The sequence below is a fragment of the Apodemus sylvaticus genome, chromosome 14 (genome assembly GCF_947179515.1).
Source record: "Apodemus sylvaticus chromosome 14, mApoSyl1.1, whole genome shotgun sequence".
Taxonomy (NCBI): Eukaryota; Metazoa; Chordata; class Mammalia; order Rodentia; family Muridae; genus Apodemus; species Apodemus sylvaticus.
Window position 1 is genome coordinate 68,801,415 of NC_067485.1, and position 128,605 is coordinate 68,930,019.

General features: G+C 39.5%; 1 protein-coding gene across 6 annotated transcripts; it reads left to right on the top strand.

Annotated features, from left to right (window-relative positions):
• Positions 1-38,407: 38,407 nt before the first annotated feature.
• On the top strand, positions 38,408-120,628 carry Mindy3 (MINDY lysine 48 deubiquitinase 3). Of its 6 annotated transcripts, XM_052156380.1 has the most exons (15): positions 38,408-38,705; positions 48,482-48,561; positions 52,379-52,439; positions 54,113-54,283; positions 57,289-57,340; positions 58,205-58,319; positions 60,727-60,800; positions 62,055-62,134; positions 71,055-71,125; positions 74,794-74,874; positions 95,419-95,491; positions 111,267-111,339; positions 112,965-113,052; positions 116,943-117,014; positions 119,686-120,628. In XM_052156380.1, the coding sequence occupies exons 1-15, from the start codon at positions 38,612-38,614 to the stop codon at positions 119,833-119,835; spliced, it is 1,335 nt and encodes a 444-aa protein (XP_052012340.1). In that variant the 5' UTR covers positions 38,408-38,611; the 3' UTR covers positions 119,836-120,628. The 6 variants fall into 6 exon arrangements, with proteins under 6 accessions (XP_052012340.1, XP_052012341.1, XP_052012342.1 ...); XM_052156381.1 differs by lacking the exon at positions 74,794-74,874; XM_052156382.1 differs by lacking the exon at positions 54,113-54,283.
• Positions 120,629-128,605: the final 7,977 nt, after the last annotated feature.

A 128,605-nucleotide genomic window follows, 5' to 3' on the forward strand; every position in this document is an offset into this window, starting at 1 on the left:
CATCTTAGTAATCACACCTGTAACCCCAGAACTGTGGATATGAGGCAGGTGGGTTGCAAGCTCAAGGCCACCCTGAGCTCCATATTGGCTCTACCTTCAAAAAATTAAAGTATCATAAACTAATAGTTTATCTTAAATAAAAATAAGAAGTATCTTTTGTTTAGTTGGGTGATGCAGGTAGAGCATTTTAAATTATTAAAATCAGTTCAGGTGCTGCAAGCCAGAAGGGCTCCATCTCCACCTGAGAATTTATTACCACTCAGCCATCTGTGACCAACAGTCCCTACAGAATTGTTTCAAATTTATTCTTCTAAGTTAAATCTATGAAAAAAGAAATCTGGCATCTTTTCAGCAGGTGAACAGCTGGGTTCATTTTGAACAGGTAAAAACCAGATACCTGATATTTTAAATATTTAATGACCACCAGGAATAATGTCGAAATACATTATCCCATTGTAGCAAAGTACAAAGAACATGGAAAGTAGTTGGAAGGCCCAAAGGTCCACAAAAATTACACATGTTTAAGGAGGGAAAAAAAGCAGTCATGATACGATATGTTCAATTTTGGATCAGACGTCCTAATTTTTGTTTATATTGAAACTTTATTCATTTAAAATTATTTTCTTGAAAGTGCACAATTAAACGTGTCAGGTAGATAATATACATGAAGTATGGTTAAGAAATTGGTAATGGACCTTATTCTCTGAAAGCAAAATATAATCTATTAAAAATTTGTAGTAATTAACTTCCTCAACCATTAAACTAGGAGAGGAGTAAGAATCAGTAGGACCATGTTGAATCTGTCATTGCTAGCAGTTCTGATGCCTGTGAAATGCCTCACAGAAGGATGCTTCCCTCCAGGCCCTTTGTTGTTTCACTGGCTCTACCTCTGGGATTAGTGGAGACAGACATGTACATCGTAACCTCTAAACGTTCTATCTATCTCAACTCTTACTTGGAAATACATGGAGGAGCAAAGTCTGTCTTGCCAGGCTATGGGACATGATAAGTGCTGGCCTCCTCCTCTGACTGTGGGCCATAAGACCATTTGCAGAACAGAGCAGGGTAAGGTAGAAGAGAGAAGTCTCAACCAACTAAAGCAACTATCACCAAGATGTCTTCTAGATTGGGTGTCTCAGTGTACTATGAAGTACCATCAACATCAAGTAGTTTACATTTTCAAAATTCTTATCTACTTCATCAAAAATAAAACTACAGACTGGTATAAATTGCATGCCTTTGTCAAAAGTGAAGCCCAAATTGTTTGGAGATTATAGTCACCTACAGTTTTATGTGAGTGTTGCCCATCGTAGGCTGTTGTTCTTTTATTTGTACTTATTTATTTCAATTAAAAAAATTAATGTGGGAGAAACACATGACTATGTGGACTCTGTCCACAGAAGCAAGAAAAGAGCATCAGATCCCCCAGATTTGACGTTACATGAAGTTTAGAATCACATCAAGTGTTCTGAAAACAAAGTCCAGGTCCTGGGGAATAGGGGTATAGCACCAAGCCCTCTTAACTGCTATACCTTGTCCACAGCCCTGTAGCTCTTTAAATTTGACCATATTGGTATATTTTCATCTCTTAATACTAATGACATATCATGATGAGTATGATGAAACTTGGCCATAAAACTGTGTGACCTAAGACTTCCTACTGCAAAGGAAGGCTTTAGGAATAGTGTAGTGATCATATGTTGGTATGGGAAATTATGATGGTAACTGTATTTTTTCTATATAAATTAAGAAGCTTAAGAAATTTGTGAAGAAACCCAAGGATATTGCTTACTGACTGTGATGGCTTAATAAGACTAGACCCCATGGGCATGTTGGCATACTTCCTTCAAGTTGATGAATTGTTAGGAAAGGATAAGGAGGTGTGGTCTTATTGGAGTAGGTGTATCCTTGTAATAGGTGAGTCTAGGCTTTGATATTTCAACACAGATAGAGTCTCTGTCTATCTCTCTGTCTCTCTCTGTCTCTGTCTCTCTCTGTCTCTCTGTCTCTCTCTCTCTCTCTCTCTCTCTCTGACTATTGCTTTCAGATCAGGATATAAAGCTCTTAGCTACTTCTCCAGTACCATGCCTGCCCCACTTCCTGCCATGATTATAACTGACTAACCCTCTGAAACTGTGAGCACACCCACAATTAAATCTTTTTTTTCTTTCTTTCTGTAGAGTTGTCTTGGTCTTGTCTCTTCACAGCAATAAAACAGTACCTAAGACAGTGATAGAGCACTTGCCTTACAATCTCAAGAACTTAGGTTCAATCCCTGACCCTGCAAGTAAAAACCATAGACCTCTAGTGTAATCCTATAGTAACTGGACCTACAGACATTTAAAATTAAGTACATGGGATATATTTATTTAAACAGGGTACAGTACTTGGGCAATATTTTTCTATTCTTTTCACTTGTGTCAGAATAAACTCATTATTCTTAACAATGAATAGTATTGGAAACATCCTTTTATAATTTTGTCTTAACTTCATGTGTGAAACATCTTTTATAGGAAACATCTTTCATAACCACGCACTTTTTCTTGTCGAAGATCTATAATCATTTTGCAAGAGAAGTTTCTTAACCCGCATAATATTTCTTAACAACTCAGGGAGATATTTTAAGGCACTTAACTATCTTTTGATGTTCTCTCCAATTTTTATATTTAAATTCTTAAATTTCTACTTAGCACAGAGTGCATTCTTTCTTACAAGGATTTTCTTTTTTAGAATGAATAAAAATTTACTATCAATACATTAAGGTGATATTAATGCCAATGATTCAAAATAAAATATTGCATTCGAAAATAATTTAGTTCCATGTGACAGCCTGACCCTTTAATTTACTGAGCAGCCACAATGAACTGACACAACATTCTATGATCATTCATATGAAAAAAGGCAAGACTCTGCCGTCAGTGTGTTCAAAATTAGTCATCAGGTTTACCAAACAAAGATGCAAATGTCCAGTTAAATATGAAGTCTAACAAGTGTTCACAAAAGCATGTCTCAACTATTTCAAGTCATACTACTGTACAAAAAAGAACTGTTTGAAATCCTGTATTTCATCTGGAAGTTCCAGATGAAGTTTCTAATAGAATATTGAAATCATATTGAATATGGATATAAGACAAGAGTAGCACTGAACCTAAGCATACTTTATAGAAGGGCAGAAGACAAGAGAGTCTCAAACAAGTAAGGATGATAACCTTCAGATAGATGTGATAGGGAGTCACAGCTGGTCTCAGAAGGATAGCGTATAGACATATGGAGAGACTCACAAAGGCTCTAAATAACCTGTAATGAAATGCATTGTGCTGGAAAAGTAACACACATGAAGTTTATAACCAAGCATAGCGTAGACCATGTGTTAAACCTCAAGTTTAATTTGTGAAATAAAAATACACATTACACTTCCTGTGTACTATTTACAAGTTCAAGGGTATGTTGGTAACTGTGATGTTATTTCTGGTAGAAGAGCTATTTATAGTAAGAGTTATTTCTCCCTCTACTGGTGATAAGAAGGAAATACCTCCAGTGATAGGAAAGACAGGTGTTAAAGACTTAATATTTCATTTTAAAAACATTTGTTATTATTCAAATTTTTCTTGGAATACGGTATTTTTAATCTAAAAAAGCACTCATTTCTGTAGATACCACAGTCCAGAAATTAATTAGCGAAAGAAAATATACAATAAATTGGGGGATACATTTCTACAATTATAGCTGTTACGTGTTACCTGTCAAGTTGCCTAAACGAAGCTCATTAGAATCCTGGATTTTCTCCCCAAGGCTGTATATAACCCCTGCATAATCCAACTGAAATTCCCCATGGAGAAAATGCAAAATCTGTTATTGAGTACATTTTCTGACTGCCGAGAATAGAGCTATGTACACATAAATAAGATTCATCCTGTGAGCTTGAAAAAAAATGTTTCTAATCTCAAGCCTGGAAAAGATAAACATCACAGGAAAGGCTTAGTGAGCTTCTGCCTGCAGCAGTTACCTCTGAGTAGCTGTTATCAAGCCCATTTGAGGAGCACTTCTCCAGTGCAAGTGCTCCTTAATAAATTAGAGCTTCCTAGCTGGCAACTTGTTGCCGACTCCTATGTACCCTCCATTCATTAGCACAACCTGTTTGACAAATGGAAATTGTTCCCTATTGTCTATTAGAGCAACTCTAAACCTCTGTTAGATTTTATTTATTTCAGAAATGTGTCCGGTCCCTCTGATTGGCTCCTTCTCCTTGCATTAAAAAAAAAAAAATGTGATTTCATCTTTTCCAAGACCTGCCTCAAGTTTCAGCACCTACCATATTACCTTTTCTGGCTGTCCATGATCTTTCTTGCTCTTTTCAGTGTGTTCTTTGTAGTTTGCTCCTATAAGCTCTATAGTACTTACTTGAGACTTCTGAACTTATAGACTGATGATGTGTGCATATAACTGGAGGGATTACCATTGGCCACCCCTCTAAGTATACTCAACAGGTATAGATAAGACATGTTGAAAAGTGAGAAGACAACCACAGGAGGACCACAGAGGTCAGTAACTACTTTACAATTTACCAAAACTGTCCTAATGCATTCATTCCCTGATGACGTCCCTACAGTGTGTCCCCTAAAGAGATCATCATCCATTTCTGATTGAGAAACTATATAAAATATTCATGCACTCCCGTGGGAAAATATCTTCTTGGTCTTGCCTTTTGATTGATGGGTAACATAACCCCTACCTGGTGTCAGCATAGTTGTTTGCATAGCCTACTCCATAGTCAGCTCTCCACACATCACAAGGTTTTAGCTGTCCCCTAGAATCCATATATATTCTGACCTTCCAGACAACCCTTGGACTCTCACAAGACATTGTGCAGTAAGCCTATTGAAGAGTACTTAGAGAACTCACTATCACCATAAATAGCTACTTTCAGGTTGTCTGATATGCCTAGTTCAGAGCTTTTAAAATGCAATAGGCTCAGCATATAAATATATTGTATTTAGGTTATCAAGGTTCTGGTATATAAATCCTTAGAAAACATATCACTTTAACAAAAACATGCCTTATGAATGTTTCCTTAGAAATTTGGATGTTATAAAATTCATAATAGTTACATTTCTAGCCTTATGGTTGACCAGTCAACCTAATAATAGCAGCATAAAACATTAGAAGAGATAAATAAAGATTAGCAAGCATTCTTGAAAATGCAACAAATAGGATTTGTATATACAGAAGAGAAAAATCAAATAGTCTTTAAAAAGTCAAACTTTGGAACATATTTAACCAAGAACCAAGCAGAATATTAATTTAAAATACATATACACCCCTTTGCAACTTTAAAGCTTTCTGGCTTTAAAACTATCGTGTTCATTTCTTGACATGTATTTATTTTTGTCACTATGTCTTTGCTATTTATTATAAGATACACTAAGGACTGAATGTCAGCCTGAACCCAGCTAAGAGCATGATACAGTAACAGTCTGTGATCTGATTTGAAATGACTGTTCTAATCTCATTAACAAGCATCAGTTTGGCTTAGGAAAAATTTATAAATTAAATAGACAAGTAAATTACCAAAAGGAGAGAAAGTCACGTTCATAGATTTTATTTGATGTAATTGAAGATGAACTGTAGAAGCCATCCATTGTTGTAAATCAAGTTACTGCAGAGAGCAGGTTTAAACACTTTTAACACTGTTTTGTCACATATTGGTGGATCAGAAGTCTGGTGTGACAAGGCTGAGGGCTTTCAATCACCAAAGACTAAAATCAAGGTGTGATTATCTCTGTTGTTATTTGGAAGATCTGGAAGGATCCGTGCTGAAACCATGCAGGTCAGTGGCCCCGTTCCAGAAGTTAGCAGTTCTCGGCTGGTTTTCAGGAAGACAGTCTTGACTCTGGTGGTATCCCTACCATCCAGGAAACAGCAGAAAAGCATCCATTCCTACTCCTTCAGCTTCTCTTCTCTGACTCTTCGTCACCAGCTAAACGTGGCTTGCAAGATGTTTCTACTAACTGTAAACTTTATCACCTGCATACACGTTCCAGAAATAACGACCCTGAAACAATTATTATGAATAAATGCTTAAGCCAAAAGTCTTTACAAGCTCCCCATCTAGCTTGTAACTCAATTAACCCATTTATTCTGTGTGATGAATGCCACAAGGCTGGTTGCCTCTTCTGAATTTAATGCATCCATTTCTTCAGAGCTTGGGGTGAACCTTCCCCACCTGATTCTATCCCAGAATTCCTTTTCTGTATTGGAACTCCAACCTCCTTATTTCCTGCCTAAGCTAATAGGCCAACAGCATTTTATTGTTAGGTGATACATTGCACACGAGATCCTCTCTGTAGCCCCTATACAAGATCATACCCACACAGGCAATTTTACCTAGTCAGTATATAATCTATACATATCTTTCTATCCATAAAGTGGGAAAGTCATTTAAGCCTCTGTAGAAACTTTCCCATAACCGAAGAGAAGCAGGTGGCACTAAGGTGAAAATCGGTGTTCTCTTTCATAAAATTTTTCATGTTGCACATGTCAAGCAGATTGTTTAGTTGATGGTTGTGGTTTGTTTAACAGACTGAGCATCTATTTATTAACTAACAACTCCAAATCTGTGGCCATGTTATTTTTGGAAACATTATAAATCATAGGCACTCAGGTAACTTACTAATAACCCTTACTGTGGTGATTGGTGTAATACAGATGTATAAACACAATCGTGACATAAAGGGAGGGGAGAAATGGCAATGAGTCTAAACATAGGAGCTAGGTGAGCAGAAGCAGGAGACAGTGAGATCCAAATGGCAGTGGTCTTGCATGTCATGCTGAGCTTTTACTTTGTTCAGTAATTGATAATACATGCTTATTATTCAGTAAAAGAAAGGCACGCAATTTCTGCAAACGGGAGGAAGCTAGATTTAGCATTGTCGGCAGCAATAAACAGTGGTGCAATGGTACCCACAACACCTGCAGGCTGTTATTGACCCTGCATTGGGAAGTCAGAATTTGATAAGCTAGTGGCTAAGCATGTTAATGCAATTTTACCATCCCATAGGCACTAGAAAATCTGAGTCAGCCTGGCATCTCTTCCATCAGTCCTCTGTGACAACTTTTTAATTTGTCATAATCCACTGTGTCACGCTTCCAAAATTCTGAGAGTTTCCCACCCACCCTCTGCCAGACTTTTCAACTCCTCACAAAGAATTTCCTTTGTAGACTAGAGTTGAAGCTTTGCACGAATTAAAAAAAAAAAAAAAAAACCTGCACCTTTTATGCCTGCTGTTGCTTCCTGAGAAAAGGTTACAGGAATTGCAAGTAAATTTTAATGAGTGAGCTTCTAAGTTCTCAGAACTGATTTATGTGGGGAAGCATTTGAGATTCTGAGGAAAGTGCATGGTTGACATGAATTATCATAGAGATGCACACCATTCCACACGCGTAGTCCTCTTGCTTTAAAGAGGAGCTCAGAATCATTTTGAAATGTCAGTGTTGGATCTGAGCTAACTACAAAGCGCTAAGCATTTAGAAGACCCAGTCTCTCTCTCTCTCCTCGTAGTGGCTCATCACTAAGCTACTTCTTATCAGGGGAATATATTGTTTTAAAATGTAAACACATGGAGTAAAAATTGCTTCCTGATTAAGATGAGAAAATAAAGTGACTGTTTCCATGCCTTTTCTACTTTGAATATCTTTCCTGTTCTTTTTGGGCCTAGACCCATGAGTGACTCAGGAGAGGCTATCTGAAGTTTTACCTCCATGAATCTCCTCAAGGAATGGAGTTTTCTGTTAAAATCCATGAGAGAAGGGAGAGAAAATGTGCCAGCTTCCACTGTTCCTGGTTGAGTTGCTGAGAGGATAGACCAATGTATATAGGATGGAACAAGGATCTAACTATGGTTAATAACTCAAAGGCACAGTTTCATCCCTCTAAACGCTACTACCAAATAAGGGGAAATTCAGACCTATCAATTAATTCATGAGACATCTGAGTTTCTCCAAAAGAACTTTATTTTGAGTACCTACTATGTGCCTAAGCTTTAGTGGACCTCAGTGATAAGGTGGTGAAAAAGACACCTATGTTGATTCTACTTAAACGATAGTGTGTGTTAGGAACCCACACTGTATACAATCTTTAAATACGAGACAAATCCACACATGGGAACGTGGGTGATCTTCCCAACATACTATGATGTCTTATGGTGAGTAATCAAATTTACTTTTGTCTCTTTTGAGTCCATTTAATCATTTCCCTTTATATTCAAATTATTTTAAGGTGTTTGATTCTGAAACTGTTGTTGTCCCAACAGTATTTACTATAACTCTATGGATTTACATTCTAACTCTATGGATTCTAAAGCCTTTAAGATAAAGACTGCTCCTGCAGCTTTTAGTGTTTTCCACTTGTGAATGGGCGCTTGTCAACCTGAAATGTTTCTGTCAGTTACATTCAACTTTTGTAAGTGCCAAGGCATGATGATGATCCCAAGTGCATAATGTGGGGAAGAGGCAAGGTACTTAGGTACTTTGCTGAGTCTCACACATCAGTTCCTAGGATCTTGAAAAGTGACAGGATAATCTACTACTTTTGCTTTTCCAAAATTTTTCCCAAACATGAAGCCTATTGAATTGTGCAAAACCAAAATGCTATGTTCTGTTAAAATATTATAAAATGGATTTCCCACAATTTAAGGGCTGGCTTACTTGTTCCAAGAATACTGCTCCATCAGTTGGCATTCACAAATGCCAAGCCAATTTCTCTGCAGTAAAATCTCATGTTCAGTTTGGCAAGTTGAAAAGTTGACTCCTCCTTATCTTAAAAATGCAATATTTGGATTATTTTGATCAACATGCATAAGAATATCATAAGACTAAATTTCATCACAAGAGCAATGATATTAGATCTGTTGGAAAATTAGGTTAATTAATAAATAAAATGCTTTCTGGAGCTCTGAAGAATTAAATAATAGTCCTCAAACTTAAAAATCAATTAATTTAGTCTACCTACAAAGTCCAAATTTATTCTCCTGACATTGGTGGAAGTTCTATGACAGGGTAAGCAGCTTTTACTTTTCCTATTTAAAAAAAAAAAAAAAAGCCATGTGAACAGGCCTGTGAATGTTTTCCTTGGTTTTAGACCTACCTTGCCTTTCACTCACAAAATTTGGACCAACTGAAAGTATTCTTTGTGTATATATTATAAATTCCAGTTTTGTGTTTTTATGGGATTTCCCAAATGTATGAATATCTGTGTCTCTGCGTCTGTATCTATATGTGCTTCTTGGGCTTTTATTTGGCTCTTTTTCCTTCTGTTTCTATTGGCCTATTCTAGTTTGTTTGTTTGTTTGTTTGTTTTAATCTTATCATATTTTATTTTACTACTATTCTTCAGATGCCTATTTTTTTTCAAACAAGAGAAAGGAAGGGTGTGGATTCTGATGGAAGGAGAGTCATGGAGACTCTCAGAAAAGTTAGAAGAGTGAAAACTTTCATCAGAATATATTATATTAAAATCTATTGTTAATAATAAAAGGTAAATAACATAATTCTCACGGTCAGCCATGCTATATCTTTATAATATATCATAGTTCTCATTAATTCAATAAGCTTGTTAACAATATTCTATTTTAATTTATTCCCTTATTATTAATTATTATTTGTAATTTAGAAAAAAAACTACATACACTCTGAAACAAAAACTTGATTCACAGATGCCTAGGGGCCTGGTGCTTTCACTTGTTAAAAAAGGTGAAGTGTGTGTGTGTGTGTGTGTGTGTGTGTGTGTGTGTATGAATGTACATATAAGATATGTATATATCCTAAGGCTCTGACAGGATGGCTTCATGATAGCCAATTAGTATCAAGAGTAGAAATATTAGGGTTAGGGAGATTGCTTCATAGTTAAAGCATTTGTGCAAAAGCAGGGACGGGAGTCCAGATCCCATAACCTACACAAAGGCCAAGGAAACATGACAACTTGCTTGTAAGTCCAGCTTCAGAAGGTAGAGACACAGGATTCCCAGACCAAGCTGGCTAGTGAAGCTAGGCACATGAGGAAGCTCTCCTTTGATTGAGAGTCCCTGACTCCATGAATACAGCTGGAAGAATGATTGAGCATGATTCCCCATATCAACCTCCAGCTCCAATTACATGTTCACCCACACACATACATACAAAACGTCATACATGCTCATGAATACAGGGCATGGGATAAAGTAAAAAAAATTCTTGCATCTTAGTAGCCATTGTTTGACAACTCCACTTGAGGAAGAGTTGAGGGGAACTGTTGCTAAAACAAAAGGAAAGAAACAAGGAGTACAACAAAGATAAGAAAAAGTACTTTTCCTTGGAATACGACAAGTTGGTTAATGTTTCCCATATCAGTTAGTATATATAAAGTCTAAATATGATAACCTCAGCCTTTAACAACATGTGTGTAAGCCTTTTGTTACTGTGACAAGTAAGGGACTCATCCACCTTAAAGAAGAACATGTCACCTTGGCTCACAGTTATTGAGGTGTTAGTTTATGCTCAGTTGGTTCCTTTGCTTTTGGTCTGTGGCTAAACAGCACACCACAGCAAGAACTTCTCAGGAAAAAATCACTTACCTCGTGGCTAGCAGGTGAGAGAAGGAGAGATTGAAATCCCACTGCTCCCGATAACCAGAAAACCACCTAGTAGGCTCAGATTCTGAAAGTTCAGCCTCCCTCCCAAAAGCACCAAGCTAAGAACTAAGCCTTGGACAAACGTGCCTTTTGGGGGAGTGACTACAGAGTGTCCACAAAAGCTTGTGTTTCAGTGCTCTTTGCTACTCTGGTATTGTGTATCCTATATATAGCCCATGTTTATATGCATAGACATCTGTGTTTATAGGTACTTGTGTATACAGGTAAAGATATACATGTGCAGATAAGCTTATAGGTAATGAATAGTGCAAAGCACAACATAGCTCATTATATAATAACGCAGCACAGTTTGTTACCCTCTTATTCAGCTCCCATTGATTGCTTCAAAATTTTGTGCAACGATGGAAATTCTTCCTGGTAGAAATAAATTTTCATGGGCTGGAGAGACAGTTCAATAACTATAAGCACATAGTAGTCTTGCAGAGGACCCGGGTTCAGTTCCCAGGACCAACACTGGATGATCATGACCACCTGTAACTCTAGCTGCAGAAGAGAATTAGCTGCCTCTCGCTTCCATGGGAAAATGCACTCATGTGCATATATTCCCCTCCCCCCAAAAAAAGCTCACACACATGACCAAATTATTAAGAGGGAGGAAGGAAGGAAGGAAGGAAGGAAGGAAGGAAGGAAGGAAGGAAGGAAGGAAGGAAGGAAAGAAGGAAGAAAGGAAGAAAGGAAAGAAGGAAGGAAGGAAGGAAGAAAGAAAGAAAGAAAGAAAGAAAGAAAGAAAGAAAGAAAGAAAGAAAGAAAGAAAGAAAGAAAGAAAGAAAGAAAGAAGCCAAAACCAATTTTTTAATTAAGTATACTGGGCTTCTCTGTAATTGGAAAACATAATTAGGCTTTGTTATATGACAGTTACAGGCCTTTCTGTTTTAGCTTCCCATGTAAGTCACAGCACTAATTTTGTTCTATGTATCATGTGGGTTTTTTGTGCTCTTCTGAGATAATTATTTATAAACCACTACTGTTTGTAAAGCGATTTGCTAAGACATCATAGAAATGAAGTTGTTGTTTAGAGACTTTCTACTTAGGATGAGATAATATGTTATCAATATTAATGAGAATGATTTGCACAAGCAAAGTATATGTTTATTCTATATAGTTTTGTTTAGCATACATACATATTTATTTAAATATAGAATAAATGATTTCTGGTGTTGAAATGTACAGTAGTGTGCTGGTATATACTCATGAAGTACAGTGTCCTTCAAAAACGATGGAAGAAAGGATTTTGAGTGTTTTTTTCCACAAAGACTTTTTTGAAATTTGGGTCTACGGACATATTCATCCTAATGAGTCTTAGGATTGAAATAACATGCAGGCTGAGAAAGCAAGGTGTGTATGGAATTTCACAACACGATCCACTTCATTTTTTCCAAACAAATGTTAATGAGGGATAATGTTAATAATGTTAATGAGGAAAAAACACATAACAACAAGAAATGTGCATAATTTTGTGTCATTTGAGAAATAAGCAATTAATGTGAAATTTTAAGAAAAAGATATGAAGACAAAAACTAGGAAAAACAAATGCGGAAAAACATCGTCGATTTTAAAATGCTCCATTACTGCACCTTCTGGTGAGAAGCAATATTAAGATATTGTTTTACATCTTTTCCCCTTTGTTTCACATATGTGTAAGTGAGTCATACATGGTTGAGACAGATACAACATCTGTCTGTCCATCTGCAGAATGTCTTGGTGCTTACTGTACTGATGGTATTCTAAAAAATGGAGAGCAAGGACAAAAATACCTTGAATGCTTCACATAGGAAGGGTCAATAAAAGGGAATGAAATAGATCTGGGATATGGACTAGAAGGGGGAACTGTAACAACACTGTAGTTACTATAGATGAAGGTGTCGGCTTTAGCTGACAATTTGACACACGTAAGGTCATCTGGGGGACTGTGGCCTGTGGCCATGATGAAGTTTGTTATGGGAAGGCCCAGTCTATTGTGGGTGGTGCCAGCGCTAAGCATTTGGGCTAGGACTGTATAAGATGGCAGTCTGAGACGTATAAAAGGTGTGAGCCTGAGAGTGAACCAGCAAGCAATCTTTCTATGCCTCCTCGCTCTAGCTTTGTGCCTTGGTATCCTGCCCTGACTCCCCTTCAGGATGGACCGTGACCAGGAGGAGTAAGTCAGATAGACCCTTCCCTCCTTCCCCATGTTTCTTTTGGTCAATGTTTTATTACAGTAACAGAATGGAACTAGATTAGCGAGAAAATAGGGCTATCGGAGAGAGAGAAAAAGAGAGACAGACAGAGACAGAGAGACAGAAAGACAGAGATACAGAGAGACAGAGAGACTGAGACAGACAGAGAGACAGAGACAGACAGAGATGGAGAAACAGAGAGACACACAGACACAGAGACAGATAACAAGAAAGACAGGGAAAGAAGATATTCTGCAAGTTTTCAGCAGAGTGACACAAGCCTTCAATCCCAGCACTTAGAGACGAAGATAGGAGGATTGCAAGTTCAAGGTCAGGTATGTGCACAGTCTTTGTTCAACCTGATACAAGCTCAGAAGAGGGGCCCTCAGTTGAGAAAAGGCCTTTACCAGACAGGCCTGTGTGCAAGGTTGTGGGTGCATTTTCTTGATTAATGTTTGAGTGGCGGGGCCCATCTTAGTCAGGAGGTATAAGAAATTAGTCTGAGCAAGCCAGTGGCGGGCAAGGCAGTAAGCAGCATTCCTCTCTGCTCTTCGCTTCAGTTCCTGACTCCAGGTTTCTGCCTGGAGTTCTTGCTTTGGAAACGTGATGGACTGCGGCCTGGGAACCAAATAAACTCTTTCCTCCCAAGCCACTGCTCGGCATGTTGTTTGTCACAGCATCAAAAGCAAACTGGGATACCAGGTGAGTGGATGGGGTGTTCCCAGACCACTCTGAGCTTACATGGTCCCACCTAACACCCCCAAATAAAATGTGAAGGAAACTTATCACAAATAAGGATTCCAGTGCCACTCTTAACTTAAATGACCATTAGCAATCACTTCAACTGTGTATTAATGTGTCTGCCTGTGTATACAAGCTGTGTCCTGCCATGCTCATCCTTGTAGTGGTAACAGCAACAGCCTAAACTCCCCAAAGCTACAGGGCATCTAGAAGTCACATCTGCAATGGCAAAACTCTATTCCTGAGGACAGGCATATATTTGTTTATCCTAAGCCCAAGTATCTCCAGGAATTTAGAACTATAATTTACAGAATGCCAAGTTGTTTCTAGATATAGCTTGCTGTAATATATAAAGCTGGAGTCCTGGTGTCAACATAAACCACCTCATGGATCTTGGAATTAAACAGAGAAAAGGAGATGAAAGATGAAGAGCATTGATAATTCTTTTAGAGGAAACATTTAGTCGTTATGTTTTTTTTTAATTTACATGTGGTGTTACAATTGAGGTGTTCTTGATTTTTATGACAAATACCAGTCCCATTGGTTGGTTGGTTTTTGGTTTTCGCTTTTTCTTGATTTGACTAGTCCAATTTGCCTCTCTCTCTCTCTCTCTCTCTCTCTCTCTCTCTCTCTCTCTCTCTCTCTCTCTCTCTCTTTCTCTCTATCACACACACACTCACACACACACCCACATGCACATTCACACACACTCACATGCACATTCACACACACTCACACACACACTCTCATACAGACTCTCACACAGACTCTCTCACACATACTCACACACACATACTAACACACACACACTCACACACATACACATGTACATGAATGGGGAGCTATCATGCACATGTTTATTAAAGTGTACTTTCTCATTTTGTAATATAGCAAAAATATTTTATATTAATAAATTAATGCTATATCACCTACATTAATTATTCGAATAATTTATTCTACATTGATAAATGCTCCATAATTTATTTAAAGAACCCACCATCCCTGTGTTCTTCCTGCTCGCATAAACAATCCTTGCACATATATCTGCATGCTTATTTGTAATTTTTACCCAGGATAAATTTATAGCATCCCATATGCTGGATCAGAGAGTATGTACATTTTTAAAGGCTTTTGAGATGCGTTGCCAATTTGTTCCTCACATATGCAACAAATTATCAGAAATAGCCACATATATTTAATATATGCAGAAGTTCAGATAAGTATCTTGCATTAAGGTTCAGTATTTTAGGCGCTGGAGCAAGACAATATCTATTCACACGTGGGTTACTTCACTTGTATTTGTAATTACACATCCCTCTTCTGCACTTATTTTTGTGAGGACACAGTTTTCATCATTATTGTAAATGATATTCCAAATATAAAAATGTCACTTTCTTGCTTTTCTTAGGTGTTGCTCAGACACTTCCTGGCTTGTTATTTGTTGGACAGTTTTTAGTAGGCTGATTTAGTGAGATTTGTTTAAAATTTTTATGTTGTTATAATGGTGCAATCGTTACTTCTACATTTCTGCCTCTGGTCACAGATTTAGAAATTCTTCTTGGCTGAGGAATAGGTCTGTCCATAAAGTAATTGCCATGTAGACTTGAGCCCCAAGGGGTTATCCAAAAACCCACTTAAAAAGCCAGATATCATAGCCTTCTCTACAATCCCAGTGCTGGCAGATACAGAGACGGAAGGCACCCGAATCAGCAGGCACCTGGTCTTAATGAGAGACTCTAACTCAGAAAAACAAAGTAAATGGCCTCTAAGAGGCAACACCTCGGTTTGACCTCTAGCCTCCCCAGGGCATGCACACACACACACACACACACACAATTGCTCCCATTAGTTCTGAGAGTATACAATCAGTCAATGAATGCTCTTGTCTGTTCAGGAAGACCACATTACTTATAATAATAAACTAACTGCTGTGTCTGGGGTCATTTAATGTGGAATGGAAGGCTGAGTTTTTCTTTAGTATCTTTCCCAATGGCTTGGCCCATAGCACCGCTCTACCCAGAGGTGATGGGAGCTTTAAGAAGAGGGCCCTAGGAGAAACATGGGATTTGAGGTTTGCCCTCCAAGAAAAGAGTGGAAGCACATTACCGTGTCCCTGTTTTCTTCTCGTTCCTAAGGCCAATGGGTTTGCCCTTCCTCGCTGTCCTCGGATGTGCTGAATCGCCCCAGGCCCCAACAAAACAAGACTATTCTGTTATAGCCTCAAGAACTGTGAGCCCAACCCATCCTTTGCCTTTTCAAGCTGACTGACACAGCTTTGTTCAAGTACCTTTCAGCATATGGGTAGTTCTATTATTTTTATTCTTGAACCTAGTGATGAGATGATTTATATTATCTGATTTTCTAATATTAGATCATTGTCAAAATGCAGTGATAAATCTAATATTATCATTTTTAAAGTACTAATATCTATATTAATAAATGATATTGTGCTTCAGTTTGCACTGTTTTACATGATTGTTTTCCGGGGTTATAGATATGCTATCTACAAGAAAACTTCACACACAGAATTTCCTACATCTAATAACATGAGTAGAGTTCTGTTATACTAGTAGTCCACTCTCTGGTGATAGAAATCACCCCTCTTGTATTCTTACCTTTGTGGTTTTATGGTGGGGAGTGTTCTTTTCATTTAAAAAACTGTTTTACTTTTCATACTGGAAAATTTTAAGCATACAGAAAATGTAAAAGATTCTAAACTAAACACCCTGAGCTCCTTATTTAGTTGAAACTTCAGAATGACATTTCTTTTACCCCTTTTATTGAAAACTGATTCTTCTCTTACATAATATATCCTGATTTTCCCCCTCCTTCCGCTCTTCCCAGGTCCTCACTCTGACCTTGCCTGACACCCAGTTCCACTCCCTTTCTGTCTCTCATTAGAAAAGAATAAGTTTCTAAGAGACAACAATAAAACATAACCACATATAATAAGATAAAACAAAAACCATCACATAAAACTTGGGCAAGACAAATCAACAAAAGGGAAAGATCCCTAACAGAAGGCGCAAGAATCAAAAACCTACTCACTCATATACTCTGGGATCAATAAAAACACTGAACTGAGTTCTATTGTATACACACGGAGGACTTGGTACAGACTCATGCAGGCCTGTTCATATAAGTTTACTCACTCTTTGAAAAATTGATTTGGAAGATTTTGTTCTCCTGGTGTCCTCCTTCTCCTTTGTCTCCTACATGCTTTCTGTGTCCTCTTCCATGGGGTTCCCTGAGCTCTGCAGGAAGGGAACATCATTAGGTGTCATTTTATCACCACTTTTTTTAAAGAATTGTACAGAATATATATGTGTAATTATAACTATGAATGCCACCCTATTTGACTTGACCCCAGGTCCTTTGGTTATTTAGTTGCTGGTTCTTTATTACTCAAGCAGTGTTGGATATGGGTTCCATCTCAAGGAGTGCGCCTTAAGTCAAATCAGATGTTGGCTTGTTACTCCCACAATCATTTTACCACCATTGCCCTAGCATATTGTGCAGGCCGGACTGTAAATGTAACTTTTATTTGCTAGATGTAATTGTGATCTCAAAGATTTGTTGCTGGATAAGCTCACCCTTTCTAGTTCTTTCTGAACTCTGGTTGGATTGTTCAACTCAGCTGTTCTGGTTCAAAACTCCTTTCTAAGCTGACTGATTCAAAGGAGCTTTTCTTGGCCTCTCACTGAATTGCTCTTGAAACTAACTCTTGCAATTTGTTCTAATCTTCTGGTTTCTTCTCATTCTTTAGCTTGTTCTGTCTTTAGCTGTTCCTAGCTTTTTCTTTCTGTAACCTGTTCCTCTAAAACTGTACCGGTAAAACTGCCTCTGAACTGAATTCAACTGACCTACCAGAACTGAAATAAACAGCCTGAACTTCACAGACTCAACTCAACTGACCTCCACTCAACTGAGCCCAATGAACTGCCCTGCAAAGCTGACTTAATCTGTGTTGCTCTTACTCTTGTCTGTTCTCCAGAGAGTTAGACATATCCTATCTCTGACTCATTCTGTCAAATCTTTCTCTGATTCATCATTTTGTCTGCCTCTCCATTAGATGTCACTTTCAAACATGGCTGTTTCCTTCTACAAACTAACTTTACTTTCATTGTTTGGGGTTAAAGGTGTGGCCTAAGAGCATGCCTGTATTCCAACCAGAGGGATTAAAGTGTGTGGTTCCAGATGGATCACATAGACCTGGACTGTCTTTGGATATGTTGCCTTGCCAGAGAAGCCATGTTGTTGGGTTAAAATTCCTCTACACAGGACAGCATTATAGATCAAATGCATGTGATACATTTTTTTTCAATTTATCATCTCTCTTTTAACTGACATGTTTTAGGGAAAATTAAATACCAAGTATGTCACTTAACTGTGACATTTTAGGAAGCATCTATAAATATTTCAATAAGATGCAAGTGTGATGTTTGTGCTTAAAGAGTTCCTTCCAGAAGAGCACCTCACCTGATATAGAGCTTATGGCCATAACACCATCGGACCACACCCGATCATGTCAGACTGATGGAGATGCACCAGTCTGTGCTTAGAACACTTGGCAGAAATTCTCATACATCTGAGTCAAACACATCTCAGCTCACTCCTCCAACACACTTTTCTCATTTCTCTTTTGGTCACCAATCTGTGAGAGTTCTTACCACATGCTTGATATGTTCCTGCAAAACAGATCATCTTTTCTAGTCACAGCTTTTAGTTCACTTTCTGTTTCCTCTCCATAACTTTCCTCATAATAATTATATGAGTTTATTAGGACTTGAGCATTATTTTTAGTTGGCTTCTGCTTGCACCTTCTTGTTTAACGATAAACACCAAAGCTAATATTTCCTGATATTAGTGTTTGTAGCTTATCTTAGAAGTTGTAGAATATGCATTTAATCAGTGATTTTTTTATTCATAATGTTATTAGTCTCTATTTTGGGCCTTATTTAGTTAAAAACGTGTCTTGTACAATCTGGGAAGATGGTTTGGTCAGTTGAATGCTTAACATATAAACATGAGAGCCTGAGTTCATATTCTTGTACCTGTTTTGCTTTGTTTTGTTTTGCAATAAAATCCAGGCATTGTGGCTTGAACCTGCATTCTGAGTTATGTGAAGGTGGAGACAGGAGATCCGCACTGCACACTAGCTACTATCAGTACTAGTTAGCTCTGGGTTTATTTCAAGACCCTGCCTCATGAACAAGGTGGAAAGCAATTGAGGAAGATTCCTCATGTCATCCTTGAGCCCCCAAAATACATGAGCACCCATGCATTCAGACATGTAAACACACACACACACACACACACACACACACACACTAAGCATCAAACCCTGCTTCCCAGAAAACAACTCTAAACAACAATACCATTCAGACTGGTCACTGAAACGGGTGAGGAATTGCAGAGCCATGGGTGGCAAGAAAAGCAGACTTGATCCAAGAGATTTCAACAATGGTAATTTCAACATTGTGGCTCACAGCCATTTCTAATTCCAGTAAGCATAAAGTGCACATCAACTCAGTAGGCACAAACACACAAATGGAAACTATTAGGTGATTAGTGAGTCAGTCAGTCCATTAGTTAGTTAATTTTAAAAGCAAAGGTGGAGTCTGAGAGAGTTGCTGTGTCCCACACAGTCTCACAGCCAAGCAGACAGAGACTTACGGAGGTTGATGGGAAAACTACATAATTGTTATGGCCTTTCTCTTATGTGTGTACAAGACTTTCTTCAAAAGAACATATCTAAAATTATGTTTCTGTAAAGTTTTAAAACTCCTTCATTATAAAAGTCCTGAAGGGGACTGGAGAGATGGCTCGGAGGTTGAGAGCACTGTCTGCTCTTCCAGAAGTCCTGAGTTCAATTCCCAGCAACTACATGACTCATAACCATCTATAGTGAGATCTGGTGCCCTCTTCTGGCCTGCAGGCATACATGAAGGCAGAACACTGTATACATAATAAATAAAAAATAAATCTTTAAAACAGAAATAAATAAATGTCCTGAAAAATAAGAGAGAAGAAACATTTCTCAACATAACATAAGATTATTTATTACAGACTTATGCAAACATTTAAAACTATCGTGTTCTTGTAGAATTGGTTGTCTCAGACCTCATGTGCTGTATCAGGGCAGTGATTGGCCTCTTAAAATCTACTCTACCTTCATTGTGTAGCACAACATGATTGGATCAACTGGCCGAGGCTCCAGATAGAAGGAACTAAGGTGAGGTAACTAAACTAAATTACTCAAATAATAGTGAAAAAAGAAAAAAAAACTTCTTGACAGCTTGAGGAAGTGATGGTCTCTCCATCCATCTATAAAGGATATAAAGGAGGAAGTGTCCATCATTCCGTGATGAGAAACGGCTCCTGGAGCACATTCGATATCCTCCAGATCTAAGGGTGGTAGAATAGAGCTCAAGGCACGATGGCTCATGTCTGTAACCTCAGGGCTCAGAAGGCCCCAGGAAGAAGAATTGCCAGGATATCAAAGCCTGGGCTACACTGTGAGTTCCAAGTCATTCTCAGATTAGTGTAAAACCCTGCCTTAAAACATATACCTCTGAGGTTAGAGGGATTGCCCAGTGGTTAGGAGCTCTTGATGTTTTTGTGCAGATTTAGTTTCCAACACCCATATGGCAGTTATCAATGACTACATTAATAACTACAGTTCTAGGGAACTATAATGGCCTTGCCAAGCCTCCAAGGGCAATAGGCTCCTATGTGATATAGATACGAACATTCAGGGAAACATTCATATACAATAAATAAATAAATAAATGAATAAATAAATAAATAAATAAACATCCTTAAAACATTGAATCCCCCCCCAAAGAGATAAAAGAACACCCTTTTTTAAATCACATTTTTGAGTCCCTGGATTCACCCATTCTAATACACTCCATCTCAACTTCTGTCTTACAAAGCCTATTCTTACATGTTTAACCCATGTCTCCTTGATGGTTTCCTATGACTTGTAGGTGAAATCATTGATGCAGCCAACTGTTTATCAATTTTTAAGTGTTCAAAGACAATTTTCAATAATATATGAGTAACTCATTATGATTATGCTGTCTTAAATGAACCAACAAGAAATCACTTCTGGACCTTTGCCGGTCTATTTAAAAAAATCTTGTTGAGAACAATTTTTCCGTATGTATATTCTGAACACGGTTCCTCACCCCGTCTTCTCCAGCCCTGGATGGATGAGTATCCAGTCTGTCACCCCAACAAGTTGGATTAGGGACTGATATTCAGAGTATAGCAGCACATAAGAATGTTAACAGCAGACGTGGAATTTCCTTTTTCATTCTCCTTATGTCAGGCAAAAGTGTATCTCCCACTCCTGATATGTCAATTCGATTAGAAAAGAAAAAAAAATCCATCTCTGAAAGCCAAAGAGATCCTGCTTCTTCTGTATGTCACTCCAATGAAGACAGAGAAATACTGTGGCATAGTTCATAGAGGACAATATACAATCTTCAATGTCACTGTCATAATAAAGATGACATTTCAACTCTTCCATCTATTGTCTCTTTCTCTAAATTCCTTCCCCCACTCTGCCAGTTAGTGGCAGTTAAAATTCAATCTGCCCGTACATGTTGTGTAACAAGAGAGTACATGACTTGGAGAGGCCCTTTAGTGGGTGTTGCAATGTTCCCTTTGAGTGTAACTTCTGAAAACTCAATTGTGAAACGAGAACTTTCAAAGAGCTCAGTAACAAGAAAATTTGAAAATAAATCCTAATGTAACAGAGTTAAATGGCGAGGATTATCACACACTTTATTAGTAAACTGTGTCCAGTGTGTTGATCACATTGTGTAGTGTATCCCCCTTAACTCAGGGTTGTGATCCTAAAGATATCATGTTCATCTGTTCTGACGCTGAATTTTCTATATGACTACCTGTTCGTCTAATTGATCCAAATTGCTTCTAAAATTATTCTGGATCATGTCTTGGCATTGCTACTGCTGGCAGTCCTGGGCTTGCTAAAGACCTACATTGTTTTCAATTACAAGTTTTCAGATCATGCAAATCAACAACACGGGACTAATTAGCTTGGAAGATCCAGTGGTTTCTGAAATCCCCAAGAATCATCACAAGTTACCTCAAGCTACTTCCTATGGCTTAGGACAGCTCCTTCTCACAGCTTTCTGTGCTCACGCTGTGGCTTTGAAAACCTTCCTTAAACAAACATCATTTCCTGTTTATGTAGGGTAGAGGTCTGCACAGGAGAGAGCTACTGTGCTTTTGTCTGTGTTCTCTCTGGCCAGAGAGACGGGGTAAACAGTCCCAAACATGTATCTTGCAGCAACATGAAAGCCATCTCCAAATGAGGTTCCTGGGAACACTTGACTACGAAGAATTATCTGGCAGAACTAAGACCAATATTACATTTAATAGCATTTGTAAAAGAAGAAATGTAAGTATGCATCTTTGCTTTCTCAGAATAGAAAAATAAACCTAGAGTTCTTTTTTTCAAACACAAAGCAATATTTTAAAAATCATAAGATGAGAAAAATAAGATGTATTATAACCTAAAAACATTAAAGCAAATATCAGGCGATTTAGCAGCCTACTAAAAGCTTGCTTCTGTTCGTTTTGTTTGGGACTATTAATTTCTCTTTAGACAAAAGAACATTCACATGTCCTATAGTTTCTACAATTTTGTATTGGTAAAATACAATTATTTTATACCATAATTTAACCACATACATATTCAAGCCCCTAAATCAAATCTTGTTACAGAGCAAAAGCAGTAACAAACCCAATACTAAGGCACCTTCGGCTCCCCCCCCCCCCCACTAAATTCATATTATAATCCAATGGCGCCACCTGTTGTTGAAATGACAGAATTGACCTAAATGCCAAGATGACATTCCTGAAATTCAAGGCCAGAGCACCAAACCTAGACCTCTGCCTGCGAGACAGTTACATGGTGATTGCTTTACTCAGATGCTGCTCTGACCATGGCCTATTGTAGAAAAGTACTGGATGTCTTAAGGACCCATCATTGTGTGAGCATAAGAGAATATATGATTACACAGGGAACTAAACTGCCTGCTAGCACAGCTTTCCAGAGTCTGGAGGAGGAAAACCAACTTCAGCTGGGCACAGTCTCGGAATCTGGATGGACTTAGGCAGCCAGAAGATAATGCTCTTCAAGCTTTGAGCTAAGTCAACAACAGAACACATGAAAACAAATATTGGTTTTCCAACTTTAAATGTCCCAGTGGCCAACATGTTAGATGTGTTAGGTCATCAATAGGGTGGTTTAGGGTCAGAGTAAAAGCTTTAGGAAACAGACTTCAATGGACATTTTTAGGGCGTTGGAACACTCTATTCCTGAAAAAGACTGTAGGACCCTATACCTTCCCTCCTTCTCTCCCTAACTAACCCCTCCTTGACTCCCTCCCGTTCTACCCCCCTCCTTCCCTCTCTTCCTCCCTTCTCCTCTCTTCAACAGTGAGCTAAAATGGTTTCTCTTTTAAAGTTGATTTCTCACATACTTGTTGATGCAGGGAAAAGCTAACAGGAGACTGAAATTTTTCTTGGCTCAAAGTTGATGCTGGACTACTGCCAGAAAAATCAGAGGGGGAGGGGCGTGCAATCATTAACTTTCTGGTTCCATGGGGGTCACGGCTACCAACATGGCCTTTTTTAAAGAATGCTATGCTTGCCAGAGGGCGAAGGCCTCTGAACTTGGACCCTCTCTTCCACACACTCTGCAGCGTTAGGAAGAGAAGCTTAAGCAAGGCTGGAGGCAGGACAGGTGCATGTGGGCCCGGCCCACCACGCTAGTGTCATCCTAAGCCATCAGTAGTGAGGCACAAAGGCTGCTGCTGTTTCTTCATGGTTTGAGGTTGGAAATAAGTTATTTTTGCTCACTTTAGACCACTCTGGCAGACACGGTGGAGTGAACGATGTATAAATGGGGGAGAATTTGTGTGGCCAGTTTAGAAGCTTCTGTCCTGTATCACTTAGCTGCATTGTTTGAGGCCTGTAGTGAGACAGCAAGAAGGAGAGGGGAGGGAGGGAGGGAGGGAGGGAAGGGAAGGGAAGGGAAGGGAAGGGAAGGGAAGGGAAGGGAAGGGAAGGGAAGGGAAGGGAAGGGAAGGAAGGACAGGGCACTTATTCATTTTTAATGACAAGACTAATGGGTTGTTTTTTTGTCAATTTGGGGGAAAATTGGACATTTCAATCTTAATATTTTCCCTCAGTCATACAATTTATTGTCTATTTTTATAAATACAACAGTTTATCATGTTTATTCATCCCATCGTCCATGTATCAATTCCATTCATACTCTATTTCTCTGTCGTTTTATCATCTTCCTTTAAGCCTCTGCCCATTTCTTTATTCCCACTTTTGACAAACTCACAGAATTTCAAACCTCAATACATTTGTAGATGATACAAATTTGATCTAACTGTGTTTTGACTGTGACTGAGAATTGATAGATGATGGTTTCTGACTTACTCTTGATAAAGATTTGTCTAGACAAAGATTCATCTTCAGTGGAACTTTCTTCAGAGTTCAGTCATAGCTGTATGGTCTAATGTAGTTCAGTTTTAATTGGCAAAATCTGATAAGTTCCCAGGAAAACTGAGGAAAATTCTACCTAGTGACTTACCACCTTGTTGTTTGTTTTTAAGTGTGTTTCTGCTCTCTCTCTCTCTCTCTCTCTCTCTCTCTCTCTCTCTCTCTCTCTCTCTGTGTGTGTGTGTGTGTGTGTGTGTGTGTGTGTGTGTCTATATGTTGGTATGTCTGTTGTGGTTGTGTGTTATTGTCTGTGTGTACAGGCACACGTGGAGTCCTGCAGTCAACTTCAGGTGTCGTTTTCTGAGACAGGGTCTCTCACTGGGATCTAGGGTCACCAATTAACTAGACTGGCCAGCAAGATACAGGAATCTTGAGTGCTAGAATCACAAGACTGTGTTAAAACACCCAGCTTGGGCTGACCTTGGGTCCTCGGGCTTTAGGAGCAAACACGTTAAGGCCTGATCTATCTCTAGGCTTTATTACTCTTCTTCTGACCAGAGGGGATAACGTGTGAGGGCTTTATAGAGAGACTGTTTCCAGGGGGAAATACGTGAGAAGTTGTGGGAAAGGAAGATCATAAACAGCAAAGATGAGAGAAGCTGGAGAGGTGGCTCAGTGGTCAGGTGCATGCGCTGCCTTTGCAGAAGACCAGTTTGATTTGGAGCACCACATACTGACAGGTGGATGACGGCCAATCCTTCTCTACTTCTCCTCCTCCTCCTCCTCCTCCTCCTCCTCCTCCTCCTCCTCCTCCTCCTCCTCCTCCTCCTCCTTCTCCTCCTTCTCCTCTTCCTCTTCCTCCTCCTCCTTCTCTACTTCCTTCTTCTCCTTCTCCTCTTCCTCCCCCTCCTCCTCCTCCTCCTTCTCCTCCTTCTCCTCTTCCTCTTCCTCCTCCTCCTTCTCTACTTCCTTCTTCTCCTTCTCCTCTTCTTCCCCCTCCTCCTTCTCCTCTTCTTCCTCTTCCTCTTCTTCTTCCTCCTCCTCCTCCTTCTTCTCTTACCTTCTCTTCCTCCTCCTCCTCCTCCTCCTTTTCCTTCTTAGTCGCCTTCATCTTCTTCCCCTTTGCCTTTTTCCTATCATCTTGCTTTACTGAGTAGGACCTCTTTTTACAATGTTGGATCTAAGTGATTTTAGGGGCATCTTCACTTTGTTGGTGGTCAGAAGGGAGACACGGGATGGAATGGCATGTGCCTTTAGCTCCAGAAGCCAGAGAGCAGAGGCAGGCAGATTTCTGCGAGTCTGAGTCTAGCCTGCTTTGCGCATCCATGGTTTAGGTCGTCCAGGGATACACAGCAAGACCCTATTTAAAGCGTAAAGTATAATTTAAAATTAAAAATCTTCTAAGTTTCTCATTAAGTGTGACTTTGTGAGTGGTGTTTTACCAAAAAATTCCTTGATGCTGGTGATAGAAGCGACGGCTCGTGGATTATATTCCTCTTCCTGATCTAGGTATTATATCCACCTCAGGCTACTGCAAGTTACTGGTGGTTAAGTAGACAACTGTCCCTTTCTACAAAGAGTTACCATTGAGTAAGTCACAGCTGAACGCTTTAGACGCCTCAGTTCATTATTGACCATCCCTACTATTTTATGGCCGGTGGCAAGAACACATCACGGTGGAGAAGAGGCAGCTACCAGTTGCTGGAAGCTAAGATAGATAACGAAGACCATCTGCTTCGTCGGGTCCAAGGAGATGTTGGCAGAGAGAAAATGGTGAGCTCATCCTTACTGTTTAGCATTCTAAGACAACGTGTGAGATTTGAAAAGTCTCCCTGGTAGCACCTCGTAAAAAAGAAAAAAAATGAGAAAAAACTTTAAAGTTATTTCTTGCAATAAAAATGGGACCATATGAAACAGAAAGTCAGCCAGAATTTACTTTTCAGGCTAGAAAACTATCAGAGAAAAAGTAACTCTCACTGCCTAGGTCAGACAGGGTTCCGCTGGTCACTTGCTCTTCCTGCTTAAGCATGACCCTCTGGTATGGATGGCATTTGGACTCCAGCAAAGCAAAATTGCCAAACTGCCAGGCAGAAGTGGCCGTGTCTATAATGATCCTTTTTCAGAAATGTCTTCTTTCTATTGATTATCCAGTATTGAGCTGGTCACACCGTTCAGTGTTGTTATGGGAATAATTGTCAAAGGCACAGATCATTAACTTCCTACTGTAAGGCTGAATACCACATGGCCCTTAATTATTCAAATCCCTAACATTGAGAGACATGTTAGTCCACTGCCCAAGTATCCCAAACATCTCATATTATTAATATGTCAGCCTTAATTCAATTTCAAAAACAGATACAAGCATGGATAAGTGTCCACAAGGGCCATTTCTCAAAGAAGAGCCACATACTCCTGTCTGGATCTCCATCAGGTTGGTAGAGCATGTTTCTCACTATCTGACCTTAACTTAAAAGCACCCCAGAATAGCTGAGGTGGGTGAGTGTCATCAAGTGTCCTTAGAATGTAATGGAGAACAGCAGAAAAACCTAGAAGAATGTGAATTTTAAAAGTATCAGCTCACTTTTCTGTAGCCCTCTTTGTTGATTCTATAACAAAATTCCTAAATCTGAGTGACTTACAAACAACAGAAGCCTAGTGCTTCTGGCTTTAGCAGCAAAGAACAAGATCAAGACACTGGAAATGTGCGATTATTAAGACCTGTTTCTGATTCATATGTGACGTAGCCCTGTGTGCTTGGATGAAAAAGAAGAGGAACCTCCCGGGCTCTCTTTCATGGGGATACTCATGAGGAGAGCACCACCTTCATCACTAAAACTCCTCCTCCAAACTCCGTCTTCTAATATCATTAGTAGTGAGGAGAGAATGCTGTCAGATAAATTCAGAGCAGAGAACAAAAGAACGTCAAAGCCACTGAACTAGCAGAGGAGAAGGACACAAGCCAAGAGCTGCAGGAAGCCTTCTGGGGCTGGAAAAGTAAAGGAAATTAACCTGTCTTTAAAAAAATATAATACTTTAAGTTTTTAAAAATTATATTAATATAATTTCCTTCCTTTCCTTTTCTCTCTTCAACACCACTCATGCACAATCCCCTTGCTCTCTCAGATTCATGGCCTTTTATACCTATATATATATGTGTGAAGGAAGAGTCTGGAAGTGGCTAAACCGGTTCGGAAGTGGCTACAATGGCCCAGAAGAATTTCCGGATTCTTCCTTCATATAATATATGTATATATGAGTATATGTATATCACACATTGTTGCGCCTATCTCGACCAGCAAGGAAAGACACATGAACTCTTCTTTAAGCAGTTTATTCAGGAACCTTGAACAATCTTCTGACTTCTGACTTCTGACCCCAGGAAACACCCGTGCAAAGCTTAAGAACCCCCTAGGCAGCCAACCCATGTGAGCCACGTGGTACAAGCAGATAGGTCCACATATGCGGAAACAACCATAGATCAACAGCCACAACCAAATAAGAAGTTGTTTATCACAGAGAATACTCTTTGTGACACAGGAGAAGGCGGAAACGGGCGCCATCTTTAAGGTGCAGTACTGCACAGCTCTCCACAGTTCTTCCCTTTTGTTTATAAAGCGCCACAGGCAAGAGTAGAGGTCTGATCTCTGAAAATCATGTCTAGGACATTGTGCAGATGCCTACTCAGATGTCATCCATCCAGCAGTCATCAGACTGGCCCAACACCTTTTCTCAGAGGCAGGAGTTTAGGTGTTGACCTGCATGCAATCAGACATGCTCTTCTCCGGCCATAAGCCACTGGCCAAGAGTGCTTAGCCTCGCATCCTGAGCATGTAGATCAGGCTTTCATGGTGGCTAACCATGCCTGTGGGGACTGTCCTGCCTCAATGGCTGTAAAGGCTTGAATGATCATAGCTGTGTCGCATTTTCGTGTGGCTCTAATCTTACAAAGACACCACAAGCAGACAAGAGAGATTAGCACTAGGAGTCCTGCCAAAGCCCCCCATGCCTGCCCATTCCTTCAGATGATTCATGGCAGAGGCCATCCATGCCGATATTCCCGATGCAAAGGAGATGTCCACTCTGGTTGAATTCACATGAGTCACTGCCAATCTCAACTCCTTCAAGGTATCTTCAAATTCAAGTGATCAATTCTGCAGAAAAAAAGCTGGACAGAGACTTAGACAAGTTTGCTGCTCTTGTAAAATTACTGTATTGTAATCCCTGCATTTTCCACTCACAGCCCAATTGAGCCAGTTGCCAAGGAGTATCAACTTGCTCTTGCACCAGATCAATGCGCTGATTCACGGTCATCAAGCCGCCCTTGACCTGTGCATTAAGAGATATTTGCAAGTCCAAGGCATGAGCTACATTAGCAGATAAATTATTTAGAGTGGATGCTGTCTGAATCGAGCTTGATAATGCCACAGCTGTGACAGTAGCTCCAACCTCTGCCATTGTAATGGCAACAACTATGGCATCAGTTATGCCAAAGTCTCTTTTTGGTCTCAGCAAGGCCATACTGCTAGGTGCCTCCACCGGAACGTACTGAGGCATCCGTGTGACTATAGCCAAGGGATGCGAGCTAGCATTCCAGCAAAGTGTATAAAAGCACATACTATTGGTGCAGTTCAACCATTCTCTGTCCAAGCTACCATTACTGACCAACCAAACAAAAGGAGGTCAAACACATACAGGAGTGGGATCATATTTGGTGTTAATCAAACTTTCAAAGGTTCCTTTCGTTTGTCCTCCTCTGCCTACCGCATAACCTGTGCTACTGGAAAAATTAGGAGGAGTAGGAGTCGGTTGGCCATCAAAAAAATCTCCAAACTGAGTAGAGGTGGACCAATTAAATTGCCCTAAACCTTGAAATCCCCCTCCAGATCAGTTGTTTTATGAGAGGCATGGTGGTATCTGGATCCCCAAAGACTCAGCCTGTGGCTTCCACAAGCCTGGCTACAATGTCTGAAAAAGGTTCCATGGGTCCCTGTCAAATTTTTGTAAGGTTGCCAGTCACTTCCCCTTTATTTGGGAGCGACTTCCATGCCTTTATGACAATCTGGTTCACTTATTCAAACACCTGTGCAGGATATCCTATCTACTGATTTGCAAATCTACCCTGTCCTAGCAGCATGTCTCTATCCCAAGCTTGATTACCAGCTGCTTGCTCATTAGCACACTCAATTAAAAAGGCTTTCCAGTCCAGATATTGTCCTGGACTCAGACATGCACGAGCCAAGTTGCTCCAATCGCCGGGGTCATGCAATGTCTGTTGAGGGCTTCAACCTGGGCCATTGTAAAAGAAGCCGTGATGCCAAAAGTACGAACTGACTCAGCCAACGACTTAATAGTCTTAAACAACAAGGGCTCGTGATACCTCTGCCCTTGGGGATCTTGAAACACAGGGTATGCAAGCTGAAACTTGGTGCGGACTTGCTTCCAGGTCCCTGGACAAAAGGACCACCCCGAACATGTAGCCGGGGCGGGTTGCCCCACCTCCGGATATGGCGGCGGAGGAGTGGGTACACAAACATTCGCCGCCCCGGCATCTGTCCAAGATTTTTCTTTCTCCTTTTTCCTTTCCTTCTTCCTGATCTTAGTCCTCTCTATTCGTTCGATGAGGGCCTGAATTTCCTCATCAGAGTCTGTAGCTTCCGAGCTCTCCAGATCTTCCAGATCCTGGTAAAGCTTAGCCTTCTGCTTTTCTCCCTTCTCACTGTTGGCCCTTTCTGATCTCTCTTCCTGTAACATCTCTAAGGCCGTCTGCCCGTTCTCAACTGACTCACTGCACTTTTGATCCTTGAGACAGTCTTTTATTAACCTCCAAACCAGGCGGACACCACCTTTTAATGTCCCCTGGGTCCATGCAAAATCAAGATCTCTTTCCAACTTATCCCAGCAAGCAATCGTTAGGTTTCCAGATACAGCGAACCAGGGTGCAACAGTATCACATTCATTCAAGAATGTCTCCAAAGTACTTCTTTTCAGTTTCAAATTCTTAGAGCAAAGCAGCTCGTTCAGAGCCAGAAAAATTGGGTGCAAATGAGAAGCGCCCATAGCTATCATCCTATCATCGCCAAAAGCTGTCTGTAACTGCTTTACTTTCGGTTCGCTACTATGCGAATCCCCTTTCCTTTTGGTTCGCTGTCTTCCGAACTTCTTCCACTCTCCCTTTATCTACAGGGCAGAGCAAACTAGCCGCACTCTCGGCGGTCTTTATTGTCCCACCTTACCTTGGGAACTTTTTAGTCTCTCAATACCGAGAACTTTCCTTTGTCCCACTTAACCGGGAACTTACCAGCTAGCTACCCTGACTGCAATGAGTTCTGATGTCCCTGTATGGGCCACCACTTGTCGGCGCCTAACTCGACCAGTGAGAGAAGACGCAGCACATGAACTCTTCTTTGAGCCATTTATTCAGGAGCCCTTGAACAATCTTCTGACTTCTGACCTCTGACTTCTGACTTCTGACTTCTAACTTCTGACCCCGGGAAACACCCGTGCAAAGCTTAAGAACCCCCTAGGCAGCCAACCCATGTGAGCCATGTGGCACAAGCAGATAGGTCCACATATGCGGAAACAACCGTATATCAACAGCCACAACCAAATGAGGAGTTGTTTACCACAGAGAACACTCTCTGTGGCACAGAAGGCAGAAACCGGCGTCATCTTTAAGGTGCAGTACTGCACAGCTCTCCACAACACATAGTCTTCAGAACATAACTACAGCCTGCTCAGTCCATATCATGTTATTTCTATGTATATTATCTCAGGGCTGACCATTGGGATTGAATAACCACCGCAGGGCTTTTCCCTGGGTCCGACTATTTCTCCTGCCGTCGACATTCCTTCCTTCTTTGTCTGTGGTTCAGGCCTTGTGAGTTTTCGTTGTCTTCATCTCTTTCTGTTGTAAAATACAAATATGATCTTCTCATACCACGGATCAAAACTCTTCTCTAGCTCCTGTTATCTTTTTAAAGAAAGTCCATATTAGCAAACAAGCACTTTTTGTCGGCATGCCTATTTAAGTCGTCTTTGCTCTGGGCTTTTTCATGCAGGGGATCTTGGGGCGGCCCAGGAGGGGGTGAGAAACGATATGGAGCGAATCAAAGGGTTCATGTGATTTGAAGCAGAGAATGGAATAAATTCCTACTCACTCTGTCTTAAAGCCTGCAGAAAGCGACATGCAACTGCTGCTACACCGGCTTGGTGTCTCTGCACTCACTTAGTCAGCCCTAATTTCTCTTCACTTTCTCCAGTCCGAGGGTCATAGGTAGCTTCATGCGGTGCTCACATCTCTCCTGGCTGACTTTCAGGGCAGCCCAGCTTTACAATTGGATTTTAGAAGTATTGGATTTTAGAAGTCAAAGACCTAATCTCTCAGCCCTGTTTCCACACAGGTAGCCAGGCAGGCCTGCCACTTCCATGCGCGGCTATGGTTCAGCTCTGCCCCTGTCCACAGAGATGCTAATCGTACATTTAGGTGGAGTTGTGTCTCAACTTGTTAATTAGTCTGCCAAGTTCATCCATTCTGCTTCCAAAATGCCTGCGGAACTTGCTGCTACCGAAACCACTGATATGGGTCTACTTCAAACCCTAAGCTTTTCTCCAGGACCATTGCAGTCACTTCCGAACCGGTTTAGCCACTTCTGCACTCTCCCTTCAGTGTCTGAGGCTCCTCCCCGCCAGGCAGCATTATAGAATATAAATATGATCTTCTCCATGGTTGCCCAAAACTTTTCTTAGGCTCCTGTTACTTTTAAAATAAAGTTTATATTAATAACCAAGCAGTGTTACACAAAAAAAATTAAGGCTCTGAAACCATCGGTAGGTCCTGGGTTTATACCCTGTTTTTTTCTTTTTTTTATTTATTTATTTCTTGCATAATGCAGAGCAAAGTATCCTTTCAAGAGATCTAGTCATCTACTACACAGGGTATGAAAGTTACTCATTGTAGTATATATAAAGGCTTAGCACTGACCTGCATAATACTAAGGTGATAAATATTAGTAGCTGCTATTCTTATTTAAGACACTGTCCCATTGTTGTTGTTGTTGGTGTTGTTATGCTTTTAAATTGTAACCCCTATAATGATCAGCTACTGATGACCTAATGAAATTTTTCTGACTAAATGGCTTATGTAGACGTTATTTTCTTTTTCTTTTTATAGTTCTAGAAGCTAGACTTCTAACATCAAATATCTCTAGGGATCGGTTTAGAGCAGTGGTTCTCAATCTTCCTAATGTTGCGACCCTGAACACCGTTTCTCATGTTGTGGTGGCCCCCAAGCCACAAAGTTATTCATAACTATAATTTTGATACTGCTATGAATTATAATGTAAAATCTGTGTTTTCTGATAGTCCTAGGTGACCTCAGTAAAGTGGTCGCAGCCCATTGGTTGAATGAGACTTTCCTGCTGGATCATTGGTGGCAGATTGCATCATATAGCTACATGGCTTTTTCTCTGTGGATGAAGAGAGAAAGGAGGGAAGAAAAGGGGGAAGAAGAGAGAGAATAAATAAATGAATATATGTATTCTGGAGTGTACTTACAGCAAATAGAATGCTGGTCCTGCTGATTAAGGCCCAATCCTATGACCTCATTAGACCAGAATTACACAGGAAGAGTCCCATCTCCCAGTGTCTTCATGCCTAGGATTTCAATGAAATTCGGAGCGAAGCAGTTCAGCTCCTTACTTGTGTCTTCCTAGTTATAGAAAAATCAGAATTTTTTTCCCACAATAGTGTTTGTCTTACTCAGGGTTTTTATTCCTGCACTTAACATCATGACCAATACGCAGGTTGGGGAGGAAAGGGTTTATTCAGTTTCCACTTCCACATTGCTGTTCATCACCAAAGGAAGTCAGGACAGGAACTCACACAGGGCAGGAACTTGGAGGCAGGAGCTGATGCAGAGGCCATGGAGGGGTGCTGCTTACTGGCTTGCTTCCCCTGATTTGCTCAGCTTGCTTTCTTATAGAATCCAGGACTACCAGATCAGAGATGGCACCACCCACAATGGGCTGGGCCCTTCCCCCTTGATCATTAATTGAGGAAATGCCTTACAGTTGGATCTCACAGCTGGAAGCATTTCCTCAAGGGAGGCTCCTTTCTCTGTGATAACTCCAGCTTGTGTCAGATTGACACACAAAACCAGCCAATCAGTACATTATTTCATACCTAAAAGGTGTATCACTATCCCAGTGTAGATATATATGCACGTATACACATATATAACTTCTCCATTTTAAAAATATTATTGTATATAAGATGTGGGTAAAGGTGGCTGTGACACAACATCATATGTGGAGTCAGTTCTCTTCTTTACACAAGACCCGAGGATTGAACGACGTTCCTCATGATTGCATACAGAATCATTATTGCTCCACCACATCAGCAGCCCTTTCCCAGTCTTAAGTCTTGAGTTTTTCTAGTTTCCTCTGATTGAGACGGAGAACTGATTATTACTCCACTTTTGACTCCTTCCTTAACGTTGTTCCCCTCCATCAATAGGTTGCACATGAAGGGTTATTTTCATTGTTCACATTTTTACGCCCAATGTCCCCGATTACATACCACAATAGTTTGTTTACCTGTTGAAGATAGACAAATTTTAACATCATGTAAGTTTTAAGATCTTCATGAGAACTTGAGAAGTTATCTAAACGTAGTCTTTGGGTTGCAGAGGAAGAAGGAAGGGGAGGGGGTGAGACAACATGAGCAATACCACAGCTGAAGCACTTAGATTGTTCAGACTCTGCTCTAAAGTTTATTCTGCTTTTCTATTGGTTCCTTAGCAGGCTTTTCCAGAACACAAACTATCCAAGAGAGTTCCTTCAGTGCGGCCATTCCTGGAGCGTTGCAATTACACAGCTTGCTAGACTTCATTGTTTATCAGCAGATGACTCCATTCCTTTTCTACCACACAGTCACATTGCTAGGAAATCCTGGCATAATGACACCCTACCTGAATGTGACCATGGAGGGTTTGAAAGGTTCTCATGGACTCAGATTGAAAATCCCGCTGGGTAGAGGTTAAGACCATGCAAAGTAAAATTCATCAGCATTGTTAAGATTTCTGGGTTTTACCAGAAAGGAAAGAGTATATGAGTAAGTTTTATCAATGAATGGAGGATGGGACTTATACAGGATTTATTAATCTTATTGCAGAGTAGGTTTTTGGAGATTTTTTAAAACTTATGATAGTGCAATGAAAATACTCTAACTTAAGATGCAAGGACTCTGGCTGGAAATTTTTTTCTTCTCATGGTCATTTGTGAAAAAATAGAAAGCGAAAATGTGCTCCTATCATTTGAAAAGAAACTTGGGAGAAAGACAAGAAAAGCAATTTAACAGCGTTAGGGATTTATAATGAATAATTCCCTTGCTGTGAGATAGTGCATATTATTATAAAAATTATTGAATAAAATAGTTTGAATAAATAATAATTTGTATTTCCATTGTAAAAGAAGCTCACAATTTAGATGTTATAATTAAAGAATAAGCAAGCCCATAAATAATTTAACATTAATTAAATATTACTTGATAAAATATGTGCTGCTAATTAAAAGTGTAAAACATAGAAAATAATACATAGACTATAAAAGAAGTGACAAGGACATTAATCAGTGTCTGCTTGAGGTCTGCCCCCTAAGTATAGATTAAAATTAAGAAAAAAAATTCGCAGATCAAGATATTTTCCTTTTCTCAAAATGCACTTTTTACACTAACACTGCTAGAAAAAAAATAGGCAATACTTTACAAGGTGTGTGTGTGTATGTGTGTGTGTGTGTGTGTGTGTGTGTGTGTGTGTGTGTGTGTGTTAAATGGAGCTATACTATATAGGGTGATAACACTCTCCTAAGAGCCATAGGCCACCCAACTAAAACCCCAATGCCAAGCATGGGAAAGCTTCCATTGTTGGTCACTGGAGTCCAAGAGGCTCCCCGCAGCAGGTCAGCTGTTACCATAGCTCTGTCTTTTCCTTCTGAGAGTAAGACCATGCTGCTGAAAACACCACACACCTCAGATGCTGGACTGAGAAGAGAGGTGAACTGGCCTGGGAGCCTCCTCCCTGCGGACTAGCTCTCCTAAAGCAACCAATAGTCCTACAAATCCTAACACTGACTAGCCTGACAAGACCCCAATATGGCCATTAACAGCACTTTTATCTTGAGGGTAAACAACAGCAGAAGTAGTAGACAAAAGGTTCCCTCAAGAGGAGGAAATTTATGCCTGGTACTGTAAACATAACCAACCATCCAGAGTTGCAAAGATCTTAGATGAGAACCTTTAATTACTATTTTCGATTTTAAATGTTTATTCTTATACCCTCAAATAACTGATCATTAAAAAAAAATCTTCCTTTTGAGACATATGAAAATTATTACACAGACCCACAACTGATCAAAATACAGAGAATAAGTGACCATAGAGTGCCCAGCTACAATAGATGCATATGCAATCAGACCCTATGTTCTTTTGACTCATGGGAAATCACAGAAGGGACAGAAGAAAGGTAACATCCAGATGATCAAGCTGCCTGATGCAAGATGGTGTTAGATAGACACAGTAGGGAAGCTGCTCTCATGAAACCACAGCAGTATGGCCACCTATAAAAAAAATCTGTATAGTAACAACACCAGCTGATGGGGACTGAAGAAGTCTCACGGGGTCGATTCTTACATGAATACCTATAGGCCAACCATTGTCTGCTGAGAGAGGGAGAACCAGATTCCTCCAGGGATAAGCTCTCCAATCCCAAGTCATCAGCTCTAAACACATGTGTATAAGCACAACACTAAAAAGACTCATTAAGAATCGTGTGTAACAAGAAAAAAAAAGATAAAGACATGAATTCAAGAGGAAGTCAAGAGGCCATGGGGGTTGGGGAGGACTTGAGAGAGGAAGTGGGAAAAAAAGATTTAAATATAGTGTGGTGGTTTGTCTGAGAATGGCTCACATAGGGTCCTGCATTTGAATATTTATACTCAAATGGTGGAGATATTTGGAAGGTCTAGGAGATAGGACCTTGTTGGAAGAAGTGTGGTACAAAAGGAGGGCTCTGAAGGTTTAGAAGACACAGGCTGATCTCAGTGTTCTCTCTGACTCTGCCTGCACTGGGAGATGTGATCTCTCAGGTGTCCCCACTGCTTTAGTTTACTCCACCATCAGTGACTGTAACCCTCCGGAACTGTCAGCCCAATTAAACACATTCCTCTATAAGCTGCCTTAGTCATGGTGCTTTATCACGGCAATAGAAAAGCAACTAATACATAAAGTATTCATGAATGAAATTAAATATGTATATATATTTAAACTGAACAAAAGCATGCTTTTAAAATATAGCCTTTTCTCTCTGTAATGGTAGATACGACCAAATCTTTAATAACTATCATTATACTACTGGGAAAAACAAATATGATATTGAATTACATATTATATATGTATGTATATGTATAGCTTTTAAGAGAAATTTGGACTTAAATTACATCTTTCCTTTGAGACATGTATGTCTTAAGAGTTGGCAAAGCTGGAATGTTGGTTTATCACAGGAAGGAAATTTTAGTCCTAACTTTCAGTATAAATAAGTTTCATTCCTTTGATTAATACTTATTTTATTATACTATTTCATGCAGCTGAATTTTAGGAAAAATGTAAACTCTGCAATTGTAAGGATAACAACCAGAGTCATAGAGAATTACAGATGACGTACTATGAAATTTCACAAGTTATTGTTGGTTTAGACTGTAATGGCCAAAGAAAGCTTTATGTAAAATAACATGCATATTCTATCTTATAAAATAGCTAAGCTTCAATGTATAAAATCAGGTTAAAGAAAACTCTAGGACCAACAAAATAGCACCTTAGTGGAATAAAATATAAAACGGATCAGTGAGTCTGCTGCCTAGCCTGGAACACGGCTTCCATCCCTGAGATACATGGTTACATGAAAGAACCACAAGTTTTCCTCTTTCTCTACATGTGTGCCATGCTATATATAAACCTATATGTTCGTGTGTGTTTAAACATACACACACAGGTACATACACACAGATAAATGAATGTAATTTTTTTAAAAGAAGATAAAGGGAATATAAAAGACATTTTTAAAATCTCATGAGGAAGGCGGTGGTCATAACAGGGATTTTTAGCAATCCCCTGGTACTACAGGGAAGAATGTTTTGTTTTGTTTTTTTTTTTAAAAAAAGTGTAAATTAGGAAACCCTTGTTTTGAACCTGGGTGATTTAAAATAAGAGTTTATCTATTTATCTTAACTAGCTAACATAGGAACAATGTTCTATAAGATATCTGTATTTTGAAATCAGCAAACTGTGTGTTTTGAAAAATCACTATATTAAGTAGCAAAATGCCTAAAATGTGAGTCAAAAAGTACGAAAACATTGGTGTTGCATCAAATTACCACAAAATATCTTCGGTAATAAAACATCCCTTGTTTTGTGAATATATTCCTTATTCCAGAAAGGACCTGGATCCTTTGCACGCATCTTTTTTCTTTTATACCTTACAATATATGAAGTGTATGGCAATTCCTAATTTAGGGAACAAAAATCGAAGGTGGAGTAAAGCTAACTTGATAAACAGCACAGAAGAGTCTGGGGTTTTCATGACTCAGAACCCGGTTTCCAAATGCACATTTGCCCTTTCCATTCCCATTTTCAAAGCCAACCAATGAAAATTCTTTTTTAGATGCCACAAATAGTTTTCATACTAAATATAACAGAATGCTAATCCTTGAATAAAACCTGGGTCTTTAATCCCAAGTACTGCCAACATAGGGGGTCTTAAAATTTAGGAGACAAAATCTGTGCTATTTATCAATTGGTTGGTTTAAGCCAGCTTAGCTCCAGTTAGCTTTGTAACTTGCGTTACACCTTTAGAGAGATTTTTAATACACAAATGCATTTACAGGTGTAATTAGGTAATGACTTGGTTGGATTTTTCAAGGCTTATAATGGAAGGCAACTTCCAACTCAAGGGCATAGCCTATCCTCTAGTTTTGTGTATTATCCTAGATTTTAAAGACCGGGTCATAGAGTGTGATCCTCAAAGCCTGCTACAAAAGTAGAGCAGAAATAAATTTTTTAAAAGAAGAGAGAAAAAAATGTAGAGCAGAGTCCAGGAGAGGAGGGCAGTGCAAAAGTCAATAGTCCAACTATCCCCAAACTGGACAGCTCCCAGAAGAAGCTGAAGTCTCCTAGCGCTTGCGAAGCTCTCTCCACTTCCGCTTCCGGGGACGAGATTGCCTCCCCCGCCCCCGCCAGCACTCCGCGGGGGCGGGGCTAAAGGAAGCCGGAAGTCAGACTGCTTCCGGCAGGGGAAACTCCTAGCTGCGGCTCCGCCGGGCTTGACAGGCGCGGTCTCTGCCGGCAGTGCGCTGCCCGCACCTCTCTCAGCCTCCGTTTCGCGTCCGACCGCCGCCGTCCCGCTGCCCTTTTCTCGAGCCTCCCCTTCCCTATGTTCCGGGACCGGAGTCCGAGAAGCAAAGACCCTCTTCTTGCCCACTCCCCATCATGTCCGAAGTGACCAAAGAGCTGCTGGAGCTGGTGTGGGGCACCAAGAGCAGTCCCGGACTGTCGGACACCATCTTCTGCCGCTGGACGCAAGGTACCAGGGCAGGGCTCGCCGTTCCAGCCCAGCCAGGGCTCTGGGAGTCGGGCAGGGGCGCCTCTCTCGGTCCCAGTACCCCGGCTCCATCACCTCGGGTCCTTGGCGCTTGGCCCCAGTGCCCTGCTCTTCGCCAGTACCCGTGCTTGGTCCCAGTAACCACGCTTTAGACACTCGGGACACCCGCGTTCTGTCCCTGTAGCCTCGTTTGGTCTTGGCATCTCAGCTCCAGCCTCTCTGGCACCCTCACTCTTTCCCTGTGCTCGCGCTTAGTACCCTGGCTTCAGTCCCTCTAGTATCCGTACTCTTTCCCTGTACCATCCCTTGGTCCCAGTACCCCAGCTCCGGCTGCTCGGCTTCCTGCACTCGCATTCTTTCCTTGTACCGGCGCTTGGTACTAGTACAACTCTAATCTTCGGGTACTCGCACTCTTTCCTGCAGAGCTTGATCCCACTACCCCTGCTCTGACCACCCTCGGGACTCTGCGCTCAGTTCTAGATCCCGGACTTGGTTCCAATAACCCGACTTGGGCACCTGGGGTACACAGCGTTATTGCCTTCGCTCAGGCTTGTCGGAGACCCTGAGCACTTAGTGGTTCTCAGCCTTCCTAATGTTGCTGCCTTTTATACAGCTCCTCATGCTACGGTGACCCCTAATTATAAAATTATTTTGCTACTACTTCATAACTGCACTGTTAAGACTATATATATATATACACATATACATATATGATATATATAGACTATATGATATAAGTCCTCCCAAAAGGGTCGCGACCCACAGGTTGAGAACCATGGCTGTAAATGGCTTTTAATGGGGAGAGCTTGGGTAAAAGAATGTTTACCAAAGAACCCAAATGCCTCTGCCACTCTGGGCTGACCTGCTGCAGGGGGGAAGGGGGGAAGAGCCCTGGGACTGCAATGTATGACACTAAAAAGGGTGCCACTGTCAGGATCATTACACCTCCAGCCTCCATGTGAGCTTAAAGTTATCAGTGTTTAGAATGTTTTTTTGGACGGGGGTTGTGAGGGTGGAGATCTAGGTGACTAATGCCGGAAAGCAGTTTCATGTTGTAATTAATGTAGTTAGGTGTGGTGCTCTGAATGGAAACACGGTATTGCTCTCTGCAAGATTGTTCACTTGGCCTCAAGTATCCCTTATTTCGTGCTGGTGTCTGATATTGTTAGTTACATTCTTGAAAGGATGATGATGGATCACAGCACTTTCTCTGCTAGTCCAATGATGTTCAGAGTTACTCTTAGAGGGCACTGATAAATGGTGCTGTGGTCATCGTTTGGGATGATAGAGTAGTCATAGGGTACTACTGACTTCCTGCATTAGTAAGGTGGCTTGATTTTGTGGTCGATAAATGCATTGAATTGACAGCTATAACCTCAGGCTTGGGAAAATAAGATGTAGGTATAAAATGGTTTGTAGAGCAAAGTTACACTCAGAGAGACTACATTTGTGAGGTTACAGTTATGAAGCTACTATGTTGCTTTGCTTGTTAATTTAAACCAACAGAGTAGCACTTAATTATTAGGTTTTCATTGATGCCACAGTTTCAGTTAACTCTTTGGAAATCCATTTAAGCTAAAGAAGTATGCATTTTGGGTTATTTCTGAGGAACTCTTATTTAAATATCTATTTGCTTTCATTTTTTTTACTTAAAATATATGTATATGAGTCTTTTGCTTCTTTGTGTGTATGTGCACGACATGCATACCTTGTGCCTACAGAGGCCAGAAGAGGGCATTGGATTCCCTGGAACTGAAGTTATGTATGGTTGTGAGCCTGCATATGGACTTGGAACTAGAACCAGGGCCCACTTCCCAAGCAGCCTGTGCTTTTAGCTACTGTGCCATCTCTCCAGAGCTCCAATTTTGTGTAAAGTCAATAAGTCTTTTAAGAAAAGGCATGAATTGAAGTTACTTTTGTTTTTTAAACAAGGTCTTACCATGTAGCTTTGTCTGGCCAGTGCTGGGATAAAAGACAGCGCCATGCCTTGCAGCTCCAAACTGGCTTTTTTTAGTTTGACAATTTGTTTTTTTGTTTCCATTTTCTCCTGGTCATTTGCCTACCTTGTGAAAATAAGTTTTCACTTTTTTTTTTTTTTTAGTTCATTGGCAGCACTCGCTCTTTTCCTGTAAACCACACTGGTGTCCCGAGCCCTGGCCTCCAAAGCCTAGGATGGCAAAGCAAAGGACAAGCACCTGTCTGGTCATTAGTGAGGGACAAAGAGTCCTGGGAACACTCAAGTCCCCAGAGCCAGCCATGCAGGCATCCGAAGAAAGTGTTCCAGACTGCAGGGCCTTACCCCTGTGAAAGTCTTGGTGCCTAATGTTCTCTGCTGGTTAAGTGTTGCTTGGGGGGGGGGGGAGTTGGGAGGAGTGGGAAGGGGAAGGGAATGAACATTCTAAAAGTAATATGGTCATATAAGCCATTAAAAGAACATTGGCCCGCATTCTGAATGCAATGAGTGTCACTGGAAGCTTTGGAGCAAAGGAGACAGAGGTTCTGGATTGAAGTTGATTTGGTTGCTGTGACAGAGAGTAGACAGTGGTGAGATGCTAATTAAGATCAGATGGTCCCTGTTGTAGCCCAGGAGGAAAGGTGCTAAGGATGTTAGCATTGGAGACAGTAGGAAGTGGTCATGTTGACCATGTCCCAGCAGAACCCAAATTAGTGCCTTCTGACAGAAATAGTATTGATCATACTGATGGGGACATTTGATGTTCAGGAGATCAGTTTTCAGTGTGATTGTGTAACTTGGTGTGTGGTAGACTCCCTGCCAGGGCCAGGGACTTTTCTCTTTCTAAGTGTTCCTCTGATGCTGCACCAAAGCTGTCATGCATAGTGTAGGCACAGCTTTTTAAAACATCTTTTAAGAAGCATTTGGGGACAGTGCTTTCCTGGCCTTAGCTTAGCTCTTCCTAGGAGCTCAGGAAGCCCACTGTCCCTTCCTCCAAACTTCGTGTTTTATTGTTTCACCCTAAGCTGTGATGGAAAAAAAGGTATCTATAACTGCTTAACGTGAGAATATCTTTTTTGTGATGGGGCAGGGCCATATTTGATTAAAATTAGATTTTGAGGTTTTCAGGAATAAGAGATAGTCTTTATTATATAATAGGAAAAATACAATTTTTATGTTAATGAAAAGTGAGGGATCATTTAAAAATATAAAATGGCCAGCAAGATAGCCCAGTAAGGAAGGTACTTGCCTCCAAGCCTGACCACCAGAGGTTAATGTCAGAACTTCCAGGCTTGAAGGAGAAAGATAACTTCTGCAAGTTGTCCTCTAACAATAGCATAAACACACACACACACACAGTTCAGTACTAGGTCATTTGGGTCAAAGTTTGAACTTAGGTTTTCCTTTCTTTTAGCATAACTAAATTGTAATTGTTAGGTAAACTGCTTACCTAACAACAACTTTTTAAAAGCCACAATGTGCAAGCACAGGAGAGGGTTAATTACTTGGTACCTTAAATATGTAATATAGTTTCATTAATTCAAAGATTTTAAATATCTACAATATGATGTTATGCTGACAGGGTTTATAACCTTGAAAGACAACAGAGGGTAAATGTATCTATTCTAACACTATTAGCTAAGGAAAATGAGACCCTTTTCAGATATTTAACTTAGCCCAGACCATCTGACTTATAGTACTCTAACCAAGTCTGTGCTGTTGATTTTACACTAGTTACTAAGACTTTAGAGCCCTTAGTTGTCCAGTTGGTTGGAGAGGTATGTGTATGTACAGTCGAGATTGAAAATAAAGACCAAATTTGCAAAAAGGTTCATGGCCCACATTTAAATTAGGTGTTATAAAATGTGAAATTGAGGACACTGTGTCATTTCACTGTGTCACTGTATGTTACAAGTATTGCAGAACTCTATGCCAAATCAGTTACTAGATGAGTAATTTTAGATTTAATCAGAAATTGTTCTTTTTCTAATAAGCAAATAAATATAGGAAATAATTTGAGTGAAAAAACATTTGACAAGAAAAGTAGCCATATGTTAACAAACTCATGTTCAAGGGTACAAATCAAACAGCTCACTGTAGCGTGATTGTAACCATAAGCACCCACCAAGGATCTTGATAGATGCATCATAACGGATTTTTTTATCAATGTTTTTACTTCTTCTTCGAATACTGGTGGACTCTTTAGGGAATCAAATTCTAATTCTCTTCTTCTTCTTCTTCTTCTTCTTCTTCTTCTTCTTCTTCTTCTTCTTCTTTCTTCTTCTTCCTTCTTCTTTCTTCTTTCTTCTTTCTTCTTCTTCCTTCTTCTTCTTCTTCTTCTTTCTTCTTCTTCTTCTTCTTCTTTCTTCTTCTTCTTTCTTCTTCTTCTTTCTTCTTCTTCTTTCTTCTTCTTTCTTCTTCTTCTTCTTCTTCTTCTTCTTCTTCTTCTTCTTTCTTCTTCTTCCTTCTTCTTTCTTCTTTCTTCTTTCTTCTTCTTCCTTCTTCTTCTTCTTCTTCTTTCTTCTTCTTCTTCTTCTTCTTTCTTCTTCTTCTTTCTTCTTCTTCTTTCTTCTTCTTCTTTCTTCTTCTTTCTTCTTCTTCTTTCTTCTTCTTCTTCTTCTTCTTCTTCTTCTTCTTCTTCTTCTTCTTCTTCTTCTTCTTTCTTCTTCTTCTTTCTTCTTCTTTCTTCTTCTTTCTTCTTTCTTCTTCTTTTTCTTTCTTCTTCTTTTTCTTTCTTCTTCTTCTTTTTCTTTCTTCTTCTTTTTCTTTCTTCTTCTTCTTCTTCTTCTTCTTCTTCTTCTTCTTCTTCTTCTTCTTCTTCTTTTTTTTTTTTTTGGTTTTTCAAGACAGGGTTTCTCTATGTAGCCCTGGCTGTCCTGGAACTCACTCTGTAGACCAGGTTGGCCTTGAACTCAGAAATCCACCTGACTCTGCCTCCCAAGTGCTGGGATTACAGGCGTGCGCCACCACACCTGGCTCGGATTCACTTCTGATTTGCTATTTATTACACGAACTGAAAGTCTGTAGAACTGCACTCCTACCCCGCACTCCCATGCAGTACTGGGACTCCTTCTGTAGTCTCCTCGGACAAACAGTGCCGGTCTCTTGGCTTTAACTCTGCTATTCAAGTGCTGGCAAGGCCCAGCCCAGCTTAGCAGAAGAGAACGTGTGGGACAGGCGGATTCGAATGTATGGCCCCAGATTCTTGGCTTGGCTTCTCAGTCCTAGGTCAGACCTGACATTTATGTGATAACCTGCACTTTTAGTTGTCACTTCCATGTTTTCCCATCCACCTTAACTATGTCCAGCTCCCCACTTGCTGTTATCAGGAGCTCCGGGGTGTTGTGGATAACTAACCCTGTCTGGCATCAGCAGACAGTCTTACACCTTAGCTGAGCCCTGCTCTCCATCCCTGTGCTCGTGGTCCTCTCTTTTCTGCCCCCTTTCTCCTTCCTTCCCAGACTCCTGAGATCTCGCTCACTCTATCCTCAAGTCCCAGCCTTCTTTCTACCTCTTAATCACAGGCTCTAGCCTTTTTAGCCACTTCATTTTAAATTGGGGAGCTAGGTTCATATAACAAAGGAATTTGTTCAACTTGGGGCAACCAGATCTTGGGGTACAGAATTTATCATTTGATGGGAACCCCAATAAGCTGCCCTTGTACATCTCAGAGTCATCATCACAACAGGCACTCAGTTCTCACCTTCTTTATTCCCTTGATCCCAGCCAGTGGCTTTACTTTTCTTTGTTTTAGAAATTTTCTAAGACTTATTCTGTTAAGTCACCAACTTTTATGTTTTCTGAGCTCAGCATCCCATTACAGTGTTAAAAATTAATGAATTTAACATGAAGGCAGATAATGTCTTGATAGTGTTGTGAAAACTACTTTAACTTTAAGGTGGGTCCCCTATACCAGTCTCTAGTACTGTAAGTCTGTAGGGGGTTGGGAGGGCGCGTCTGACAGCCTCTCTCTGGTTGGGAGTCACTCTTGTAAGTCACTGCATTGGCCTCCATTTATTTCTTTTTGTCTGTCTGTCTGTCTGTCTGTCTGTCTGTGGCTGCCTGCCTATCTATCTATCTATCTATCTATCCTCTATTCATTCACTTTGGTTTTTGTTTTGAGATGGGATCTCACTATGTAGCCTTAGCTGCCTGGAACTCACTAAGTAAACCCAGGTTGGGCTCAAACTCTGATCTCACCTGACCCTGCCTCTTCAGTGCTGGGATTAAAGCATATGTCTTTTTCTCTCTCTCTCACATCCTTCATTCTTTTACATAGTCAATGAAGGGTCAAAATAATTCTTCATCCTGCCCCCTCTTTCCTTCTCTGAAACTTGTACAACAAATGGTTTGCTTCTGCTGTTTCTCCTGTCATTTAAAGTCTGGCTGTTCCTAGCTCAAGTTTCCGTTTGCAGTATGTCTGATAGCGGGCTTGATCCAGCACTTATGTCTTAGCACATGCCACAGCTGACTACTCTTGTATCTAATTGATCTTTTCTGGAACCTCTGCTACTATCTCTGTTTTGCCTGCTTTTCTAAGCTGTCATCCTGCCTGCCTTGCTGGCCTAGCCTCTGCTCACTTTGTAATGTTGACAGCTTCATCATCTTCGCAGTGCAGTGGCATTCACTGTACTGACCTGTTCTGGAGAATTGTGTTGCTATCTGTAGTCCCAAAGCTTGCCCTGAGGCCCAGTATCCTGACATCTGCCTGGTAGCAATGGCTCCTTTACATGTTTGAAACTGATCTATTTTACATCTTACATCGTAGAAACAAACACCCCTGATCGTCTTCCCTTTCAGAACTTCAACAAACATTAACAAGCAGTGATTATACAGCATATGGTGAAAAACAGCCACAGATACCTGTATAATAAATTAACATAAATATAGATTATAATAAATGCTGCCTCTGTGAGGCCTGGGAGAATACTTAGGTCTTCCAGGAAGTCTCTCCAAGGAATTCACATCTAACTTGAGTCCTGAAGAATATGAAGACCAGAGTAGAAGGAAGCGTTTCATCAAGAGAGAAGAACAGCATTACTGTTCTTTACTTTACTTTAGCTGGGCAAAGTAAAAGTAGAATGGAGGTCCATTGAATTGGCTGATCTTACCATGTCTTTAGACCAGAAAAGGGGAGTTTATGTTTTATTTTACTTGCTCTGAGAGTCTATAGAAATATTTTCATCAGGTCGTGACCAAGTCCGTTTTCCATTTCTGTAATACTCTCCAGGCAGTACAGATGACGAGGAGGGGTTAGAGATGAGCTGGGCGGTATGCTTGGAAGCCTTTATCAGTCCTCTAGGGGGAGGGCCAGCTCTCTGAACCATAAGCGGATGAGATACAGGACACATTCGAGGTAGGTTTTGGAGCCTTGATCTAAAAGGAAGGAAGAAGCCTGAAAGATGAGTCAGAGTTTCTTCAGAAAGGGCAAGCACGTGTTTCAGGCAGAAGGAGCATTGTGTACAAAGGTGTGGTGGAACATACCTGTGGTCCCAACACTTGAGAGGAATGTCTGAAGACCTGGAACAATCTCACCAGGGGAACTGAAGTCACTGCAGAGCCACTACAGATGCCGTGTCTGCTCTGTAGTTGGGGATTTCTTGGTTACAGTCAGTAATGGAAGTTGAGGGAGAAGACGAAATTATTAGGAGTAGATAAAATTCTGCATATTACCAAAGAGAACACACAGAAAGGAAAAAGCCTAAATCTCAAGGCCAGGGCCCTGGGAGCATCAGCTTTTAAGAGGGGCTGCAGTGAGATGGAGGAGAAACATGCAACAAAGGACCAGAATGCACGGGCCAGCGAGCGTGCACAGAGTGAGCTGCTGCAGCCAGGGGTGGGTGACCGCATCTGCAGACACTGCACTGGGAACACTGAGCTGTTGCATGTGGATACCGGGGATAGGGCTTCGAGGCCAGGAGAGAGGGTGTGGGGTGGATTTCTTGGTGGAATCACTGATGTTTTTAAAAACTGTGAAACATTTAAATGCTGTCTGGAAGAGATAAAGGAAAGACATGGTGAGGAAGCGCTGGGTCTTTAGCTTTTTGGTTTCTTTTGGTTTTTGTCAGTAGAAACTCCAGAGGCAACTCTCATTTCTTCTATATCAAGCATGCTCCATTTACATGGAGTAGTCAAACTTTAATTTCACTTTAGAAATACCATTTAAAAATAGCTCTTCCTCTCCACAGGAAAGTAGCTTTTATTAGGCCAGTTACATCTCTACTGTGCTCTTCATAGAGCCTTCCTATTTCCATCCTTTACAAAAGAAGCAACCTTTATAGTCCTGCAAGAACCAGAGTTTCCTCAGGCTCACATAGGTCTGTGTGGTGCGTGCCTCTTCTCTTCCCTTTTGCCTATTCGCGCTCCTTTCTCCCTCTAACCTGCCCTTCAGCTGCATTGAATTTCCCTTTGCTCTATCGACATTTCCTGCTCTTACAGTCATTTCCCTTTAATACCGATACTTGGTGTGCTTGAACATTATTTGCCTACCCTTGTTTCCCAGCCAAATGCCCTGCCATAATCAGCCTCCAGTTCATCTGGCAATATTTGGCTTAGGCAGAGTTAGTTGTTTCTTTCTGCACCCAGGACACCCTTCAGTCTTCTATTACATTAACATATTCTTTTAGTTTTACCTATTTACATGTCATTTCAACTGGATTGTCAACTCCTGTAGACCGGCCACTGTAGCAGTCTTGTATAGATTCTGAATTGCACATATAAGATCTAGTACTTATGAAATATAAGCAAACCCAGTGTGTTGTCTGGATTACTGAATTTAACCATTACTGAAATTCAGTAGATCCTCAGTATATTGGAACTAGAAGTGAACATTTAGAAATAAGACCACTGAGGCTCAGGGAGATAATCTGATTTCCCTCACCCCCCACCCCCATTTTTCTAGTGGATTCTCTTGACTTCTGTCCCATAGCCATCTGAATACCTTTAGCTGCTATCAGTTAATGCTGATTAGGAGTATTTAAACTAAGATAGAGCCAACCTATGAACACTCACTTTCCACCATGCCATTTAGTTCTTAAATTACAGGATGTGACTCAAGGATTGAAATAAAGTAGGTAAATAGGCAAGTATTCTGGCTGTCACCTAGCCCACTGCTCCCTTACAGTGAGTGCTCCCTTACAGTGAGTACTCCCTTACAGTGAGTGCTCCCTTACAGTGAGTGCTCCCTTACAGTGAGTGCTCCCTTACAGTGAGTGCTCCCTTACAGTGAGTGCTCTCAGTAATTATCCTTATAAGGGGAGGGGGCCTAAGTGAACATCAACAAAAACACTGTCTGGAAAAGGGTGTTTGGATTTCTAGTCTTCCTTTAAGCAAATTAAAGTAAAAATGAGATTTAAGATGCTGGAGGTGCGGCTTAGCTGAGTGCAGCTTAGCTGAGTGCAGCTGAGCTGAGTGTGTGCTTGGCGTGCGTGAGCTGATTTCATTTAGTAGACTAAGAATTAAATAAAATCAGACTTAATGTCCTTCCTGTTAAAGTCCACTTTACCTTTCCTGGGTGTAAAGTGTGTATGTGTGTGTGTGTGTGTGTGTGTGTGTGTGTGTGTGTGTGAGTGAGAGAGAGAGAGAGAGAGAGAGAGAGAGATTATATAAATATTTTGGGGGAGAGACAATAGTTATGTAACATTTTTCAGAGTCTTCTTGGTCTTTTAAAAGGTCAAGCATTTTCTCCAAAAACTGCAGATATTTGCTGTTGTGAAACATGATCTCAGAGCAAAGTACACGAACAATTCTTTTATAGATGCTATTGAAACTATTTTTAATCCTTGCTACTTGCTTTCATTTTTAGGGTTTGTGTTTAGTGAATCAGAGGGATCTGCATTAGAGCAGTTTGAAGGTGGCCCCTGTGCTGTTATTGCACCTGTTCAGGTAACATAGACTACTTTACCAACTCCTTAGATAGGGACGCGTTTAAAAGTTTAGCACTTGCCTTTGTTTTCTGATGTCTGTACTCTGTAGAACAACCAGATATGCCCATCTAACACTTCTTAAACATAGAGTGCTAACTATCCAAAATGAAGATAAATTCTTTATTTTAGAGCACCAGTCCTTACAATAGTAGCATTTTGACAGTTTTCAAGGGAAAAGTAAGGGGTGTGCCCTTATTTTTAGAAGACTGGGAATTAGAGATAATATCCCTGTGTAATGTAATGAGCCTGTTGATCCTGTAAGATGTACACATTTAAAGGGTATAATCATAGCAATTAGGCCTTGATCATTTATTCCATCTACAAAGATGTCTACAGAAAGTCACAGATGAGTAAGTGCATGCTTTCATGGCCTAAATGTTTTATATTATTTTTGGCTAAAGATTGGCCTTTCTAAGTAAGTTGCAACCTACTACAAGCACAATTTAAAGAGTATTTTTTTCTTTGTACAGAAGAGTTTTGTTTTGTTTTCAGAATGGCCTAGTTTTAAATCTTAATGTTTTTGAATTTCAGAATTGACTAGTGCTATGAACTGTTAAATTGCTGGAATCATCAGCTTCTGGTTTACTGTTATAAGTGTGACTGACTGTCACTGTAACCTAAAGCTAGTCATACTTTAAATGTTAATTTAATTAGAAATGATGCAAATTACCCACTGGACATGCAGGAAACATTTCTAAACTCTTAGTTACATAAGTTCCCAACATTATCTTCCTGATGCTAACATCACTCAATTAAAAGGAAGTTATTTTTCTTTTCTGTAAAAGAAAAGCCATCACTGGAATGGAGAGATGGCTCAAGTTTTAAAGCACTGTTGTTCTTGCAAACCCAGACACATGTGATGCCCGTACACAAATGCAGGCAAAACATTCATACACATAAAATTAATCTAAAAAATAAAAAAATGAAAAACAGTTTGAGTTATTTAAAAATACACCTTATAGATCATCTTGTTTTTATTTCTTCAAAGAATAAAGCTAATTGTTTTCACATTGGTAAAATTATTAGGAAAAATATGAGTGTCTAAATCTTGCTTCAAAGTGGTTAAGTATATAAAGTGAAAATTTAAATATAACACTAATTATAGAACATTTATATATTCTGTGTGATTACATATATTTACATACTACTAATATTATTTCTATTTTGCCTCCGGAGTGAGGCAACTTTCAGGTACCAATAGGAATCTTGTCTGAATCTGAAGATCTTTGCCCTGTCATGTGTATTACATTTAGAAATAGTCACTGTGGTCAGTAATAGTGCTATAGGATTGGAGGTCTGTGAATATAGTTAAACAGAAAATAGATTACAGGCATTTAAAAATCAGTGTATATCAAAAATAAACAAGGTATAACATTAAAATTTTGACTGCCTTGTTACAGGCCTTTATTTAACATAGTGGGTTTGCTTTGAGAAACATGCCAATATTTTCAATCAATAAACTTGTTTTATATATATATATAAATACATTATATATATATAATTAGTGTTTCTGCTTAAGCATCAAAATTAAATCATTAAGAGTAACAAAAGAACTTAGTCAACATAATAATAATAACATTTTGAACTATTTTAGACCATGATACTTCTAGAAAATGTACATAGGAATATCATTAAACAGTTAATTCATTTATTAAATAAGAATTTACCAACATTTATTAATAGTATGATAAAGGAACTCTGATCCATGGTGAAATAAATTGAGATTTTATCAATACTACCAATATGACCAGCAGATTGAGGGGCAAATGATTTTAGGTCATCTTCTACCATGTGCCAAATATATCCTTAAGGAACCAAAACATTAATGTACCAATGCTCTAAGAACAAGGATTACTTTAAGCTCAGAAAAAAATTCAATAAATATTATTATTGAGGGATATTGCCTGTCTTTCACAATAAATTCGTACAAACCTTCCATCCCCAAAGGTCAAATGGGATCACAAAGTAGCTGTTAACAGGCACACTGACGCTAGACGAGAAAAAAGTAAAGGCATTTGCTGAGTGCAGGCCAGTAAAAATCAAGTACAGCTTGATTCTGCTTCCTTGTTTTTTTTTTTTTTAAAAAAAACTCTCTAAATATAAAATTGTCAAGACACATGTTGGTGGAGTGGTACTGACACTCTTGAATATTGCTGTCTAGTTGAGATTTGACTAAGATTCTGTGACGGTGTTGTAGACTGGTCAGAGTATGAATAATGTACTTCTGAGAAACTCTCTTTAAAAATAATCCTTCATATGGAAAAAGTTTTCTTCATGAAGAAACTCATTTATAGTAGCAAAAGCTGCAACCAACCTAATATGTTGCAACAAAATTTAAATGTTGACATAACAAGTAAATCTTAGAACTTCATAGAAGTATTGATTATGGCTGTTGATTTCTGGAAAAAACAGAAGATACGATGCTTAGTGTATTCATTATAATTCCTTCTTCTAAAAGTAGCTATGAAGAGATGGTGGAGGCAATGCTATATGCTGACAGCAGTAGTTAGTAGTAGGATAAACAACCTTGCTTTACCTTCAAAGTTTGTTCTGTAAGTAGGTACACAGGGTAGTTAATTTATGTTGATTGTTGATCATAGCATAGACTTAATTATAGTGCTTGTTTTATTTCTATGTAGGTACAGTAGGACTTTACTGTTGGGGTGGTCACATTCTTTGACCTGGTGGCCTGTTGGGTGCCAGGCGTATGCTGAGTGCCTAACATACATTTCCTCATATAATCCTTATTGAAATCTTTCAGTTTGTCTTAGCACTTTTGATTGATTAGTGAATCAAGACTCAAGCTTAGGTCCTTCTGACTAAAATCAGTCTCCATCCTGCTTCCTCATAGCATACAAAGAGTCATAATATCCCCCCCTCCCCATTTCTTAGACTCACCCTACGGTTCATAATCAATAGGTGGAGCCCAAGAACCCACATTTAAACAAGTCAGCTGACTGTGCCTTAGGAAGGCACTGTCCTATAGTCCATGGCTTTCTATGACAGCCAGTAAAAAATTAGAAATCAATTCATTTTTCTTTCAAACTATATAACTTGATGACTTATTTCATGAAATTGTAAGTTCTTGTGAGAAAATGATTACTCTAATAGTGGGATTTTTATCTGCCCTCATTTCACCCTCCTTTCTCCCTCTTCTCTCTCCCTCCTTCCTTCCCCCATCTTTCTCTCCACCCTGCCCCCCAGCCCCCCACACACACACCATGTCTTTCCATAGCACTGGGCATCTAGCACATAATCTCACCATGGTAGGCAAGTTCTGTACTACGAGTTTCATCCATGGTGCTTTGTCTTTTAGCTTATGACAGGGCCTTGTTAAGTTTCTGCAGATGGCCAGTAGTGATATTCTCTGTATAACAGACCAGAGCTACAGGAAAGAATGGACAATTGTTGTATTTAGATGTCTCCTATCCCAGAAATACAAGAGAAATGTAGAGATATTCCTGTAAACCTTCACTGCGTGAACAGATTACTAGGTTTCTATAAATCCAGTTTCCTATCTATTATGAGAATTGATTCTCTACTTATTAGAATGTATGTATCTGAGATGGGGTAATCTGTGAATCTGGAGCAAAGTTTATAGTTGTATATTCTAAGCAAATATCTGTATACCCTGACTTTTAACTATGGGGAAAGACTTTGAGTAAAACTACTCGAAAGATGAGAAGGGTGGAGTTAAGTTTTTCTAGTGTTTAAATAAAAGAGCTGCATGAGCTGTGACCACCATGCATTCTAACTGTTGCTTTAATTGTGTAAAGGCATTTCTTTTGAAGAAGCTTCTGTTTTCCTCCGAGAAGTCGTCCTGGCGGGATTGCTCAGGTATGCTAGCTGGCTTTAACATCTCTCTCTCCTCCGTCTTCTCCTTCAAACCTTCTCTGCGTCGCATTTCTTGTTAGTGATTCGTTTTTTTAAAAGTCTGTCTTCAGTAGGAAACAATTGATGGAATACTATTCTCAGTTTCAAAAAGTTTCATCAACAGTGACTTTGTTTTAAAATGTTCATTTTTAGATGTACTTCTGCTACAGTAAGAGACAGGAGGCAGAGTATTATGAGTCATAAGGCCTCATGCTCTCTTAACCTTTAGATGACAGTATGCGCATAATGAATACCCATATGCTCTGGTGTTTGTTTGACAGAGTCTCACTTACACAACAAAGCTAGCCTGGAACTCACTGTGTAGGCCAGGCCATCCTCCGATTGTGGTCCTTCTCCTTTGACTGCTTGTTGCTAGGATTGCATTCCCGCACCACCACACTGTGTGTTGCTGGTGGCTTCCCTCTCCGGCTCACCTGTTTTCTCTTTTTGCCTCATTGAGCTCTGATGAAGAACTCAGCATTCTTGCTTTATTTTTTTTATCTTTTATTACAATGCATTATTAAATGGGAACACTGAAAGTCATTATATTGCAGACGAAGCTATCAGAGTTTCTGCAGCTTGAATGGTTCTGATACAGGACTCCACCTGATGACAAACATTTGCACTCCACTTGGCAATTTACAAAGACCTTCCCTCAGTCGCAGAATTCTTTGTGAGTCTCACAGTTCCTTCTAGAAGAAGACAGGAGATTACAGTGCCAGCTTTTTGTGTAAGAACGGAATAGCTTTTGTTCTAACCCATGACTGCAGAATCTCCTCCAGATTCTGAACTGAGGAGTTAAAAGAGTCCTGGTCATATATCTAGTGTGAACATGAAATGCACAACTTCAATAAAGAAACTCTGAGAGTCAATTATCACCATGCCTTTTAATTGCTGAAAACATTTCTTCCTCAAAAATATAGTCTCTGACAAATTTGAAAAACATTATCATAATGTCATGAAGACTGTGTTTTGAGGTGAATGGAACCATTGCTGACTGTAAAATGTAATATAGGACGCAGTTACACTGGTTTCATTTGGAAGTGTGAGTGTGACGGTGCATTGGAGAGCGGACACCGCTTGAAAGAGGGAGGGGCTGCCCAGGTTCTGGAGCAAATGGCCTTGTTTGTGCCTTTCAACAAAACCCCAGTGCTCAGCATGCTGTGGTCTGGTGCGGCTTCTGCTTAGTACTTCTGCTACAGTAATGGATTGTGGTTTGTGTGCGGATGGTGTCTCATTGTCTTGCTCTTCTTCCTGTAAATGGACCAGGCAGAATGCAGCAGATGAGGAGAACAGAGGTCCCCGGGGCCCTGTTGTTCCTCATGTGTGATTCTGCAGGAAAGGGAGTTAAGTGCTGAGGTGCTCAAGTGGAGACTTACTATCTCTCATGATGTTAAACTCTGCACTTTTCAGTCTTCTTCTAGCCGATGTCAGGATTTAAAGTGATACTATTTATTTAATCTTCAGGCACATTGTTCTTCTAAAGAGTAATAGACAGTCTTCTGGTTATATGGATTTTCCTTATTCTTAGACAACACTTGATTTTCATTATTAAGCTGAGGCATTCTTATTGTTTCTCATGACTCGATTTTCTTTTCCAGACACACCATTGTAACTTATACTTTGGTTATTTTTAGAGGAAGAGCAGAAGGAGCTTCTTTGTCATACCTTATGTGATATTTTAGAAAGTGCTTGTGACAGCTCTGGATCATACTGCTTGGTCTCATGGTTGAGAGGAAGGACACCCGAGGAAGCGGCTAGGATTTCTGGGAGTCCTGCACAGTCTAGTTGCCAAGTGGAACATTCTTGTAAGATATGTTTTTATTTCATGAAGTAATTTCTTGTTCTTTTGTTTTAATAAATCTATTGAAAATTTTGAAGAGAAGATATTTTATGTTTTGATAATACTTTCTCTATTTAAGTTTAATTAGCAATATTAAATATATTCTATCTCGTTTTCCATTGTTTTATTTAGTGTAAGACAGTGCTTTTTTTGCAAAAGGAGTTACATCTGTCTCTTAAGCATTTTAAAAATAATTCTAGCTAACTTCTGCTTGATGAAATCTCCTTTTAGTATTACAACTTTTAGATTTTAAAAATCTAAAGAACATCCATCTGCCTGCCTTAGCTCAGGTGCAAAGTGTTCTTTAGATGAGAGGTGCTTTCTACACCGTTAAATGCTTAAATATCCTTAGATGCTTTCTAGAACAGCAGTAGAGATATTTTCTTAATTAAACATTGTTATTTTGCTCCTGAACCTTTTGGACATTGTTATATATTTGAACTATGGTAATTTTAGTTTCGTTTTACTCATGTCTTAAGTTTTCCGCATCTTGGCTGTATTTTCTTTATTTTAAATAACACAAATAATTCCTACTCTTGTTCATAAAAAATACACACTTGATCATTCTTGAAAGTGGCCTAAACACTGCCAAAATGAAAGAGTAATTAGTGACTTCTGGCGGTGGAGAAAATAGAAAGGAGTTGCTCTTTGGTTGTCTCTGGAGGATTATAGTTAGGTGAGTTTTGATAATTGTTAGTTGCCAAATGTATAGACTGAATAAGTACTTTATTCCATATATATTGTAACATACTCACTGCCTTCTATATAAAAATGATTTTGTGAAAGACAGATACCAGGCATCAGGAAGTGAATACTGTGTGTGATATGGATCACTCTTCATATAGAACTGTCTACAGACAGTATTGCCTCCCCTGAGCTGAAATGCCTCTGTTTTTACTACCCATTTTTTCCCTCCCTCTAGGATTAGAACAGCTTGTGCTTGGCAAATTTTAATAACACGTTTGCAAGAAGTAATTTTAAAAATTTAAACAGTTGTGTAATGTTTTCTTTTCAGACCTTTAAAACATTGTCTTTCAAAAATAATTTATTTTGGAATTGATAACGACATTTAAAGACAAATGGAAACTATTCAAAAGGATGACAATATAGCATCATTTATGCTCACTTCTAATGAGCCTAATGTTTTGTGAATTTTACTGTGGCATGTAAGCATGTTAATAATTCCACTTGCAATACTAAATATTGAGAAAGGGACACTTAAGCCATTTGAAGTGTTTAAGCTCATTTAGTCTTTTACATTAGTGTTATATTTAGCATGACATCAGCACATGCATACCATATGCTTACTCTGGAGTGGTGGTGCATTTCCGTGCTAACATGTTGACAAGCTCTAGAGTAAAGGGCGTCATAGCGCATTAGTTACCTATGTCACTAATTTAGATGTGCATGTTAGATTGAATCCTCCTCCAAAAAGCCGTGATATAGGATTTTCTCGTTCACTTAGTGCCTCATTTTAAAAATAAACATGACATAAAACCATACTTAAAATATGATTGTAACTTCACATATATTTAAAACATTTTATTAACTGAGAATCTGAGAATTTATCGTAGATGCTGACAGTTGAACTGAACTTACATTGAAATATTTATTCATATAACAGTATGTTCTACCTGTCTCTCTTTATTCCCATCTGTGGTCCTCCTCCTGTCTTTATTTCCCACCATCTCTGACTGCTAAGCCTTATTTTTTTGCTTGCTTCTTGAAAGTACTATCTTTATGTCAACTTTACAGTGCAGCATAAGCAGTTTATAAAACAATATAACTTGGATTAGGTTAGATAGAATTATTTTGTCCTCAAAGTTTAAATGTGAAATCTTTCCCCTCTCATTGATATCACACTGTGTACAGCATTACCTCCATCGGCTTTTGTGGTGTATATATATTTTGCTTGTTAGTAATGCACACTTGTTTGCAGTAGTGAATTCTTGGGCTTAATTTCAGTTTGTTTCCCACAGAAACCAAAAGATAAATTAAACAATTTGAACTTCTCAAGATTTTAGATAGTCATTTGAAACATTGAAAAGTTAAAATCAGGCTATATAAAGCTAATGTGATATTTTAAACTGTAAATAAAAGTTTTAATTCTGGTTTCATAATCATTTTTTAATCATTAGTGAAAATGTGTGACTTTCTATGATTTGCTTCATTGCAAGAAAGTAGTCATTTTGATTAGCCATTTTTAAAGACATTATCTTCTGGGAGCCAAGACTGAATCTACATTTCAGTGCTGGTTAGAGCTCGGTGCTCTTAGGATTCCTCTGTGGACCTCCACTCCACTTTCCCAAGTACTGAGGCTGAGGCCATGACCACTAAGTGAGGGAGGCCTGTGCTCACAAGAGTGCCCAGCACTTGGTGGAGCCTTAGTAAATGTTCTCTTTCATTTAAATGCTTTCATTGATTTCTTTGAAAAATTTAAAACTTGTAGTTTATTGATATAATTTATAAACAGTTGCTGATTGCATGAATGAATGAGGAAACAAACTTAAATCTGTCCTTGAGCCTGCAGTTTCAGTGCTATGCCTAGTCTATGCATTTAATTAGTGAGCACTAAGTCTAAGGATTTTATATAGAGAAAGATTAGCCCTTATGGTTACTGCTTTCCGTAAACTAGGGCATTATTTTAAAATCAAGACACATGACAATGTGTGGCAAACAGTCCCTCCTATTTTGCATGTTCTCTTAGCTGTGACTGAATTGTACAGAGATGTTCGTTACTTAGAAACCCTTCTGTGTTCTCAGTACTATATCCATTTTAGTTATAACCATAGTAACTAAGATGATGAACTATAAATTCATGTTGTTTTAAAGTTCAGAGTAAACTGAGAATTTTAAGGGAATAAGAAAGAGGGAATGTTTTGATTGCTTGAAAGTATTTACAGCCTGCTGTGTGTATCTTGTGTCATTTATTTGCCATGTGTAGTGCTGAAAAGTGTCTTTTATGTATAGCTGCCTTGGCTGTCGAAGAGCTTGGCTTTGATCGATTTCATGCATTAATTCAGTAAGTAACATTGAAACATTTAAAATACTTACCTTGTGGACACATTGCCATTTTAAGTATGTTCATACTGTGGAAAGATCCTTAGATAAAGATAGCACTTCTTAACTTAGACACAAGCTTAAAATACCTTGTTTGAGCAATTACTTGATTTCAGATTTAAAAATAATATATACATGTGTATGATTCTAAGTCCTAAAGTAACTATCTAAATACATTTGTCAAAACACTAAATCAAATATCTCTTCCTCATTATCAGTGAAAAAAATCATTTTATTATGTTTTTCTGTTCTAAGTGAATGTAAACCCATTTTTAGTGAGCTAAATACTGGGATCATTTTTCTGCCAAAAATGCTTCCTGTAATTTTCACCAAAAGCACCCATATTTCATCAGAATATTCAAAGGTTTTATTACAAAGTCAAAGGGAGGTTGCTATGTTGACAGAATGATAGATGACGTTTTGAAATTTAACATTAATTTCTTTTAGAAGAAGTCCCAAATGCATGCTGTAGTTTCATCCCTCAGATGTTTGTTGAAGAGCTTGCATGCTTTAATAATAGTTTTCTGGTTGTTGAGGACCTCTCTGAAGAGGGTCAGTCTGTGGTCTAAGTAGACTGAAGAACTGGGGCAGCTACTATACCCAAGAGAGCAGGAGGCTCAGTCCGTCTCAGGAGACTGGGTTATATGTGGTAGGAGCTGTCAGGAGTAGGTTTTGTTTTCTGTGTCTAAATTTTTGTTTTTAGAACTTGAAGATTCTTAATAAAAATCTCTTGTTTGTATATAGTAATGAATAAGAATTTGAAACTTTTTTCCATTTATGAATGGAGTAATCGGGATATTAATACTTAATTCTTCTTCCCCCCCAGAAAAAGATCATTCAGAACTGTATCAGAATTAAAAGATGCTGTCTTGGACCAGTATTCAATGTGGGGAAACAAATTTGGAGTCTTGCTTTTTCTCTATTCTGTATTACTGACAAAGGTTTGTTTAAGACGATTTACTTTCTTAGCTCAGTGCTGTTTTTCCTGTTTGCTGTTAGAACCTGTGTGGCCGATGTTTGTGCATCCAGGGTAAGACTCTTTGGCATGTGAGGACTTTGTTCCTGCCTCCACTCATGCTTTAACCAGCTCCACATCTCCTCCCCTCTGCCCTTATGGACTGCAGAGGTGGCTGATAATGTTCTAATCATAGAATGTTGTCAGGGCTTCATGGTTTGGGTTTCTCTGATCTTAGCAATATCTCTGCGCCTAACCTTTTAGCCCCTGTGGAGACTCTTTCTGACCCCTACCTTTTCTGGATTTATCTGTTAATCGTTAACGCTAATTTCTCACACAGTGTCTAATTTAAAAAAAAAAAAAGCATTTTCTTTCATCATTTTGTTTTCTTCTGTATGTGTTCTCTCACTCATTTTCTCCTGAAATGTAGAATTCCAGAAGAGTCTTTTCCTGGTCCCGTGTAATTGTTCTTAGTTTTCTTCTATGGGTAACTATTTCTCTCAGCTTACCTCTCTGCACCTAACACCAACATGCACACATCTGGTCCTGTCTTCTTTGCAAATGTCAATATCAATTGCTTGTGGTCTTGCAATCACACATGGAATATCTCCTGATTATACCTTGTCTGAAATCAGCTTTTTTTTTCTTCCTTAATGTTTTTTGAGCATTGACTCTGTATGATAGGTATGTGACATCCTTTTTTAATAAAGGCTTTCTATTTTTTCATTATAAAAGTGGCATGTTGATAATTCTATTATGGTCTTGATTTGAGGTGTTAGTTTTTAGATTTATTTATTATATGTAAAAGACTTTTTGAAAAAATAGACACTATGACTTAAGTTTGTTGATAAGACTCAAGAGCAAACTCTGGGTAGTAAGGGAGCATTTGGTGTATGTAGGGCCTTCAGAGATGAGAAGAGTTTTACAGACAGCAGGAGAAGCAAGTCTGAAGAGGAAAGGGATTTGGGGTATAACACAGACTTGGGGCTCATACATACTTCAAGCCTACAGCAGTAGGGTAGACCTAGGGACAACTGTGAAAGGTGATGTTCACACCTTTTACATAAGAGGTCTTGTGAATTGTGCAAAAATATTTAAGGTTTCATATCATCAGAATTGGAACACAATATAATGTTTAATATGGAAATGACAAGATCTTATTGTGTGGATAGAAGATGCCTGCATTGGAATGAGAGTTTGTGATGAAGAGATTTGGTAAGTGGAAACCTAGAATCAAGGAAACTGAAGTAGTATTGTAATAGAAGTCTAAATAAAGCTGGATGGTGGCCATAGAATGGAGGAGAAAAGGGAAAGTATTTAGAATCAAGAATAAATAATAAGAGAAATCAGGCAAATACTTGAATGAGGTCAGTGGTTAGGGTAGCAGTAGTGGCAGGGCTAAGGTATTACACCTCAGGAGCTGTTCATTCTCCACCGCTGTTTATGCTTCAAATTCTGATGCTCCCCATATCCCTGACCTCTGACCTGTGTCCCAGCCATTGTGTCAGCTGTTCCCTGGGATAGCTTTGACCCCTTGCTCTCTAAAGTGATTCCCCCTTCTGCCCATTGACTGCCTTTTTCCCACCATGCATTTTGACATGCATTTTGTCAAAGCCTGCTTTGTTTTGTTCTGTAGGATGACAAGTCAAGATCACCTAGCTCTCAGTTTTCCCCTTTGGTACTTAGACAATCTTTTAACACTTTGATTGCTGGTTGTCTGGTCCGCCCTCAGCTGTGACCTCCAGTATAGCAGTCAGTGGTTCAAGTTAGGTGAACACTGCTGTGGACATCACTTCCCTGCTCTTCCTGTGCTCCTCCAGCCTCCCCTCTGTAAGACGGAGGGGAAATCAGGAGACTGTGTTGAAGAAATGAGAAATTGCCTGTTCTCATAACTGATACTTTATTGTGTTACTGTATATTTGAGTTACCAATTTGGGGAAGAAGTATACTCATATGTAAACTTTCCAATTTCTTCTTATTATACCTCTGGTATTAACTGCATATTTCTATCTAAATTCAAAAGTCTATAACTTTATTATAAAGGTTTTTTTTTCATGACCTAAACTAAATTTAGTTTTCTCAATAGGTATATTAGATTTAAATTTAATTTATCCTGAAGTTAAATAAATATTAACTTTTGTATTGAATGAGTTCCTCTTCTCTCTTGAAAACTGTTATCTCTGTCCTTTTAACCAATATTAGACATACTACCTCTGAGTCCCTTAGTGTCCTTCATAGAGCCCATGAAAGCAAATGGAAAGTACTCTTTGGGGACCTACTACTTACCAGCTCAAATACAAATCTGGGTAATTTGAATAGTATTTTACTAACATATAGTCCAAACTGGTCATCTTTTGCATTAAGTGAAGTTCATGAAATTTTGGTTTCTCTAGGGCATTGAAAACATAAAGAACTCAATTGAAGATGCAAATGAGCCCTTGATAGACCCTGTGTACGGGCATGGCAGGTAATGGCTGCAGTCTCTGTCTCTTACTAAATCTAGGTGTTAGGAGCAGGAGGCTCTCTGATGAATGTGTTGGTAGCAGAATTCCATGGTCTTGACTAACCCTTGGCCGCATGTATTGTCCTGTTTTAGTCAGTGCTTGCTATGTGTGGCCAGTGTTGACATCCAGTTTCAGGTTGTTTACACGTAACTCTTATGATGATGAGTGTCTTGAGTACATTACTAACGGCAATATATATTAACAAAGTGTTCTTTTTAATCCATTTATGGCCTTTTAAAAAAGTCTAAATTTACCCACATTAACTTAGAAATAAATATTTTCTTACCTATCTGGGTTAGTTTCTTCTAGAGTTGAAACAATTCTTTTCTAGTTTTTTTTATTTTTTTAGCTTATTTTACCCAGATCAGTAGAACAGAGAAATTAATGTATTCTCACACAAGTCCTTCCGTTTGCATGTGTCTGCTTTAGCTGTTAAGATTCACCTACCTTCCACCAGACTGCATGTAAAATATAATTGTAATGGTCTCAGTCTCTTGCAGAGAGCAGTATGTTTGCTGAGGGGTGGGAATTGCATTTATAAGGATAAATATTTCAAATGTAGTTAAGTATTATGCTGATTTATTAAACTGGCTTTTGTAGATTTTTCTCCAAGACCCATGACTTCACTAGCCATGATTTCCAGTGCCAGTTGCTTCTTCAGTACCAAATCCTAAAATTATGCTCATACAAGTAACATTATGTAGACTGAGCAGTTTATATTTATTCAAGTATGTATTGGTGTATGTGTGTGTGTGTGTGTGTGTGTGCACATGTCTGTATGTAAGTGTACATAATAACAAGTAAAGGAAAAAGTAAAGAAGCCATTAACTTAAGAGCAAAGAGGTGCATGGGAAGGGTGAAGAGAGCAAAGGGAAGAGGGGGGATAATATAAATAATATAATATAAATAATATAATATAAATAATATAATTATAAATGCAAAGTGATTACATAGCAAAACAAACGTACGACTAAGGGAAATGAATTTTTAGTCATTTAAATGTGGCATCTTAACGCTGTTAGGCTTCTGAGATTGCAGGGTGCGGGCTCAGGCTAGCACTGTGGCCTCACTAAGGCTGGATATGGGAAAGGGAAGCCAAGGGTTTCGCTCATTTTGTTTTAACATAATTTAATGTAAAAAGTCATTTAAAATTGTAGAACTTACTTGAAGAACTAGTTTTGTGCCTATTTTAACTGATATTTAATTTTCACTGATAGCCAAAGCTTAATCAACCTCCTGCTGACGGGGCATGCGGTATCTAACGTGTGGGATGGTGACAGAGAGTGCTCAGGAATGCGTAAGTATCATCTTTGCTCTGTTCTTAAATGATTAATAATTTAGTGACATATGAAAGATTTATCTTTATTTAATGGCTCTACATTATGTGGATGCTAAGGTAAGTGCTTTCTATTACAAGAACCCTTTATGGTTTCTAAGACACCGTAACATTAAGTGCAGGCTTTTGGAAGCCATCTTGAGTCTCAAATCTATGAGCTTAGTCAGGCTTGATCCTCTAGGTTTTGGTTTTCTCTGGTTTGTTCCTGGGACTGTAGAGCTAACTTTAGAGATGGTAATCTACCTCTTCGTAGTAACATACGGGCACTTATCCAGAGGCAGTACTGCATGCAGTGCTGGAAGCTATGGGAAATTACAAAGAATGTGAATTACTTGTTCTGACAAGGTCCTAGCTTTTATTATTCCTTTTAATCTGCACTTACATGCTGGGCAGATGTAATGTCTTCTGAGGCTTTACACCCACTCAACTTCAATCAGCAGTACCATGTCTGGGACATTGTCACAGACATCAAGTGAGGCACACTGACTAGAACGTTCACTTAAACAGCTGCTGTGAGGCTCTGATTAAATCCCCTTCATTTGCTACTGAGCAATCTAAATTCATTTGTTTAGTCATTTACCTTTTATGGAGTAAGTGCAATAAGCCTCCTACTGAAATGTCTATCATAGGCGGCGAGGCATCATAGTTTCTGTTCATAAGCAAATTTATACTGTTTTCCCTTTGATTTGATGTTTGACAGCATTGTTACCAAACAATAGAGAATATATTATGTTTGAGAAAATGTTATTAATACTTTTCATTCCCAAATGAATGATTCTCAACTTTTAATTTGAATTTTCCTCAAACTTAGAAACTTGTATAGCTAAAACACAGAAAGTATCCAATGTTAGGAAAATTTTTGAGTTAAAATTACAGAACTCCAGAAGTTACAGAACACAATACAACCTTTTACTGTGCTGTTTGGAAATCAAAGCCTGACTTCCTATACTAGAGTGCAGCATAATTGACTTAGTAAGATCCTGGCTTTGCTGACTACATAGATATAGAAGTCCCCAGAGTGCTCTGTCTGTTTTGCTCTTTGTCCAAGCACATCCTGAGGACTCTCCATTCTGATGTAGCTGTGAAAGCTGGTGCTGATCTCTTGTGTAATGTGGAGGTCTTTGATTTCGCCCTGCTCCCTCACCCCAAGAGAAATCTGCTCACGTCACTTTGATCTCACCTTCTCCCTCCTCCCAAGAGAAAGCTGTTGTAATGGAGAGATAACTAGAGAAGGAATTGCAGCTAAGTAGTCCACCATTCTACCTGGGCTCTAGCACTGCTACCTATGCTGCTCGCTGTGCCCACAACTGTTCTTTTGTTCATTTCTAAGTTTTCTTGGTCCAGTTTCCTGTGCACTCTATAGTCTCTCTCATGCTATGCTGTTATAAAACCCAGATGGCCTGCACTCCTGCCTCCCCTAGGTGCACAGGCTCTTACCATTCTGAGGGTCTTACCTTCGTTTCAGAATTTGTTCACTTGTATAAGCCTTGGCTCCTGGTATATGCAAGTTCATACATTGCTGATTCCTGAAGTACTGCCATGCGAGGCTAAGACAGCCATTCACTGTGCATAGTTTAAAGTAAAGTTTAGGGACTGAAACTAAATAATGGCTAAAGGATAGAGCTTTCTTCAGAAAGAAATTTTCCCTTCAGTCTGTTGGCATGTTGACTTGAACTTAAGCCTGTGTCCAGATGTTTAAGTGTAAAATAAAATCCATACATTTTTTTCAGCATTTGCTGTGTATATTTCTGGTTTAGACAAGATGGTAGGAAGTGTGGAACATAAATGACAAGTTATATAGTAGTTTCAAACAATGAGGCAAACTTCTCTTGCCTTAATTTCCTTTTATTTGGAAGTAATGCCTTTTATTTTGGAAGTAATGGCTATTGTAAATAATAAGAGTTCTGTTATGTCTGCAAGGGCTCCTAGGAAGAGCTCAATTCTCTGTCAAATGCACATAGATGATTTGCTGCGTGGTGAAATGAGACGTATTGAAATAAGAACCATAGACACGCTGAGGAAGAAGGAACCTTTTCCCGCAGTGTTTATATTGGCATTAATAGACACAGGAATTTTAATGTGGACGGGTAGTATGTGCAAGAGGACTTTGGGGTAAGCATACACATTATATGTTTAGACAGGGAGACAGCAGATGGAACAGAGTAGTGTACATTATTTTGAGACCTTAAAATCATGAATGGTCAGACCCCAGCTGAGAACAGTTAAGGGTAGAATTTTTAGGTGTTGGAACATGACCATAAGCTTTAAGACTGGTAGGTGATTCTGCTGAGTGGGCAGCCAGGTTTGGGAAGCAGTATGTTTGTGCTGAGCACTGGTAAGGGAAAAGGCTGTAGCAGCATGGGCTTGGGTGGGAGCATGCAGGCTGCCCAGTGCTTCTCCACTGTAAGCACTGAACGGAGAAATAGCACAGTAGGATCTAGGGGAAGGGGGGATGCTGTCAGCTCAGAGTATAGCCCTACTAGAGAGACATCACAGTTTGTAAGCTGTGGCGCACAGCATAGACAGGAGAGAGGTAAGAGTGACAGACAGTGGCACAAGAGGGAAAAGATAGCAGCCTATTTATTTCCTTCCTATAAGCAATATACTTTGGATATGTGTTTTTAACCTCAGTATGGTTAAGAAACCAAGACTTGGGTGATTATTAATTTGCCCAAACTGAAACAGTAGAAACTAAACTACCAGGATTTCTGACCATGAATAAAGCCTCTGCTTGTTCTGTATAGAACGTCTTTTGTGGTAGAGTCTACAGGAGATTAGAACTTGTAGGACTTTTCCTATTAGTGATAAGGGTGAAGTGAGGATAATTAGCAGGGTTTTAAACTGCATTTAATACTCATTAGCATACAGAACACTGGAAAGCCCTTAAAGGTGTGTATATTTTGACAATATGCTTGATCCTTCCAATATACTGCCATTATGTACTACATTTCAGTGCTAGATATCCTAAAAGGTAGAAGTTTGCCCACATGGAAAGAAATTATCCAAAGGTCCTAGTCCACAGGATAGAGTTGAAAAATGAGCTGTGTAATATATCTATCTCATTCTAGAACGGGGGTTCAGAAAGAGTGATTCTTTAATAAGATAGTTGAGACACAAGCCACCTTTTAAGGAGCTGCTCTTCAGTACTGTGGGCAAAGATTCTGCAGGTGAGCTCATAGAAGTGAGGCCTTCGATGGGCTTCATAGTTCTTGTTTTAATGATTGTAAGTTGTCTCGGCTGTACACAAGGGAAAGAAGATAGCCTTGTAGGAGCAGCAGAAGACAGGAGCATGAGCATGAAGTAGCCTTGGCAGTAGACATTCCTCTGAAGAAATGATGTGCAAGGGAGAAAAAGCAGCAGGTTTCATTCACCTGAGGACACTCGTGATATGGAAGTCTGCTGGTGTCTAAGTGAGTGCAGTAAATGTGCAGAGGTAAGGAAGAGGAGAGATGTGCGCCCACTGCTCTAAGGAACACAGCTTCCATGAGTTTCCATGAGAAAAAGGCAGTGGGAGGGGTGTGGGGCAGATCCCACTTAGGTTTGGGGTTGCTTGTTGCGTGTTTCTGTTTTGTTTAATGAGCAACGCTAGCTCCCCTGGCAGTGCAGGAGAATGTGGATTTTAGGTGTGACCTGGGAATGCTCAGTGGAGGATAGACAAAGACATTTTCCACCTTTATTTATTAAGGTTACTTGGTATGTTTACCATCATTTGTGTCTTTTACCTTGAGCATTTTACCTTGGTGAGCATGTGGGTGGTTTCCAGTTTGACTACTATGAGACAAACCTGTAAGAAACACTGTGTGAGGCAGGCCTTGTCAATGTTCCTACACGATTGACTTGCTAAACTAGATGTGTTTTAAGGGTTTAGTTACAGGTTGACTTTTTCTTAGTAATAATTTTATTGAACTTTCTTCTGTGTACTGTGCATGCCACCCAGTCAACATGTAGAATAAATCAGACCTGAAATGCCTTTCTAGCTTTATAAGGAAATCCTGGTCTCATCAGCTCCCATACTTCCATCCACTCCACACCAACAACTCAGATAAATAGAATTATATGGCATCTGGTGTTTATGTCAAATTTCTCTCACTTTGAACAATGTTTCCCTAAACCAGCGCTTTCCTTATATTGGTAAGCAAGCAATATTGCAGGGTGTGGTGAGCCATCCATCTTTACCCATCATCAATTCCTGGATATTTGGAATGTCTACCTGACTGTTAGGAATAATGACGTCAGGACACCAGGTGTGAGTTTTTGTGAGAGTATGTATTTTTAATCTTTCTTTGATATATATGTAGTAATTGAAATCCTGGGTAATACATTAACTCAGAAGATTTACTGTTTTGAGGAATATCTGTTTAACAATTTGTGGCAACTTTGTCTCTAAAATATGCCTTACAACTAGTAAAGTATCAACATATCTTTCTGACTCTAGCCTTCTGTTTTTTTTCTGTATCCTGGTTGATAACTGGACATTGTCCATCTTTTACATTTGGTCAGATTTTGACAAGTGGTTACACAGTTTAATTGACATTTGTCCTGCTTCCTAATGAACCTGAGCTTGGTCCTTTGCTCATATGTAAGCTTGCAGCTATGTTGCCCTCTGGGAGTTGCCTCTGCTCATCATCTGCTGCTGTGGGGGGAGGGGTTGCTCACCACAGTTTCCGAGGCTCCGGAAGTCCTTTAGTTCTTTCTTTACAGGGCAGAGACTTTTTTTAAGTAAATTTTGTTTGGTGATATCTTTTCTTCCCAAGGGTTTCTCTTCTGGAATATTGAGTCATTTGAACTTTCTGTTTCAGTTAAGATTTGGTTGGACTTTTAAAAAAGTCCCCTTTGTTTTCTATATACCTTACTTAAGACCCTGTGTAACCTCTCCAAGCTCATTTCCCCACAAATCATAAACCTGTGCTTGAACAAAACGCTCCAGCCAGCTGTGTTTTTGTATCTGTGTCTGAGGGTCAGTGTGTCTTTCCTACCTCTGCCTGTCTAGTCTTTCTGTGCTCATGTCATGCCACCTGTCCAAGGTGACCTTTTTGTTGCCACCACTGAAAGGGGCTGTGGCCTCAACTCTGAGCATTTTACTTGCCTAGCACTTTCCACTCCTGTCTTGTCCTTTGCTGCCCAAACCAAACTGCCTTTGAGGTAATCAGTCAGTCATTTTCACCTCTGGGTGGTTTTTGTTTTTGTTCGTTCTTTCTTTCTTTCTTTTTGTTTAAATAGTGCTTAACATTCAAGATGTGTTTGCTATATGTAGGGTGATTATTTGGTTTCCAAAATAGCATCACATTTTAAAAATCTAACTGGACTCCCATAAATTCCTCAATAGTGGTGAGAGATGACAGTTGGTAGCACAGAGTATGAGGAGACCCAATCATCCGCAAAAGTGAGTTTACAGAAGTAGAGTGTAAAGTAGTGGTGGTCAGGGGTGGTGGGGGAGGGGAAGGGGGAAGGGATTGGGCAGAATCTGAAAGGATAAAAAATTTCAGTAAATGTAATATGTTTAAGAAGTCTATTGTAAAACATGCTGACTATAGGTAATGACTAGTCTCTGCTTGAAAATTACCAAGAGTAGACTTTAAGTATTGTTGTCTCTCAAAATATGTATATGAGGCAAAGAGTTTTCAAATGTCTACAAAGGTCCATTTAAAATATCATGCTACTAAATTCAGGAAATTAGGCCTGTAACTATCTTGGTGATGAAGTATTCAGATCTGGTCAAGAATCACATGCTCAGGTATCTGGTGTAGATGATATTTCTTTCTGTTTTTTTGAGAAAGTCATACACACACATATTAGCTTATTTAATCTATAATGAATAAATATTTCAGGTCATGTTGTATAGTATTTCCAACTTTTATTATGGATAATATTGGATATTACCTTTTGGCCAAAAAAAAAATAGTTTTATTTCTTTGCTATCAAACTAAATAGCAGTTTCAAAAATTCAATCAGGAATGTAGATGTTCTTTGGCTCTCTGTTATGAGATAGTAGAGACGATGGCAAGATAGTCATAAAATTACCATTTTTTGTAAGCAAAAGGTAAAGACTAAGACTTTTGAAGAAAATCCAATGTAAGTAAGTCTGTAAATGGTATGAAAATATTGTTTCACAACTTGCTATAAAAATTATTAGATTTAGTTTTACTGATGTGCTTAATTTAAGACGATAATATTAAGTTTATATTCTACTTGAGGGTATGAGAATAATGCATTTTGAAATATTATCATCCAATGCTAGTATTCTCCATAGGGAAAAAGCAGAAGATGGGGAGTTCAAGGGCCATCCCCAGCTACATAGTATTCTGAGGCAGCCCATAGTGTGTGATGCATTTTCTCAAAAAGTCAGGAGAGAACAAAAGAAAGAAGTAACATCTAAACCAGATACTTGAATATGTGATTCTTGACCAGATCTGAATACTTACTTCATCACTAACATAGATGGGTGCCTAATTGTCTGTATTTAGTACAGAAATACTAAATGAGCCATTGTAGGCATTTGACTAAACCCATGGAAATAGATGATGTAGTATCTAGTTGTAACGCTAGGTGGTAGTAATTGATCTTAGAAATGAAACTGTAGAACCTAGTTCTCAACATGAATGTGTTTTCCTTTGAACAGGAAGATTTCGCTACTGCTTACATTTTGGAAGAAAGGAAACAGGCTGTTTTCTAACTGTAGAATAGCATTTCCACCCTATCTGCTGTACTCTTAAACCCTAGTTGCTGCAACCCAAAGACTAAAATTAAGACTATTGATATTCCTAAGGTTTATGGGCAATTCCAAAGAGGTTTTACTTGTACATATTAGATATACCTATGATAGTAATATTTTTCATATTTGAAATTGTACTTGAGAAAAGCTTTTTAATCTATGTTTATGGTTCTACTTACTTACTGTACATTAGTTTTAAGTGTTAGTATGTGAAAAGCCTTTACTACCACACCAGGTCCATCTGTGTGTGAGTAGTGTCGTACGTCAGAGTCTTCTGTGCTTCAGCTGTTGTGGCTTATGAGTTCCTTGACCTTACATCTGTGAGTTTAGCCTTCTGCTGGCGACCCATGACTGTTCACCAGGCTTGCCCACCTGTGCTTCTGAGCTCTACTGCCAGTTGCTTATCTCCAGTTAGAAGTCCCAGAAGTAGCTCAATCTGAGTTTGTATAAAAGTAAAGTCATGCTCAGTCCTCACACAAATCCAGAATGTTTCTTGAATTCTTCCTTTCACTTAATCACTGTTTATCGGGTTTGCCATGTTTATATGTTTAAGGAACTGAGTGTAGTGTCCCATACCTGTAGTTCCAGATAAGAGGAGCCTAAGGTGGAAGGACCCTTGAAGCCAAGGGTTTGGGGTTATCCTGTGGAACATTGTAAGACCCCATATTGAAGAACCAGGAAGCTCTGGCAGGTTTTCATTCCTTACCTGAGTATGTTAATTTTCATTCTTCTTATCTTTTCTGGTCTTAAAGTTTTCTACATAGACCATCATATTCCGTTCAGATGTTGCCATTCTTGTAAGACTGGCCTGACATGGAAACATGATCTGCCACATCTACTCTGTTGAGTGTATATGCACATATGCAGAGAGCTTGCATCATTGCATTCGCCCTTGGTAAGCTCTGCCTTTATAAGGCAGAGACTATTTCTTAGTCATCACTGTTCCACAGTCTTAAGCACACTGCCTGGGATCACTTAGAATAGAAAGGAATTGCTTGAAATGTCCATGTTTTGCCAGACAGTGGTGGTGTCCCAGCACTTCGGAAGGAAGAGACAGCTGGATCTCTGAGTTTGAGGCCAGACTATTCTACTGAGCAAGTTTGAGAACAGCTAGGACTACACAGAAAAACCCTGTGTTGAAAAACAAACAAACAAAAACAAAAAAGAAAGAAAAAAACAAAGAGAAAAAGAAGAGAGAGAAAAGGAAGGGGGAGAGAGAGAGAGAGAGAGAGAGAGAGAGAGAGAGAGAGAGAAAGAGAGAGAGAGAGAAAGAAAGCAAGGAAGGAAGGAAGGAAGGAAGGAAGGAAGGAAGGAAGGAAGGAAGGAAGGAAGGAAGGAAGGAAAAATCCTGTTTTAGTGCTATGTACTTATGGTCACCATTATCTCATAATAAATACTAATATTTATGACTTAACATGCTCATTTTTTTCATAAACTCAGGGTCAGTCAAGTTAGCTCTTTATGGAGGTGTGTATGTAATTGTATGTGTGTGACATAGGTATACATATATATATATATGTATATATGAGTTTATATACATATATACAGAGTATATGTATTTATACATGTATACATGCCATATATATGCATATATATACATATACAAATATATATATATACATATGTGTATATGAGTGTGTATACACACACACATTCCAGTAATTTCTTTGGGTTACCAAGTGATTTTTTTTTAACTAGAAAGTTAATATTAAGCAGTTTTATAGACAGTTTTAATCTACATTTGAACCCTTACATTTACCCAGTGCAAAGCTACCTGGTATCATTTTATAATAAATAGTGATAACATGATTATTTGATATAATTTAATATTTTTATTCTTCTTTTATTTACTACATCCAAACCACAGTTTTCTCTCCCTCCCCACCACCCCCTATCCACTTTCCCTCAAAAAAAGAGCAGGCCTCCCAGGGACATCAACCAGACACAGCATAACATGCTCCAATAGGATCAGGCACATACTGCCATTAATTTGACCTCTTAGTAAATATGTGCAGAGCTTTAAAGATAGTTTGAGGTGAAAAAAAAAACATTTTGCCATAATTTGAATTATATTTATGTACACACACACACACACACATACACCAGAGAGAGACTCAGACTTACATATACTAATGCAGTGTTAAATTTGGTTTTGTTTATTTTTTGCAGAGCTTCTCGGTATCCATGAACAAGCAGCTGTAGGATTCTTAACACTAATGGAAGCTTTACGATATTGTAAGGTAAACTGTCGGGAAGGGTTTGAGCACGCCACGCTGATGTCATTAACCCAACTCCTGGCTCTCACCACTCATCACTATCTTACTTCCTTGCTGAGCTCCCAACCCAAACAGCACTAAGATATGAAGGTGGCGGCTAGACGGACTTCATTTCCAGGAAGGGAGTGGGTGCAAAGGGCAAAATTGTATAGAAAGTAGAAATGCACCCAGTTCACTATAAATATGTGTTTAAGCTGTTTCACCTTGAACCTTCATTGTTGAAATCGAGGTGCCTACCTGTGCAGCCCTCAATAACCATAAACATTGCAATATTTCAAAGAGGCGCACATCAATATTCCTAGACAAAGGATGATGCAGATTTGTGGGGATTTTTTCCATTTTAAAATGTTTATATCATACAGTGGTTCTGATGACAGTGACAGTTTTTAGTAACATTAACAGGTGTCTTACCTGGGTAGTGGTCATTCCTTCTTCATGACAACACGTAAACAGAGATGTAAGAACAGTACAGGATCTCTCCTGGCCTTGTAAGTAGTGACTATACACAATAGTAATGCCTTCATTTACAGTCATTTTTAACTATATAAATTAATGCTATTCTAAGACAGCCTGGCAATCAGATTTAAACTGAGCTTCCTATCCCCAGGGTATACACATGTTCATCCACTCTGGGGGAGAGTGTGCACACACACACACACACACACACACACACACACACGCAGGCAGGCACGCACGCGCGTACATGCACACACACCCATTTTACATGTCACCAAGTTATAGAGATTTAAAGGGTTTTGTTGTTGTTGTTGTTTAATTTTTTTGTTTCTCTGATGAAATAACCTGACCAAAAAAACTAAAGAAGAAGGAATTTATTTTGACTCACAGCTCCAGAGGGTTAGAGTCCATCATGTCAGGGACAACACTTCACGGTGGGAGGAACAGGAAGCGGGCCAAGGCTATAACCTCTAAATCTCTCGTCCAGTGATGTACATTCTTCAGCACTGTTCTACTCCTGAGGTTTGATAACCTCCCAACAGCACCACTGACTGGTGCCAAAGTGCTCAGATACATGTACTTAGGGGAACGGTTCTTATGTAAACCCCTTAACCATGTTGTGTATAATCTTCATCTGGATCCTGTCATCACAATCACTGTTGTTCCCTCCATTGCTCCATTGCAGCCACATTGGTGGCCTGCCATTTCCCAGTGCCCCAGCTCTTTACAGCTGACCTCTCCCTTGGATTGATTTTAAGTTGTGTCAGAAGAAGTATTTCCTGATGCTTCCTTAATTACTCTGGAGATTCGGTTGTGAGCCTAGCCTTTGGGGCCTGAGCCATCTCTCCAGCCTGTGCCAGGTCCTCTTTCACATCATTTGTGAGGAATGACTACTCTGTGGTGACTCTTTACTTGAATTTGTTTTCTCTTTTCTTCCTCAATGGTATTAGACCTTTACAGGATTATTCTAATGCCCTGATGCAAGGTTGCTTATAAATAAGAGATAAATGAGCAGACAATCAAGCCGCTGGTGGCTTTCCCTTGGGGACTGGGTAACAGCAAATTGGAGCTGCAGGCCGGTTGTACATGGCAGGAGAAGTGGGGTTAGCTCCACTCCCTAGGCTGTGGTGATGTGCTGATTTGAATAATTGCAGTGGGCTCTGTGCCATTAGGCTGTGACTGTGTCTCGTACCTGACATCTGGGCAGTTGACTGATCTGGAGCATGAGGAGTATGAAGAGGATGAGTTGGTATAAATTTAATCAGCTGTCCTTAAAGGAGACTGACTAATTAGTTTATAACCAGGACATCAAAACCCAGCATATAAATGAATAAATGTTATAAATCTAAACATTACTCCATTCTTTGATAGTGGAACAGATTGATTTCTAATAATGAAATTATCATTTAATTTATTTTGAGCATATATATTTAGGAACATAAATGAAGCAATATTTATTTATAACCTTCCTACACACACACACACACACACACACACACACATACACATTCACATAAAGAATGATGCTTTTAACTGTGATTTCAAAATAAGGAAACATAAATTATACATAATAAAGATCACCATTTTGGGTGTATATAGTTCTATGGATGTTGCTGTATTTGTAAGGCTGTGCAACAATCATCCTTACCTAATTCTGGAAGGTTTTTCTCACACACACACACACACACACACACTCCAAGAGAAGTTGTAAGCTGGCAGCCACTTCCTTCCTTACACCAGACATCACAGTTCAACTTTCTGGCTTTGTGGGTTCCTTCACCTGTGTATTAGTACTTTATTTTTTTTAATGTTAAAACCCGCTCTTGTTTTATAATGTATCAATTTGTTTCCAACCATTAATTGATGGATGTTTCAAATTATACATTTAAAAAAAAAACTGTTCATATTGTAAGATTTAAATGTAACTTCTGTCATGATGAATTAAGTAGCCAGAGTCTTCTCTATTCTTAAAGACTTCAGAGTGATAATTTCCAATTTTAGCTGTTATAAATACTGCTACTGTGAACATTTGTCTGCATATTATTTTATAGGCATATGTTTTTACATTATGGTGTACTCAGGATTAAATTGCCTGACCACGTGGTAATTCTATTCAACTGTTAGAGGGCTGTCATTTTGATTTCCAAAATAAGGACAATGTTGTGCTACTCTGGTGACTGCTTTTATTATAAAATGCACCATTAGTTCAGCTGTTCCTACTATAAAATCCCCCCCCCCTTATTAAACCTCTACCTTAAATGAAGTGCACATGCTTTTTCTAAGAAATTAAGCAGCGTCTAGAATGTCCAGTATGTGACTCAGTCTAGGTGTCAGGACGACTGTTTGTGATTCTAGCTCTGTGGTTGGTGCTCAAGTTCAGCCAGGCCCTGCCACCATGCACCGCTCTGCTCTCTCAAGTGAGGTCTCTTACTGCTCAGCTCCACAGCCACATCCACTAACTGAGCCACTTTTCCTCACTCATGTCCTGCTCCGCTGCCCTCAAAGAAGCCTTCCTATTTGATGGGTTTTTTTAATATCATTGTTAGCACAGCTGACTCATCCCGGCTTTCATAGGACAAGGGAGTTAAGCTTTCTGCCCATGAATACAGAGTTCCTGTTTTCCACCTGTCTCATGGAGAGAGTAAATTCCCAAGGGCTGTTGTGGTGCTAAAACAGGGGCTGATGGCTAAATAGAAAAGGATTCTGTGCCCTGAGTGCTGCAGGTAGTTTCTTACAGTTTCCCAGTCTGAGGAAGAAGAACAAACAAGATTAGTAAGATTCATTGTTTTCAAAGGAAGTGTCCTCGTGGAAGTGTAGCATCAGTTGATGTAAAAGTGAGAGGCTGTGTAAATCTGTTTTATGTGCTCAAAATTCAACTTTTATCTCCATCACAAATACAGTGCTACAGGTTTTTTGGCACAATATTATCTATGGATTTCTTGATCTAAAGTCCTCCTTTCCAGCTGTGACATGTGTGTTTGTAAGACCTGCATTGCAGTGTCTGGTCTAAAGATGCAGTATAAGCATAGGCACAGTTCCCTACTGCACTCAGCATCTAACTCTGGTAAGAAGTGTTAATGAGACACATGTAATGCTTCACATATTTCTGCACAAATATTTAAGGGCCAACATAAAATCTTTCATTTATTTGTTTTACTTTGCTGAATTTATTCTAGGTTGGTTCATACTTGAAATCTCCAAAATTCCCTATTTGGATTGTTGGCAGCGAAACTCACCTCACCGTATTTTTTGCCAAGGTATGCTTATAGGGGACTTTTTTCCCACAATAATATTAGGCAAACAAGTAATACTGTGAGTCCATATTTAGTTTGATCTTTTTGCAGATGACAATCCAGCCAATAATAAATGGAATGTTTCCCAGAAATCTTATCAGTTCACACTACAGAAAACATTGTTGCTTTGCTCTGAGGTTGGAGTCTCCTCATTGAGCTCCTTCCTGACTCCACTACCCTAAGTCTTTCCACCTGCTGACTTCCGAGCTCTGGTTTTTTATTTTGTTCAGAAGTTGCCAAGATGTGGAAGAAACCACTTTAGTTTTATTTTAGATTCTTAAGCAAAATAGTTTCTAAGCCTTACTTGTTAATAAGACATGATATTTTCCATAGTGGGGTGGTATGGCATCAAACACCTTCATTTAACCCTAGCTTCTTTGCAGCGTCTCTCGGGCTCTTTTCCTCTGTGTTTACAGTAACTCTGAGTACTTGCTAGCACTGTGGTCATGTTCATTACTCTGCAGTTATCAGACGTCTCTGACGCTATTAAGAACAAACCGTCAGAGGTTGGACTCACGAGGAGAATGTGACAGTGTACTCCTGAGGTTCCTCACTTCACGTGTGCTTGTCTAATTACACCAAGAGATTTTGAGAGCATACTTTTCCTTCTTAAGAATTCTATAAATCTCACTGAGCTGGTAATCTCATGTTTTATTTTCTCCCTGCTTGTATTGTGTTGGACAGTGTCCAGCTTACAGGTACAGGATAACATGCATGTTACTTTTTCTTAACCTGGAAACTATATAAAAACACAGGCCAGCATGGTACATTCTTTTGAGTCTGAGAGTTGCTGTTCATTGTTCATTTCCCTTTCAAAGTAGAGAGGATAAAATCAAACTCAGAAACAAAAAACTTATAATTCCAAACAAATATTTCATTAATATGTATTTCTAGAAAAGATAATCAGTTTAAATTTACATGAATGGTGTGGTTTTAAAACAATTATGTCCAACCCTATTCTATAACATTAGGAAAACTGATATGAAATTATACAAATGTATTATTTGTGGAAGGGACACTTGAAATTTTGGGAACAGGCTCTTATTATATAGCTAAAGCTGATGCTGTGCAAGAATCTTCCTGCTTCAATGAAAAATTACATAAATAGTAAATGAAACTATTAACATTTATTTGGGTTCAATTTAAAGTATTTTAAAATGTAAAGTATTTGTATATTCTTCACTACATAGAAAATGCTAGAAGTTTTGCTGTTCTTAGAATTGTAAAAGGAACTATTCACTATTTAGTGTGATCTTTTTAAAATACTTCATTTTGAGCATTCACATTTACCTATCTATATTTTCGCTGTTATCTTTTGTAGTTTGTTTTGATTTTGCCTGTTATTTTGTGGTTAATTTATTCACCCTGTATGTCCTATGGCCCCAAAGAAACATAACTTTAATCCCCCACCTTTTATTAGAAATAAACTATCATGTTACATGAAATTGCCCTGTAAAGTCATCTTTCTAGATGGCTCTGTGTGTCGTGCCTTGGTTTCACAGGATGGAGTTAGGCCCCTTGGTTCTTTGCTCACAGGTTTGCAGCCTATAAGGAAGCATTGTTCCTTGTCTGCAAATGGCCGGAGACCCTGCGCCCTGTACATAGGCTGCAACTGTGTTCCTTTGTTCCCATGCTCGGTATTCAGATGGTTTCTAGGGATAGTTTATGCCTAGAGTTGTGCCGGATGCTGTGAGTGCAGTGTTACACAAACTAGACATTGCTCCTGCCCTTGCAGAGCTGTGTATCCGAACGGAGGCCATGGCTGAGTACTGCTCAGAAGTTTCCAACAGTAATGAGTCTGACAAAGCTCAGGGCTCTAACCATGAAGATTCTTCTGAGATTTGAAAAGCTGCAATGTTTCCTGGAGGAATTGATAGCTGAAGTGAGCACTGAGGTAGCAGTGGGCTTAAACTAGGGAGGAGGGGAAAGCATTGGCTACTTAGGAAGTAGTTGGAGCAAATGAACATCTTCAGAATTAGAGCCACCTGAAAGGAAAGAGCTAGACACTCAAAAGCAGAGAGGCAGGACAGGTAATGCTGGGGTGGAGGTGCCCGTGTTACTCCTTAGCCTAAGAGGACTCATAGCCACTGCACTCGGCAAACATTTCAGGGGTTCAGTTCAGGGACTGTAAGAAGAACAAGCTTAAATTTGCATTTTGAACAGATCACTATAGCTAACTGCAGAAAACAAACATGTTAAAAATAACTCAGGTGAGCCGTAAAACAGATTTTTATCATTTTTATGGTAAGTGGTATAATTGTTATAATTTGGTCCAGGGTAATTGTTTTTTTATCCTTTGATAATTTCAGGCATGCTTATAATGATCTTTATTATCACACTCCCCCATTCCTTCCTCTAACTTCTTCTGAATGTCTCCCCTACCTCTCTACCCCCCTCTCCCAATTTTTTTTTAATAATCCAGTGAGGCCAGTTTGAGCTGCCCATATGTGGATGGTTGTGGGGCATCCACGTGGTCCATCTCCTACAGACCACACCCCACCCCACCTCCATCAACAGTCTTCAGCTCTATGTAGTTTCTCAGGTGGGGGGCGGGGAACCAATGCAGTTGTGTTGGGATTAAGTCCTGGGGCGAGAGTTTCAGTTATTTATAGGAGCAGAAATGACTCAAAAACATCTGTGTCACCAGGATGGGTGACATCTCAGCCTGAGTGACAACTCGTGAAAGTTGGAAACCTGGAGTCCACTGTATAACTTATAGGCAGATTTTAATAGGGTGTTTTGTTGTTGTTGTTGTTGTTGTTGTTGTGTTTCAGGTAGCTCCGCTGCTCTCTGCCTCTTCCAGGCAACTTGTCTGGTCTCTCCTTCTCAGGACAGCCGAGCTGGCCTGGAGGTGTCTTTCAGCAGTCTTCGCTGCTTCTGTAATCTGGGGAGTAAGGGGCTAGTGCATATGGTTAGTTTTAGGGACTTTCTGAAGCTTCAAGATGTTTATGGAAACTTAACAATTTTCCCTTTAGAAGCTCCTGACTATTAAGGAGCTTCCCTCTACAATGGAAATTTGATTTCAGAAAATTACTGCAGGACACCTGAGACCTCTTCCCAGCCATGGATTCTTGGTTAGATTTACAATATTAGGAAGGCATCCATTTCCTCTCGTGGAGCAGGCCTTAAATCTAATAAGGAAGCTGTGGGTTACCTCTCTAGCATTGGTGCCACAAGTGTACTTGTGGGTGTATCTTTTCAAGCTGGTTATCATGATAGCTCACAGTATTTGAGCTGCATGAGACTGTTAATGACTTTTCTCTCCCAGAAGCCTACTTAGATTCTCCCAGTAAGCACTGAGACAGTTAGCCATCAGGGAAGAGATTTCTTTCTCATTACCAGCTTGATTTTTCCCTGCACTATGACCAAAGTATATAGTACGCTCAGCAATGGGCTATCACTATCAAGTTCTGGTGAGCTACCTAGAGCACTGCCAATAGTCTATATAGACGGGAGGGTAGGGGGCCGCTGTGACCCTTCTGACCACAACTGGATGGGAGGCACCCTTCATTTGGCGTTAGGCAGATAACAAAAATTTGGCACTCCAGTGCTTCTGGGAAGAACATTATCCTCAATGTAAAATACTGTGAATTTAATCTCTTAGGGGTGTGTGTGTGTGTGTGTGTGTGTGTGTGTGTGTGTGTGTGTGTGTTTAAGAAGCTTACAGTAGGTTTTCATATGGCTTCTAATTATTTCTTTTCCTATAGCCTCCTCTGTGCTACCCTTCTGTGGGTCTCTCCACTCTTGTAGATAGACAACCAAGGCAAGGGAAGCAGAGATGTTGAACGGGAAGGTGGCAGGGGGGTAGGTTGGAAGCCCTGTGAGTATGTACAGTTAATAACCACACCAGGATCAGCCATCAGGAGGCAAATCAACTTTACTGAGGGTGACTCATGGTTTATAAGGTTTTGGGGGACTGAGAGTGGGAGCATCCAGGATGGGCAAAGGTCGTTGGCTAGGGTTTAAGGTACATGAAATGCCTCCTTCACATGGGGGAAACACTTCAGGAATCTCAAGTGCTAGCTGAAGGCGTTTTATCAGGAGAAAGGAAATTGATCCTGTAATCTGATTGAGGCTGTGTGACATTTCTCAGGTAGAGGCATATGCAGGGGCTCAGAATTCCCCAGACAGGGTCAGAGAAGAAGAAGCCCTGCTAGTGAAGGGAGTCTCCCATATTGTGCCAAGTCCAGAGGCTATCCAGTCATGGTGGACTTTGACCTTAATTAGCAGAGTTTTCCCATATCTCCCCCAGATTTATTTTTTAATGGAGAAATGTCACTAAAGTATTCAACCCCTATATTAGGGACTGCTTGGTACAGAACCAGAACCCAATATTAACTTTTGCAGTGCTACTATCTGCTGTTTTAAAATTGGACAAGGTAGAGTATAAGCATCGAAGTCAAACACAACATAAACCGGAGGGGAATTGAAGGGTGGGAGCCAGGAAGACAAGAGTTTATTGAACCAACTTAATTGCTCAGTGGGCTGAAATCTCAAAGGCAAGTCTGTATAGTTTTGTGTGTGTGTGTGTGTGTGTGTGTGTGTGTGTGTGTGTGTGTGTGTGTGTGTGTGTTTAAGGGTGTAAGCATTGGTCTCAGACAATATTTGACTTATTTGCATAGGCATAATTTTTTTCTCAGCACTATGCAGGTCCCCCCAAGTTTAGTAGCCACTAGGTCCCAGCAAGGCCCAAGGCTGTCATCTGTAGAAGTCATTCCTGGCCCCAGGCAGGTCCCAGGAAGATGGTGGGGTCAGTCTCAGTACGGCCTGCAGCTACAGCGCTGCTTTCTTTTCATCCAGGGTGACAGAACAGTACTCCTGGCAAGGTGGTTCCCACACCCTGCCATCCCATTTCCTACCTAAATCCTTCCCCCATCAATCACCTTTCAAATGCCCCTCTACCATTAAAATCTATCTTCCTCCTTTTTTTCCTCTCCTGCCATTTTTCTTTCCCTTGCCCAAAGCAAGCCCTTTCTGAATTGTCTCAGAGTAATAGTGTAGAGTCAGGTAAAGTACATGAATGGGAGATTTGCTTCCTGGGGTAAAAATGACAGAACTTGGTGATGCTCTGGGATTTTGTAGACAAGATGTAGAAATGTCTAATGAGATATGTGTGTGCAATGATTAGACTTTAAGGGCCTCAAAGATATGTGTTTGACAGCTATGCTATTCTTTTTAAATTTTTTATTACTTATATCAATTTTTATATTTAAATATATTTTGATCATATGCTTCCCCTAACCCAAGTCATTCTAGGTCCTCTCTTGTCCCTACACACACCCAACTCTCAAGTTCTTTTGCAGAAAACAAACAAAACCCCAGTACAACAACAAACCAAGAAAACAAAATAACCCCCAAACAGGAAAACAAAACAAAACAAAAAAAACAAAGCACCAAACTGTAACCAAATCAAAGCGCATAAACACAAAAACTGTGGCACGCATTATATGTTGATCAATGACTTCTGAACATGAGGCCCATTAGAAACAGTGAGTTTCCCTCTCTCAGCAGGTATAACCGACAGCTTAGTTGTTATCCATTACGTGGCTAGATTGTCATTCATTCATTCAATCATTCATTTATTCGTTGTAATTTTAATTTATTTTCTTTTAATTCATTAAATTTTTAATTTAACAAAATATAATAATATAAAACAAAACTCTCACTGTGGAATTGAACAGAGCAAACCAACAGAAGGAAAAGAGCCCAGAAGAAGACACAAAAAAATATCAACGACCCACCCATTTACATACTCAGGGTCCCATAACAACACCAAACTGGAAGCCATAGTTGATACACAGAAGACCTGCTACATGCTGCTTCCTTCTCTGAATTCATGTGAACTCTGATCATGTTGATTTAAAGGACTTTGTTTCCATGATGTCCGCCATCCCCTCTGGAACTCTGCCTTCTCCTCCATAGGGTTCCATGAGCTCTGAGGGAAAGGATTTGATGGAGATCTCCCATTGAGCGGTCCACAGATTCTTACTCTCAGTAATGTCTATATGTGAGTCTCTACATTTGTTCCCAAGTTGAAAGAGGAAGCTTTTCTAATGATGGTGAAGCAAGGCGAAACTGATCTATGAGCATAGCAGAATATCATAGGAGTCATTTTATCAGTTTGTTGTTGGGTTGACTTTTTTGTTTGTTTATTTGGTTGGTTGGATGGTTGGTTTTGTTCATTTGTTTGTTTTTGTTAGATCAGTATTATTTGGCTTTACTCTGGGTCTCCCAGGGTTATCTTGTGTCTGGTTCTTAGCAACCCAAACAATGCTTTATATAGATTCTATCTCATGGAATGGGCCTTAAGTTCAATCAGTTATTGACTGGTTATTTGCACAATCTTTGTGCCACCATTGGCTTAGCATATCTTGCAGACAGGACACCATTGTAGATCAAAGGGTTTGTGGCTAGCAAGGTGTTTACATTTCTCCTTTAGTAGTGTACCTTCCTGTACCAAAGATGCTAGAACATAGGGGCTCTATGTAGGCATTAGCTCAACATTAGTTCAGTGAGTTGTCTAGGTGTAGTAGCTTTGCTATTCTTAATGTACTCACTTGTGATTCAAAGAGTTTACCTTATATTTGCAAGTCAGATGATCTTGAGATTGGGGCAGTGAAAGACAAGTACGTAGAGAACTATGCTCAAAGCTGCTCTTCCATATTGAATTTCCGTATTACTTCCATATTGAATATCCTCTCAAAGTTACTGATGGGAGACAGTCTATTTTAGATAATACATGACAGTATAGATATTGTTCATTTTAATTTACATTTAGCACAAGAAATAACTGTCAGAACATTTGACCTAAGCCCCATTCTTTATTCCAAAACAAATATGTCTAAGAAAGATCAATTTTAATTTTGTGTATCTGAAAAAGCAGAAATAGTCAAGTTTACATAAATTATCTAAATACCAGGTAAAATCCTATTAAATTTAGCTTTCTCTATGGTATGAAAGGGTATGTATCAAGCCAGTTAATTTTAAAGTTATTAGTAGTAATATGTACAAAATGGCTCAAAGAATTTTATTAAAAATATGAAAGATTGAAATCTGTATAATTAAATTGTGCTTTGTTGAAAACAATTGTTATTACAGATGTAGTTTGCAAGCTTGATTTAAATATATAATTAGAGGCTTAATTTTTAGATTGCCTTATATGTTCTAAATACTTGCCATTAAATTGTTGCAAAAATGTAAGCTTTATATATTAGACTCAGTAAATAAAAGTAGCAGATATGTTTCATTCTGAAAATTAAGGCAGAGATTATAACTACATGCTAGAAGAAAACTCAGGGGCAAACTGGCATTTCACACAGTGATAACACTAATTTCTGTGCTTTCTGTTTTAAAATACTTTAAATCAATGATAATATATATTTATGTTGAATCTTTGTAATAATTTGTACCAAAAAAAAAAAACCCACACACAACATTTTGCAAAAATGCACTTACATAACTTCATGGATGGCAGTGAAAATATACCAGTGTCAAGTAATTGATGACTTTGCTGATGCTTTTTTATAAATTTTTAAATAAGCATTCATATGTTTACATATTTACATATAAGATAAGCAAAGCTTAATAAAAGGATAAGAAAAAGCCTTGACCTGCACATTTAAGGAAAGTCATAGATTGGCCAACTTTTCCATCATATCTTTCCTAGGGAAAGAAAATAAACTCCTTTACACTAAGACTTGAGTGTTGTGGCAGATAGTGCTTATTCATTCATCTCATATTCTCTACCTTTATTTCTAGCCTAATTTAGACATATTTTCACATGTGTTATCAAAATAATGGGCTTACCTTGAAATTAATAGCTTAATACTTTATTTTACAAGAGTATGTCTTTATTTTCTGATTGCAAGGCAGGTGTGTGTGCTCGTAAACTTTACAGTCAGGAGAAGTGTACAAATTGAAGACCCAAGCCGAATCCCACCACCTAACAGAAGCTTTCTGAGCAGCCCACACAGCGCTCCTGTGCAAATCCCTACCCCAAACAAGAATTCATTTAAGCTTTCTGCATTGTGGGTTATTCATATCTTTTTGCCTCTTTTAAACTGGAACTTTGGCTTCTTGATTCAATTTTTTAATTCTTACTGCATTTTATATTTATAGAAACGTACTATATAAATGGTAATTATTACTTCCTTGGATAAAGTCATTTTATCCAAGGATTATCAAAACCTTTTTGGCTTCATGTACCACTTTGTTGTGCATATAGAAACATTTAAGTAAAAGAGATGGGGGAATCACTAATAATTGAATCACATAAATTGTTAGCAGTTTTAAGAGGAGATGGCTCTGCGGCTAAGAGGAAGGACCTTTGGTTCCCGACACCCACATGGCAGTTCTCAGTTTTCAAGCTCCAGGTCCTCTTCCGACCTCAGTAGGTACCACGCACACATGAGGAACATTTACATGCGTACAAACACTGATGTACATAACATAAAAATAAACGAAAGATCTTTTTACAGAAGATCACCTTGCAACAACTGCTTTTAGTTAGGCCAGATCACATTCAGTTTTAACTGGGGCAGAGGATGCGAGAGGTGCAGGTCTTCAGTTGGGAACTGGAGCAGAACTGAAGCAACACTGCCGGTTTTAAGCCTTGGGCCATTTTCTACTGCAAGTGCTGTTTGTTAACTGCTTAAGAGTTCCTTAACCTTACTGTGGTATCTGTTAAATACCAATTCCAATACTTGTGAATAGCAGAATTTATTCAGCTTATATTCTTTTTTTTTTTTTTTTTTTTTTTAGAGGTTAATTACTTTATTATTGAATTATATTGTAAAGTCTACATCTACGAATTAATAAATGCTTTGCATGTACATCAAGGACACATTTCCTCTAGTGGGATAAAACAGACACAGACAGAAGACCAAGTACATGTGTTTTGTTTTTTGTTTTTTTAAGGAAAAAAAAAAGAAAAAAAAAAAAGGCGTTTTACCTGGTCCTACCTCTTGCAATACTGGACCATAATTTCTGATTCCAGACTGACCTTACATATATGTGAAGTCTGATCTATACCTCCACATTTTAAAACATCAAATGGGGCTTCTCACAATTTTTAATTATAAACAAAATATTGAAAGCAATATGAGAAGCTACATCTGAAAACCAAGGAAGGAGGATGGCTGTCACTGTAGGGTGGGAACGGTGAGTTCCCTGCCACCTGCGGCCCCCCACATTGTCCTGGAAGACCAGACCTACATGTTCTGGTCTCAATGGCAAAAGCTTACTTAAAAATATCTACGAAATATCTAAAAGCTAAATACAGTAAATGGGAAGTCAAAATTGTGTGCTGGTCTAAATATTCATATCCGGCTTCCTCCTTTGTAAAAATTATGTCTTTACATTTTGGATGTTATTAAAAATAATTTACATTTTTAGTGTGCTTTACGGTCAGTGACTGTAAAAATGCAACTTGAATGATTTAGTTAAAAATGTTTATGCTTTACTTGATTTTCACTAAATTTTAAATTGACTGCAACTTCATCTAAGCCATACATGAGGTAAATTTCAGCTACAAAATGAAGACAACCACAAGGATATCATTAATCATTTCAGGAGTACACAAAACTATAATGCCCACCTTATTTGAAATTACAAATTAAGCATTAGCTACTACATATGTGATTTAAAAGCAAGTCCGTTATACTTTTAAATCAAATTACAACGGGAATTATATGCCTAAAACAAACCTTAACACGTCGACTCAACCCAAAACAAAACAAAACAAAAATCCCTGGCTGAAAAAGAATTTTTTTTTTTTTTTTTTTTTGGTTAAAAGAAGACAATGAAATCCAACTGAAACAGAGGGGACCAGTGTTTAGTTTCTAACTTCTGAATAAACACCCCCCACACTTATTTACCCAAAGGCTATTTGACAATAAGCTGGACTGACAGGATGAAGGCTTTGCTGTAATAAAAAGCACAGGATCCCAACGGGAGTCTTAGAGAGAATGGCTCACTCCAACAAGTGCAGCTGGCTACAGGGTCCCTAAAGCAGGTATCTGCGGCTCTACAAGATCCCCGTGGAAAAGCAAGTATACTTAATGGTTTTACTAAAGTAGACTTCCATGCTATGACAGATACTCCAGCAGCAAGCAGCAGCGTGGCGAGGCTGCGCCAGCGATGCCACACGACGGGCGTCACAGAAGAGCTCATCGCTGTACCCTCTGGACAAACCGCGTCTTGCGTACAGGAAGTACAAGGACCGCTTTTCATACTGAACTGCGTTCACATTTGTAACATTTTTACTCAGCAGAGAATAAGTCATAAATCTTTTCTGTAAGAATTCCAAGTATTTAATGTGTAGCTTCACATTACATCACCACATTTTGCCCTATTTTTCAAATACACAAAACAATGCATTTTCCCCCAAAGTGAAATAAGATGTCCACATTAAAAAAATAAAGCCTACAAAAAAGTTCTGGAGCTAAAAAAATTATTCATATGGCACAATGTGATCTCCAAAGTCCAAAATATTGAAATGAGATCCAGGCTTTTCAATGCAGCACTAATGTTACTGAGGTGAAATCACAATTTAGTTCTTCAGTCAACAAGTGGACACAAATGTTTGCCTACAGTTATTAAAAACAGGAGATCAAGTTGAATGTGCCGAAATTATTTCTTCAGTTGGATATTTTAGTATCTTGAAGAAACTTAGTGAAGGGGTTTCCTTGGTTGGTTTCCATAGCTTGATAGACCAAAAACAAAAACACCGCCACAAGGGCGAACAGCAACAACTTTATCCACATGGGCACGGAACGGCCCTTCTTTGTCTTTTCTGACTTGACATCTGCCAAGGGGACGTACTTGGGGACATATTTGGACGAGAATGACTCTTCCATCCTGAAGTCACTGAGCTCGCTGAATCAAGGGACTTTTAAGAGTAGTTATGAATAAGCAACATCAAAGTGTATATCACAGTTAAGACTGCTGTTGTGATTTGAGGATAGGGAGAAGATGTTTCTTGAAATAACCTGTCATCTGTCTATTTAATAACTGACCTTTGGATTGATTGGAACTTTTAACAAAGAACACAGCGTAAGTTGGTGATTTCAGTTTTGTTGCTGAACTTAGTAGTCACCATGTTGTATATGAGATGCCCAGTGACCTCGTACTTAACCTTTTCAAGCTGTTGGTATCTCTTTCTGACTCACAAAAGAAAAATTATCTTTATATGATTGTAAGTTTTTATTAGCAGTGGTTTTTATTAAAATCAGTAAAATGAATATTACCATTTGTGAACACATTAGAGGACCATATTGAAAATGTATTACATATTTTATGATTTTTTTATGATTTTAAATGTAAACTTTTCACTGTTTTTAGATCTTTTCTGATATACTACTAGTCTTTTAAAAGATCTAACTAAACATGAGCCTGTGTTAAAAGCAAAGCTGATATTGCTCTCACTGACACAGTATCCTAAGGAGTCTGCTAGAGAAACTCCAATAGCTGCCCTATGCTGATTCTTGTCTTAAGGGAATGTCACAGAATCTCCCTGCAGGAGCCTTATGGGAACTGCAGAGTAGTCAGGCCGAAGTTCCCACGGTGCCTCTAATAGGGACATAGGCAGGCAAGACTTGGTAAGTAACTGGACCCTTCCTTTGGAGAAGGAAACTAAACTATTAAGTTTAGTAGAAAAGGCTTCCTGCCGGCTAGCTTAGCTTTGGCAGAGCAAAACCTTTATTCTGCCAAAGAGAATATGCCCTGTAGGCATGTGTCTGCAGGAACCCTCTGTGGTACCTCTGTGGTATTTAAAACTTGCAAACTCACTGCACAAGAAAAAAAGAGTCCCTGTGCAATTGATCCTTTCAAAGTTGATCCTTAAAGAGGTTAGCACTCAGACTTACTGTGTCTTTTTTAATCGTTTCCCTTTAATATCAGAAGATAAAGCTAGTTCTTACTAAACAAGGCCGCACACTAAATGATGATATATGTTCCATGTTTTCTTTGTGGAAATAGCTGCGCCCACGTGTCCCTAGTCAGTGAATTTCTCAAAGTTACAGGTGCCTGCAGTCAAGCCGTATGTCTTTGCATGAGACATGCTTGCACACTTACAGGCTGCCGTGTGACCGGCTCAGTGTCTGGCCTTTGCCCTCTTAGCTTGCGCTTCTCCAAATGCCATTTGTCACCTGGGACTCTGCCTCTTTCTGTTAATGGGTTTAGGAATGAATTACCAGAATACTTTCTTCTTTGAGAACTTTACATTTGAAAATAATATTTTAGATCTTATTGGATGACCATTTTATTGTGCATTTTAACCTAATTGTGGGTTAGCCATTGCCAAACCAACATTTTAAAAAAATGTTAGTGACCTACACAACTCAGGGAGTTTTGTTTTCAAAAGAACAGAGTCTAAATTCTTGTGAAAGTCATTTCAAGTTTCCTTGTGATGTTGGTGTGATTTTTGTAGCCTTAGTTTTGTTCTAGTTTGAGGCTATAAATCTTATTCTCTTATATCCTCTCTCTCTCTCTCTCTCTCTCTCTCTCTCTCTCTCTCTCTCTGTGTGTGTGTGTGTGTGTGTGTGTGTGCAAGCATGTATGCATAGTATCTTTGATCTGTCCTATAATAAAGTACATTTCCTCTCAGTTAAGAGCATTTGAATACACATTATCATTTAAACAGAAATTACATAAAGAAGCTTAATTTAATGTAAAGGAGAAACACAGTATACAGTGTTTCTGTGATTGGGTTGCAAAGCAGAAATAAATAGATACTTCTACTATCTGTGTGGTGCTCCATTTACCACCACAATGAAGGAAGTGGGAAGGAGATCCTTTCTTTAGGTGTTTTAAAACTGCCCAGTTCTGTTTTAATGGAAAATAAATAAAATGTATTATAGTCTTTGGTGTTTAGTGTTCTGAGGAAAATTCACTGTTATGTATCTTTAGTTATTGGGTAAAACTTTTGAGAATTAAAATACTTAATTCATGAGCATTTGTAATAGTTTACTTCTGTATTTTAATAAAGCTAATCATCTCATCCATCTGTCTTTGATTTTACTATTTCTGCTAATGTTTATATTTCATAATAGTCACTACAGAAAAATATACTTAAGAAATTATTTTTTAGAATAAATTATAATTTGTGTGACTTAACATGTTTTCCAAAATAAATATAACAAATAATTTTACCTAAAAATTTTGAAAGTATGATAAGAAGTCTACACAAATTAGCCATTTTAAATTATTTTAGTATTAAAAACATGAAGTTTTAACTATAAGCTTTCCTAAGCTTAGCACATTTTAGGCTAATTTATTAACTTAAGATTCTGTTGATGATTTGTATCCCCATAAAAGAAGGGGACCTTTCTGTTTTTGATGACTTTAGCAGGATGGACTTCAGCAATCCTTGTCCTGTTGTCCTCTCTGCTGTGTTGGCTGAGTGCATAGTCTGCTGTGGATAACTGTGATCCTCCTTCATCTCAGTGTACCTGCTTCCAGCAAGCAGTACCTGCCCCCTTGTCGGTCATAAGAGAATCAAATGATTGGCTAAAGGAGGTAAGGCACCCTGAGCAGAGGGCCTTACAGCTAGCTCTTCTGTCCTGATAACGCCTGATTTTCTTTAGTCAGTGGTTGAGTCAACAGCTCTAGCTATTTGAAGAAAAAGACTGTAGTCAAAAGAGTTTATTACTGAAAGTAGCTTTTATTTTATATAAATATTACATACTTAATGTATGACCATTCCTAAATGTGCTTACTGAAATCTTGGTCTACATGTTTGGTCTAGCCTTGGCATCTTTAACACTGCCAACTCTTGTTTTGTTTTTTAATTCTTAACTGGATTATCTATGTAAAACAGGGAAATTTGAAAGAGTATTTTCTAGATTTCCCTAAAGGCAGACCAAATATAGTAGTAGTCTTAACACATGGGAGAATTGTTACAAAGTAGGTACCTAGAGCATTGGGCATGAAGTATATGGCTAGACTAAAAAGATCATTACTGTGGGTTACACATGTACACATGAAGACCTCTCTTACTCTTAGTGACATTAGTGATTATAGTACAGGAGTTCCTTATATCCTCAGGCATTGCCTCCCATTGTTTATACTTGCCCTGTTTGTGCATAGAGCTTAGAGTTGTGTGGAAGAACAACCCCCAAAGGCTTTTCCTATGCTGATGACTTGGGCTTTGCTCTTACAACAGGAAAGGTGCCACACAGCAATGGCTGCTGTGGAGATAGTCTGGGGCTTTCCCATGATTTTTGAAAATGAGAACTAAAAAAATAAATAAATAAAATAAAGGACCACTACCTACCTAGCTTTAAATGATATTATGTGTTTAGACTTAAAACTATTCTATGGTTTGGAAGGACTATTAATGGCAATATAAAATGTCTGCAAGCTGAAATAGCATTTTTCTCGCTGCACTTGCTGCACTGGGTAACCTGATGGAGGTTCTTTGATTACAACTGCAGATTCTTCTTGATGGAGAGAACAGTGTGCCGAGTAAATTGTAAAGACCTCCTCAGTTACCCTACTGGTACTTAGCCAGCACGGGCCTTTTGTTTCAGTACACATTAAGAAGAGGTAAAGTTACAACATTTTAAAGAAGACTTTGTGCAGTCGAATAATTATGCTGATAATGCATAGAATACTGCTTGAAACAGAGACACATGATTCAGATTCCTGACTGCAGCATATTGGGTATACCCTTTATATCTTAGTTCCTGTGTCTGCTACAGGGCTGCACAAGTTAACAGGAATGAGACTGGATGGTCTTGAAGGCTGTGTGTGTTTTCTAGTAATCCCTGTTGCTCTGTAAATGAGATGAAGACAGATGGCTCACCCTAACAGCACCATGGCCAAAACATTAATTGTGTCATGTGAATATACAGAGGTCATTTTAGAACAAAATAATTTTGATGGTAACTGTAACTGAACTTATTTGACTCTTGTGTTTAAGATATTTTCCTCCTGAGAGAATTTGGGTTTCAGATGCTTTGTCTACTGAAGCTCTTTCCTAAATGGTTAAAGTAGAGATGAAGAAAAGGCAAGCAACTCTGATAATGTGAATGACTTAGAATTACATCATCACACTCTCTTCAGTTAGAACTCAGTGGTGGGTGGGTGATTGGAGGCTTATTGCTTTATATTTGAACCTCACATTAGAAGTTCATTTTGTTAATCACTATTAGGTTAACAAAATAATCTAATTTTGTTAGATCACTATTAATGAAAATGTTAAAGTAATATATTTTTTCTTTCATCTATTAGACTATGACATGAAGTACAAAGATTAAGTCTTTCTTTACCAACTAAAACATGAGCCAAAGTAAGGAAGAGCTAGTAGAGAAGAAGGAGAACTATGGGTGTCTGTATCAGAGACTGGGAATATGCTAAGTGGGAGGTCTGTAAGTCTTAGAAGTAGAAACTTTGAGGGAGAGAGCCCTCTTCATTCCTACAGAATTATTCATGAAAGTTTTAGTTTATTTCCTTGATGTAAAATATGAAATTTGAGAATTATGATACCCTCACTGAAGTATTCTGCTTTAGAATTATAAGGCCCTCCAAATAAAGAAGGAGTCTCTATATTTCTGGTTAAATTTAGTGCATAAATACATTGACTCTGCAGCCGAATTTGCCGCAGAATGGCTCTTGGTGCTAGGAACTTTGCTTCTCCCCAGCATCCTGACGGTGGCCAGCAGGACCAAGAGAACAATGTGCTCATTTGTTCAAATCTCATATCTTGCTGGCCTAGCATGGAATATGCTTTTACCTTTTGTTGATTGGAATTTAGAAACAAGGCACCTTTAAGTTCTTTCTTGTGTGTCTGTGTTTAAGACACTTCTAATGCTGGGGACGTTAACGTAACCCTTCTTATACTGAAAAAGCTCCAGTGTCCCTTCCCTTGACTCTATAAACAATAAAACATTTCCCAAATTTCACTTAAGAATATTAACATAATGCTTCGTTTATATTATGGACCAACTCATTCCCCTAAATGGAGTAATTTGCTTATGTTCTTACACAGAGTACTGTTGTAGTTCTTTATTGCAAATTGTAAGTGTATAGGTCTAAGTTTGTGGACTGCAAAGATGTATTTTAACTCATGAACTTACTATGGAATAATGTAGATCAAGTAAGTTAGTGTCCATTGCCTCCAGCCCTTATGATATTTAGGGAGAATGTTTAAGATTTGCCATCTAAACAGTTATGAAGTGTACAGTCACCTGCTCTCTGTACTCCTCATAGTATGTACTAGAACTGGTCGGGAGAACCTTCCCTCAGTCTGATTTGTTACCCTTGGATCTCATGTCTCCCTCTTCCTCTTAACCCCCATCTTTTATAATCAACATTTTGATCTATGCTTCTGAATTCAGTTGTTTTAGAGTTTACATATTAATGAGAAGAAGAAATACCCTTTTATGCCTGGCTCATGGTGTAATAGTTTCTAATGCTGCGTGTGGTAATGGAAAGGACCATATATCCTTTTGTTAAAACTGAGGAGTATTCCATTGTAGGCTACAGTTTTTCTGTTCATTCATCTGTCGTGAGACATTTACTCGTTTCTACAACTTGGTAGTGCTCCTGACTTTGAATCTTTAGGGTTATCCTAAAGTTTCAGTATTGCTGAATTTTATGGTAGTTCTTTCAAATAATTTCCACACAGTTTTCCACAGTGGTTGGGCTGTTGTACGTTAATTCCTAACCACCATGGCAACAGCCATTTTTACTTTCTTGTTGGCACTTGTCTTTTCTGACAATGGCAAGGTAATCTCCTATTTTTGCCATAAATTGCATTTCCGAGTTCCAAACTGAGCTTTTTTTCATTTGTTTCTTTTCAATTAATTATGTGGCCTTTTGTGTGTCTTGAGAAATGTTTAGTCATGTACCTTCCCACTTTTTAAATTGGATTTTTGTTTTCTTACTATTAAGTTTGAGCTCCTTATATATTTGAGATAGTAATTCTTTATGAAATACTTAGCTTGCAAATACGGGTTTTAAATTTGGCTTCAGTCCTGGGATTTTGAGTGAGACCATGGAACCACTGCCATGGCCAGTGTCATTTGGTTTTCCTATTGTTTTCTTCTGTAGTTTTAGAGTGTTTGTTCTTACATTGAAGCTGTAATGCATTTTGAAATGATGTTCATATCTGATGTGAACTAAGAGTCCAGTTTCATTGTTTTTCATGTAGAAATCCAGTCTTCCTTACACTATTAAAGAGACCTCCCTCTCTGCCTATTAACCTATTTTGAAAAATTATTACTCTGTGTGTGTGTATGCATGCACACGCGTGTGTGCGTGTGTGTGTGCATGTGTTCGTGTGTGTGTGTGTGTGTGTGTGTGTGTGTGTGTGTGTGTGTGTGTAGTCCGAGAAAGACTTTCAGGAACTTTCCTTCTACCATGTGGTTGACAGGATTGAATTCGGGTTGTCAGCCCTGGCAGCAAGCGCCTTCCTCACTGGGCCATCTAGGTGATGGTATTTAAGCTCAGCTGCACGCCAGGATTAATTTCTGGGTTCTCTCTTCAGTACTTCTGGTCAGCATACCACACTGCTTTATCAGAACCATGTTCTTGTTCCCATTTGTTTCTTGTCCCCATGATTACTTGGCTACTTAAGACCTTTGGTGGCTGTTTTGTGGAAATTTTAAGATTCTTTTCTCTATTTCTATGAGATGCAATATTAGAATTTTAGTAGATACTTTATTGAATCTGCAAATCACCCTGGACAGTATGAACATTATAACAATGATAATTCTTCTGCTCCATGGTTATAAGAGACTACAATGAATAATTACATATCAAAAAATACATACCCTAGAAAAATTAATTTCCTTGACAAGAACAACTATCTAATTATATTAAAGAGTAATTTAAGAAAATCAGAGGAAGGAGTACTTTCAACTCTGAATCCAACACTGCACTGACCCCTAAAGTACATTGTGGCCTCACAAGGAAAGTCAGGCAGGGTTGGTATGCCTGCCATCTCAGCACACAGGAGGCTGGGGGAATGGAGGGGAGCACGGGTTCCACACCAGGAAGGCAAAATGGCAGGAAAGGAGAGAAGCCAGTATCCTTGACGGACATAGATACAAAATTCCTCAGCAGATATGAGCACATGGAAATCAATACCATATAAAACAAATAGTGTAAATGGAATTTTTAAATGTTACTTAATAAATATCAGTTATTAATATAACCCTGCAAGGCCCCCAATAGTTGAGACAGAGTCCTATGGAATTTGTTTAATCAGTTTTAGCACAATTACTGGGTGAATTACCATTAATGTATTTTTCTATACACTAGACTGTTACTTCTCCAGCTGTGTTCCCCAAGTTCTTGCTGTTTGCATCCTGCCTGGGTTATTTCTGCTCCAGCAGTCTGTCCTTAGTGGGCATTTCCCTGAGTTATGTATTCCTAGTCCATCACATCTAATGAAGACCTCCCATTCTCTCCATCTTATTTCTCCTTCTCCTCTTTCTCCTTTTTCCTTCCTCTTTCTCTTTCTAATGGTTGCTACATGCAACCCCCAGCCACTACCTAAACCCTGCCTACTTCTAGTCTCCCCAGTAATTGGCTGTAGCCACCTTTATTTAACCAGTAGCTTTAAATTGGGGAACAAGGTTTATACAACATCATTTGGTGTACATGAGGATCTGCTTGTCAGAGGCAACCAGATCTTGGGAGCCAATCTTTAGCATTTGAATACATAGCAGCACCAGACCAACCCAATCATCCATATCCAGGATTGTGTTACTGACATATGAGGATGTTCCAGAATATACCAGTCAATAAATGTGACACATCACACCAATAGAGTGAAGGATACAAACTTTATGATTATCTTATTAGATGTGGGGTGGGGGGGGGCAAAAGCATATGACAGAATTCAATATGTTTAGATGAGAAAAACTCTTCACCAAGATTTCCTCGAAGGCATTCACTTCAGCACAGTAAAGACCTTCTGCAAGAAGCCTACAGAGTCTCATCAGTGAAATACTGAAAGCTTTTCCTCTGAGCTCTGGATGAGGACACAAACTTCTGCACTCAGTTGTTAGGTTTGCCATCCCTGTTGGATGTCCTTACCAGAGCAGTCAGCCAAGAAAAGAGGTATCCATTGGGGAGTAGAAGAAACAAAGTCACCTGATGATGGTGGGGTCTTCCATAGGAAATGCCACAGCTTGGAAACACTGGTGAAGCTAGCAGATGGAGTACAGAATGTGTCAGCTTCAATTTACAATAGCTACAAAAACATACTAGGAATAACTAAAACAAGGACTTGAAAGATCTACACTCTGAAAACCATGGTCCACCAGTGACGGAAATCAAAGGAACATGTACATGGGAAGATGCCCTCAGTCTTGAAATGGGAAAAGTAAGAGTCTTGGTTTTTAGACAAGAAAAGCCTAATTGTTTTCTTCTTCCCTCTATAGTTTAAGTAATGTTTAGAAATTTTGTGGAATTTTTAAAGTGCATCCAACTCATCTTCTCATCACTAATTGATACTACAGAAGGGTGGGTGGACAGGCAACTAGGAAAAATGAGTATCCATTTGCACAGAGTTGAAACCTCTGCTCTCAAGCTGCTCCCGGCCAGCACTGCACATGTAGTCATCCGCTGGATCCCACAGACTCCTACAGAAGAGAACTGAAGAAGGAAGGAAGGGTGGATGGATTATAAATAGTGAAGGGGGCTAATACTGATACTAGAATAAATGTAGAATATAGACAGCTAAGGAATGATACTATCACCAGTGTTAACAGTTGCTCCTGGACTCTTGAGAACTAGGGGACAATCCTAGCTTTAGCCTAGAAATACTCTGAAGGCAATATTGGTGGTGTGAATCTTAAGAAGCATTGTTTGAGAGGCTTGTTATGTCCTTAGTTAGTAGAAAGCTCACCTAGTGTGGGTGAAGTCCTGGATTCTATCCGAGCATCTTATAATCTGAAGAGAAATGCATATGTATTATTCCAATAGTCAATGGGCCAGTGCCAGAAGATCAGAAATTCAAGATCATCCTTAGCTTCATAAAGAGTATACCAACCTGGTATATGTGAGACTCTGTCCCAAAATAAAACAGTGGCCACATTGCTCTTTTCTAGTGTGGCATTACAGTCCTACATATGATTGCACTTTAGTCTTTGCTATTAGAAAAATCTAATAGTTTTGATTCCTTGAAAACTAGAGTGTTTTGTTATATTTTCTGTTAAAGTTTTGTTTCATTCGAAATTAAAGGATATTTTAAGCTATGTAATTTCTTTACATAAACATTAGTATAAAATATACTTACAGGTTATGGGTTCTCTGAATATTGATTTTTTCTATTAATTGCTTTATAGTGTTGGCATGAAATCCTTTTAGTTTTCTGTGTCTCATGTCCATCCTTGAGAAGTAAAGTTGAGCACTGGAGAGAGTTGGTGATTTCTCTGGCCACTCACATATGCTGCATTTGTTCTGTTTACAAATGACATCGTTTCTCTACCCCACTTGAATGTTCACTGTTAATATCATGATGCTATATCTGGTTAACAGTATTCATTTTATTTTTAGGATATGGCTTTAGTTGCACCTGAAGCGCCTTCGGAACAAGCCAGAAGAGTTTTTCAAACCTATGATCCAGAAGGTAAAACATTCTGTCAATACATTGTATATCTTTATGTTTGAAATATTGATACTCAGGTTTCATTCAAAAGATGAATTGGATTATTAAATGGAAAATAGGTAGCAGTTCTTTACCAAAAAAAAGAGAAAAAAACACCAAGGAGAAGCATTGAAAATAGAAATTAAAGAGACCAAGCAGCAAAGCTAGTAGACTGTGACTCCCATCAAAATCTGCCACTGAGAGTGTGTGTGTGTTTCTTCAGATTCCAACTTTCTCCTTACACTAGATGTCAAAGGTTAGGACTCACTTATGTAATAGTCTTCCTTAGTTCCTGATCTTAATAAGCATCGAATGACCAGATCAGGGGCTAGAGAAATGGCTCAGCAGTTAGAGCACTGTGCTGCTCTCATAGAAGATCCAAGTATGGTTCCTAGCACCCGTAAGTCCAGCTCCAGAGCATCTGACACTTATGGCCTACACACACACACACACACACACACACACACACACACACACAAAAATTGACAAAAAAAACTTCATGTGGGAAAAATACCATCCTGATCATTTATCTTCTGATCTCATATTTATTCAACCAACATGAGTTTTGAAAATTGCACATGTAATATCACTTATATGTCCACCGAGTAGTTTTAATGACTTCCTGTTTCTGTACTAAGTTAAACATTATACCTTAACCCTATATCTGCCTCCCTTATTCTGACATACGTTATCACATTGAAACCAAAGTTGTTAGGTCAGGGGAGTCCTTTGGAGCTTGAAGAATCTCAGTTGTTCCTGTGTCCTCTGTCTTCAGCATTAAGCCCTTTACTCTTGATACCTGTCCTTCCTCCTGGTAAGGCTGTTTTCTAAGGGTTCTGCTATCACTGCCTGGTCATGGAACAGCCTTGTTGATGAGTGACAGAAAAGGCTGAAAATGAAAATTCATTGCAATGCTAAGCCTAAAGGTTGCTTAGCCAGGAGCACTGGTGAGAAAGACCTACCTTCATTAAGGCACATTGTTATAGGAAGTTATTTGAGGGTGAAGAGCACGTTTTGCTTGTTTACTTTTTATTTAATATTTGAGTTTACATAGCCTTGCTTTACTAACACACATAAAAATTTGGAGATGAAAATCTTTTTCCTTAATACTTTTTCCCTCTAGTAGAAGCATGAGTCATCTTAGATTCCTCACCATGACAATAGAGTAAATGCCTGGGCGTGTCCTGGCAGGCCGGCCACTGCCAGTAGCACTTTTTTCTAGGACATCACATCTTATGCCTGCTTTGGTTTTTTGTTTGTTTGTGTTTTAAGACTTGCACTTATTGTGTATATGTGTATGTGTGTATGCCAAGCATGGGGCTTAGGTGATACCACATGTGTGCAGGTGCTCTCTAAGGCCAGAGAGGCTGTCAGATACCCTGAAGCTGGAATTAAAAGTGGTTGGAAGGCACCCAATGTGAATCCTGGCGTTTTCTGCAAATGCAGCAAGTGTCCTTAACTACTGAGCTGTCTCAGCCCCTGTATACTCCATCTTATAAACATAATGGTGGCTGGTATTTGTGTGGAACATTACAACTTAGAAAGCATTTTACTGGGACTTGGGTGGTGAGAGGCTCCCAGATGCCAGAGAGATCTGACAGCGCCAGAGGGATCAGCACTCGGAAAAGGTCCCTGCAGCATCTGCCATCATCACCCCCCCTACCCCCTGAAGGAGCAAACGTGCAACACCAGGTTCACAGAGACAACTTGGGGCAGGACACACTAGGGCTCCAAGGCCACCCTAGAGGAGGGCAGCACATCTGTGCCAGGGTAAACCCAGTCATCCAGAGGTGCTGAAATAGCCTTACAGGCTCACAGGAGGTTCAAACACCAGCCAGTGACAACAAGACCAACTAATGCCAAAGATAACAAGATGGCAAAAGGCAAACATAAGAACGTTACTAACAGAAATCTAAGCAATATGGCAGCATCTGAACCCAATTCTCCAACAACAGCAAGTCCTGGATACCCCAACACACCAGAAAAACAAGATTTGGATTTAAAATCAATGGTCATGATGCTGCTAGAGGAACACAAAAAGGACATAAATAAATCTCTTAAAGAAATACAGAGGAACATGAATAAGTTAGAAGCCCATATAATGGAAACACAAAAATCACTTAAAGAAATTCAGGAGAATAAGGCTCAAGAGATAGAAGCCAATAAAGAAGAAACACAAAAAAAGACTTAAAGAAATGCAGAAGAAAATGAGACAAATGGCAGAAGTCATGAAAGAGGAAACACAAAAATCTCTTAAAGAATTACAGGAAAACACAAACAAACAAATGAAGGAACTGAGCAAAACCATCCTGGATCTAAAAACAGAAGTAGAAACAACTAAGAAATCACAAAGTGAGACAACTTTGGAGATAGAAAATCTTGAGAAGAAATCAGGGGCCATAGATGCAAATATCAACAACAGAATACAAGAGATGGAAGAAAGAATCTCAGATGCCGAAGATACCATAGAAATCATTGACTCAACAGTCAAAGAAAATGCAAAATGCAAAAAGCTTGTAACCCAAAACATCCAGGAAATCCAGGACACAATGAGAAGACCAAACCTAAGGATTATAGGTATAGATGAGAGTGAGGATTTACAACTAAAAGGGCCAGCAAATATCTTCAACAAAATTATGGAAGAAAACTTTCCCAACTTAAAGAGAGAGATGAATATACATGAATATACAAGAAGCCTACAGAACTCCAAACAGACAGGACCAGAGCAGAAATACCTCCCATCACATAATAATCAAAACCCCAAATCTACTAAACAAAAAATATTAAAGGCAATAAGAGAAAAAGGCCAAGTAACATATAAAGGAAGACCTATCAGAATTACACCACACTTCTCACCAGAGACCATGAAAGATAGAAGATCCTAGGCAGATCTCATGCAGACTCTAAGAGAACACAAATGTCAGCCAAGACTACTATACCCAGAAAAACTCTCAATCACCATAGATGGAGAAACCAAGATATTCCATGACAAAACCAAATTTACACAATATCTTTCCACAAACCCAACCCTACAAAGAATAGCAAGAGGAAAACTCCAATACAAGGAAGGAAACTACACCCTGGAAAAAGCAAGATAGTAGCCTTCTTTCATCAAACCCAAAAGAAGATAACCACTCAAATATAAAAACATCAAAAATGACAGGAAGTAATCATCACTATTCCTTAATATCTCTTAACATCAATTGACTGAATTCCCCAATAAAAAGACATATACTAACAGACTGGATAAGGAAACAGGACCCTACATTTTGCTACATTACAGGAAACACATGTCAGTGTCAAATACAAAAACTACCTTAATGTAAAAGGCTGGAAGACAATTTACAAGCAAATGGTCTCAGGAAACACGCTGGAGTAGCCATTCTAATATGAGATAAAATTGACTTTCAACCTACCTAAAGTCATCAAAAGAGACACGGAGGACACTTCTTGCTAGTCAAAGGAAAAATCCACCAAGAAGAACTCTCAATTCTGAACATCTATGCTCCAAGTTCAAGGGCACCCTCATTAGTAACAGAAACTTTACTAAAGCTCAAAGCACAAATTGCACCTACACAATAATTGTGGGTGACTTCAACACTCCACTCTCCTCAATGGACCTATCAGGAAAACAGAAACTAAACAGGGACACAGTAAAACTAATTGAAGCTTTGGAAAAACTGGATTTAACTGATATTTATAGAATATTTCATCCTAAAGCAAAAGAATATACCCTTTTCTCCAGCACCTCATAGTACCTTCTCCAAAATCAACCATATAATTGGTCACAAGACAGACCTCAACAAATATAAGAAAATCGAACTAATCCCATGCCTCCTATCAGATCACTATGGAGTAAGAGTGGTCTTCAATAGCAACAAAAACAATAGAAAGCCCGCGTATACATGGAGGCTGAACAATACTCTACTCAATGATACCTTGGCCAAAGAAGAAATAAAGAAAGAAATTAAAGACTTTTTAGAATTTAACAAAAATGAAGGCACAGCATGCCCAAATCTATGGGACACAAGGAAAGCAGTGCTAAGAGGAAAACTCATAGCCCTGAGTGCCTCCAAAAAGAAAATGGAGAGAGCATACACTAGCAGCTTAACAGCATAGGTGAAAGCTCTGGAACAAATAGAAGCTAATTTACCCAGGAGGAGTAGAAGACAGGAAATCATCCAACTCAGGGCTGAAATCAATCAAGTGGAAACAAAGAGAACCATACAAGTAATCAACAAAAACGGAGCTGGTTCTTTGAGAAAATCAACAAGATAGATAAACCCTTAGCCATACTACTAAACAAAGGGCACCCTTAGCCATACTAAACAAAGGGCACAGAGACAATATCCAAATTAACAAAATTAGAAATGAAAAAGGGGATATAACAACAAAAACTGAGGAAATTCAAAAAAAATCATCAAATCCTACTACAAAAGCCTATACTCAACACAATTGGAGAATCTGGAGGAAATGGACAATTTCCTAGACAGATACCAAATACCAAAATCAGGATCAAAGAGATCATCTAAACAGTCCCATAACCCCTAAAGAAATAGAAGGGGTCATAGAAAGTCTTCCAACCAAAAAAAGCACAGGACCAGATGATTTCAGTGCAGAATTCTACCAGACCTTCAAAGAAGACCTAACACCAACATTCTTCAAACTATTCCACAAAATAGAAACAGAAAGAACACTACCCAATTCCTTCTATGAAGCCACAATTACGCTTATACCAAAACCACACAAAGATCCAACAAAGAAAGAGAACTTGAGACCAATTTCCCTTATGAACATCGATGCAAAAATACTCAATAAAATTCTTGCCAACTGAATCCAAGAACATATCAAAATGATCATTCACCATGATCAAGTAGGCTTCATCCCAGGGATGCAGGGATGGTTCAATATATGGAAATCCATCAATGCAATCCACTACATAAACAAACTCAAATAAAAAAAACCACATGGTCATTTAATTGGATGCTGAAAAAACATTTGACAAAATTCAGCACCCTTTTATGCTTAAAGTCTTGGAAAGAACAGGAATTCAAGGCCCATACCTAAACATACTAAAAGCAATATACAGCAAACCTGTAGCCAACATCAAACTAAATGGAGAGAAACTCGAAGCAATCCCACTAAAATCTAGATAAGGCTGTACCCTTTCTCCATATCTTTTCAATATTGTACTTGATGTACTAGCTAGAGCAATTAGACAACATAAGGAGGTCAAAGGGATACAAATTGGAAAGGAAGAAGTCAAACTATCACTATTTGCAGATGATATGATAGTATACTTAAGTGACCCAAAAACCTCCACCAGAAATCTACAGCTGATAAACAACTTCAGCAAAGTGGCAGGTTATAAAATCAACTCAAGCAAATCTGTACAGTAGCCTTCCTATACTCAAAGGATAAGCAGGCTGAGAAAGAAATTAGGGAAATGACACCCTTCACAAGAGCCACAAGCAATATAAAGTACCTTGGTGTGACTCTGACCAAACAAGTGAAAGATCTGTATGACAAGAACTTCAGTCTCTGAAGAAGGAAATGAAAGACCTCAGAAAATGGAAAAATCTGCCATGCTCATGAGTTGGCAGGATTAATATAGTTAAAATGGCCATCTTGCCAAAAGCAATATACAGATTCAATGCAATACCCATCAAAATTCCAACTCAGTTCTTCATAGAGTTAGAAAGAGCAATTCTCAAATGTATCTGGAATAACAAAAAACCCAGGATAGCTAAAACTATTCTCAACACCAAAAGAAATTCAGGGGGAATCAGTATTCCTGATCTCAAGCAATACTACAGAGCAATAGTGTTAAAAACTGCATGGTATCAGTACAGTGACAGGCAGGCGGATCAATGGAATAGGATTGAAGATCCAGAAATGAACCCACACACCTATGGCCACTTGATCTTTGACAAAGGAGCTGAAAACATCCAGTGGAAAAAAAGATAGCCTTTTCAACAAATGGTGCTGGTTCAACTGGAGGTCAGCATGCAGAAGAATGCAAATTGATCCATCCTTATCTCCTTGTACTAATCTTAACTCCAAGTGGATCAAGGACCTCCAGGTAAAGCCAGACACACTGAAACTAATAGAAAAGAAACTGCGCAAGACCCTTGAGGACAGCAGTAGAGGGGGAAATTTCCTGAACAGAACACCAATAGCTTATGCTCTAAGATCAAGAATTGACAAATGGAACCTCATAAAATTATAAAGTTTCTGTAAGGCAAAGGACACCATCAAAAGGACGAATTGGCAACCAACAAATTGGGAAAAGATCTTCACCAACACTACATCTGACAGAGGGTTAATATCCAATATATACAAAGAACTCAAGAAGTTAGACCCCAGAAAACCCAAATAACCCTATTAAAAAATGGGGGTGCAGAGCTAAACAAAGATTTTTCACCCGAAGAACTTTGGATGGCTGAGGAGCATCTTAAAAAATGCTCAACATCATTAGTCATTAGGGAAATGCAAATCAAAACAACCCTGAGATTTCACCTCACACCAGTCATAATGGCTAAGATTAAAAACTCAGGAGACAGCAAGTGTTGGTGAGGATATGAAGAAAGAGGAACACTCCTCCACTGCTGGTGGGGTTGCAAATTGGTACAACCACTCTGGAAATCAGTCTGGTGATTCCTCAGAAAACTGGGCTTGCACTTCCAGAGGACCCTGCTATACCACTCCTGGGCATATACCCAGAGGATTCCCCAGCATGTAATAAGGATACATGTTCTACTATGTTCATAGCAGCCCTATTTATAATAGCCAGAAGCTGGAAAGAACCCAGATGTCCCTCGATGGAGGAATGGATACAAAAAAATGTAGTATATATACACAATGCAGTACTATTCGGTCATTAGAAACAATGAATTCATGAAATTCTTAGACAAATGGATGGAGCTGGAGAACATCATACTAAGTGAGGTAATCCAGTCTCAAAAGATCAGTCATGGTATGCACTCACTGATAAGCAGATATTAGCCTAGAAACTTGGAATACCCAAGACATAATCCACATATCAAATGATGTCCAAGAACAGAGGAGTGGCCCCTGGTTCTGGAAAGGCTCAGTGCAGCAGTATAGGGCAATACCAGAACAGGGAAGTGGGAAGGGGTGGGTGGGGGAATAGGGGGAAGGAAGAGGGCTTATAGGACTTTCAGGGAGTGGGGAGCCAGGAAAGGGGAAATCATTTGAAATATAAATAAAAAATATATCAAATTTAAAAAATAAGAAAGCATTTTACCTCCTCCATGAATATATTAAAGCCATGTCATGCTTTAATTTAATATTAAACTTTTAATTTAATATTAAGTTGAATTTAATATTTATTATTTAATACTAATATTAATTTTAATATTAATTTAATTAACTGGTTCATTGTTAATATTAATAATTTATAGTGATCAGTTAGTTGTGATTTAATATTCATTTAACATTAAAGCCACATATGGGTCAGTTAGGAAGTATTTGCTATGCTGGCATCGGGAATTAAATTTACCTTCCCAGAACCCACATATAAAGGTAGCCAGCCATGTTGGTATGTGCTTGTGATTCCACTGCTGAGGACAGAGAGACAGGAAGATCTCTGACCTCATAGGCTGGACTGCTAGCCAAACTAAATCATGGAGCTCTGGGTTTACTGAGAGACCCTCCCCCATACTAAGGTGGAAAGGGAGTGAGGAAAACACCCAACATCAGCTTCTCCCCTTCCCACACATAAGTTCACACATGCCCTATGAATACAAATATACACCCACAATAACACAAACAAAACCTTTGCCATGAATCTACGAGACAGATTCTATCACCTTTTTTCCCCAGTGTTGTTAAACTAACTTTGTATGTGCCACTTTGAAAGGTACATGTGTATTTTTAAGAACCAAGAGTCCCTTCTCAATGTTCTAGACCGACCAGTCTTGGCCCTCCAAGCATCACCAGTGTCAGTGTCATGGCTGAAGTCACAGAGGTACTCAGGCCACACCAAGCATGTTGGCACTAGACTACTGCGAATAATTGGTATTGACTCTCCATGCACTTGAGCAATTAGAATAATATGTATTTTAGATTCTTCAAGATTTTAGCACCCTGCTACTTATTTTGATGTCAAACAAAGTTATGAGATCAAAGATGTATTTTTAAATTGCTAATTTCTCATTTGGAATATTATCAAAATGTTAATCTTAGCAATGCCTTATTATACCACTTTAATTACTTGGCAGGGTTTCATGATTAAATCACATATTAAAAAATGAGAATAATAAACAGCTGCTTAGACCATAGTCAGAACAATTTACCAGGCAGCAAACCCATATGCTCAAACTTTAAACCACGTCCACAGTTTTATCTGTTGATCCTGTCCTGGAAAAAAAGTATTTGGATATGGGCTTTGCTCAGGCAATTGCTATAATAGGAATTTTTCTAGAGTGGCAATAAAGTTAAAAGAATGAAGCTAGACTGATGGAAGTGCCCAGACAAAGGCAACAGAGACATTTTCTATTATGCTTCCTAAGATGCTGGCTGTCAGGTGGAGCTCCATGACAGCCAATAAGCAGCAGGGCTGTCCCAGATTAGTGTTCCGTCTGCTGGGGGCCAAAGAAAACCTGTTTCACATTTAGAGGCTCTGGGCTTTTAGCTGTGACTTAACTAAGCAAAATAATTTTTTTTCCTCTTCTTTCCAATTCATCAAAGCAAGCTTATGGGCTTGAATATCTTTGAAAGTACTTTCAAACAAGTTATTCTTTAGACTTCAAACTATTTGTAGCTGGACAGGTTGCGGTTACACTAACCCTTCAAGTTAAAATCTGTACACTTTTAATTATTACAAATGATCTGGAGCCTTTGAAACAAGGTCAGTCTGTCTTGAAAAGGGTGAATACCGTTCCAAATGACAACAAATAGGAAAGGCCTTTGTATAGTCCTGACCTGCCTAGGCTTATAAAATGAGGCATCCCGGTGAGCTACTGCTCCCTTTATTCAGTAGTTTGTTACAGGAGTAGGACTTTTAGACACATTTTTTAGAAAATTACCTAACCCTTGAAAAAAGACATGATGCTGGCTGCTAATGGGAAGTAGAGGCAGTCCCCTGGAATGAGTGTCGGTGCCTCGTGCATGGAAGGGAACAAGCTAGTGACAGTTCAGAACCACTGTCATTTCTCTGTGCCCTCCAGAGGCTTTGCTTGTGTCATTTTGGCATCAGCAGAGTTGGGACCACTTTCTGTGGTATTTTTGTGTATATACAGCCACCATTTTTGTTATAGACACTTAACTTCTTCATAATTTTTAAAACGTAAATATATTCTATCATCGCCCTGTCATCCCTCCAGATCTCCCATATGCTCTCTCAAATTCTTGTCCTCTTTTTTTCAAATGTTACATATAAGTATGTGTATATATTCCTTAATCATAAATACAGCCTGCCTAATCTGTAAAATTAGTTGTTTGTATGTATGTGACCTCGGGGCTGACCATTGTGGATATTGAACTGAAGGGCTCTTCGCCAAACAAGGCTGTGTCCTGCTTCTCCGAGCTCCCCAGTAGCTTGTAGTGCTTTGTATAGGGTAGAGTGCCCTAAGATTCCCTCCTTCCATATTACTGTGTTTATTGTTGTCTGTGTTCAGGACTTGTTTAGACAGACATGCTGGTGAGACTTCATGGAGGTAGCTTCCCTGGCATTTGTAGGAGATGAACCCTCTCGGCAGATTTTTGTTCCTCTGGCTTATACAGTCTTTCTGTCCCCTCTTGTACCATGTTCCCTGAGCCTTGCATATAGTGGTTGTGTTGCAGATATCAGTTTGGGAGCTCTTGTGTACAACATGTCATCTGCAGATAGGGATAGTTTAACTTCTTTTCCTGCTTAAAGTCCTTTAATTTCTCTCTCTTGGCTTATTGCTTCAGTTTGTGCTTCAAGAACAGTATTGAAAAGGAATGGCAGGACAGGGAAGCAGGGGAGGGTTGATTAGAGAAGGAGAGATGGCTTAAGGGACTTTCAGGGGAGGGGAGGACAGGGAAGCAAGGGAGGGTTGATTAGAGAAGGAGAGATGGCTTAAGGGACTTTTCAGGGGGAAGGAAGGAAGGAAGGAAGGAAGGAAGGAAGGAAGGAAGGAAGAAAGAAAGAAAGAAAGAGAGAGAGAGAGAGAGAGAGAGAGAGAGAGAGAGAGAGAGAGAGAGAGAGAGAGAAAGAAAGAAAGAAAGAAAGAAAGAAAGAAAGAAAGAAAGAAAGAAAGAAAGAAAGAAAGAAAGAAAAGGGGAAAGGAAAGGGGAAAGGAAAGGAAAGAGGAAAGGAAAGGAAAGAGGAAAGGAAAGGAAAAAGGAAAGGAAAGGAAAAAGGAAAGGAAAGGAAAAAGGAAAGGAAAAAGGAAAGGAAAGGAAAAAGGAAAGGAAAAAGGAAAGGAAAGGAAAAAGGAAAGGAAAGGAAAAAGGAAAGGAAAGGAAGAAAAGAAAGAAAAGAAAAGAAAAGAAAAGAAAGAAAGAAATGCTGATAGTGAGCAGCCCTTTCTTGTTTCAGTGGGATTGCTGCCAGTTTTTGTCATCTTAGGATAAAGTTAGCTATGGGTTTCTCATATATAGCTTTTAGTATGTTGAGTGTCTTAGTTTGTAAACAGATGCCATGAGCAAAGCAACTCTTACAAGGACAACATTTAGGGGCTGGCTTACATGTTCAGAGGTCCAGTATCATCAGGGCGGGAGCATAGCAGCATCCAAGCAGGCATCCCTGATGCAGGATTCAGGGTGCAGGAGTCCCTGAGAGTTCAACGTCTTCATCTGAAGGCTGCTAGCCTTAAAGCCCACACCCACAGTGACATACCTACTCCAACAAGGCCACACCTTCTGATAGTGCCACTCCCTGGGCCAAACATATCCAAACCACCACATTCTACTCCCTGGCCCCCATAGGCTTGTTCAAACACATGAGTCTATGGGTACCATATCTAAACAGAGCATAATGCAAAATACTTCCAACTTCCAAAGTCCCCATAGTCTATAGCAGTCTCAACAGTGTTAAAAAGTCCAAAGTTCAAGGTCTCTTCTGACATTCATCCAATCACTTAAATGTAATTCCCAAAGCAAAACAGGAAACCAGCTGGGCAAACTCCAAATTCTGCATCTCCATGTCTGATGGCAAAACAGTCTTCAGAGCTCTACTCCTTTTTCATCTTTGTTGACTGCAACAGACTTCTTTCTCCTGGGCTGGTTCCACTCCCTGTTAGCAGCTTTCCTCAGCAGATAGCCTACGACTCTGGCATCTGAACATCTTGGGGTCTCCAAGGGAACTTCAGTGTTACAGCTTCTTGTTTCAGTGTCTGCGATCCACGCATGATCTTCTGAGCTCCATCAAAGGGCTGGTGTCACTTCTCCAGCTCTGCCCTGTGTAGCACTCTGAGCTCAGGTTGATCCACTCTACTGCTGCTGCTGTTCTTGGTGATCATCCCATGGTACTGGCCTCTCCAATACACTGGGGTCTTCCACTGCAACTAGGCTTCTCCAGTAGCCTCTCATAGGCTCTCTTCATGGTGCCAAACCTTAACCTCTTTGCATGACTCCTTCAATCCTGGGCCATCAACTGCAACTGAGGCTGCACCTTCCTTTACCAATGGCTTTCCATGGCCTCCCACAGTGCCAAATGTCAGCTGTTCTCCATGACCCCTTCATGCCTTCAAAACCAGTACCACTTGAATGATTCTTACACATTACCAAGTCCAGCTGCAGCATGAGGTACAACCTTGACAATCTCTAAAACACAGCTTCTTTGTGCTCTCAGAAAATACTTCCCAGATTTCTTTTCACCTCAGTGATGCTGGTCTCTTCTTAATCACTGATAATTTCTTATCTCCAGCTAACCAGTATCAATTATCCCAGTAACCTACCTCTTCTATTACTAGTCTACATCTTGAGTCACTTGGCCAAAGCTGCCGAGTTCTGCTGCTTGCCAGGGCTGGAACCTGGCCCCTTGTAATATATTATCACCAGCTTTCTGTTTTCTAACTTTGACTTCCTAAGCTTGGCTGTCCTGAAACTTGCTCTGTAGATTGACCTTGAACTCAGAGCTCTGCTTGACTCTTGTCTTCTAGTACCACCCTGCCTGGGCCTAGCTTTTTATTGGCACTATTCCTCAGGATCCACATCAAAAGTCCAAGTGAAAACAATAACCAAGTAAAAATAATGCTTAACATGATATAACTATTTCTTGTTCAATGGCAAACACATAAACAATAGGCTTATCTGGGTGGGATCCTGCCCTCTATTTATCTCCTTGAACACAGGATTCAGCTCTGTTTTACCTCCTGGTGCCTGTTTATTACTTGAATTTTATACTTTTCCTTTCTGAGCTTGCTATGCTTGTTCGAAATGTTCTTCCTGAGACTTAACCAGAGAACAAAGTCTCTGTTGGACTTTCTTGAGACCTCCATTGTCAATGTAATTAATATAAATCTCTTTACCTTAGCCTCAGATATACTCTTCAGACAAGGGGCAAAAAGTAGCCGTATTCTTCACCAAAATATCTCAAGAACAGTCTCAGCCACATATTAAAATTCTTCTCCTCTGAAACTTTTAGAACCAGGCTTCCAGAGTTCAAATCACCCTCGGCAACAAAGGCTTCCATATTCCTACTAAGATAGCCCTTTAAGCCACTTAAAGCATTCCACTTAGCCCAAAGTGCCCAAATCCATAGTCTTCAAAGCAAGATCATGGTCAGGCCTATCACAGCAATACCCAGTTCCTGATACCAGCTTGTGTCTTAGTTAGGGTTTCTCTGCTGTGAACAAACACTATGACTAAGGCAACTCTTATAAGGACCATATTTAACTGGGGCTGGCTTACAAGTTCAGAGGTTCAGTCCACTATCATCAAGGTGGGAGTATGCCAGTGTCCAGGCAGGCATAGAACAGGAAAAGCTGAGACTTCTCCATCTTCATCTGAAGGCCACTAGAAGAAGACTGGCTTCCAGGCAGCTAGGACGAGCGAGGGTCTTAAAGCCCATGCCCACAGTGGCACACCTACTCCAACAAGGCCACCCTATCAATAGTGAGTGCCACTCCCTAGGCCAAACATATTCAAACCACCACAGTTGAGGTATGGTCCCTCTAGTCCTGTTCTCTCTAGACTTTTATTATGAAAGCATATAGCTCAGTACCACACTTTTTAATAGGGTTATTTGGTTCTCTGGATTCTACCTTCTTGAGTTCTTTGTAAATATTAGATATTAGCCCTCTGTCGGATTTAGGGTTGGTGAAGATCCTTTCCCAATCTGTTGGTTGATGTTTTGTCCTTTTGACAGTGTCCTTTGCCTTACTTTGTAGTTTTATGAGGTCCCATTTGTCAATTCTTGATCTTAGAGTATAAGCTATTGGTGTTCTGTTCAGGAACTTTTCCCCTGTGCCCATGTCCTCAAGGGTCTTCCCCAGTTTCTTTTCTATTAGTTTCAGTGTGTCAGGTTTTATGTGGAGGTCCTTGATCTACTTGGAGTTGAGCTTAGCAAGGAGATAAGAATGGACCGATTCGCATTCTTCTACATGCTGACCTCCAGTTGAACCAGCACCATTTGTTGAAAAGGCTATCTTTTTTCCACTGGATACTTTCAACTCCTTTGTCGAAGATCAAGTGACCATAGGTGTGTGGGTTCATTTCTGGGTCTTCAATCCTATTCCATTGATCCGCTTGCCTGACATTGTACCAATACCATGCCGTTTTTTATCACTGTTACTCTGTAGTAATGTTTGAGGTCTGGGATACTGATTTCCCCAGAAGTTCTTTTACTGTTGAGAATAGTTTTAGCTATCCTGGGTTTTTTTGTTATTCCAGATGAATTTGAGAATTGCTCTTTCTAGCTCTGAGAAGCACCTTAAGAAATGTTCAAATCATTAATCATTAGGGAAATACAAAGCAAAACAACCCTGAGATTTCACCTCACACCAGTCATAATGGCCAAGGTCAAAAAATCAGGAGACAGCAGGTGTTGGCGAGGATGTGGAGAAAGAGGAACACTCCCCCACTGCTGGTGGGATTGCAAGATGGTGCAACCACTTTGGAAATCAGTCTGGCAGTTCCTCAGAAAACTAGGCATGACACTTCAGGAGGACCCTGCTATACCACTCCTGGGCATATACCCAGAGGATTCCCTGGCATGCAATAAGGACACATGCTCCACTATGTTCATAGCAGCCCTATTTGTAGTAGCCAGAGATGGAAAGAACCCAGGTTTCCTTCAACGGAGGAATGGATACAAAAAAAAAAATGTGGTATATATACACAATGGAGTACTATCCAGCCATTAGAAACAATGAATTCATGAAAATCTTAGACAAATGGATGGAGCTGGAGAATATCTTACTAAGTGAGGTAACCCAGTCTCAAAAGATCAATCATATATACATATACATATATATATATATATATATATATATATATATATATATATATATCCACTGATAAGTGGTAGCCTAGAAATTTTGAATACCCAAGACATAATCCACATATTAAATAATGTCCAAGAGGAATGGAGGAGTGGCCCCTGGTTCTGGAAAGACTCAGTGCAGCAGTATAGGGAAATACCAGGACAGGGAAGTGGGAAGGGGTAGATGGGGAAACAGGGGGAGGGAAGAGGGCTTATGGGACTTTCGGGGAGTGGGGAGCCAGAAAAGGGGAAATCATTTGAAATGTAAATAAAGAATATATTGAATAAAAAAAAGCATATAGGATTTTTGTCAGTTTTTCTGCATATATTAAAATGATCATGTGATTTTTGTCGTTAATTCCACTTACATGACTTACTACATTTGGTGACTGCTTATGTTAAACCATCCTTACATGTTCAGCATAAAGCTATCTTGGTTATGGTAGATAATCTTCGTGATATATGCCTGCACTTGGTTTGCCAGTATTTTATTGAGGATTTTTGAGTTTGGGTTTTCCGGGGATAATGGCTTATAGTTTTCTTTTTGTGTGGGTCTTTACCTAATTTTGGTTTTCAAGTGACAGTGACTTCACAGATGGCGTATAGGATGCTCCCACTGTTTCCTTCTCTCTCTCTCCCTCTCTCTCTCTTCTTCTTCTTCTCTTCTCTCTCTCTCTCTCTCTCTCTCTCTCTCTCTCTCTCTCTCTCTCTCTCTCTCTCTCTCTGTTTGTCTTTTCTTTCTTCTGTCTTTTTATCTGTTTTTTTCCTTAGTTTTACACCATCAATTATCTAAATAGAACTGGATCATTCCATTTAGTAAAACGAAACTCACAAACAGACTTTGTGCTGGGTGGTAGTGACTTTAATCCCATCACTCTGTAGGCAGAGACAGGCATTAGTTCAGGCCAGTCTTTTCTACAGAACAAGTTCCAGAATAGCCAAGGATACAAATAGAAACTAAAAAATTGTTGTAAATAATTCTTTTCACTTGATTTCTTCATGACAATTTAAAGATTTAGCTAATGAATTACTGAGTGATGTTGTCATTTTAAGTGACAAGAGAAAGAGTTTTTACCCATTTGCAGGTTTGTGAAGCTCCTTTATTAAAAAAAGAAGTTTAAAGTTTAATTGGAGTTCTTAAGTCTTTTTTTTCCTCCATTGAAGATAAATCTTTAGCTATATATCTAAGAAAAGTCATCTGAGCAAGTACCTAGGAGCAGTGAGCTTTATTGCCAAAATGTGCATAGTTCAACTCCTGGTATTTCTATGAAGTGATCCTCACCTCTCCAGAAGCTGGTCAGGAATGATCTTCTTCCAACTTCTCTTTAATATGTTTTCCAGATAATGGATTCATAGCTGACTCCCTTCTAGAAGATGTCATGAAAGCTTTGGACCTGGTTTCAGATCCCGAGTAGTGAGTGCAACTAGAAGTGTTATTTTGATCACTCAAAAAAATTCTATCAAGTTGAATCATTATATACATTTTTACCCTTTTTCAAAAATTAAAATCTAAACAAAACAATAAAAAAAATTAGGGAAAAAGGCCCAATCCAATCTGAAGATGGAGGTTAACATACCTATTATATATACTGTTGTTTCTTGATTCTCCTTTGGGTTGCCTTGCTTTTTAAAATAAGTTTTTCACTCGAATTTGAAGTTTTTCTATCTGAAAAGACTTTTTTTTTGAGGTTTTATATATATAATTTCATTGAAAATAATGACTTTGCCTTTGTCTCAGATCACAATCTAATGGCCTTCCTCAGACCCTCTGAATCCTTTGTATACAGCGCCCAGATGATAGCAGATGATACCAGGGCTCTGAGAGTCATGTTTTAGCATCTCCTAGAGCTGAGGCTACATGGCACTGAATCTGGCTAGAGACATCATACAGATGTAACTTTCATAAAACATATTTTAAAAGTTTTACCCCTAAACACATCACTCAGTTTCCATTGCTAATAAAGCAAACAAAGAAAAACCCCGGAACTCACTTAGTCCAAACAGGTAGAGGAAATGGAGAGACAGACAGATACCCACCGAGCTCTGAGGATGGTCTCCCAACAGAGACCTTCCCAGGAAGGGCATCCTTAAACTAGCTCCAGTCCTTCTCCACTGTCTGTCCCTAAAGAGCTTGAGCCACAGACCCCCTGAGCTCTGGTGAAATACCCTGGGGAAGTTGATCAGCCGCAGTCCCCATAACTCCAAAATACGGAGTTATGGGCACTGCCTCTTACATAGTAGGCCAAGTCTAACGGCATTTGGAGTTTGCAATAGCAATGGGGAAACCTCTATGTAGACCGTTGCCGGTTCCACCCTTTGAACAGCACTCTCCATTTCCCCGCACCTAGACCCGCTCACACATGACACTGTCCACCAGCTTCCATTATACCTGGAGAGGAGCTGGACATACAGAGCTCTTCACCTCAGGTTGCTGCTGGGCCAGCAAGGGCCGTGACAGTCACTGCCATTCCCTAGATGCAGGCTTTATGTCTGAGACCTTCAAGTTAGATTGTCCACGGACGCTAAGCAGCTATCATCTAGTTCTTAAAGGAACATTTTGAAGGGCATGTTTTTATTATCTGATCTACCATTGCCTATTGCCTTGCTCCAATTCCTAGAGCCTAAAATTGTTTTTAGAAAAGTAAATGCTCCATTTGATTGTTGGATTCAGTACCTAGAGAGCAAAGAGACTGTGCCTTTGGGAGGTTCTACCCTGAGTTCATAAGCCTTGGGAGGTTCTACCCTGAGTTCATAAGCCTTGGTTCCTTATTACTTTACCTAATAAGGAACAATAGTCCAAAGTCATCGTCATAATTTAAATTTTAAATAGTAACAGATTACTCTGATTTAAAAATAGCCAAGTTTTGGCAAATTAAGTATCATTCCTGTGTATTTGTCACTAAAAAGAACAGCTCTTAGGATTTTGGCATCCAAAAGTGTAGCACCAGAAATTTAATCATGAAAGAACAAAATAATTTTGTGGGGTTTTGTATCCTTTGGTATTCACTGTTTTTCTTTTTCTTTTTTTTCTCCCTATAGTATAAGTCTCATGAAGAATAAATTAGATCCAGAAGGATTAGGAATCATACTGTTGGGTCCATTTCTTCAAGAATTTTTTCCTGATCAGGTAACATAGTATAGCAATATATTGACTCATTTGTTCTGTTGAGATGATCATCTGTGAACAGGATTTTTTTTTCCTAAAGTGTAGATATGAGACTGAGAAAAAGAAACCTATTACATAAAGGCCTTTCCATGCAGAGGTCAGGAAGACATGAGGCAATATGGCTGTGTAGTGCTTAGAAAACACACTTGTCAGTACACTGATATAGTATCTGGGCAGGGCTGGTCTGGGGTGTCTGTATAGCAGTGTGCTGCTCTGACAGCAGATGTGCCAACACACTGAGACAGTGCACAGAGGGTAACTTTGTATTCTAATACAGTGTTGCAGTGCTCGAATGTGTATGTGCCAGTATGTGGTAGAGTTTGAGTGTGTCAGCACAGTGGTGCAATGCACAAACTGATTCTGGGGGGGAGGGGGTGCATGTGTGTGTTAACGTATGTTAATGTGTGTTGATATAGCAACAATCCCCTTTCATCAGTTACATGCTGTAGGGGTCTGTGCCCTGGCACAGTTGTGTAGACTTAAGAGTATGCATGTCAGTACAGTGATACATGCGTGGTTCGTGTGTTCATGTAGCCATGTACTCCTAATTTGGAGGATTTATGTCACTACAGTGATACAGTTCTCTGAGGGTGTCAGTGTACCAGTATATTATTTAGTTCTCAGAATTCTGATGGGTGGCAGAGAATAGCATAAGACTAGAAAAGGAGGGTCAAGCCAGATGTGTGTGATAGAGACATCACATTGCTTCCTGTGAGCCTGTGCTCACACTCTCAGGACCTGAGGTTAGCATGCGTCTTAGGACATTGCCAACAAAGCGCTGGGTAGGGGCTCCTAGGAGTAAGCCTGCGTTCTAGAAGAAAAGGTGAACAGAGTGGCTTTGTTTGTAGTGGAGCAGCACTGACTCCTCTAAGAACGAGCCTTCCATTGGGCTTTGATGCCTCAGTTAACAGGCTCTGTTCTCACACCCTCAGGTTGTGCCTGCATTGGTGGCAAACCACTTCTATATCTTGGTCTATGAGAAACTTGGTCACATATCAATAGTTTAAATTGTTCCAATAGAAATGCCAATTTTGTGCAACTATGTAGTTATTTAATTTTGATGTGCTTGCTAATTTGCTATCTTGGGTACAAATCAGACTTGACCAGAGTAACCAGCACTGGTGGCATTCGGTCTTACTTAGTAGAGAGCATGGTTCCTGTTAGTTATTAGGAATAATGGAAGTGAGTCGTACAGTTCAGAGAGCAGCCAATAGTCTAACAGCATAGGAAACTGAGCTTTACAAACTTTGGAAAATAATTTGTGGGGAAAAAAAAGACAAAACAAACTTTTTTTTTCTAGCATTGAAAGGGCAATGTTAGATTATGATGTCCAGGGTATTAGCATTGGGCTTTCCTAAAAGTTCCTTTTTAGAATCTAACATACTTTAAATGTGTCAGTAGATTGTCAGTTATAGCATTATAAAGGTTTGAAGCAATATTTGAAGCTGTGGTTTTATCCCAAGAAGGCTGCTTCCAGGACATTATTGGAAATACTGATTGTTAGTATTAAGATAGTTACGAGTTCTTTCAGTTGCATGTGTGCTAATTACACGATGATGATTAATATTAGTATGACTTAATACCTCATGGAATTGGTAGTTTTATGTTTGTAGATTCTTTGAGGATGCACACAATAGGTGTGATCTTATCCACCCTAGACCTTCACCGTCACTCCCCCACATCTCCCAACGCTGTGTCCCACTGATGCCAGTAAGGGTTACTGCCTTTGTGGCAGTGTCCCTTGAGGTGGTAGAGGAATGTTCTAGCTCCCGGCTACTTCACAGGAAAGGGACTTTTCCTTCTAGTTGGTTGTACTGTGTTGAGGCCATCTTACTATTTGCTTACTTCCCTGTTGTTCTGAGCAGTGTCTCCACCAGAGCCCCGTGGAACCCGTTCTCTTTCCTTACACAACACATGTGACTCTGGTGTCTCCTTCCTTCTGAAGCAGTGTGTTCTCAGAATGGAGTGTGTACAAGCGGGTTAGAAATGCAGAGCCCTCAAGTCTCTCTGTGGATCTAGTGACTCAGGAGCTGCAGGGACAGCACAGCAGTGCTGTATGTAGCTCCTGTACGTGACCCCAGTGGAGTTGCAGCTTAGCACATTAGCACAGCTGCCTCCCTCCCAGGAGACTTTCCCACTTCTACCTATTCCCACCACGTGGGGACTCAGACCTCTGTGTCACACTTACCTTCCCACGTGCGCCACACCGCTGGTGTCCTATCTGTACTCAGTACATGCCAGCACTGTCCCTCACACCACCACCGTCCTTGGCCAGCATCCTACCTAACAGATAAGTAACAGCAGCTCAGCAAACGTGTTCAGGTAGCTAAGAGTACGTAAAGTAAATTACAAAAGCAGGCAGAGTGGCACGCATGCTTCCGCCAGCTCCAGTGGGAGGGACTGTGGGGAGAAGCCAGCCAGGCTGCTGGTTCCCAGTGAGGACAGCAGGAGCGGCCGTCGTCGTCATTAAGCATAGCCCGTATGCCTTATAAATGGGGTACAATTATCCCTTCTTTTTGATAGTGAAGATCAGAAAATTTATGAAAAGGTTTGATGTCATCCAGCGTGTACCTGGCTGACCCAAGAGCCCATCACTCTCCCTACCCGAGGGAAGAGTGCTTCCGCTCACTGCAGCCATTGTACTGTTGGCATTGCCTATCAGTTGTCCCCTAGAGAATGCAAACAGTATTCAGGGAAGAAAAATGTTTAACTTATAAGTTAAAGTCAATTTCCAAAGTCAAGAACCAAATCACTGTCATCTAAGTAATCACAGTGATCATGTGTACAATTAAGGAAACAGTCACCTAAATGATGAGAGCTTAGATTTTATCTGGGAAGTGTGACAAGTGAATCTGAAATGTAAAGTCTTCCACAATAACAACCAGTGATATAAAGTCACATAGCATTATCCTCTAACTAATTGAGAAAGCTCTTACTTACAGCCCCCAGGGTAGTGAGACGACCAGCTTGTATGTTCAGCAAAAACTTTATAGGAAAGATTTGGGCCAGGTCTTAAAAAATGTGAAAGGGGCATTTTAGAAAGAAATGTGTCATTCTTGTTTGAAGCGGAACTCAAAATCTGGTCCCAGAGCCTCGGGCCTCGAGGAGCTCTAAACCCCTGGCCAGCCAGCACGCCCTCGCCTCCCCGCTGCTCTCAGCCACACTGCATCCTCTTAGCCTGTCTTTTGCTAGGAGCTAAAGCGAGAGTTGGCAGCAGTTCACTTCCCACCACACGGAAAAGGTCTGTGGAGTGACGCTGGGCCAGCGTGGCTCATATGCGTCCCTTCTTATGTCAGAATGGCAGGGAAAACAGGCTGGAGAGTAGAACACGGTCCACAGGAAATCAGCCAGGAGCCAGGTACTTCGAGTAGGAATAAAGTCTTGTTAGGCATGATACTTTTTGATTTCTGTGAAATGATAATTTTTAATGGACACTTCTGATTCACTGTGGTGGGCCAAATTGAAGCTATTAGTGAATGTGTATTTGTGGTTTAAATAGAGGTGGTGGTGTTTTGTTCTACACTGAGGAGCAAATGTTTTGCAGAGATGTATTTTAGGAGCTTGTTAGGTGCTTGTCCCTTTTTTTAGTCTAAGGCACATACCTGTTTAGGAGACACAAGCGAGTGCAAACGAGCGAACACCCTTAGCTACCTGGTCAGGGGCCCTGCCTCCAGACACAGCTGTTCCTCGTCAGCTTTTCCGACAGCTGACTCTATACACATTGTCTTTATCAAGTGACTTCCCAATAACAATAAAGATTAATAGATTTTCATCTTATATTAATTGCTCATTAGAAATTGCTTGATAAAAAGATACAACCTAAAATTTTAATAGTCCTTTATTTATAATAGGGCTCCAGTGGTCCAGAATCTTTTACTGTCTACCACTACAATGGATTGAAGCAGTCAAATTATAATGAAAAGGTATGAGAATTCACATAGTAATCATCTTCAGCTGGGTTGATGAACTGTGCGGGCGTGAGTGTGTCTGAGCGCCCTGCAGTTGCTACTTCAGGAAGCTGTTCCGGAGTCTCCCTGCTGTGACACTCGTGGAAGAACTGGCTCTGTTCAATTTGACTACAATGAAACCTGCCTTCAAGCTGTACATGTATCTATGGAGCATTAATTTCACTGTGACGAAATAACTATGTTTACTCTATACACTACATTACTCGGACTGTGGAGTTATTTCCAAGTCCACAGTTAATCTACAGAAGGTGGTTACTTATCCATTAAGTGCAGACATAGATAACACTGACTTGGTTTGATTTTGTTTTTGTTTTATTTACCAAAATGGCTGAACTGAGTATTTACTTCTGAGGTCAGTATATGGCGGCTTTGCAGAGCGGCCTCAGCACAGGTAAGCAGCTTGTCCAGGGCCAGGAAAGGGCGGAGCTGGGACCAAGACCTGTGGAATGTAGGCCGGAGCCTGTGCTGTTAGCCACCTGGCTTTGTTCCTCTCCTTTCCAAGGCATGGCCAAAGGCACACAGATGCCTTGTGTCTGACTGGCCCAGCCTGGTTCAAGGCCAAAGTTTTGTCTGAGCACTTCGCTCCTTTGAATGAACTGCCAGGTTTTTTGTGTTCTTGTGGCAAGTCTATTGTCTTTACATTTATTCTGGAAAAAGCCACAGTCTCTTATTAGAAGGAGTTTTATGCTTTTCAGTTTGATCTCATGCTCTTTAACGATCTCTGAGGATGGCTACAGAAACTAGATCATAATGTAAATTAGAGACTTTAGTAAAACCAAACTAAAAGGCTAAATTTTACCTTTATTTTCATAACAAAATATAAATCAAAACATTTCATATTCCCAAAATTCTTTCCTGAGTTGATTGCTATCTGTAATAGAGTACGATCAGTAAGAGCCCCCAGGTGCTGATTCTTATTTTGTATTAATGAGTGCTCACCTAGTTGTTGAAGTTTGCATAGCTTCGTCATCACGAAATATTAATTCAGTGCCACAGTCCCTGCAAGGTAGTCAAATATTATCCATATTTTACAGATGAGGCCTCTGAGACAGGGAGATTAAGTGACTCACCCAGAGTCACACAGCAAGTCATTGACAGAGCAGGGATTGGAACTGAGTTCCTGATTCCCAATCCTGTCCTTGGTCTGCTTGGCCACGCTACCTGTATATAGTAAGTCTTCAAATCATGCTTGTGACATGCGTCTGACATACTAACACAAGATCAAAAATCAAGGCATATGGAATATTAACATGACATACTATGTAACAACCATGAAAGCAACACATGCATGTCATTTATACAAAAGTATAAGGTCCTGAAGTTATGCAGGGGCTAGAAAGAGGGCAGAATGCTCTGTCAAGTACTACTCCTCAACATACCAAGGTTTAAAAGAAAAAAAAATCCAGGAGAATGCTAGTCCAGGCTGCAGCCACCAGGCAAGGCCACAGACCCCGTGGAGAGCACAGACTGTATCACACTGCTCTGCAGAGGGCTTCCTGCTCTGATGTGGTGAGCAACTGGAGACCCAGGTCCTGTCCTGACTTACATTCCTTCTAGACAACTCTTTAGAAAGTAACACTTTTGTTCTGAGGTTGAAAACTGTGAGTTGTAATTTTAATATTAAAAATGTATTTCACCTTAATGCCTTTGGACTTCACTAAAAAGTAAAATTTATAAACCAAATTATGTGACCTAGTCATAAAGCATTCTTTTCCTATGGTAGTTGTGTTTTTAAGGGAACCCTTGTTGAAGGCTGATAAGCTTGTTTCTTTTGGCTCCTTGGTCACTTAGCTTATGGCTTTTATGTTAGAACAGAATTGCAATCATGTGTATCAGACACTGAGTGGGTAAAAATAACTTTACATACTCTGCACCAGGGCAGTCCACAGCCACCCCTTTTAATTACATGTTTGATATAACTTGAATCCTTAATAGTTAGACTTCTACTGATATGTCAAATAATTTCAAGTATTTTCTTTAAAAAAATAATAAGCAAAGTAATGTTTTCTGGGTGTCTTTCCAACAAATTAAATATGATTATTGCCATAGGTTACTTTGACCTGTCATCCCTCCATGACTCTTGTGTCTGTCCTCACAGCTTTTGTGATTTTTTTCCTTCCATGATTTTCATACAGTGTAAATAAAATATATTCAAGAACTGCATTTTAAAAACCACTCATACCAGAGACAGCAGATTCCATCACGTGCATGAATGTCATCCTCCAATCTGAAGTGCACAGAAGTACAAATCAGAGGGCATAGCTACGCTCTGCTGAGGAGCCCAGTCAGAGGAGATCTCATGTAGTGTGGACACCAGGGGAGACACACCCTGTTGTCCATCATCTGAAGAATGATTTGTCATCTAGCAGTGTATGCATATGATTCACCTATTTTTTTGACTTGATCTGGAATTCTCAGTTTTACCAGTTAACAATTAAAATTTGTGTCACTGTCTCATTTTTAATTTTATTTTGCAGATGCTATAGTTGGGTATAATTTCTACCAAAAGTTAGATGGAAAGCTCCACATGAGGAGCTCATAAAAACACATTTCCTGTGACGCTGTCTGCATCCACGTGAGAACTGACCACAAGCATTAACTGACCTCTGACTTTTCCTCTTGACAGGTAATGTATGTGGAAGGAACTGCAGTGGTTATGGGTTTTGAAGACCCCATGCTTCAGACAGATGACACTCCTATTAAACGCTGTCTGCAAACCAAATGGCCCTGCATTGAGTTACTGTGGACCACAGACCGCTCTCCTTCGCTCAACTGAGTTGCCTGAGTATTCGTAAGGAAGAATGTCAAACCAGGTGTTGAAAGGGGGATTCACAAGTGACTACATAAAGCTAAACACTGGTATTGTTGATTAACTGTAAATAACAATTAAAAACACATTTTCAGTGTTTAAAATACGTTTAAATTATTTGTTCTAAAGCTTTATGTTAAAGGTTATCCTATGTTAATCCTTTCTGTGAAATTTACTAACAAAAATTAAGCTTTAATTAAAGTTCACCACTTCTGCAGTCAGGGAATTGGTTGTTACCAGATTATAAACACAATAAATATTATAGCATTTTTATAAATGGGATCAGTCACAAAAACCTGCCTGGTATATCATTTCATTCATTTCATTTTACTGTATTATTTTTAGCAGCCTCCATACCAAAATGCAGAACTTAATTTTTGTTAATTTTGCTTTTCACCCAAAATACTAATAAATCACAAATTATTGGCCCTGGTTCTTTGGTAACTAATTTAACTATAGCATGTTTACCAAAAAATAAATAAATAATTAAAAAGGAGGATACTGTGTGGGAACTATTTGTTCACAGGTGCACAGGACATGTTTTTAACAACGATAGAAGAATCTGTTTGCTGGGTGGGCTTAACACTGTCACTTTCAATGTATTGCTAAATACACTTCTCCACCTTTGTTCCTGCAAGCCAGCTTTCTTGTATATTTATAAGAGTGGTAATGCATGAGAACCTCTACTGTTACATTAGCATATTGCATTATTTATTATGGCCCCAGTTAATACGGTAAATAAAGGCTTCTTTTAACTACACCCTTGCACTTTTGCATTAGTGGTTCATGATCACCAAGTGCTCGTAATGACTTCTGCCATCAACTCTGAAAACAAGATGCTCCCTGTGGAAGTCTCCCTGCTGCTGCGTGAAATGGTGCAGCATAATACTTTGTATGAATTTTACAAAGTGTCACTCAACACTTTAAATGAGCACTGAGGATGTAGCTCAGTAGGCACGGTGCCTGTCACACATGAAGCCCTGCATTCAGTCTTCAGCACAGCGTAAAATCGGGCATGGTATTGCACACCTTTAACTCAGCACTTCAGAGCCGGAAGTAAAGATCCAGAGTTCAGGGCGAGATCGAGGCCAGCCTCCGGATGCATGGACCCCTGTCTTCAGAAAGAAACCTACAAAGTTCAGAGAGAAAGCATGCCTACTGCTCCATCTGGAAGCTCTGCTGAGATGCCTCAAAGCCATGGCTAGAAGCATCTCTGCAGGTGTCGGTGTAGTGACAGGTATGACGGGCCCTTAGCTCAGTCGCACATCTGAATGTGTCTGCAGTAACTGCTTGTGTGGGCTCTACCTGTAAGTCACCAGAATCAAGGTATGTTGGAAGAGAAAACTAGTATAGAAAACTCCTCCCCAAAGAAAAAAGAAACCCCCCCCAAAAAAAATTGGAAATTAAACCACACACACACTTTTAAAGTAATCCAAAAGCCAAAGAGAATTACAATGAATATTATATGAAACATTTAATAAATGATACTGGAAGTAAGACAGAGCAAACGTTACTTTATAACTAATGTCATGCTTAGGAGGAACTATTAGTTTTCAATAAATATAGACAAAAGGAAAGTTTATAATTGGGAATCTAAAGGAAATATCAGGAAGTAAAGCAATAAAATAGGCTAAGATTGAATCTGGACCCTACGGCACACTTTACATGAAAGTTAACCTTATATGACCATAAGTCCACTTCTCCAAACTAAAGCTCTTAAAGTAATAGAAGAAGCCATAGGGATAAACCTTAGTGACCCTAGATTTGGTAAAAATGAAAAGGTATAATATTCATCATAATTTAAAATGTATCCAGATACTACCATCAAGACAGTGAAAGATGACCCATAGAATGAGGAATGTATCTGTAAATCACATCTGTAAATCATAACTCAATTTTTATAGCATACACAGGAACTGATAGCTTGGGTATTTTCAAATGGGCAGATGATTTGAAGAGATATTCTGTCAAAGATGATGTTCAAATGACCAGAAACGTGTAAGATCCCACCTAAAGTAGGTATTAAAGGGATATATATCAAAACTCATTAAGCAAGCTAAATCAGAAACCCAGACAATAGCAACACTTGACAAAGGTGCAAAGGCAGGAACCCTTACTGGGCTCCTGGGAAATCTAACGACAAAGCAACCTTAGAGAACGAACAGCTTTTGTCATTCCTTAAAAGTCTAACTGAGACAGCATATAACCCTGGAACCCCCTAGGTATACTATATGATATACATACAAAAGAAGCTTGTGTTCTACATATATACATATTTATATACAGCCGTGTATGTGTGTATATACAGTTTATCCACTCTTTGTATACAGATATATAGTTGTGTAAAACTACATACACATGAATATATACATATATGTAAACACTTTATCCAGTGCAAATAAAGAATCCCTGCCAGTCATAAAGAAAGGGGCAGCCAACTGAAAAGGTTATGCACAGACTTTACCCAGTCCTGAAGGGAACTCCTTTGAACCATGGTAGTCGAAGCCTTGAGAACAGTTAACTTCACCCATGCTGACTGTACTGGCTGTTGTTTTTTTTTTCAACTTGACACAAGCTAGAGTCATCAGAAAGGAAGGAGCCTCAGTTAAGAAAATGTCTCCATAAGGTCAGGCTGTAGACAAGCCTGCAGGTCATTTTCTCAGTGATTGATGCGGGAGGGCCCAGTCCACTGTGCCACCCCTGGGCTGGTGGTACTGAATCCTATAAAAAAGCAAGCTGAGCAGACCACAAGGAGCAAACCCTCCGTGTCTTCTACATCAACTCCTGCCTTTGGTTTTCGCCCTCACTGCTTTTGATGGTAAACTATTATATGGACCTATGAGTGAAATAACCCCTTCCCTCTCCAAGTTGCTTCTGGTCATGGTCTTTTATTCACAGCAATAGTAATCCTGAGTAAGACACTGTCCAAGACACAAGGACTCTATACAGTTCAGTCCAGTACAGACAGGACTTGTCTCGCCTCTAACTGCTTGCTCCCAGCACACCCATGAGCAATTCACTGACTATAAGCCTCCTTTATATGTAAACTGGTTGAAAATAACATCCCACCCAGTCCCAAGAATTGATGGAACTTGGTGGACAAACTAGGTAAGTACCAAAAGAAGCCTTCTGGTGCTCGTTAGAGGATGCCTGTGCCCTGCTTGCCTCCTTCTCATGAGAAGCATGGACCTTCGTATGTATACATTCAGCCACACCCCAGTCACCAGCTCAGAGTCCAGTAAGAAACCCATTACTTAGTGTTTCTTAACTATTTTATCCACATCAAAGTTCATAATGTAATGTTTTATTTGACTGTGACTTGCTGACACTTAGGTATGCGCTGGCCTGTATCTACATAAAATGTACAAATTATAAGGACCGTTTAATTGAAGATTTTAGATAGATAGATAGATAGATAGATAGATAGATAGGTAGGTAGATAGATAGATAGATAGATAGATAGATAGATAGATAGATAGATAGATAGATAGATAGATAGGTAGGTAGGTAGGTAGATAGATAGATAGATAGATAGATAGATAGATAGATAGATAGATAGATAGATAGATAGATGCAATTTGGGATGGTTCACCCTATCAGTGACTGTATCTAAGCAGGAAAAAGTTTCCATCAGAAATTTGTCTCAGTTTTTCACTACACCCAAATCAGAATAATACTTAAAATTCCCACTGAAGCATCTCACTCTGTCAAGGCAGTTTTACATATGCAGTAGGTGTTTTCCTTCCTACTAATGCCTGTCCTGTTTCCTTCCTTCCTGTCTTGTTTACACTAAACTGATTTTACAAATTAAAACTATTGACTAAGTCTAGACAGAGTTTGAGTGCCAAAGCCAATGTGAGCAATTTTCAGTTGTCTCGTGAAATTAAAGCATTTTGCCTAGAGATATATATACAGTTTTAATGAGGGAAATATACTGTATGAGAAACCACTGTGCTCTGGGGAAATAAAGTATATTTATACTGCTGCTTATATGGTCCCATTCACTGCCCACACTGTGTTGTCACGCGTGGCCGAGTCCCCAGATCCTGACCACATCTCTTGTGCAGTTACAGCTGAGAGACGGGCTCTGAATCTGCCGAGAGGGTGGAACCCTCAAGAAGGCCGCCTCTCATCAGCTACATATCCTGGGACTACTTGTTTTCTGATCTGCCGCCTCTCATCAGCTACATAGCCTAGGACTACTTGTTTTCTGATCTGCTGTATCCACCCATAAAACGAATTATTTTGGCTCAAAGTAAATACCCAGTTAACTATCACCTTGTATGGCAAACAATAACAATATTCTAGTCAAACCAAAAAAAAAAAAATCCTAAAAAAGTATTTCTCACTAAAACTGACATGGTGAGGGAGGGTGTCCTCTATAAAGGAAGCCATATGCATATGTATTATGAAGTAAGCAATAATGTAATATTGAAAACAGTCAAGTCTAGAAGTGGGCTCTGGCCTCACTGACTTAATCTCTGGTAAATTTGGAGCTTATCAGAAGCAAAAGCCAGATCCTTCTTGCATCTATAGTTCTGGTAGTTTATGGGACAGAAATGGAACACAGCAGTGGTGTGTTGAATTGAACACACATATACACACACACACACACATACACACACACACACCACAGCAGAGACTAATTCAAGCCTATCCTTGATCCTTGGCTAGAACAGCAAATGGTCCATGATATTCAGGGATAGGACAGGAGGGTACCACCCTTCCTACATTCAGGACCCTGTTACCTGTCTCCAAATATTCCAGCAAGCTCAGCTCTGCTTCACAGGCTATTGTCCCACCATTTCTTGCCTCTCCTGCTTGTATAAGAAAATCATAAGGGCTGGCTGTAGATATACCTAACTGGTGGTGCCCTTTCCTGGCGAGCACAGGCCCTGGAATCCACCGCTAGAATCAAGGTATCTGCATCTTTCTGACCTATAGTTGGTAGTAAACCACAAAGAACTCACAGTTTCCAACTGCAGCTAGCCTCTTTGCTTTCCTTCCGGCCACCATGGAATCTTTGTATCTGCTTTGCCAGACAGTCTCTCTCACGCCCTGCTATGGTTTGGATGTGGCTTTTTCTGGTTTTGTGCATTGAAAGCTTGTTTCTAAGCATGGTAATTGGGGGATGGAGAAAACCTTCAAATATGTGACCTAGCAGAAGGTGATGAACATCTTGGGTCTGTCACTCTTGAAAGAACTTAAGGTAGTGCTTATGGTATCTTGGTGACTTTTCTTTGGCATTATAATACAGCAGCCCTGGCTCTCTGCCTTGCTATCTGGTGCCCTTTGCCTGATGTCATACTGTCTGGATCAGGTACAAGCTATTAATAGTGTCATGCCTTCAGACTCCCAGAGCTGTGAATCATTTCATTCACATTTAAAAGTCTTTTCAGAAAGTTCCAGTTAACCCTGCTTGTGTAGCTGGTGGTGGATCCTGGCCGCTGTTTGGAAGTCCAGCTAAGGTACAATTATCAATTCTTCTCTATCAGTGCCTGAATTTCCCACACTGTACAGGGGCTGGTTTCTAGAAAGCAATGTTGTGGTGGGACAAGGCACAAAGGATACAGTTAGGTAGCCTTCACCTGTATGTCATGGTGGTGAGGACTCATTTAGCTTATGTTAGACATGTTGGCCAAGTTCTGAGTTCACACCTGAATTTGACCACCAAGAAACGCAGACCCCCGGGCCAGCCAAGGTTATAGCCACCTCAGAAAGCAACTGTACCAAGAACAAACTTGGCATCCCAAATCCCAGACATATCACTTTGTCTAAGGATGAGTTGACCCACTTCAACAGCCTGTGCACAATGATTGGTAGATGAAAATAGCAATTTCTTAATTTTTTATAGGAAATACACTAGATCAGAACTCAGTGCCATATATGGGCACACATCATCATGAAAGCTGGGGTGGACACAAAGCGAAACACAGGCTGCTCTATCAGCAAACAGAAAATGGAGACTTCCCAGAACATTTACCGCAAGCTGATAAGGCCTGATTCCACTCCCCATGTCACAGAATGCACCCCCCTCAGTCACTGGAATAGCCCACTACAGACAATGTTTATGAACCTAGCACATTACTAGATTGTCAAGACTACATGGCACCTTCTACCCTCTCTATATGTGTGATGTCTGTGGGTGTATACAAATCAAGGGCTTCCTTTATTGCTGTCCATTCTATTATTTTATTTTATTTTGTTTTTGAGATAGACTCACTAAACAGGAAGCTCACCAATTCATCTACATTGACTGGCCAGTGACCCCCAAGTATCTGCCTTTCTTTGCCTCCTAGAACTGGGATTAGAGACACACACTGCCCTGCCTGGCCGGAGAACTGGGGTCTGAACCTGGGTCCCTATGCTTGCAGAGCAAGCCCTTCTTCACTCAGTCATGTGCCCAGCCCCCTACATCTCTTAAAGATACTTCATTTGAACTGAGTGAGGTACACACCCACAATCCCAGCACTTAAGAGACTGAGCCAGGTTGACTGCAGAGAGTTCAGGATACCCCACCACTGGCCTGGGGGTAGGAGTCCTCACAAAGGTATGTGCAATTCTTTCAGAATTAAATACCACCAAGTTACCAAGGACATATTTCACACTAGTTTAAATTTATGGTTTCTGGATAAAATTCAAGGATACTGGTTCTAGCAGCAAAATATTTACATAATACATGTTAATTACTCAAATAACTAATCACATGCCCCTCTTTTTTTTTTTCACATGCCCCTCTTGATGCCTCCTAGAATGAGCTATAGAAAGTGAGGCTGGGTTTTTTGTTTGTTTGTTTGTTGCATGTCTCTAAATTGTAGAAGGAGTGTGCCCTACGTAGGGAAAAATGCAAACCAATGCCTGATAACATATATCATAATATTAAAAATATAGACCGATGAAAATTAATGAAGCCATGACTAGGGAAGGGGAGGAGAATGGCTAAAGCATAGGAAGGAAAGGTTCTAGGACTTGGCTGACTGTGGTGCTGGATATACACAAAGGAAATGAGATGTCCCAAAGCTTGACTTCAGAGGGCTGAAAACCATGGAGCTCAAGAAGGGAAACAATCTAGAATGAAATGGAAGGAACACTTTATTGGGAGGACATGCACAGTTCCAAAAATACCCAACCAATGGGAGCATGTCTTATTATATGGCAGGCTCTGCACTGAATTTTGAGGAGCCAGTTGACAATGAGACCTCAAGGATGTTATACTCCATTCAGTGCTTGAAGACAGAAGTGCAGTCATAGAAACAACAATATGCAATTATTATTGCAGAATAAAATTAAGACATTGGATACAGAATGCGTGGAACCAACAAGAGTGGTTGATCAACAACATATTACCTTGATGAGGGTAGGTATCAAAGAAGCCCCTGAGACCACAATATGAATGAGCTACCTTAGGGATCAGCAAGTAAGGAGGCTTGCTACCTACCAAGCATGAATACCTGAGTTCAAGCCCCAATCCTACTTAGTAGGGAGAGAGGATTGTCTCCCACAAGTCATCTACTCATCGTGTCAGGAGCATCACACACACACACACACACACACACATACGACTGAACATGTGCAAATAAATACATGAAAATTTACAAAGAGAATTAATAAGACTGATCTACGTTACATAGTATCTTGGGAGAAGGTATTGCAGATATTAAAAACACCCAGAAAGACCCTGAGGTTAAGAACAAGTTTAGTCTGTTTGAAAGTTGGAATGACATATATGGGGACAGGGATTCATTCGGGGATTGTAGGAGGATCAGGTTACAGCCATGGTGACAAGGCTGTGCTTGATTCTTATACAGATAGCATGCCATGGGAAGATGTTATACAAGCACTTGTTAGGGTGTGATAAAAAGCCACAATAGTTTCTCCATGGGATCTGAACCATAAAGGAGCAGAAAGTCAGTGAGAGAAAATCAGGGGGTTCTCTTGGGAAGCTGTGGGTGTGGAGTGGGTGCTAGCAGCAGAGGCATTGAGAACTGTCCATTTTGTGGGCATCCTTCAATGGAAGAGACTACCTCATCAACTTACAGATTCAAATAGTGATCTGAGGAAGACCATAATCATGAGGACTGGAACCTGGCAAGTCCAGAGAGGAAATTAACAGATACCGAGAGAAATGCAGACATATAAAGACCCAAGGAACAACTAGCCTTTCAAGATGGGAATCCTCCCCAATCAACGGAAAGGCTAAGATGGGACGTTGCAGTGCTTGGTTTGAATGAGAAATTCTTCTGTGGGCTCAGGTATTTGAACACTTGGTTCCCATAGTGACCCTGTTTATAGTAGTATGATCTTGTTGGAGGGGAAAACCTCACTTGGGACATGCTTGAGAGTTAATATCCCAACCCCACTTCTGGATCCCTCTCTCCTTTTCCTGTTTCTGATTGTTATCTCCAGACTTCCCACTCCAGCAGCCTCCTGTCATGCCCACTCCGCCATCATGGACTTTCCCTCTGTAACTTTAAGCTCACACAACTCCTTCCTGCTATAAATTGCCCGGATTGTTTGTTTTATCACAGCAACAGAAATGTAACTAATACAGACATCCTAATTTCGAGATTTTTTTTCCATGCTAAAATGGTAGTTGGAATACTCACGCACTCTGAAAAGCTGATCATGGAACAGAAATAGCAGGTTTCACAATGGAAAATATTCTTTAGCAACTAGCAAGATGAAACAGAGCCAGAGAGACTCTTCTGAGAGAACCAGTTGGCATGGGAGAGACTCG

What these genes read in the sequence shown, in the direction of transcription:
- Mindy3 (XM_052156380.1), top strand. Translation starts at nt 38,612, where the DNA reads ATGTCCGAAGTGACCAAAGAGCTGCTGGAGCTGGTGTGGGGCACCAAG. An exon ending in CTTCTGCCGCTGGACGCAAG is followed by an intron (nt 38,706 to 48,481) that starts GTACCAGGGCAG and finishes TTTCATTTTTAG; the next exon opens with GGTTTGTGTTTAGTGAATCA. An exon ending in AAGAATTTTTTCCTGATCAG is followed by an intron (nt 113,053 to 116,942) that starts GTAACATAGTAT and finishes TATTTATAATAG; the next exon opens with GGCTCCAGTGGTCCAGAATC.